Source organism: Mirounga angustirostris, unplaced genomic scaffold (genome assembly GCF_029215605.1).
Source record: "Mirounga angustirostris isolate CCGP_5_RB_7025 unplaced genomic scaffold, mMirAng1.0.hap1 SCAF_10, whole genome shotgun sequence".
NCBI lineage: Eukaryota > Metazoa > Chordata > Mammalia > Carnivora > Phocidae > Mirounga > Mirounga angustirostris.
Window position 1 is genome coordinate 130,368,048 of NW_026991718.1, and position 144,179 is coordinate 130,512,226.

Below are 144,179 nucleotides of genomic sequence, written 5' to 3' on the forward strand. Positions count from 1 at the left end.
CAGGGAAAATCAACATTTTTCTTTTTTTTCCTCTCCTTCTTTTCTTTTTTCTTGGATGAGCCAGCCAGTCAATGGTTACCAGAATGGAGAGGGCCTGGCACAGTTTAATCCTAGTGATTGGGTGACCTATGAGCCCATGGAAGTGAAGACGTATGTGCTACTTTGGGCAGATGTCTGTGTCCTCATCAATAATGTTCACTGAGCACTTACTACTTGCCAGGCACTATGCTTACAAGCTATAAACGTGTTGTCTCGTTTACTTTTCTCAGCAACTTTCTGAGTTAAGTACCATTATTATTCCCATTCTATAGAGGAACAAATTAAGACTTTAATATGTAAAATAACTTGCTCATGATCTCCCAGTCTTGGATCATAGATGTGGATCATCTGGGTGGATGAGGGGCCAAATTCCAAACTCACATTTATGACACATGGAAATGAGCATTTAACCATTCTTGTAGGGACCAATGCCATTTAGAGGTTTTATCTAAGTGGGTAGTTCTTATACTTTTAAAAGAGGCTTAAGAAGAAAATGATTATACTTTGTAATACCTACTAGATGTTTCAGTTCACTCAATGAGTATTAGTCAAATTGAGTTTATGTTAGATCCTACCGGCAACCAAAATACAGATGGGACTCTACCACCCTTCAGTTCAGATCTTTTTTCCCTATTTCTCAGGAGAAGTTCTAACTTCTTACTGTGGGCTCCTTACTTCATGTCCTCGATGATCTGGTCTGTGCCTTCTCTCTTGCCTCCACCATCTTACCTGTCCTCCCCATGACCTCCCTCTGGCCATGCTGAACAACTTGCCATTCTCTCTGTAGACCCTGGGCTTTTGCACTTCCTATTCTGCTGGGAACCACTTTGGCCAACTCATAATCATTCTTTGTGAGTTAGCTCAACTGTCACCACCTCCAACGGCCAACCTCCATCCCCTGTAGTCTGGTAGCAATGTCTTCCTCCGAGTTTCACAACACCCTACACTTACTTACCATACGTTATATTATTATTGTCCTCTTGCCTGCCTGTCTTTCCCACAGACATGAAAACATGTCGTTAAGACCTTAGGTTGGGTTTCAGCCTTGGTTCTGACATATGTGTCCTTGGATAACATTGCTTCTCCTCTCTGAACCTTAATTTCCTCATCTGTAAAATGGGCAGTAAGCAAGGTAATTTATGTGGCACACAATGGCTGGCATGTAGTAAGTCCAATGTTAGCTATGCATCTTCAGGGCTGGTCTTCTTAAATCGATGTCAGTGGAGTGGTAGCTCTACCTAGACCAGTGCTTTTCAAATTTCTCTGCCTCACAACCACCTGGAGGGCTTGCTAAAACACACATTGCTGCCCTCCACCACGAGTTTTTGATCCAATGGGTATGGAGTGGGGCTTGAGAATTTGCATGTCTAATTAGTTCTCAGGTGATGCCGATGCTGATTGTCATGGGACCACACTCTGAGAACCACTAGGCTAGGTAGCTGGGGAGGGTGGATGTCTAATTAAAGTGATTGAACACTTGGGGCTAAAATAAACTCATACTAGAGAATAAGGCAACCCCCTCCCCAATAGATATGGCCATAGATTATCTATTAATATATCCATTCAGCCAATATTGTTGAGAATCTACTATGTCCAGGCACTATGCTAGACATTGATGACAGAGCAATGAGGGACACAGACAAGAAAGTCCCTGATGTTGATGAGTTCACAGTCTAATGGCCCTGTTTTGGAGGGCAGGGCATCATAAAAGTATGTGCCCCATCAGTCAGAATTGTTGGGGCATGGTTGATCTGAGGAACCACTAACTTTAAAGACACTGATGTCAATAATTGCCTTACTGTTTATTGCATCATTGTAGTTGCCTCTAAATAATTGATTTCGCCAAAACAATAAATCAAAACTGATTATGGTAATCCCATAATCCCCCTTCTGGAACTGTAGCCATCAATTGGCACTGGTCTTAGGGTGAAGTCAGCCCATGGAACATGGCAGAGCAGAGTCCAGAGAATCGGAGCCAGGCTGTGATATAACATATGTTAAATGATATGATAAATATCCTTACAGTTATTATGATTATTACTAGCCAATTTGAGTAGGAGTTTTCTGTTTTGGTGCCGAAAGTTCCCTATGACGTAATAGCTCTCCTTTACTAAGTGCTTATGGTGCGCCAGCCACCAGCTCCACAAAGTAGGCATTATTCTAGTCCCATTGTTTAGGGAGGAAACTGAGAGGTTAAGTCGCTTGCCCGCTAGTTGGGTACAGAGACATGAGAGGTAAGGCTGGGTTATGGAGCATGAGGAGCTGGTGAGGGGAACTTAAATGCTTTGCAGTGACACCAACCTAAATGGTTTACAATCACACTACCCTTCCTTAAGCTTTGTCTAAGACTAAGCTGGTAAGAATGGAAGAACAAACCAACTTTATTTTGGTCTGGTGGACTGGGAATCATGGAAGGCAGTTGACTTGCCCAGGTTGGCCCCCTCTTGTTCTAGTTCTCTTCATTAAATTTGACTACTTTCTAGAAGTTAATCAACAAGCACATTCTTAAGAACTTTTTTGGCCCAACCTCCTGGTTAGGGAGTGAGGGAGAAGGGCTTGGCTGGAGATGGTAGCGCCGTAGGTCCTAAAACTCCCCCATGTGGCCAGATTTCAACAAAAACATCCTTCAGCGAGAGTCAATCACGTAAGCAGTGAGCTCCTTCTAGCAGCTGGAGGCCATTTTGTCAAGAAGTGCTCCTTTGGAGAGAGAGAGGGGAAAAAAAAGGCATACAGGTGCATGCCAGTGTCCTCATAATAAAATATAATAAAGGTGGCAATTAAGTTCAGTTAGAGGTATACAGCTTTAAATTAGATGATGTATTCAGAAAGCATTCTATAAACTGCAAAGTGCGAGAATGTGAGGCATTATTATAGTTATCCTTACTTCTGTGAAATCGCAAACGGGATGCTCTGTCTTCTATGGCAAGTTTAAAGGGCTAGGGGATGGAGAGGCTAAAACGAGCAGCTTTCTGGGGAAAGGAAACAGAGCCGCAAGGGTTAAACTCTCCAGAACACCAATTTATGCAAAGGGTTGGATCCCAACCGGCTCTCAGGCCAGCCCTAAGATCTGAATTACAAATTTACAGAATTTGCTGCTCAGTAAGTAATTTCTTTTCTCCCTAATGGGGCCCGTAATTTCCAGTGGGCCAGGGTCACTGTGTGTTCACTGATGGAGTGAGGGAGATCTAGACTGCAGAGGAGCCTCATTTCTACTCACCGTGCGACCTACTGTTTAAGAAGGCTTCAGAAAGGACATTGGGATGATGGTTAAAACCAACCCTTACCTTCCTTACCATTCCGCAAAGCGCATGCCCTGTGTCTGCAACTTGGGTGAGTTGATCACTGAAATCATTTTCCTTTCCAAAGTTTTCTTTAAAGCTGGAAGGCTAGCTGATTTTCCCACTTAGGGTTTAAGATCCACGTGGGAGTGTTTGACATAAGAAATGACATTTGTCAGGCCCTAGATGTGGAAATGAGCTCCCTTCTGGGGGCAGGCACTGTGTGAAGGAGCCAGCAGGACACAGATTCCAGGCTCTTGGAGTCTAACTTAATGGGGCCCCATTGCATCTGGACCGTTTGCAAGCAAATAAGGGCAGTCCAGCTCCAGCTCAAGTGTGTGCGTGTGTGTGTGTGTGTGTGTGTGTGTAAATCCCGGATAATTTGCTTAAAGAGCAGGAGGATGCAACAAAACCCACAGAACTTAACTTTCTTTCTCTTTTCCCTCCCTTTTGGGCATTTCTGGAGGTATGCCTCCCCTTCCCTAGATGATGAATTCACGAGGGACCTCACGGGCTGCTGAGAACAAGAGCGCTTTTGAATGAATTCTTTTATGGATATCAGTCAAAAAGTCACCGTCCGCTGGAACTGGAAAGCTGCGTTTTTGTTTCTGTTTTTCCCCCAGGGGCGGCCGGTTCAGCTCAAAAGCTCAATTCTTGGAAGGGCCACTTCTTGACACGGGAGAAGACACACTTCCCTGTGCACCTAAAAATAAAAAGTAAATGAATAAATGAGTTTGTAAATTTTTAACAAGGCCCCTAGGCCCCCTCCCACAGGCCATAATGCCCTTTCAGCTGCAAGACGTGTTTTGTGTTTCGATGTTGTACACAGCTTTGCCGTCCAAGTGGCCTTTCTGGGCTCCATATTTGGAGGAACTTCAGTCCCTCAAGGCTTTTGAGACTCAAGAGCCTTCCAGAGCTCACTTGGGGGAGTTTCTGCTCTTTTGTTGTTGTTGTTGTTGTTTTTTACAGGAGTTCAGCGAGTGGCATGGAATTTGGTATTGACTGTAAAAGCATCAGGAATGAGCTCCCAGCTAAAAAACGAAACAAAATCAAACAAACAAAAACAAACCCTCAAAACTCAGAGATGGGGTTTTATCGCGGTTCTGAGGCTACAACCAGCTTTCTAATCCCCCAGATAAGTCATTGTCTAAGTCTGCTCTGGCTTAAGTTTTCTTGCCTTTAAAAACAACAACAACAACAACAACAACAACAACAACAACAACAAACCCAAGCAATTTCATTAAAAGCTTGCTCTCTTTTTTGGCCGGGGCAATACGAAACCATACAGAAAGTGTTGGCTGTGCAGAGAGGTTCTCAGCAAAAAACGTCATTGAAAAAGATTTTTAAATTTTTTTTTTCTGGGGAGGTGGGGGATGGGAGGGCTCCTTCTGCATTTAGTGACTCAGTCCTGCCCGGGGGCATTTCTCATCAGGGCCAAAAGCCCCTGTGCCCAGTGAGGTGAAACTTGCAAATGAAACTGTCACCTTCCTCAATGGACTAGTATGGCCCAGAGCTCACCAAAGGTCACACAAGGCGACCCCCCTGGTGTTTGGGAACAAAGGAATAAGCAGCTGCCTGGTTTTCTTGAATCGGCCCATGTTCCACGATGGTGTTGGTGGAGGAAAGTCACCCTGCCAGTAAGCTTCCCCAAAGGGCTTTTTCCTGATTTGTGCCAAGTTAAGCATTCAGACTCGAAGTGGCATGAGGTCATTCTCAACTGGGTGAGCCACAGACACGGATATCCAGGTTTGAGCAGTAGTTCTGAAGAAGCCAAGGAAAAGACCTCTGATGGTTATTTGAAACCTAGCATTTGGCCATCCAAGCTGGGAGCTAGCAGTCCCCCACAGCAACGGGCCCCCCACATCTGGGAGATAGCATCTTTTTCCTGAACACGTTTTCCAAATGCCATTTTTTTCTTTTGCCAAAGCCATGGTTTTATTTGCCTAACGCACAGACTTGTCAGAAGAGTATATTCAATGTTTACTTCAGATCGTTATGTGATGGATTTTTACAAGCCAGTGTGTATGTGCCGTTCTATCTGTATGTGTATGAATATGGATGCATACATGCATTTATTCTTTTAAGTAATATATAAGTATGAATGTCTGCACACATTTCTCCATGTCAACTATGTTTATATGTATGGGTATAAATACGTATCTGCACATCATGTGCATATCTACAGTGGACATTGCCCAGGCACACATCCTCTAGCCTCCCACTTCCCAGCTCAGTGGGAGCACCTTACCTGTCCCACCACCTCCCAGGGTGGGCCGGGACTCATCAACAAGGGTACAAAGGCCGGCTCCCTTTGGCTCAAGGTAGAACCAACTGTAAGGTGCAATTCATGCTCCAGCACCCCCTAGGGGATCAGGATGAAACTCAACTCCAGCTGAGACCAGTCCTTGCTCAGCTCCCTCCCTGCCCTGTTGTTCACTTCCTCTTTCCACCCGAAGGCCTCCCTCCACATATCACATGTTCCTGAATCCCTGTCTCAGGCTCTGTCCTAGGCAGCCTGGGCTAAGACAGTGCTTTTATATAAGTGCATGTGTGTGTATGCAAATATATGTGTGCACACATTTGTATGTGCATGTGCCCATATACAAGGAAATCTAGGAGCATCTGGGAGGGAAGACAAGATGGAGGAAGAAGACTGATTTTATCCTGTGGAGGATAAAGGTGTCTCAGAGAGTACAAGAGACCTGCTTTAAAAGTTGAAAATTAAAAGATGCTTTAGATGTAAATGTATTTTTTTTATTAAATCAGAAAAATACAGTATACATGATATCAGTCAATCATATGCTACTTTGAATTACATTTTAATAGACTCATGGTCCTATTTACTCCTCTGTACACGTATTAAAAAAACCTCGGGTATTTGAATAATCTTCCAAAAATTTTTATTAACTGGGGTTATGGGGAGGGTTTTATCAGAAAACATCCTGAGAACATTAGGAAGTTACAGACAGGCTTGAGATAAGCGTCAGACAGAACAGATGAGGCCAGCCCCTCAGCCATCTGAGAAGCATTAATAATGTAAGATTGCAGAGACCAAATCTTTGTTAGGGCTACAGGATGCAGGATTAAAATGGAGACCTCAGTGCCCCCTTGTGTTGCAAAGTAAACTTGCAACTTCATTTATTTGTTCTGGTTTTTTTGTTTTTTGTTTGTTTGTTTGTTTGTCTGTCTTGAAGTTGTAATGTCACCGAGCTTCAAAAAGCAATGGTTTTCCCAAATCATTTCAAACCCTCTGCGGTCAATCTTTTCCCTTCTCATCAATAACTTTCAAGGACCCTCTTCGAAAAGCAACCCTTCTTCATTCCCTTTTCATTCCCCACACATTCCTTTCCAAGAAATTGGTAACCTCCCCCACGGAGCCCATGCTATCCCTCCTCGAAATGTGAACCTAAATGGATTTTTGTCTCTCCTCTTTGAGTTTAGAGGATGAGCGTGTATTTCCTGCAGAGCTTTCTTCCTTCCAACAGGCATTCTTCTTCGGCAACTTACTTGCCATGGCCATTTTTCATAACTTACCCAGAATGCATTCCTCCACGCCCTCTACCCGCTGCCTGGCAACCATCAAGTCTTCCCGCCTGACTGGTTCACCTGCTACACCATCTTGACAGCTATTTACCAGAAAAGATTGGGCCAGAGACGTAAATAATACACCTCGATATACAACAGCTCGGGCTTAATTTGTAGGCAGAATTTCATTTGATGGCCATTAGAAGAAAACTATGTACATGGAGTGGCTCGGGGAGGAAATGGAGGAGGGAGAAGACATCTTGCTGGCAGGATAACTTGGTGGGAACTGTAGTGGTTTGTTTACTTGGATTTGCCAACTGGTCCGATGGATACAGGGTCTGTTTGCACTTGGGCGTCCAACATCCGCTTTGGTCCCTGGAGAAAAATATAAAGAAGTTGCACCCTAATGAAAGTCTGAAATATCAAGAGCAATGACTGCCATTTATTTTGCACTTACTCCGCGCCAGGTCTTGTGCCAAATAAATATACCCTTTGCATGAGTGGTGGATAAAAGAATGGTCTCCAGCCAGATGTTGGAGTGCATTGCCCAGTTCTTTCACTTTCTAGCTCTGTGACAACTTGGAGGAATTACTTCACTCTTTAAAATCAGTTTCTTCATCTTTCCAATGGGGGAGATACAACTTATCTCTGAGGGATGCTCCGAGGTAAAGTGAGTCCCCCCTCGGGCCCCATGGGGCATGGACTTTGGGGATCAGAGGCATTCACGTCCCCTTTGTCCTGCCCACTGTCTCAGGCCTGCACCTCACGGGATACAACCAGCCAAGCCAAACCCACCCTCATCTGGTCCTCTCGCCAGCCCAGTGAGGAGGGCAGTGATGATTAACCCAGTTTTACAGATGGGAAAACAGGCTCTAAGATAAGTCAGGACCGGCTTATGTAGCGTTGCATGGGCCCCCCGACTTGGAATCTGGACCTCAGATCACCTGCTCTCCAGGCTCCAGCCTGGGTCCTGCCCACTCTTTCCAAGCCCTGGGTGGAGTAACTGAGCTAATTGTTCCCAGCCTCGGTTCAGCCTGTGCCCAGTGGAGAGGGCCAAAAATGATAGGTAGGGGACTCTGGGAGAATAAAGAATAGGCCCTATCTTCTTTCCAATCTCCGTTGGCTCCCCTGTAAAACCTGCAGATTGGCCTGCATGGAATCCTAGCACTACATGAAGGCGTCGGGGACCCGTGACAGTGGGAGAGACGAGAGCGCCATCAAGTGGGTGGCTCTTGGGCAGGATGGGGGCAGGGGGCCTACTCCCCCTTCAATCAGAGCTCCATGTTAATCAAATAGATATGTTTCTATAGACACATTTATGTGTGTATACACACATACGCACACGCACATACACCCGTGAAGGTTCTGACGTTTCCTTTGTCAACCGAGTCCCTCTGCTCAAAAACCAAATGCTTGCAAACAGTGGCACTTGATGAGTTCTAAAGGCTTCCTTCCAGTTCTTTTCAGACGCTGCATGAAATGCCAAGGAGGCTGCTCCCTGTTAGAATCCAGGCAGTATGACGAAGGACTGGGGGGAAGGGAGGAGCAGAGCAGAGAGGATCTCACCCGCAGGGCAAAGATCAAGCAGGGATCGGCAGGCAGTGAATTTGGGAACTGACTGGGGCAGATGGTTTTGGGCAAGGAGAGAGGGAGGCGGCATGTGGACAGAGGGAGAATGAATTGCAGGGAAAGGAGTCCCACGGTGGGTTTAAGATGAGAGCAATGTGGGCTGATGTCCCACCTTTGCAGGAGGTCAGGCTCCGGTCCACATACAAGGTCCAGCGTATTTGCCGGGGAAATGATAGCATCCACTATGGAACTCCTGCTTCGTGTCAGGTGCTGGACCCCTTACGACATACATGCATTTGATTCCCCAGGAATCCTAGAATGTTGCTGTCATTATCACCTCAGCTTTGCACAGGGGAAACTCGAGGCTCAGGTGGGGTTAAGTGACTAACCCAAGGCCACAAACCTAGGAAGTGGTAGGTCTAGCACTCCAGTGAAGCTGTCCAACTTCTCAGCACGGGCTCCCGGGCACTGCTCTGTTTTTTGTTTTGTTTTTTTTTTTTAAGGATTTTATTTATTTATTTGACAGAGAGAGAGAGAGCACAAGTAGGCAGAGAGGCAGGCAGAGGGACAGGGAGAAGCAGACTTTCCACTGAGCAGGGAGCCTTACGCGGGGCTCCATCCCAGGACCCTGGGATCATGACCTGAGCCGAAGGCAGATGCTTAACGACTGAGCCACCCAGGCACCCCCTCTGCTCTGTTCTTTCCAACTGCCCTACGTGCTGTTTGGCCATCTCTGGGCTTCTCAGCTCTAGCCCCCTGGCACTTGGGCTCTCCCACCTCCATCAATCAGAGGTCACCAATACCCACAGATATTCAGGGACTGGGACAATCAGGAATGATCAATTGGTTTCGGGCAGTTTGCTTCATGTACCTGCCCCATCTCTATCACAACCTGAAGGTTAACTCCAGCCCCATGGCTCTTCTGTGCACCGTGGGACATTTAGCAACATCCCTGGTCTCTACCCACAACATCCCAATAGCACCTATTCCCAGTGGTGACCATCAAAATGGTCTCTGGACATTGCCAAATGTCCCCTGCGTAGAAAATCACAGGTTCAGAACTACCGGATGAGATCCATCCTGTTAGATCCAGGGATTTTGTGTGTAAGGAGATATGCAGAGAACACTCCATGAGCCTCTAACCAAAAAATAAAATAAATAAAATAAAGCCCAGAAAACAACCAAAAACCACCAAGAAAGTGAGGAACTGACTGGGCCCGTGAGCTCAGAATCTTTCCAAAACAGCACCCTCCCCATGCGGTACACCACCCCGGGCACTGTGGCTTGGCAGGGAATGGTTCCACCAGAACTTTGGGCAGAAAAAAATGCATAGTCAGTTTGGAAATGTCTAGAAAAGTGTGATAAGGGTTTATACTCCTCTCCAAGGAACTGGAGCAGAGAATGGAGACAAGTTTTCTAGCAAAACCACTCAAAGCATGATCAATCTTTTAGCCCACCCCCCTCTCCCCTCCGCTTTGATGGTTGGTCTCCAGTCTTCATCACCTCTTAAAAACCGGAGAGGGCTTTACACCAGAGGCTTGGGAGTAGGAGAGGGGCTCTGTACCAGGGCTTCCCATTTCCAAACAGCCTCAAACCATGACTTCTAGCACTATCTCACGCTGAGGTTCTGTACCCATACCTAGACACACTGGCCAGAGGGAGATACGATGGCATTCATCCATAAAATAAACATGGGGCCTGAGAGTCTGCATTTCTAACAGGTTCCCACAGACGCTGTTTGGAGACCAAACTTGGGCCCAGGGGAACCATCGTACTCCCCCACCTCCATCGATCAGAGGTCACCAATACCTACAGATGTTCAGCGACTGGGACAATCAGGAATGATCAATCGCTTTAGGGCAGTTTGCTTCATGTACCTGCCCCATCTCTATCACAACCTGAAGGTTAACACCTGTTAACTCCAGCCCCATGGCTACTGCCAGTGTGATTTCCTTGTCCTGCCCCATGGGCTCAAGCCACATTCCCGTGAGTCCTAGGTGTGACTTCACCTGTTTCTCCTCCTAGTGGATGCTTGACCACCTTGCTTATCTTTTGATTAATGACCTTCAGACTCTCCTCATTTGCCAGGATTTACATTATCCCAAATATAAGAAACCATTTCCTAGTGCCATATTTTGCCCATCCATTCCTTCCTTCATTCAACAAACCCTTCTTGGGTGTCTACTATGCTCTAGCCACCATGCTGGGGAGGACAGCACATCTGCCCATGACAGTGTCGTCACTGCCGTCCAGTCTAGGGGAGGAGACAGAGAAGAACCAAACAGACACACACAAAATAACCCAGAGGTTAATTAATTACAGAATGTCTGGCCTCCGCTCACCCTGGACTAGGCCTCTCTGGAAGGAAGGAGCTAATTTTTAGTCACCTCTGTATACCCACCACCCAAGGTCAGGTTCAGAGCAGTTTCCTGATTTAAACATTTCAAGGCTCCCTTTGGCCACAGGTGAATCCTGATGCTCCTCATCACCACCTGTTCCTGCCACCTTGCCTCTGTCCTCCTATGCCTTTTTCCAGCAAGACTGAATTTCACTTCTCTGCTGTCTCTCCATTGCCTGGAACACACTGGTTCTGCAGGCCTCCCCTTGCTTCCTCCTCCACAGGCTAATCTGAGGCCCCACCTTAGAGGTCGTCTTCTCCGAGAAGCCTTCCCTGACACTCCTTTCAACCCCCCGGGGAGGGGGTGTCACATCCTCACATTCAGGCTCCCCCGTGCCTGCCTTCTGCCTCCCTGTTCTTCACCCGCTCAGTATCCCTGCCCCCAGCCATCGGCACCGGAGTGTCCGGCCAAACAGTGATGCATCTGTCCAGCCTGCTCTCCGAGCCTAGCACAGCGCCTGGCATACAGCAAGTGCTCCAGCAACATTTCTTTGACAGAGGTCCAGGCCAGTCCCACCTTGAAGGCATGAACCACACTCCTGGCCCAAGAGCCTAGAAAGAGGTGATGAATGATCCACCTACCAGGCCCTTAAAGAAGCCCCCGAGGGACTGTCGCCGCTTCTCCTGTCTCTTTTGGGACTTGTCCCCATTCTGCAGCGAGTTCGCCTCCCCCGCGGCCGGTTCCACACACTGGACCGGTTCTTTGGCTTCCTGCTTGTTGCTCTTCTGCTTGTTCCCCTCAGCCGCCACCTTCTTGTCCTTGGAGGAGCTCTCTTTGCCCTTCTGGTCTGCTCCCGCTGGCTCCGGCTCTGGGGATGTGATCGCCTTCTCCGGTGAGTCTGACTTCTACAGCAAGTTCAAACAAAATTCATGTTTAGTAGCTATAAGACAACACTCAGTAGCAGGAAATAAGTATGTCAGAAGAGAGGTGTTCAAGTGTTGGATGGGGTCTACGTGTTCATGAGTCCTGGGTGAAATTGAAAAAAAAAAATAATAAGAAAAAGGTGCAAATACTTATGACGGTTCAAGGTCACAGTGGGAGACATTTATTTGTTTATCTAAAAATTCATTAATGCTTTCCCAGCAAGCATTCTTCTCTCCTCCTTCTGGGACTAGAACTTGGGTTTTCCTTGGAGAACTACCCTTTTCTCTCCTTTATTCTCCTTGGAGAATGACCCTTTTCTCTCCTTTATTCACCGTGGTTCAGACAAATTAATTCTGCCCCTGGACAAAGGCACAGGACTCAGGCCTGGTCAGTCAGAGCCATGCACGTGATCCGGCTGCTGTGATTGGTTCAGGATGGCTGAATGCAGATAAAAACTGAGCCAATCACAGAACCTTGCTAAATCAACCGAGAGAGAGGTCTGTCTACTCTCCATTGGATTCCAAACTGTGAAGATAAAAGCCTGGAGCTTCCAGAGCCAGTGACATTTCCAGGAAAAATCTGCTTGAAAAGGAAGCCAATAGAGAGAAAAGCAGAGCTGAGAGATGAAGAGAGAGAGAGGGAGAAAGAACCCAGGTGCTGACAACCTCACATATGCCCCTGGATCTAGCTGTTCCTGAAACCCTTCTGTGCTTAAGCCAGCTCTGAGAGGGTTTCTTCCACTTAAAACCACATGTGACTCTTTTCTTGGGATGCCTATTCCTTTTTTCATGGTTATGTCTATCTTAGTTTCTGGTGTGAAACTGTTCTTTTGTTCATAAAACAGTGGTGAGAGAAGATAAGTGTTTTAAATTTTGGATGTACATCTTTCATGCTGAAGAGAAATTTTTGCAGTCCTACTTGGTTCCTACAGTTTGGAAGGATGAAGCTGTAAAATCCAAAATTCTAGAAAATGCTAGGTAAATTACAGATAACAAAATATCTGTAAAGCAAAAGCCTTTTCTCCATAACTTACTTGAACTGAAATTACTATAGGGGCCAGACAGATGAAATAAAAACATGACAGAGGGCAGGGGTAAGAATAATCACATAGAGACCTTATTTCCCCAGTTGGGAGAGCAATGTAAGAAATATTTCTCTAGTGTAAGAAAAACACCAGTTCAAGCAATGCTGGCTTTGATGTTGGGGAGAAAATTGGAGTGGCGGGGAGAATTGTGGTGAATTGTCACATGCCCTGTCCAAAGGGGCAACAGCTGCTCAGACCCAACCAAGATACTATGTAGGATTACAGCCCCAGTGCTGTCAAGTCTTCTATTTTTCGCATAGAAACTTGAAAACAGCCACAACACCAGCAACCCCGTGGGCCACATTTGACCCGCTGAATATATGTTTACAACTCTGATTTGTAAAAGTGATAGATTGTTCCCGAGTAAAAAAGTTCTTGGACAAAGTTGTTGCAGTTTGATGGAGAAAGTGATAAGCAGAGAACTGTCATTTCTCATCAGTATCAATATACCCCTTAGAAATAAGCAAGAAGACAGAAGATGCCCCGGTCCCAAAAGCTTCCTGAGGGCAGAATTCCTTGGAGAAAGGAAACATCCAACACTGAGTCATTCCAAGAAGCTCTCCTGCCACCACCCGCTCTGATTATTTCCGTCAGACCCCCACTGCCGAAGTTGTAGCAAATGCGAAGTAAGATACAGATGCCCAAATGCAACAGAGAGCCGAGAGCAGATCCCCTGTACAGTAAGACAGAAACTCCCATCACGAGGCTCTTCAGAAAGACCACAGACCATTTGCACACCCTGGTGACTGTTTTTGTTGCATAGAAGATGGTAAGATCCAGTTATTGGCTAAGGGCTTCGTGTTTGGAGTCAAAAGAACAGGGCGTGGTCCTGGTTCCATCACATCCTTGCTGTACGACCTGGAAGAAATCATTGGCTCTCTCAGCTTCCTCATCTGTGTGCAAGCAACAAAAGACGTCATACCTCATGGTGGTCTGAGGATTAAAGCCTGTATCACATGGTGTCTGGCCATGGAGAAGGCCAAACATCAAGGGACTGGTCTTCTTGTTTGGTCTGGGAGAGAGGGGGTTCCAGGACATGCAACTTAATTTTAAAACCACAAACTCCCAGGCAAACTGGGGAGAGTCGGTTAGCCTGACCCGACATTGCCTGCAGAGATTGTTTCTGAGAGATTCTTTCTGTGTGGCTCTGAGAGCCAGGTACAGACCAAGGACTCAGGAAATACTTGTTAAATCGAGTGTCCCTGGGCCTCTCCAACCTTGTCTCTTATTCTTCTCCCCTCTGTTCCTTCTGCTCTAGACACATGGTCTCCTCTTCTTCCTCAAACAAGCTTATTCTCAAAAAAAGGGACTTCACGTTCGCTGTAACTTCTGCTCAGTATGTTTGTAGGGTTTGACAGGATTGCTGCTTCTTTGCTGTCAAGTTTCAGCTCAGATGTCGCCTCCTTGGAGACGCAGTTCCTGTTTAGACGGTCTAAAGAAGCCCGACCCCTCTCTGACAAAACACTGCTGTGTTTTCTTGATGTTTGCCTTAATCTTGGGGATTTCTTGGCTCACTTGAGAACGTTCCGCCTGCCTCTCTCTGCTGGAAGGGGAGCTCCAGAGAACAAAACTCTTCTGTCTTCCATGGCTTTATTCCCAGCACCTCATCTGACACCTAGTAAGTCTCCACCAACATGGGTTGAATGAATGGCCAGCAACTCGCCTTCCAGATGTTTCTACACTATTTCCCTCAGCAAATCACTGTGAGGTGGGGAGTGAGAAGTGCCCACACATCAATAGCTTTCACAGGACATTGATTTTTTTTTTTTTTTTCAGGAGGGGAGCTTTCAATGGATCAGGTCCATTTACCACAGGGTTATGCCATGCTGTTAGGCTTAAATGTTCTTCTTAATGGCTTAGAAACTAACTTCTGAAAATAACAGATGGATGGTTCCTTATATTCAGAGTAAGATAAGAATCTAAAGCTGTGTGATGATTGCTTTGTCATTAAATGTAGATGATTTAAAATCTTTGCTTGGGATTTGACTCTCTCAGAATTTATAACAGAAATTATTCTCATCCAAATCATTGGAGTGTATCCTCCCCTAGAACCCAGTGATGCTGGCAGGAAGTTGGAGGACAAGGTCATGGAAACATCCCATTTGATTCAGACCTTAGAAGCATACCTAGACCAGGAGGAGCCTGAGGCTTCTTCTTCTGGAATCATCAATCAAGACTTTTATAACCCTGAGAGGGCAAATTGGAAAGGAACAGAGAATGTCTCTTCCCACCCCCAAAATTCAACTAAGCACTTATCATCTCTCCAAGATTACACATCTGTCTCCTCAAGTCTGGATCCAGGGCCCTCTAATGGATTCTCAGAACACTCCTAGGTGAGTGTAAATAGAATGAGGTTTCTAGCTCACTCCGATTTTCACTGACTTCACTTACATTTTAGAATCACTAAGATGATTGGCATCACTGTTTCACATCAAGATCCTAGACAAAATGTACAATTATATCTAAATGTTTCATATTGAATAAAGTAAATTTATCATATTTCCAAGGTAGTTAACTTCAGGATTTTTGGTTCCGAAGTGGTCTAGAGAATGAGTTTGGGGCCAGGTATAGTCATAAATTGAAAAAGAAAAACAAAAATAATTTGAGTGTAGCAAAAAGCAATATATTCCCTGTTGAAATATATGGGCTAATCCAATTATTATGGAAATAGAAATATCATAAATTATTTATAGTCATTGCTGTCCATTTGTGTGTGTGTGATATGAACAATACACTAGGGTGGTAATTTCCTATCAGTGGCATAATAGTAATAGTAACAAAATAACAGCAACTAGTATGCCTTCATAGGTTGAAACCCTAACCCCCAGTGCCAAAGTATTTGGAGTAAGAAATGATTAAGGTTAGTTGAGGTCATAAGGATGGGGCCCTCATCCGATAGGATTAGTGTCCTTGTGAGAGCTGCCATGTGAGGACACAGCAGAAAACAACTGTTGGAAAGCAGGAAGAGAGTTCTCCTCACCAAGAACCATGCCAGCATCTTGACCTTGGATTTTCCAGCCTCCAAAACTGTGAGAAGATAAATTTCTGTTGTCAAACCACTGAGTCTATGGTAGTTTGTAAGGCAGCCCATGCGGCTTCACGTAGCGACTAACATTTATTGAGTCCCCGGTACTAGGTCTGTTCCAGGGACCTTACATGAGTTGACTCATCTAAGCATGACAATGCCACGAGGCAGTCCTTCCCCAGCTCCACTGTAGAGAGGAGGAAACTGAGGCATGGAGAGATTTGGTAAGGTGTTTTTAGTCACACAGCTAAAAAGTAGCGGAGCCAGGGTTTGAACGCAGGCAGTCTTGAGCCTGCAACTCATGCTCTTAGCCAGTTCTCTGTATTGCAAACATTAGTAGAAGAATATTTGAGGACATTTTTGTGAAGGTGTATTTCTAAGTTAAGAAAGAGTACAGGTTATAAAACAGGGTGTTGAGCATGAGATGATCCCATTTTAAAAAAAGGAAACTTGTAGTTATAAAAATGTCATAGCTATGTTTCTTTAGAATGGAGAAAATAATGGAAAAAAACCCCACATGATCCCATGTCTTTCACCTACTTTTTTTTCAAGAAAGAGCTCCTGCTCTACGCCAGGCACTATGCAATGTGATAGAAAAATAAAAGAGGCTCCTCCCTCGCTCCACGGATGCTCCAGACACGGAAAGGAAGAGGTAGAGGAGACATAACTAATAGACAAATGACTCATTACAATGTGTGATAAATTCCATGAAGTGAAAGAACAAGATGCAATGATGATGGGTGGAAATAGAACATCTCCTTGAGGAGGTGACATTTAGGCCAAGACTTGAAGGACAGGAAGGGATTTGCCATATGGAGACGACAGAAAAGCATGTGTTAAATGAAATAGCTGAGAAACTCTAGCTTGTTCATGCATGTATCCGCAGAGCCCAAGATAGTGCCTGGTATACAGCAGGTGCTTAACCTAGAGATGGTAGATGAGCTGTCTGTGGCTGAGAATTGCATTGGCAACTAGGCTGGAAAGAAGTGAGAACATGCAAGCTAAACCCACCACCAAACAGAGTTGATGTGTCACTTACTTGATAGCTGGAGTCTTTCCCATTTATTTCTTCTGAGTGGGTGATCCCTCCATCCCCTTTCACTGACTAAAATAACAAACAGACAATGGCCTTTCAGCTACCATGAGCACAACAACAAGGGGAATGCAAGGGGAGTTCTGAAATGGATGACCTCATTCATTCATGATTGAGATTTGGGGTCAAGACAAATGGAAGACCAGCTAGAAATGTACTACTCATGAAATACACAATTTCCATGTGGCTTGTAACCAGAGTCCGATTATATTCAAGTGTTGGTTTTCCCCAAATAACAACAACAATGGAAGTCTTAAACCCTGGAATTAGGTAATTCTGGGATAAAGAAATGATGACCAAAATGCTGATGTTGGAACCAAGAGGTGGTGGGTCATGTTGAATGAATGAATGACTAAACCATTGGTAGCCTTCTATTGGTAACATTTAGGTGGTGGATGTTTCCTTGTATTTTTTTTTTTCCCTCGCAGAGAGGTGGGGTTTGTTGAATATCTTACTTCCCATTTTTAGTAACTGCTGTGGCCTGTGGCATCAGTGATAGGGCTGGATGGGTTGAATTCACAGCTTTGGCTCCTGAAAGCACACGCTCAGTGAAGGGTTCTCAAACCGCAATCCCAGGGCCACAGCCTCAGCATCACTTTGGAGTTTGTTAGAAATACCAATTCTTGAGAACCACGCCAGATCTACTGAGTCAGAAACTCTCGGGGTTGGGTGGGGGGATGAGCAACAAGCCCTCTGGGTGATTCTAAAGCATACTTGAGTTTGAGCATCACTTTTTAAAGCTAATTGGCATAGACAAATGCAGACCAATACCGGGGCCTGTGGTCTCAGCTGTGGATTCAGTAATGCTCTATGCCTGACGCTTGATAAAGTACCTAAGAAATCTGGTAATGAATTGCCTAGTTCTTATCAACAATGTTGCCTGGGGTTTAATTCCCACATATTTGGTCATTGCTTATCGTCTCCTCCTCCTCTGCTGGAGGAGGGGAGTGTAGGAAATGGGGGTAAGCAATGTGGGGCAAACAGGAAGACTTCAGCTCCCACTGTTATGATCTTAGCTGTTCTGTCAGCAGATGGCAAGAAACTGTAACACCTGCATGAAGAACAGGTAAAAACATCAAAGGCACTCAAATAACTTTTTGACTGATTAATATTATATGTCTCTTAACCAAGTATGGTGCTCATATTAGTAAAGATAATGAAAATTATTATTCATGAAATCTAACTCTTAGTGGATTGCTTACTAAAGGTCAGGCAGTGTGCCAAATGAGATAATAACCCTCTCTAGTTCATTTATTTATCATGCAGAACCTTAAGATGGAGGAATAATTTTATTTGCCTCCTTTTACAGGCAAGAAAATGGAAGCTCAGAGAAACCAGCATGGGGCACGGAACTAGCAGGTTAGGGAGCAAGGATTTGACACCAGGCAATGACTCCATATCCCATACTCTTAACCACCTCTCGGTACTGTCCCTCCAAGGTAGGAGCCGCCATTCAATGAACACATTTTTTATTAAACATCTACTATGAAGCCCCCTAATTAGGAAAGATAATAAGGGCTTGGATAAGATGGAGGCTGATAAATCTCAAATAGGGAGGAACATGCCCATCCATCCTCAGAGGTCAACCATGCTCGTCTTTACATACTACTCGGTGCCACTAAGATTCAGAAGTCTTGACTAGGACTGTCAATGGTTTAACACAGTATGGCAATTTCTAGGTCTTGTCCTGCCTCAGAAACAACCTTTACAGAGCTTGACATAAGGTAGAACCTTGATACATGCTTCTTGATTGGTTAGGAATGGAAGAAATCTTTCTTCAGCCCAAACCCCTGGTGTCTGGAAGTTCCATGTGCTTTTCTTAGGGACATCACCGTCATGGGTTTCACCAAGGTGTTCAGCCCAGAGGCAAATAAGGATCTGTTTGTCCTCTACACATACTTCAGATCCATTTGGATGGAAAGTGGTTTTGTCTTCCTCTGGGTCTTCTGCATTGTTCTACAAGGGCCAGTCTTGCTTGAGAACATTTAGAAAAAGAAATGGACTCTCTCGGTTATCATTTCTCTCCCTGTAACCAGCTCTGTCAGCCTCCTCATTGCATTCAAAGGTTTTGCCATTTTGGGATTTCACTGGCCTCCAGAATTCAGGCTGTCATTAAGAGCCCTTCCTACCCAAACACATTCCCTAGTGTCCTTTACAATATGGCGTCACATCCTCATTAGCTGGCCTTTGGGGAATGCTGAATGGCAAAACCAGCCAAACAAACAAAATGGCTTTTTAAGCAAAACCTCAGTGGAGATCAGGAGGCAGGCACGGCCCCTGGTGCCACCTTCCTGCCCAAGAGAGAGAGAATTTTTAACTTCCCTCTAGTGGTTTTAATTTGATATCTGTTAGGTCCTCTGCCAGTTTAAGGTTTAAATCTGCTTTCTTCCCCTCCTTGTCTTTGCTAGCCCTTGGAGGAGAGTTTGGATTGAATCAAAAGTCTTTCTTGGCAGCAGTGGATCTAGGTTAGCATCCGGAAAACAGCCCCTCCAGCTGTTAGGGAGATCATTGCAAAGAAGTTCAACTTCTTCTTCTTTAAAAAAGAGACTATCTCAAGCTTTTCTATGATTTTCCTCTGTTATTCATTTTGAGGCATAAAAAGCTGTATATATGCCAAGGTGACTGCATGCTGAGTTTAGACTAAGGGTCTTAATAAGTCCCTCCCTCCCTTCCTCTCTTTGTTGTCTATCATTCTTTTCTCTTTGCTGAGTCCTCTTTTAGAGACCAAGTCAAATAGTTCATGTTGGGCTCTGTATTCAAAGGACAATAACCACAGAAGCTCATTTTCTCCAGCTGTCAAAAATAGAGTTACCATTTAAAGAACCCAAATTTTTTTCAGGGACTACCTAATACTTTAAAGAACAGTTCGAAGACTACCAAGCAATTTCAGAGCTTTTCAAAAGTTCATTACTGATCAACTTTCTTCCAGGGGTTTATTTTTATTCGTGAGAGCCAAAGGTGAAGCATCTCAGGGCATCCAGCCTGCAGTGTTGGGATGGAATCTGGTTGTGACATCCAAGCTTTGCCTATTAATAAAGTCATTTTTATTTCTTTCATTGTGTCATGTATTCTAATAGCTTGATACTCTGAGGAGCATTTGAACCCTCTCCAACGTGTATCACTTAGATATTCAAAGTTCTAGTGGAAATGTTTGGTGGGCAGCTCGCATTTCTTTGAAAGGAGTGCGAGTGTATTTTTGGTGGAGATCTAATTCAACCGAAGTTGAGATTTAAAAGAAGAATTGGGAAGATATTTTAATTTATTGTGTGGGGTTGTTTACTAGGTCAGCCTCATTGTTACACAAATCCAAGGAACTGGACCTGCTAGAAATTTCCAGAATCAACAAAGGCCATGAGTCCAACCTTCGTGTTTTACCAAGATGCTCACTTCAAACAGAACTGGACAATCAGACAAAATTACACAACCAAGGCAAATCTCAGTTTAGTGACAAACATATTCAGAAAACGTACATCCGAGCTTTATGTAAGTCATGTATTAATTCTCCTCTCTCTTGCCTTGTTGTAATTTCAGGTGATTTCAGATGAGCGCAGAAAACATTATGAGGAGAATCACAAAAATAGAGCTATGGCTGTCCTTTCTCCATGTACTCTCAAAGAAAATCAGCTGCCAGGAGCACAGAAAGTCACAAATACATCTAAGTACAGGGGATGAGCTTTAGAATCAACAAACACCTGAGTCTGAGTTCTGGTGCTGCCATTTTCCAGCTCTGTGACCCTGACCGAATCACTTAAACACACTGAGTCTACATGCCCTTCTCTGCACGGTGGGATGGGAATGTGTTGCATGGAGTTTTTAGGCTAATAAATGAGCTAAGGCATGCACTGTGCTAGGATGGTGCTGGCCAGGCCACTGGCAAATGATACATACACAGTAGCTATTATCATCATTACTATAATTATTAACCGAGAGTGCCAAGTGACCACAGAATCTCCTGTAAGGGTAGAAAGGAACACAGGCTGCTGCGGAGATAGAAATTGAAACCTCCCGAAACACAACTCTGTTTTCATAGTCAGTACTTGGGGCAGAATGGGAGATCAAGAACTTGAGCTGGAAGACTCCTGTTCTTGTTTTTTTTTGTTTTACAGTCACCATTACAAACCATCCTCCTTTTTCCTCCAGATGGTCAATTTCAACAGGTTTTATTAGATTTCTAGATTGAAGGTAAGCAATGGAAGACCGTGATTTCCTGGCTGTATCCTCATTTGGATCTTATATGTGCTCAATATTAAAGCTCACAGTCCCTCTCTGTGCCTGAGAACATGATTCCAACAAAGAGCTTCTTACAAAACGAATGGTCTAAAGAAAGACAGGAGGAGGACTAAATGAAACAGTAGGTGACAAGGGTTCAGAGGAGGAAAGCACTTTTCAAGTACAGGGTGTTATTAATATTGACAAATTATAAATCTATATCTCTATATTCCCATCTACCACCGTATGGTTTCATCTGCCTACCTGGTTTGTGGGCACATGAATAGACTTCTCCACCCACTCACTTTATAAAAATATACTGGCACTTCAAATATCCAATTTCTTGACATACACTTGAATTAATACATATGAGAATCTTTTTCTATTTAGGGTATGACAGATGTCTTAGCTACTTTTTGCAATTATTTTGAAAATCTGTAGGAGCCCATAGGATTTTTGTGAAGTGATAGAACTACCTGTGTTGGATGCAGTGCAAGGACTTAGGGGACTCTATTTATTTTTCCTGAAATATACTTATTTTTCCTGAAATAAGATTATTTAAAAAATGATATTCTTTCCATTTCTATTTTTTATGAGAGGTTAATTTCTAGAAAGAAAAAGATCTCTTTAGAAATAACCTGGGCGATGCAGTTATTTTTTTTAAATATGCAACCATGAGTCACAGTGCCATGGGACAGCAAAATATGTTTTCTGAGAGAAATTTAAGGGAGGCCAAGGCGAGGAGGTAGAAAATCAAAAATGATTTGATGAATGGAGACATTGATTATAAAACAAAGGTGACACATTTACAATTGAGCTTCCTCTTCTATTAAATCAATTATTTTAAAAATAACTTATATTTTTCTAACAATATATAACATCATTTTGAAATGTCCACTTATTTGGCTCAAAAAATAAAAAATGAAAACCTCAGTGATGAGTCAGATGTTGTCTCGATTTTCAAGCCCTGAGAGGAAGGGTTGGTTTGGTTTTGCTTTCTCCCGCATAAATCTGGACTTTAAATTAGTTTGGAAGTCATGCAATGTTCGCTCAAAGTGTTTCCTGAAACGATTGCTGAAGCCAACTTCCAGGAATGCATGCTGTGGGGGATATTAGCCCATATGCATAAAGGTAGGTGTGCAAGGATGTTCATCAGGTTAGTTAGTGAAGGACCTGAGATCAATGTGCATGAGACACATGGTGGGTGCTCACTGCATATGGCCTAGAGTTAAAAATAAACATGTTTTCCTCATTGGGCTTTATTCTCCGTGAGGACAGGGGCCACGTCTACTTACCGTTATATCCCAATGTCTGGAATACAGTGGGTACTCAATAATTCTTTGTCGAAAAAATGACCAAATGAAGTGCAACAAGTTGGAAACAAATCCAATGTCCATCAAGAGACAATGGTGAATCCCAGTATGATAAATCCAGATGATGTGATTCAATGAAGTTGTTATAAAGAATGAGGTAGCGCTATATCAAGGATACAACACCAAATACCCCCAGGGATAGGGCCAGGGACATAAATGAGTGAGCTGGGTGTGACAACAGGGAGTCGTGGGATCGCGGTGAACCGGAAAACCCACATCGTCTGTGTATTTGAATTATTCACAATGGTAATATATTTTTATAATGAAAACAAAACAGACTGCAAGACAAGAATCACTAGGGTATCTGGAATTTTTAGGGAGAATCCCCCAAGTCATGGAAGCTTTGGAGTTTCAACATTAATAAAGAGGAATAATGTTCAAGCTCCCAGGCATAACCCTTTCCTTGGACGGTAGATAATAAGAACAATGGACATAATAAGACCTGATGCTATGAATCCACTGAAGATTGCTCCGGAAAAATGTGTCCTCTTCTACCTCTATCCCTATCCTACGGAGAATCAATTATAAAGGACTCTTTTGTTTCCAACTTGTTCCTCTAACAGTTCAGAGGTACCCATTTCTATTGCTAGAAAATATCCCCCAGAAACCTCTAAAGGATAGCTCTGGAGGGTGAATTTAAGTAATGTGGGACCTCATTAGAATTCAAGGATTTGAATTGAATGGATGTAGTGGGTGGTTTAGACACCTTTCGTGTTTTATTTGGAGGCTCTTGCATTTTCTTGTCTTTAAGTGAAGAAGTCTCAGGTTGGTTATTCAGAAAGTCATACTATTTGCTATGTTGGGGGGGGGGTAATCTCTCAACTCCACCCAGAAATGGGAAAGTTGGATCACTCTCAATGTTATGATGAGCTATTTGGGGATGCCATTTGTAATGTCAATGGGTTGCCAGAAAAAGCCCAGATGTTCTTTTCTTTCCCGACATTGTGTAAAAATTGGTTGAAAAATCTCAGATCTTGATCCCCATTTTCGATGCCAAATTGCAGAGTAAATGACCAGGAACATAGATGGGGTCCCAGCCATATAGCCTGCTCACTACTAACTCTATCTACATTTCCTACTCTCCGAGAGTCCAATGATAAAGAAGATGATTCCTGTTGACAATTCCTAACAGAGTCATTTCTAATATGTCTCAGCTCCCACTGGCAAGGGTTTTGTGTTATGTTATGTTGTGTTGTGGACTAGAAAGAATTCCTTAACAGGCAGAGCCTGTGAAACTAAAGGGTTGCTTTCTCAAAGGATTAAATTCCCAAATACTCCTGAAAATAATGGTACACTATAATGAAATTCTTGTTTTTCATTAAAAGAGAATTAAACCAATGACCTTTTACATGGGCTTTTGCTCTTTGTCTTCCAACCAAGTTGGGTTTTGTTGCATTATAATTATTTAAGTTCTTGGTTGCTTTGTTATTTAATGTATATGACACTTCAGAGACACCAAATAACATCTGCCCACATTCTTTCCATTTTCTGCAGCTAAAAGCATGGCAAATTTACCAACTGAGTTATACACATTCACTATGGGAAAATTATGTTGTCACTTTATAATTGGAATTATTTATAAATCAGCTTTGTCCAAATTTGTGTCACTCACACATCACTTTCAGAATTTTTCCAACATCAGTATATAACTTGATCTATTTCTTACCTAGTCCTTTAAACAATGCCTTATGTTCTTTGTGTAAATAGATGTACTCTCAAAGGAAACTGCATATCATTACCATAATGAGAAAAACAATATCATTTGCCATACAGAGAAGGAAACTTTAAAAATAAATTAAATTGAAAGCGAACAGTAATATTAGCTTCTGCATGGATGCTGCTGTCTGCCAAAGCTCAGCACCCAAGACCAGCTCTTTCTTTGTTAAAAAGGGAGTTAGCAGGAATTAAGGAAAGATTAAGGAACATTAGCAATAAACTGAAACTTGCTCAATGATTGGGTCAGAAGGAGGAAAAGCAATTGTCTCCCTGAACACGAGAGATCACGTGTATCCCCTCTACACCACCTACAATTACGGCTCACCCCACCTGAGACGGGTCCTTTGCTCGCAAAAGCTGATCTGGGTATTTCAGCTTTCCTGGGCTGGAAACAGGTGGCTTACCATTTGTTTGAGAAACGCCATCAGGGAGGTTCTCGGTGGTTTTCGTTCTTCTCTTTTGAATCTTACTTCTGTGGGTTCGGGTGTGGCATCTCCTTCTTCGTTGAGATCCACTGTTTGTAAGGTTGATTCTACTTCCTCGAACTTTACAACCTCTACTGGTGATTCACACACCACCTGGTAATTATTTTGCCAGGTAATAAGACAGTGAAAAAAAAAAAACATTCCCCCAAACAGGCTTTATAAAGTGAGGGGTCCTGGTTGCCCCCTTTTCCACATGCTACAGGTTTGACCCAATGATCATTTCTACACAGGCACATCTTCGAGAAGGAACACCCATGTCTTACATTGTGCTTTCAAACAGTCAATTTCGAGAAAAAAGGCCAAATACGCTGACTCGGAGGTGGCAAAAATCCTGCTCCATGAGGTATAAGGCTTAGATAGGAAGCCCTTCCCAGGGACTGCCGTCCACAGCAGGCTCACTACCCCTTCTCTTCCAGGAGGCCCCCCTCTTTGGTCCACCATCGAGGTGACTTACCCCTGGCCTGTATAAAAATCAGAAGTCATCATTTCCTTAAAGGTCCAGCTTTGGAAATGGTGGCCATGATACCTTCCGTTGCATGCCCTAAGATCCCCTGCAACTGGGAAGACTTGTCCTCTTTGCGGAAAAGATAGTGTGAAGTCCACACTGGATTTAGCCGACTGGACCTCCTCCTTAACTTACTTCCCACCCCAACCCAGGACCGGTCATTTGCCTTTGTTTCTGAACCAAAGTTCCTGCTTTCAGAAGAAAACAGAACTTGGCAAGAACACCATGGTGAGGTTCCTGACGGCCCCCAGCAAGGTACCCAGGGAGCTCAGCGCCCCCTGAGGGTCCGCGGGGAGAAGGGGTGGCCAGCTATGGGGGGTTTGGATGCAAGGTCCGATTCCCCTGTGCTCTGATTCCAAATTCTGTTCCTTTGCCTTGCCTCACTCCATTTGTGCTGTGCCCTAGTCACATCTGGGCCAGTTTCTACTTTGCATTGATCCTTGCAACAGATTTAATTGGCCTGGAGAAGGCTCCATAATTTCTTTGTTTCCTCAGGCAGGGGCTGGCAAACGACTATAAAATCCATCCCAGAGACTGTTTTAGCACAGCCCTGAGCTAAGATGGATTTTACATTTTTTTTAAAGGGTTGTAATATGTTTTTAAAAGATGAAAGACAAGCAAGAGAGACTACATGTGGCCTGTTAAGTCTGAAACATTTACTGCCCGGCCCTTCACACAATAGGTTTGTCATCCCCTGCCTCAGAGGAAGGCTGTCTAGAGCCAAAGGCATCTTTGCATTTGTCTTTGCTGGTGCCGGAACCCCCAGCTTCCTCTGCGTCTTATACTTGCTGTCAGGGAGTGGGGGAAGGGACCTTAGGTATTTCCAAAAACACCTGTATGCTTGTGGAGAAATCATTTTCCTTTCCCTCATGCAGAATATGCCATTGGCTTGCACATGACCCCAGTGATCCAAACTGAGAAGGACCCTTGATTTCTGTATTGTCAAGTGAATCAGGAAGGTGCCCATTAACAAAGCAGCATGAGGGAACACCCTGAAATATGGCACCTAAATCACAGCCGTCTCTCTCCACCTTCCATTTTATAACATATTGACACGACTTCTAGCATCTTTCCTTTGTAGATAAAAATCTAGGTTGGGGAGTCATCCACTCAAAAGTCCGAACGCGGCAAGGCAGGCAGGTAAGATTGGCATGGATTGACCATAAGACACAAAGGAGCGGTTGGGGCTCTGTTGGACAAGTCAAGTTGTCCCATCTTGAGAAGGAAAACACTGGACCGCAAGTGTCTGTGAGAAGGCTTCTACTGTGGGCTGCCAGGCTCTGACCCAGGCCCATCTTGGGAAACCAGGCTGAGACTGAAGCCAGGTGACATACTGGGATTGGTGGTCAGACGTGGTCATGGATTTCCACATCTGGACCTGATTCAGTTCAGTTGCACTTCTGAAAAAAAGCTTCGGCCACCAGAGTCCAGGGGTAAGCCTGAAATGCAGGTCGTCTGACGCAGTGCTCATGAGAGCAGCCTGCAGCTCCAGCCCTGCCTGGTCCTACGTCTCCACTCCACCCCTTACGGAGGCTCTAGACCAAGGTCTCTACTCGATATCTCTGTACCTGGGTTTTTTCAATTCTCGGCTTGGACAGTATACACATCAGGAAGTTGTTTGCAAAATTAAATCAGGCATAAAGTTCTTAGAACAGTGCCTGACCCATAACAACCACTCAATTAATACTAGTGGTTGTTACTTGTGCTATTATGAGAGCTGTTTATTCCATGGGCCTGAATTATGAGCAATCCCACTTTTTAGAGATGATTTTAATATCTACCTCTTACTATGGCTGACATCATACAAGATATTTTAATATATTACCTCAGTGAATAGTTATTGAATTATTAAAGAGCCCAGAGTAAGTAACATTATCCCTATCCTAGAGATGAAGAATCTGAATGACTGAATGACTTGGCCAAAGTCATAGCACGGATAAGTAGCCATTTCAGTGAGGATGGTGTTGTGTACCAGTAACTGAATACCTAATAGTGATTTTACTAGTAATGGTATAGAACAAGTTTGCAAGTAGGAAGTTCTAGGATTGGTTTAATGGCTCCACAATGTCTTTAAGAACTGGGGCTCCTTCTATCCTTTGGCTCTGCCATCCTTGGCATGCTGGGTTTTCATCCTTTTATTTGTTACCTCATGGATATAAAATAGCTGCCACAGTTCCAGGCATCACATCCTCAACCTAATGTCTTAAAAAGGGGAGGAAGGCCACAGCAAAAGGTTTGCTCCAGATGAACTTCTGTATTTTGATTTCTTACCTCAGCTACATTTCACTGGTCAGAAGTGGTCACATCCTTACTCCCAGACAAGTTATTTGTTGAAAAAAAAAATGGGATAATTGCTTTAGACTAATCATGATCAAACACTTTGGGGGTGTGGTAGTTGCCAACCTTGCCTAAGATCAAAGGGAGAAGGGTGGAGAAATGGGAAATAGCCCTTAGGTAGGTAATGACCAGAGTCTGATTCATTGAATCTGAGTTCAGAATTATTCTACCTTTGAAGCATCAAGTTCCTTTTTTGTATGCAAGAGCCTAGAGGAAAAATTACATAATAAAATGATCAGACTGTGTGGCAGTAACTTCATCAATCAATTATTTGTTTGCCAATGGTTTTCTGGCTGGGCCTTTAAAAATTTGAGTGGTGTCAACTCATAAATCCTAGGCCAGAGTCCATTCTTCAAAACACAACTATTTCATAAGTCAATCAGAGACAGAAAATTATCATATGATCTCACTGATACGAGGAATTTGAGAAACAAGACAGAGGATCATAGGGGAAGGGAGGGAAAAATGAAACAAGACGAAACCAGGGAGGGAGACAAACCATAAGAGACTCTTAATTTCAGAAATAAACTGAGGGTTGCTGGAGTGGAGGGGGGTGGGAGGGATGGGGTGGCTGGGTGATGGACATTGGGGAGGGTATGTGCTATGGTGAGCGCTGTGAAGTGTGTAAGACTGATGAATCACAGACCTGTACCCCTGAAACAAATAATACATTATATGTTAATAAAAAAATTAGAAAAAAAAACACAACTATTTTAGTAGGAAAAAAAAAAAAAAAGCCTGGTGTTGGAGGGACTTCTAGAGACTCCCATTAACTTTGAAGTCAGGCCAAGAAATTGGCTTTCAGCAGCCAAGGAAAATCCACTGATTTCCAGTGGGGAAATCCAGAAGGATTTGAACTGAATTAGGAGCTGATTTGCATATACAGACATAGAATTTGGTTTTTGTTTGGATATTTTTCTGATATCCTTCCAGGCCAGGGTTTTGGAAAAAGTCATTCTCTATTTAGAAAAAAAAAAACTGCATCTGCACATTTTAATTTTGGGTATGATGGATATAATGAAAATCAGATTTGTGCTATATTTTAGAATCAAATCCCCCTTGCTTGATTTCAGGAGAGGGGATATTAGATTTTGCAGGAAGATGGCTAGTACGTTTAACACAGACAATACACATTAAGGGAGCAAAAGTGTTCACTTTTTTGCCTCAAATGTTATACTATATTTACTCTTGGAATTTGGATTATACAGTTTTCACTAGAACTTGAGTTTTGGAAACTGATTTATAGCAAAATAGATTTCCTCCACCTACACTTCCACCATAACACACAATATTGATACCAACAGTTTTTACATAAGAATCTTTTAAAGAGGCTGCCTGATTTAATTTAGAACGTGATTATTTGGTTACAAAGACCTGGGAAAGATTTTATTTTTCAATCTAGGCGCCATTCTCCCTCATTCTCTTCATGGAACCCCAGTTTTATTTTAGGGGAACAACCCTCCTTAACTTTAAGCCCGCGTGATCAGGATGCAGTTGTTCGAGCAGATCTAAGCCAATCCTAGCCAAGGTCTAGCTCCTTGACCATATGAGTTCAGGGATGGGAGTATGTGGCAGAATGTATTACTTTCCCAATTATTCACCCTGGCTTCCTGTAAAGGGATCATGCATCTGTGCCCACTGCTGGGTGACTTGCTTTGGCAAATGTAACAGGAGCAGACATGCCGTAAAGCAAGACTGAGTGGAGGCTCTCTGAGCCATCTCATGGTTCACCTCTGGCTGTCTTCTCTCTTGTCACGACAATCGCACGTCCTTGATGAAGGGGATGTTTTTCTCAGTCTAGATCTCAGCAGGACGAAGCCACGTGGATCAGCCACAGCCACCCTATGGCTGCCATGTAGCATGAGTGAGGGAAAAAAGGATCTTTGTTGTTGAACGCCAAGTGTGGGTCTTGGATGTTACCGCAACACAGCCTGGCAAGAGCTGACTCACAGAGCCTGTGAACCCACGTAAGTCCCTGAAAGAGAACAAGCTCCAGCGCCTGCAGGGTCTCCACTGGCCCGATCTCTCCTTTACTCTGGACTGTGTGATGGGATGTGAGAAGAAAGGTAGCCAGGTCAGGAAGGCTGAGCCACAGGGAAGTTCTGCATCAAGACTGATTTAAAACCAGTGCTACTTCCCAGTGAGGAGTGACAATGAATTTCTTTTTTTTAAAACAAATCTAGGTTGGGTTGAGTTTCCTTTCCCTTGCAACTATGAGATTACTTACTAATCTCATAGGTAAACAACAGAAGTACCCGTTTCCTTCATCGTATAGGTCATTGGGATGGAAAGATTTTTTTTCCCCCATGAGTTAGAACATTAACTTAATTAAGCAATGGCCAAAATGTTTTCAGATTACAGCAGAATGATTCAGTAGTTTCTGTAGTAGATTTTATTTCTGATAGGACCAGAAGCACATTCTAGGAAAAGCACTAAACTTCTGAGGGTTTCAAAAGCTTTGTTTTTCTCTTCATAAAAAACTTTGAGAAACGTGGAAATCACTGTCTTTTGCTTCGCATTAGTTGATAGATGGGTTATAGAAACTGATGGTAGAGAAATTAAAAAATAAATAAACCCAACCATATTTTAGCCAGAAGTTGCTAGTTAAAGGACTCTTATAATAGGATTAATCACACCTAATGGTCCTGTTTGGAGGTTTAGAGTACTATGCGTTGTTTTGATTAATGCCATCTCTCTTATTTGGGAGGAGGAAATTAAACTAATTATTTCACACGTGCCTTCATTCCATATGGGCACTGAGTCAGCTGACAGATGTGTAATTTCACAGGGCAAAATAATCACTGATTGCTGGGAAGCGCTCACTCATCACATCATAACTCCTTTGCACTAACAGTTACTGCAGGGGCGGCAAACTCTTCCTGCCAAGGGCCCTGTCCCAACTACTCTACTCTACCATTGAAGCAGAAAAGCAGCCATAGATGATATGAATGTGGCTGTGTTCTAATAAAACTTTATTCATAAACAGTGAAATGTGAAATTTGTGTAATTTTTTTAAAACAGGTATTCTCATTTTATTTATTTATTCATTTATTTATTTAGAGAGCATGAGCATGGGAGGGGTGGGGAGGGGTAGAGGGTGAGGGACAGAGAGAATCCTCAGCAGACTCCACGCTTAGCACAGAGCCCCATGTGGGGCTCGATCTCACTACCCTGAGATCATGACCTGAGCTGACATCAAGAGTCAGACGCTTTGCTGACTGAGCCACCCAAATGTCCCAAATTTGTATAATTTTTAGTACCCTGCAATATCATTCTTCTTTCAATTTTTTCATCATTCAAAATGTAAAAGCCATTTTTAGCTCGTGGGCCACAGGGACACAGACAATGGGCTGGAATTGGCTTGTGAGCTGCAGTTTGCTGTCCCCTGACTGACTGAATTCTTCCTGTGTTTCAGGCCCTGAAGTATGCACGTTACATGCCTTGTTCCCATTTAATTCTCACCAGAACCCTAACGGGTAGGTAATATTATTGTGGCCATTTAAGAGATGAGTAAACTGAGGTTCCAGAAGTGGCACAGCTTGGGGATGATGGGCCCAGAATCACTACTTTTAGCCTCATTCCCTCCAACTAACAGGCTGTTAGACAATGAAATGTTGGAGCTTCCAAACAGAAATGTTACTTGTAGGGCCAAGTAATTTAAAGCCATTTTGATCACGTTTCTTTATTTTCTTGAGAAAATACTTTGCTTTCTTTAATATCTTCATCAGCTTTTTTGTTCTCTTTTGGTGTCAGTAATTTAACTTTTGTTTCACATTTATATTTCTGTTTTGAACATCACATTAGAAAAGGATATACTTCCTCTTTGTCTGTCAAAGGTCAACTCTGCATGTTAGCACCCGAGCTACAAGGGGTTCCTCAGACAGGCAACTGCACACAAACATCTAAACACAAGTTTCTCTTCAAAAAACTCAGAGCCTCAAAGCTAATTGATGCTTCAGACTTAGCCTGCAGCTTTTAAATTTAAAGTTCATGGGGAAAAGGACTCACAGAGTTCTTCCTCACATGTTGGTGAAATAGAGGCTTCGACTCTATAGAAAAGAGCTGGTAAATTCATGAGAATTTTCTGGAATTATGAGAGATCTGAGCTTTGCCGAGCTACTAAGATTGAGTCAAAGGAGAGGGTGAGGGGGAAAGAAAAAGAAAAGAAAAGAAAAGAAAAGAAAGAAAGAAGAGAGGAAGAGAGGAGGGAGGGAGAGAGGAGGGAGAGCAGGGATTGGGGAGGGAAAGAAAACATTTGCAACAACAAAAAAGCAGATCTGAAAGATCTTTCTCCTAACAAGAATTATAACATAGCCATTCTCATTTTCAATCCACATCACATCAGGCAACATTGCTGGAACGTACTTGGATTCTCAACATCAGTTCAATGCCAGCAATTAAATAAAAATGAAAACACAAGCCTCATCCAAGGCTAACAAACAAGAGACACCTAGAAAGAGCCAAACATACTTTGCTTTGGCAAAGTGATCACGATCAGTTTCTCTCTTAAGGAGCTGTGAACTCACTTATCCCCACTTCCAAAATTTTCCAAAGACTGTACTTCTTTCAGAGCAGAGAGCTGCTGACTCATGAGGACAATTTATTAATCTCCCTGGAAGAGGTTTTGGAAAACTACATTTCTGAGGTGCCTCAATGGAGCCATCCCCTTCAGATGTGAACACACTGTCTTGAAAGTTTGGACAGCGAGGCTCAACCTACGTCTCTCAGGTGGAAATCCGAGAAGTCAGCTCTCCTGCCCAAGACCAACAGCCTCACCATCGAGTGCAGTAAGATGCTCTCATGCTTGATGCCACTACCTGTCCTGGGTACCGCCCACAGTTAGTAGAGAATCTGGGTTGCCATGGAAATAGAGGAGAAAGAGCAATCAAGATGGAGGAGCCCAGCGTGCAGCATCATTGCCCCTTAAGGATGTGTGAGGATGTTCTTAGGATTGGTAGACTCTTTCAGCCCCTAAATGTTAACAAATTGTAAAGACACTCGCTCTGACATTGTGTTTAGTTTGCATTGATTCAATAGGCGGTACAAATATTCACCCAGTGTTATTCCCCATTGGTCCCTAATCACATGAAAGGGTGAAAGAGTCTACAGCAGATGGGAGACATTGGAGCATGCAAGAACATGGGACCCCAGAGCTGAAATGCCCAATGAATGGTCCAGCATGTGGAAGATGAGCATGGAATGATTCTACCATTTAACACATGACTTACATTCTCCTCTGCGGGGACTGAATCCTCTTTAACTGACTAAAGGGGAGATAAAAACAAAAGTAAGAGTCAGAATGTTACCCCCCAAAATGGAGAGTTAGTTGGGCTTGCAGCCCTCTGGTGCCATTCTTGGACATTGAATTGCTTACACATACCTGGTTCCAAAATGAACCTGAAGGAGGCTTACACAAGAGTAAACAGTACAGCAAGATAATACAAATTGTTCTGTATTTTTAACATGCAGTGAAGGGAAAATAAACACCCAGATGCAGCCAGGACACGAATGGAGTGAGGAGAAGGGGTTGCTACAGAAAACACAAACCACAGCCTGGGCTATGGGTTAGGGACGCATTTGCCTTAACATTTTCTGGTTGCTTGCTGATGAAAAGAAGGAAAAGGATCGATCATACAGGGCACAGTTACTGTTAGGTAAAAACAAATGAGCTGCTCAGGAAAATTGCAGCAGAAAGTCCAGAGAAGTCCATCCCATGGTAATCACAGAGCAAACAGGCACTGAGGTCATGAGCGAGGTCTTCAGCCTAATTCTGACAGTGGCCGGCATCAGAAGCTGCTTCCTACATGCCCCCTCCATATGGGCCAATGTCATCATGGCCAAGTTCAATCTGGTTAAAACCCTCCTCTGGAGGCCCAGAGGGCTGGGGTCCAACACACCCAACTTCAAGCACTGTTCCTCCCTACAGTAATCCTGGCATTCACAGTCCTGTCTCAAATTAGGAGAGCGATTGGCCCAATGCTATCAAAGGTCAATGACACCACCATTACATCCATCTGCTAAGCTTCAACTGTGGAGCTCATCTTTGCCGTTGTTCTTAAATTTGGCGGGGGGGTGGTGGTGTTCATAGACTGCTTTAAGACTCACTTGACAGATCTGGACTCTCTCCCCAGAAAAATAAACAGAAACAAAATATTTTGCAAATAATTTTAGGGTGTTCATAGACCATCTCTTCTCTTGGATTCCAGGCTAGGAGCTCTTCCCTATATTCGCTCTGTTCCAAGTCCCGTGTTTATTTTTACCTTTAAAACACGCAGTAGGAGGGGAGAAAGGAATCGACATTCACAAATACGTCTTCTGCATTTTGCAAACCAGTTGTATGCAGGTGCTTTGTAGACACCCTTTCACTGAAAGTGGCCCCAAGCGATAAGGATGGTGATCCTCACTTACCGTGAGAAATGGAGATACAGGGAGGTAAAGTCCCTTGTTCAAGCTGGCGCAGCTAGGAAGTGGTGGAGATGGTTCTAAGAGCCAAGTTTTCCCCCTGCCATAATGATTTCAAGGGTCAGAAACACATCTTTTAGTAACTGTGTGAGCTTCTCTCTTCGTGACCAGATTTGCTTTCTCTCTAGATGAAATTTTCAGCTTGGACCATTTATCAACAGTATTTCTATTGAACCCATTCTTTGAGCCAAGCTTGGATCTCACATGTCATGTGTACCTGCACCCTGCATGGTGTCCATGCTCAACACACAATGACAAATGAAGGCCTCGGGCAGCTTCTTCCTTTTCTCCTTATGTTTTCCAGCTCATAGAAAGCCCACAAGTGGAGGAGCCAGAGGTACCAGATTGCAGGCCGCTCTTCTCCACTCTTGGTGGGTCCCGTGTGATAGATGAGCTCTCAGATGGAGGGCAGAGGACTTGATTCTTTCACATCAGAAATATGTTCAGAGATGAGAACAACACTTGCGCAGCTCACTTCAAGTCCCACCTCTGCAGACCAAAAGGTGTTTATTGGGTTCTCAAGCTCTCCAGTCAGTAGAACCTAATCAGGTGTGGGGCTAATCAGGAAACACAGAGGGTGGGATTCCCATTAAAATCTCAAAACCAGAAACTTCTGATCTTCTTCGATGTGCTGGACATCTGGCTGTTTTATGCTGAGTCAACAAACTGTCCAGCCTCATTCACGATAACCACAAAAAACTCAGTTTGAAACTGCAGGATCCTGTTGGGGCATTTATATTTGCTGAGAATAAGGACCCAAACACAGCCCCTGAAATGCATCAGTCTAAACTTGCATAGCAAGGGCTCCTGTCCTTTGAAGAGCACATTCAAAAAAGAATGTTTCTTTCAAATACTGTCACATGGTAGCACTTAAGCCAACACACATCCTGCTGCTAGTGGGTCTTCTGGAAGCATCATTTTGATCATGTGACAGCTCTTCTGTGTTCACTGACTTCACAGTGGCCCTAAGACCTTTCCTTAAGCCTAGACATTTCAGCCCGCCTTTCAAGTGCTTCCAGAATTGTCTGGCCATATGCCAGACTTTCTTAACCAGGGTTCCCAGGGATTCTGGGATCAAATACAGGAATCTGTACTTGAAACAAGTAACTCAGATGATTCAGAGGACTTTTAAAGTTCTCTTAGTCTGTTTTGACCTATACCAACTGCTACCTTTTCTAAACACCCAGAGCATTCGTAACCTGCAGCCCACACATGAACACTGGATTCTAACATCCTTGTTCTGGAACGGGGCCAGTCACTTTGCATTCATTTTTCTCACTCCATCCTCCCAATAATCACGAAAGGTGGTGTCACTGCCTGCTTCCACAGCTGAGGAAGGCAAGGCACGGAGGATTTAAATGACCTGACCACATCCAAACAGCCTGGAGTTGTCAGAGCTGAGACTGGATGATGGGTCTCTTTGGCTTCAGAGCACCCATTATTTCCCACATCATTTGTGTCCTCCAAAGGAAAGCAGAAAAGGCGATATTTTGAAGATATTTCCAATGTATCATTTACGAATTGTGTGCACGCACACAGAGGGTCTCTCTGTGTACAGTTAGTAGATTGGCATAACAACACGGTGGGAGAAACATGTTCCTATTTACATAAAAGAAAACAGAGGCTTGGAGTGGTCCAGCAGTTTGTCCAAGGCTATGCAGTCCAATCTTTCTGATTCTGTCTGTTATGCAAGATTTGCCACGTACCAGAATTTTTCAAGATCATTTATTCCAACCCTTCTACAGATGAAGAAAAAGAAACTCAAACAGGGTGAGTAACTTCTGTGACGTCACAGATCAAATGGTACCCCAAAGAACCCAAAACAATAAGGGGCATATGTAGAGTCCAGGTAACTGGATTTTAAACATTTTTTGGCAAATACGCCATCATTTGAAATTAATCTTCTCAAAGGTTATTTGTGTTATTTTTGTTTTATAATAAGAACGACTTCAGCAATCAAGACTATAAATCAAAATAACTTATAATTTCATATCCACAGCTCGTTAGGGGGAAAATTTTATTTCTGATGTTCATATTGTAGACGTATACACTTCAAAGTTAGTTTGTTTAAAAGCTTCCCAGTTAAAAGAGGAGAAGAAAGAGTTTGGATTAGTGGAAAGATCAAAATTTTCTAGCATTTCTCTTTGTTTTTTTTTTTTTTTTTTTTACAGTTTTTACAACAGTGATTTTATAACCAAAGCTTATCTAATTTAAAGAAAAGAAAACGAAGGTCTTCATTTTGTTTTTGACTAGAACATAAGTCCTCCCTTGAGAATGTAAGCTACAGAAGGGCAGCAAACTGTTCGCTTTTCATCTTTTCAATGCTTTAGCACAAAGCATTTGACACAAAAAAACTCAGCACAGAGGATACTGACAATATTCTTGCAGGAGTGCATCATCCCTATTTTACTTCCATAGAGAGCTGTTCTTTCTGATCAGGTGGGAGAAGGAAAAGCAAGATTTACGGGTGATTTGGGTTTTCGCTTCTCTTCATTATTTTTAGTCAATGAAAGAAATAAAGCCAGATAATAGTGAAAAAGAAAAAAAACAGCGAGACTGAACTCTATGAAATCTGACCATTAGGGGAAAGAATGTCAAGTGGTCCTGTCTTTTTTTCTCAATGGAAATAGCTTGAATTTCAAAGAGGAACCAATATATGCCTTATAGACCCCAAAGATAAGGACAGATGAAGTATTTGAGGCTTAGTAGCTTAGAAGCTTCCCCAGACTGGAGGGTTTGGAGAAATGAAGAGGTGGCCATGGTTAGTGTGTCCACAAGCCCGAGCACACAGGAGATAAATAACATAGGTTTGGAAGGACTATTCATTGGCCACTTTTGTGCGAGGCATGGTGTTAGGGGTTTTGCGGGCATGATTTCATTAAATCTTCATTTCTATGATGAGGTACTATTATTACTTGTATTTTTTAAAAAATATTTTATTTATTTGAGAGAGAGAGAGAGAGCAGAAGCAGGGGGGAGGGACAGAGGGAGAAGCAGACTCCCCGCCAAGCAGGGAGCCTGATGTGGGACTCGATTCCAGGACCCTGGGACCACGACCCGAGCCACTGGCTCAGCACCACCCTTAGTCTGTGCCTTTTCCAACCTTCTCCTCCTTCCTTCCCTGTCTCCCTTCTGCCATGTCAGACCCTCATTGTGGCCTGAAGGCTCTCTCTACCTCCTCCTGTCCCCTCCCCTTTATCCTTCACGGTGTTTTCCTCCAATAAATCTATTGCACATCAATTCCATCACAGTGTCCCTCCTTGGAGGGTCCGAATTTACGATTATGTACTCAAGATCAGTACCATTCATTATGTGACACTTTCCTTTTAATTGGATTACTTTTTAAACTAAATGTAGATAGTCTCACCTTAGGCAAAATATATATTAAATCTTGAGTTTGATGTGCTAGGTCAGTTTTTCTAATGCATTTTTAATATATATAATTTTTAAAATAAATGATGTTTGAATATGGGTTGCTTAAGCCATCTTCCTGGCCACCAATATGCACATGTGACTCACTTGGGAACTTTTCCCTACATTATATTGCTGATAAAAGGTTTTTAAAAATAAGTAATTGGTGGTTGGAATGGAAGGAGGATTAGAACAGAATGCCAAATGACATCACCCAAAGTTTTCATTAAGTACTGGAGTTTGTGTTCTGGGCAGAACCCAGTAGAAGATTTCTGTACAGTGGAAAGCCAAGAGAAAAGAGTTCCAGAAATCCAGCTGGATTCTGGACCAAAGAATAAAACGAACACCATAGGGGCATCTGTATTTATCACCTGCCTTGTACTGAGTGCTAAGTGGCAGGGCTGTTCTGATGAAATCACTAGATTTTTTTTTTCAGCTCTATGAATTATATTCCACTCTCTCACCCATGACGTCTTGCTCATCTTTTGGCCACATTTAAAAGAGGCAAGAGTTCTGAACACGTGTGGCAGCTGGGGTATGCTCAGCAATGATGATCAAGGACTGGCTCGCAGACTGACTCAGCCCCACCCACCGCACTCCCTTGTGCGCCACCCTAATTCTAGAGGGAAAAAAATGAGACAATGTTTTGAATGCGCCTATATAGTTTTCCAAAAGGAGAGTGAGCCTTAGTTGTTCCTAATGACTGATTATATCTTGCTGGGGAAAGAGAGAGGAAGCCCAGAGGTGGTTCAGCTCACTGGAGGAGACAGTGCTCAGAGGAATCCAGGAGGAAGCCGGAGTACTAAGCCATTTTGGAAAGAAAATGAAATCACGAAATACCACAACTGTCTGTCATGAACCGGAGAAACTCCAAGAATGAAAAAAATCAACGTGTTTATTTCCTTTTCTTTCCCATGAAACACATGCTTCTAACACCATAGGCACTGCATTCTTCCCAGGAGTAAATTACAAGTCTTCAACTCAATGGCTAGTTGAGTCATTTCAGGGAAGAAAAATAAACTCTGGACTTGGTGAGCACATAGATTAGCCCAATTGAAATAATTTCTCCAGTCACCCTAGCCCCAACTACTCTGCAAGTCTTGAAAATAGGACTTACCTTTTTCCAGAACAGTTTGCCCAGAGGCAGAGAGGTGGGTCCCCCCTTTTCCTTGGCAGCTTCCTTTGTAGTGTTGGTGGATGTAGGGTTCTTGGCCTCCCCTCTGCTCTCCTGGGATATAAAGTTCGCTTTGTCTGACTTGACGTCAGATGAAGTGGCTGGCGACTTTTCAGCACCCTTTAGAGTTTTAAAAAAAATTAAAATGACCTCAGGATTTCAAAAGCGAAAGATCTCTTTTTTTAATAAGCATAGGCTGGGGTTATGTATGTTAATTTTCTTTTTTATAATTTTCTGTACTTGCAAAGATGCTATGTGAATATGGATTTGTGTTAAAATTTTGGAAAAGTCAAGATAGTTTCCTTTTGCAAAAGAATATATATTATGTTCATGTAAGTCATTAGGAATGAAGGTGCTGGTAAGAGGCACTTGCCTGTGAGAAACATTAGTTTGTGTTGAGGTCATTGGTCTTCAAATGGTTTTGATGATGTTCCCATCAGTAAAAACAGTTTGAGCATGCACCTCTGATACATGCCTGTTTGCTTATATTATACATGTGTACTATTTTACTAATCCAAATGTGAAATTAAAGGGGTTAAAATAAATATAAGGGACATCATTTCCAACTCTTAACTTTGATTTAATAATCACAATCAAAGATACCAGTGCCAGGCACTGTTCTAAACAATTGGATGTTCTTTTTTTTTTTTTTTAAGATTTTATTTATTTATTTGAGAGAGAGAGAATGAGAGAGAGCACATGAGAGGGGGGAGGGTCAGAGGGAGAAGCAGACTCCCTGCCGAGCAGGGAGCCCGATGCGGGACTCGATCCAGGGACTCGATCCAGGGACTCCAGGATCATGACCTGAGCCGAAGGCAGTTGCTTAACCAACTGAGCCACCCAGGCGCCCACAATTGGATGTTCTAACAAGAGTTCTATGAGGGAGGAAGTGATTATTATGTTAATTTCACAGAGAAGGAAATTTTGGTCCCAGGTGGTCAAAAAAACTTTCCCATGACTACACTAATAAGGGGGCAGAGTTGACATCAAAATCCGGGGAATCTTGATACCCAAACCCACGCTCAGACCCCCTCCTCTACACTACACCACCTCCAACAAACCAAGGTCTCCCCACTCCTTGTGCTATTGTACTCATGCAGGGAGAAAATATCTAAAAGAGCTTCACATTGGGAATGTAATAATGACAAAAAGCCTGAGAAACCCATCTACACTCATCAGTTTCATTGGGAAATGGGCAGTCCTCTTCTCTTTGCGCTGGGAAAATACCCAGAGACTCTTGAAAACCATTACAAGGAGATAACTCTATTATATATAGAATAATATAACTGTAATATATTGGTGAATTGTTTGTTGACTATGCATCTCCCTGCCCAGACCATGAGGTTTGAGAGTAAGAGTCATTGCCTTGGACTCCATTACATCCGTAGCTCCCATCAGGCCCAGTGTCTGCCACGAAATAGGCATTAAATAAATAACTAAATAATTGTACAGAAAGGACCAGAGAGAGGGGCGCCTGGGTGGCTCAGTTGGTTGAGCAACTGCCTTCGGCTCAGGTCATGAGCCGGAGTCCTGGGATCGAGTCCCATATCGGGCTCCTGGCTCGGCGGGGAGTCTGCTTCTCCCTCTGACCCTCTCCCTTCTCATGCTGTCTCTCTCTCCCTCCCTCTCTAATAAATAAATAAAATCTTAAAAAAAAAAAAAGAAAAAAGAAAGGACCATAGAGAAATGCCTACACAGGATCCTACTATGTTATGTTTCTGCCCACCCTCCCCCTCCTAAGTGGGCTCTAGAGCCATAGACCACCCACAGTCTTTTCTCCCTGCCCATCCATCTCTTCACTTCCCAAAGTGCCCCAGATGGTGTTCTACCAGCATCAACTGAATATTAATACTCTTCGTCTGCATTATGGAAGAGATTACAACGACTCTGTATTTTTTGGAATCAGCCTCATAGGGTTGCCAGATTTAGCCAATACTCTCAATAATAAGAATATAAGACACCCTGTTAATTTGAATTCCAGATCAACGAAGAATACTTTTGAAGCATAAGAATGTATATCCCCAGAATTGCCTGGGGCATATTTATATTTATACTAAACAATTATTTGCTGTTTATCTGAAATTTGAATTTAACTGAGTGTTTGTATTTTATCTGGCAACCCTACCCATGGAAATTCTAATATATTAGATTTGGAGTTTACAGATCTAATGACTTTACCTTCTTCCCTAATAAGTGTTCATCTTGTTTCACATTTGGGCATGGGAGAGGGGAGGGGTTAGTTAGGTGTAAACATTATACCAAGAAGTGGAAAACAATGAATATGAGGCAGAGCTTAGGAATCACATGAGCTAGCTACTAATATTTTAGCGCCCTGCAGAGAGCATGGACATCAGGAAAATGTGAATGGGAAGACGAGCATTTCTGGGCATGGCAAAAAAAAAAAAAATCCTGGATCAACGCCTTGCCTGTGTGCATGTTGTCATGTTCAGTGTTTGAAGAACATGTGAAAAAGTTTGATTCTGAAGCATAGCATGTGATTAAGCCAAGAGAAGAAGATCCCAATTCAGCAAAGGAAAGCTGACATTCTATTTATAACAAGAAGCTTATTTCACTTATCAATTCCGGGACTCCCCACTTTTTTATACTAAGAAAAAAATTTTTTTAAGAAAATTCTTTTTATAGGAAGAAAAACTGAGATACAGAGACAATGAATTTAGGAGTTGATCCCCATTGGTCGCCATCGCATTTTTTTTCTTGAATTGCAAAACCAGAAGATGATGTTTTTTTTCCCCTGAATTTGCTTGGATTTCCTCTTTTCTGTCCAAGTTACAGCAAAATTGAGGATGAGCAGCACAGCCCCTCTACCCAGGCAACAGTGTCTGGTCCATTTTAAAGGCCCTATTTTCCTATCTTTTTGGATGACAGAATCATAAGGTGAAGAAAAAGGAGGTAAAAGCCAAGAAGCTCTACCAAATTGTTGCATAAATGAGAACTGAGAACATTTGAGAATTATCTTCTTACTTTACATAAAAAGGCAAAACCTTAGAAGTCCGGAAAGGGGCACTTCTTCTTCTTCCCAGTATTTTCTCCAAATCCTATCTTTGCCCAAAATGTAACTCAGTGGCAGGATGTGAGTCCAGTGATCTGGGGAGACCTTAGGAATACGGAACATGGGTGGCCCCCTTTTTGTGGAGGAAAGAGACTCTGGAGGCATGAAACTTAGCTGTGCATGAAATGAATGCCATCTGAAATGCAGCTATGAGGGAAAAAGTCGTACACTTTGTAAACTTTGAAGGCTCCTGACTCACAGAAGCTCCAAGTGGGAATTCAGCTGGGTTTCTCTGCACAAGGTCTATGACACTCTTCACTAGCAGTTAACAAATGGTCTCCCACATGCAGTTAACAAATGGTCTCCCACATACAGTAACACCACTTTTTAATCTCCAGCCCCCACCTCCAACCAACTGCAATCTCTATCCCTCCACTCCCTCTGTCTTTACAAAACAAAATAAACCTGTATGGAAATTCAAGTGTGGCTTCCTAATACAGTTTGCTTATGCAAATAAAGATTCGGCCAGGAAATCTATGGAGCTTTTATTTGCATACACAATCCTGGGGCTCTAATATCCAGCTGGGGATTTTTTTTTTTTTTTTTTTCATAAGTCCATTCAACTTAGTGGAGAATGGTGGATATTTTAAACAAATGTCCAAGCATGCTGGCCCAATTCAGGGATCTTAACTGCTGGTTTCAAACACTGGTGTCTTCTTAGACATTGAAAGAGAGAAATCTCCACAACTGACTTCTATGTTGTCCTCACTTCCCAAGGACATGGAGATGGAAACTGCTCTGCCTTCATTCATTGTTTTCTTGTGCTTGCATTTTTCTTTCTTTCTTTTTTTTTTTTAAGATTTTATTTATTTGACAGAGAGAGACACAGCGAGAGAGGGAACACAAGCAGGGGGAGTGGGAGAGGGAGAAGCAGGCTTCCCGCAGAGCAGGGAGCCCGATGCGGGGCTCGATCCCAGGACCCTGGGACCACGACCTGGGCCGGAGGCAGACGCTTAACGACTGAGCCACCCAGGTGACCCGCTTGCGTTTTTATTTGGGTTCAGTATGAGCATAGTTAAGACTGAGAATGGATGGAACACACCACAGAAAGATAAAATTATTTTCTTGAGGTTAGAAGAGTATTTCCCAAAGCGTAGGAAGCATACCATTGGTATCACAGATAATTTTAGGTAATGCAGAGATAAAATGCTAAAAAAACATTAAAATGGAGAAAATACTCTTCCCCCCGCCACCCCAACTCTCATCTAATCTTTCTAAGAACATTCGGGGGGAAAAGCTTACTCTGATGCTGGTACATCTTTAACATTTTTCTATTGCTGGCAAATTGCATTTTAATAAAGCTAGAAAGGCATTAGATTCGGAGTTGACACAAACATGGTAGCTAGAATGCAATTTTTTTTATTAGCCATATTCATGGTTACCTCTTTATGAAAAATGACTTGAGTTTTCCATGTATCATGTAATATAAAGTTTTCTTTAGAGATACATTTAAATAGGAAATGAGTCCTTTTTAATATAAAAAGATCAACCAACTAATACTATATCTGACAAAAACGATGAAGATGGTATGCATACTTTCAACATTTGGGAAACACTGAGTTAGAAGGATAATTTCAGAACCCTGGTCCACACTAGGAAGAAACTAGTCAGATGTTTATGTATAATTACGGAGAAGAGAGTCATTGAAATTTGACTCAGGTCATTTTTAATTCCCTGTCATGATTCCAACCACACAAGGCTGTCTTCCCTGAAGCAGAGCTGAGGGGACCCAGGACAGCCACGTGTACACGTGGTGAAGACCAGGGTTCTCTCTCTTTTTTTTTTTCTTTCTAATTTAACAAGATACAGACCTTATGCCTAAAGAATTTTCTAAATGTGAATCCTAGCCTGGGGCTATGCAGGTGCTTTTTCTTGGTGACTTTAGCTTGGTTCTCACAGGTCTTCTGTCCAGCTTGGCCATCACAGACACTTTCTGCTTTGGATGCCTTTTGGGCAATAGCAGTCATAGCTTAGAACTTTATTTTTAAACAAAATCCCCCCCCCCCCCCCCGATCGTTTTTAAGTTCATTGAAACACTTTGACATTAGCTGCTGGTATATCACCCCCATCCCCCAACCACAACATTCACATCATGTGACTGTTCCTCTTTTTTAAACTCTCAGAGACAATTTGCTACACAGTAGATTCCCAGTCTATTTTGAGTACATGTCGATTTTCAACAGGGCGACCTATTTAAATGACCCAGATTAACCCAAATCCATTTGCTAAAGACAATCACAGGACATTTAAGCTCCATCTATATGATATAAAATATTCAGATAAAAAAAAGAAGATAACACAGCCCCTACTTGATCATTTTAAAGATCTAAACACTCTTGTCTCATGGGAAAGGAAAAGATACATGAAAACAATTTATTTTTGCATCTTGGAGTCAAGACAAGCACTGCCTGGAGGGCTTTCTTTCTCCAACCCATCTTTTATTCAGTATTAGAAACTTCAGGGAAGCAATATCTGCAAACATTTCAACCGACTTCTAGGTGGGCAGCTCTCCCAGGCAAGAGAAGTGTCTACTGCGTGCCCGTCCACTGAGCCAAAGATGGGGGAGATTGGAACTGCAACAGCCCAGCAACAACCATTCAGAATTGTCGACTCAAATTACAAATGGCAGGGGATTTTGCTCAAAATTGTCCAGGCCAAACGGGAAGATGGACAAACCGTGTAAATGTTTCAAAAGCAAGAATCTAAGAACTTTGGCAGAAAGGATGTTAAAAACACAGGTTTGTGGAAAGAGGTCGGTTGGTGTCATAGATGACCTACATTCACAAAACCCTCTTCTGAGGCTCAGCTCCACTTGAAGTGACCCTGACCTCTCTGGGCAGGGTCGGGAGATTTTATCAGCTAGGTTCGTGCCGTTGGGGCCTTGGTGCATGAGCAGCTGAAGAGAATGAGTGCATCAGGTCACTTGGGAAGCCACACAACACATCCACATACCCCACTGTTTATAGCTTATTGTGCTGTGTGATTTCAAACAATGCAAGACACAGAATCAAAAGAGAAGCATTTGGACCCAACTATTCATTGAACTTGACCTTAGCTGCCTTATAGCAGATGACTAATTTTATAGGAAAATGCATGTAGATACCTCAGATAAATATTTGTTTCTACTGGGAGAAGAACATTCTAGAAGGAGCAATCGATAACTACAAATGTCATCATGGCATTCAATACATCTTGCAGTGATTATGGAAGTAGCCATCAAGAGTTCCATGGTTTACCAGGCATTGTCACTCTTCCTTCAAGGCCGGGGTGGTGAGACAGAATTTTTATTGTCCCAACTTTACAGATGTTGAGATCTGGATTCAGATAGGTTTGGATCATGTCACATAGCTACCACAAAACAGGCCTGGAGCTCAAACTCAGGTCTTGAGACAAATTCTAGGATCCTTTTCCCAACCTGGCCCCTTCGAATATTGGTAACAGATGTATTGGGCTGGCCAAGCCATTTACTGGGTCCCAGTGTCTTTCAAAGCACTCTCAGTTATCAAAAGAAGGACGCAAGACACTTATCTGTCACCAAGCTCAACTTTCCTCACGATTCCCGTGAAAGTTAAACCATGTGTTCCATTAGGGATAATCAGTTCTGTCAAGTGTAAAGGAAAACATCTCTAGAAAGTAATTGTTCTGAATAAAATTTATTCTCAGGGGAATTGGTTGGATCTCTAGGATGACAGTGAAAAAATTTAAGCTCTCTAGGGCATCCTAACTCTAAACATTCCTTCCCTTGGCAAGCGTCCAATGGTGACTTTCATTTCACCGAACAATTGCCTTTGTGGTGGAGATTTATTTTTTCCAAATTATATGAAAAACACGGAACGCATTTTTTAAAAACCAAAAATGGAGCAGTTTACTTCTACTTTAAATTGTCTCACCTCTTTCTCATTTCCAGTGGCTAATTTGTACTATATTCCTATATTCCCTGGGTCTCTTCACACACAAAAAGACTAACGTGATATATGGTTGTTAGTATTCTGTTCTTATTTTATATAAGAAATTGGTCATTGTGAAATTGTTTATCCAGAGTTAGCAAATATTTCAAGCTTTCCACTAAAATTTTCATCAAAATACCACTGACCCAAACAAAACACGTTAAAGACAATTTAACAGCACTATTAAATTGCTAAATACACACACACACATACACAATTCAAGAAACAAAGCAGCAGACACAAATCCAAATCCAATCCCATACACAAACCCAAACATGAACACACTTCAAACTACCTACCGTGTCTTCCAGATCTTTTTTTGTTTCAGCTTTGCTAGGTGAAACCTTAAAAGTTTAAGAAAACCAAATATTAAAAATCATAGCTAGCTCTTTAGGGTGATTTGATTTCATAGAGACATCGTTTTTGGGGGAGTGGTACAGTTCACTCTGCAGGTAAAGAATGTAATGAGAAGTCCTTTTCAGTGCAAAGGCATTCTACCAAGTTCAGTAGAAAGCCACGGTCTTCTGGATAATTTCTAGGTATAAAAGAGTTTGAAATATTAGTGTTTTCTAATGAAATACATCAGACCTTATACATTCACTAAGAGCCTGACCACCTTCAAAATTGTCTCCTGGAAGGCCACAGACTTTCCATCACTCCTACCACTAATCCAAACAAACACCCCTTTGGTGTTTGTGGCACATTCTGTTGACTTGTTTTTACCTTTTGAGGCTAGTCTTGGGCTTTGGAAAGAATCCAAACACACTTGGAGCTGTCTGTTTGATTATGCATTCATTGATTCATTGATTCATTGATTCATTGATTCATTCAGCCCTCTCACAGGTCTGGTATGGGCCAGGCTTGACTGCCTTGAGGAGTCAGAGACAAGCAAGCCTTAGAGGATCTGGGTCCCTGCCTCTATGCCATCAACATAGTAGATTCTGATGTAACAAGATAGGAAGTGATTTCTTCAGTTTTATTTGCCATCTGAAGGCAAGACTGCTTTGATAGATCAACAACTCAAGGAGCTTTTTTCCAATTATGCTTATGATCAATGACCATTAGACATGGGACTTCAGGAGAGTGGCATCGCAACACAGCTCATGTCACACAATTGGGGCACCTGATGTTCATACCACAGCTCCCGGCTCTGAGGGCTCCCTCACTGAATGCTCGATGTGACACAATCCTCTTGCAAAGCACATCTTGTCCCTGTTCCCCAATGTTCCAGCTGCACCATCATGATCCCCCATCCGGTGCAATAACAAATATACATCATTCGCAGAATTAACACAACTTTTGAGCAAAAGGAAAGAGGAAAGAAGGGGCAACAACCACTCACCAGAGTTTTAAAGAAGCTCATGATGGAATTATTATTCTTCGTTGTGTTTGTGGTCTGGGGGTCCTCCTTTGCAGTCTCCAGCTCTTCCAGGTCCCCGGGGACAGAGCAACTCGCAGTGGGGATCTCTTGTCCTTCTCTCCCCTTGCTGTCCACTATGTCCTAGGTGTAAAACAGAGTTGTCACTGTCGCCACTGGTTGAATGTGGACTCTCACAGTAATAACTTTTGCTTTGCACCCCTTTCTCCCTGACCCTCTAATTCCAGCCATTCTTCTTCTGCCCACGGGTGTGCAGAACAATCAGGAGCTTATGAGAGTCACTCTTCCTTCCCCTCCTCTGCTTTCTAACATATTCAGCATTTGCACTCAGTTGGAGGGACATTGTTTGGAGCCAGAGGGTAACAAACATAGCAGAGCACGTTGCCTCCCAAACAAAGCCCCTTTTCTCCCAATTCTACAAGGAGGTTGTGTATGATGCCAATATTTCCCAACTTCATGGTCACCTAGTCTAATGATCTGTACATTATCCTCAGAGATGCCTCCATTTGATTTCCCACAATCCCCACAGTGAGAACCATATCAATTTTTTTTTAAGATTTTATTTATTTATTTGACAGAGAGAGAGTTAGGAAGAGCAGGAACACAAGCAGGGGGAGTGGGAGAGGGAGAAGCAGGCTTTCCGCCAAGCAGGGAGCCCAATGCGGGGCTCGATCCCAGGACCCTGGGATCATGACCTGAGCCGAAGGCAGATGCTTAACGACTGAGCCACCCAGGCATGCCCCTATCAACTTTTTTAAAAGCACTTTTTTTTTAAAGAGTTATTTACCCATTTTAAAGAGGAGAGCGCACAAGCAGGGGGGAGGAGCAGAAGGAAAGGGAGAGAGAGAATCTCAAGCAGACTGCACGCTGAGCATGGAGCCGATGTAGGGCTCGATCTCACCACCCCGAGATCATGACCAGAGCTGAAATCAAGAGTCAGATGCTCAACTGACTGAGCCACTCCAGGTGTCCCTAAAAGTATGATGTTTTAAAATAATAACTCCGTTTTGGGGACCTGGGAGCTTATTGGTGCAAGGGATGTGATACAGGGACTGATTTTCTCCTCTAACTCACGCAGAAGGGTAGGAACATTCCAAACCTATACTCCTTTCCTCATCTCTATGCCCGTGACCCTGCGCTAAGCCAGGTTACTTCAAACCCATCCATTCTTCACTGATGTCTTTCTGGGTCTTGCCATCCACAGCGTCTATGTATTCCTCTCTCTGAGTTTCTGTACCTCTGTTCTCCTCGGCACTCACTTGGCATGTAGGTTATGTACACAAGATTAGCCTAACACCAGAGGCCAGGCCAGAATAGTCTGCATTAAAAATGGGGCTTTTGTGGAAGGGCTATAAAAATACAAAAACACATTTTGATGAATATTTGATTTTTTTTTAAGATTTTTATTTATTTATTGAGAGAGAGAATGACAGAGAGACAGCATGAGAGGGTGGAGGGTCAGAGGGAGAAGCAGACTCCCTGCCGAACAGGGAGCCCGATGCGGGACTCGATCCAGGGACTCCAGGATGATGACCTGAGCCGAAGGCAGTCGCTTAACCAACTGAGCCACCCAGGCACCCCTTGATGAATATTTGAAATGGTAATAATGATATATGTATCCCGCAGGGGTACTTTCCAGCCTCAGCACTCCTTCCAAATGGAGAGGTGCTTCTTGCAAAATGCCTCATAAAGACCTGGAACTTCGTAAAATTAAAAGCAGCTAAAAGCCATGGCCTTAACAAACTTGTTAGGTTTTCTAGCTAATTCCAGGCAAAACCTGTTTTGTGTTGGAAGAGAAGCTCTTTTAAAGAACAGGTTCTCAGGGCACCTGGGTGGCTCAGTCAGTGAAGCATCTGCTCTCGGCTCAGGTGATGATCTCAGGGTCCTGGGATCGAGCCCCACATTGGGCTCCCTGCTCAGCGGGGAGTCTGCTTCTTCCTCTCCCTCTGCCCCTCCCTCCCGCTCATGCACACACACACACACACACTCTCTCTCTCTGTGTCAAAAAATAAATAAAATCTTAAAAAAAAATAAAAACAGGTTCTAATATGAGTTGAACTTTTTTTCTAATTCAAGATACAATTCAGATCCACGTTATTAAGGCGGAAGGATGGCTGAAAATTCTGTTTATAGCAGATGAGTGCCGGAGTACCCACAGGTGCGTGTGTATACATACAAATTTATTGTTCCAGTGTGCTTTAGAAAAATATTCCCAGCATCAAACCTATGGTACAATGGATATTTTTGCTTAGGTGACGCTGAGTACAAAGAACATTTGAAATAAAATTTGAAATAAAAAAATATTACATAAATAATCAAACAGGTGTTTGGAAAATGAGCCATTTATGAAAGTGGTATAAGGAATAAGTCTAATTGAGAAATGCCCCACTGGGTCTAACTTATGGTGTGGCCTAGGACGAAGTTATTTCCATTCACACATTTCCTCATCTGCGCTCAGTAGCTAAGGGGGAAACTTGAACTAGGGCCCAAACTGCAGAGAGACCACAGGGTGTCAGCCCGGGCCCTGGGGCCAGTAGCCCAGATTTTACTCCCTGCTCCACCAACCATACCTGTGCAGTCCTGCGCATGTTCCCTAACATCCGTGCACCGGTGGGCTCATCTATAGAAGGAGCATGATGAGTAGCACCTGCCCGTTAGAGCCGTGGGGGGAGTAAATGGGAGAGTCCACTTACAGGACGCAGGACAAGGCATTGCACCTGGTAAGCATTCAGTGAATGTTAGCCATTCCACAAGGCCTTCCTACTGCTGCCAGTCCATAGTGGACAAAGGCTGGGAGAGAGGACAGTCCTCTGAGTAAAAGACAAGTGAGCCCCTCTGGCCCACGGACGCTTAGTTGGACCGCATATTAGAACCACCTGGGCAGTGTTTAAGCCAATGCCCCTGCCCAGACCCCACTCAGACCAATTAAATGAGAATTTCTGGAGGTCTGCAGAATCCCGGGGGATACCAATGTGCCCCGGGGCTGAGTTCAACTGGAGTCGAGGGAAGGGAAGGCCCGAGGATGATGCCATGTTTGCCCTTGGCCATGGAGCCTGTCACAGGGAGATGGGTGGAGGTAGGGGAGGGGTTTTAGCCAGAGATAAGAGCACGAAAAATGTAGAGAAGATGAGGAGGGGGAATAGGGCTGGGGAAGGTTTGGGGTGAGGTTATTCAGTTCAACTAAGGTGGAGGGGGTATGACAGTCAGGGTGGTTAGGGAAATGCCACCCTGAGCCGGACTGAGGACGTGCTGAGTGCCAACTTAAGAAGTAGGTGCTGTGGAGGGTTTCTGGGCTGGAGCAGCCTTTCTGTCCCTCACCACGAGGTTGGGGTGCAGGGCAATGAGCCCCCAAAGCAGCAGAAAGTAGAGAGTTCCCTCAGGGAAATTTAAGGCAGAGAAGGCCCCATCTCTGCCCCAGAGGGAGTCGTCTGTGGTTGCCTACAACACAAAAAATGCAATGAGTCAAGAGAGGACATCAGCACCAAAAGGCAAAAAGGCTAGAGTTCTTTTCTCTCGATCCCTCCTCCCCGAACGCACACACCTGATGGCAGAGGAGAAGAAGTAAAAGGGTAAATCCTACCCCCTCCAGATGGTAAGTCCAAGGTCCTGTCAGAGCTCGATTCCAGAAAAAACTGGGATGAATGTAAAAATGGATATGATATGGAAGTTTTTATTTTTTTAAAAGATTTTATTTATTTACTTGTCAGAGAGTCAGCGCACAAGCAGGGGGAGAGGCAGGCAGAGGGAGAGGGAGAAGCAGACTCCCCACTGGGCAGGGAGCCCGATGCGGGGCTCGATTCCAGGACCTCCCAGGACCCTGGGATCGTGACCTGAGCCGAAGGCAGACGCTTAACCGACTGAGCCACCGAGGTGTCCTGAGATGGAAGTTTTTAAACTGGACTGGACTTTTGAATCCCTGCAAGGTTTGGGATCTGCCTGTGATAGCATAAGAATTAGGAAAGAAGCTGTTTATCAAGTGTCTACCAGGTGTGTCACGTGGCCACAGTCACTGCCCATATAGAAGCGAATGAGACGCACGCAGCCCTGTCCTCAGACAGCTGACATTCGAGCAGGGGAGCAAGGAAAAACCAAGCAAAGATACAGATGAACCAATAAATGTAACATGCCTCAAACTGTGAAGACTGCAAGAGAAAAAATGAAGAAGATGAGGGCACAGAGGGTGAATTAGACGCTGGGTGAAGTCCTCCAAGAACGGATGTGTGGGGGTGGGGGAGACACCTATTCTGGAAGGCTCCTGGCGTCCAGGCTGGGTCAGCTGCTCTGAGCCCCTCTGGCCCCACAGCCCACGGGCTCCCAGTGCTCCTCACAGTGAGCTCAAGGGCTGGATTCTAGGCCACCACCAGTTCCCAGACGGGCGTTTCGGGCAGGCAGCAATAGGCAATGATTCTTCTCTGAGATCCCAGGCTAGACACACAGGGAACATTTACTGAACTTCCTGGAAATAAAATGGAACACGGTGGAGTCAGCGGAAGGGGGGATGAATTGGTAGACGGTCAGGTGGTCCCCATGGGTCTAGGTGGCCGGCAGGGAAAACTTGACACAATGGCTCTCCTCTGAGGAAGGTGGATAACCGTCAGTAGCTCTTTGCCCAGCATAAAGCACTCTGGATGGAGGAGACACGGTTGGACAGGACTCCAGGAACGGAGGAGACCTTCAACTCTCTCCTCTGCCCCGTGGCATTTTCTCTTGACATCTCTGAAGACGCTCACCTCTGCCTCCCTGATTTCTCAGGTGCAGCAGGGTCTCGAGTCTTGGACAGCAACTGAGGGTAAGTGCCTCCTGTTCAATGCAAGGAGGTGGTGGGTCTGCCTGGGGATCCCCCCAGTGAGAGCTTTATGGCCTTTCACATTGAAATCCTCAGCTTGAACTTGAGCCCTTTCCTTGAAGTGTTCTTTGTTCTTCTTAGACTGTTTTTTTTGGTTTTTTTTAAAGATTTTATTTATTTATTTTGACAGAGAGAGACAGCGAGAGAGGGAACACAAGCGGGGGGAGTGGGAGAGGGAGAAGCAGGCTTCCCGCGGAGCAGGGAGCCCGATGTGGGGCTCGATCCCAGGACCCTGGGATCATGACCTGAGCCGAAGGCAGACGCTTAACGACTGAGCCACCCAGGCACCCCTAGACTGGCTTTTAGAGAGAACATGACTTCTGCTTCCAGAAAGATGGAGAATATGAACGTTTCCTTATCCTCCCAGTAAGCACAAGGGGAAGCCCCTGGTTTCTCTCTGCCAGACGGAGAGGAGAAGACAGACCAGCTAGGGAATGGAGGAACCACAGAGTGCGGAGTGCCCTGGGGTTGCTTTTTGCCTCATAGATCCTAGACTTGGAAATGGAGGAGGCAGCAACCTGCAAATACCCAAAAAATGACCAAAAAAACGCTGGCAAGGAGGCAGAAAAACTAGATCGCTCACACACTGCTTGCTGGTGGGCAGGCACACGGCACAGCCTGTGTAGAAAAGAGTTTGCCGGTTTCTTGACAAACTAAATACACAACCACAATACGACCCAGCAATTGCATTCCTGGGCCTTTTTTCCACCGGTGAAATGAAGACATATATTCACACAAAACCTACACATGGAAGTTTATAGCAGCTTCGTTTGTAATAGCCCCAAACTGGAAACAACCGCATGTGTTTCAATGGATGAATGGCTAAACAAAATGTGGTCTCTCCGTGGCACGGAATAGTATTCAGCAATAAAAAAGGAAGGAAAGGAGCAATATGTATTGATAGACTCAAAGACTTTGATGAGCCTCCAGAAAATTCTGCTGTCCAAAGAGGGTACATTCTGTATGACTCCGTTTATATACCATTGTTGAAAGGACCGAGCTATTGAAATGGAGCACAGATGGGTGGTCGTCAGAAGTTGGGAGAGGGCGTGGATGTGGGAGGGAAGTGGATGTATCTAGAAGAGGGCAGCATGAGGTGGAAATGTTCTCCATGGGACTGTATCAATATCAATATCCTGGTGGTGATATTGTAGCATAGTTTTGCAAGATGTTACCGCTGAGGGACCCTGGATAAAGAGATTTCTTTGTATTATCTCTTACAACCACATGTGAATCTACAATAATTTCAAGATTAATAATTAAAAAAAGGATAGTTCTGGAAGAGTAAGAATGAAGAATCAATAAAAAGTCCAACAATTCTGGAATAGGTCAATAAATTAGCATGTGGTACTGACGTGTGAGATTAACCTCTAGGCTGCACTAACCTCCATTTCTACGTGTAGGAATGAATACATTCCATGTGATGGAATATTCTGCAGCCATGAATTCTTTGAGGAAAAGTATAATGAGGAGAAAAAAAAGTCAATGATAATAATAATCATGACCAACCTTTATGTGTCAGGCCCTGCTAAACTAGTTAAAAAGGCCTCACGTAAGTCTTACAAGGATTTCGTGAGGTATGTACCATCTGCAGGTTTTTTTTGTTGTTGTTGTTGTTTTTTTACTGATGAATAAATTGAGGCATGAAAAGGATAAATAACTTGCGTATGGTCATAGAGTAGAACTGAATTTGACTCCAGGCCCAGATTATTTCGGAGGCAAAAAGTATGTACGCTCCACGCTGCCTTACCTCCACCAACTCCCTTCAGGTGTTTACTCAAAACCAAGAGTTTTCCTATTTAATTTCTCTTGCTTCTATTCCTCTCCCCTGCTATACAACACATTTTTTCCAGATACATATGGGAATTTAGTGTATGATAAAGATGTCGCCTCAAATCTATCCAAAGTGAAGGGCTGTTTAATCAAAGATACAGGGACAACAAGGTGGTCATCTGAAAACAAATTACCTGGTGTCCTAAGTCAACCCTATATAAGGACAGAATCCAAATGGATAAAAACGCTAGAAGAAAACATGGGAAAAATATTTATATTTTATAATTTTGGACTGAGAAGACTTCTGTAACTGTGACTCAAAATCCAGATGCCATAAAAGGAAAGATCGAGAGAAAAAAAATAAACATCCAAATGTTTGGAAACATTCTGTTGGGAGGCTGGTTTAAGAAGCAGGCACTCTTGTTCACTGCTGATTGGAATGTAAATTAGTTTAGTACCAATTGAGGCCAATTTGGCATAATCTACCAAAATTTTTAAGAAGAACAGACTCTTTTATCTAGCAATCCCCCTTCTAAGAATTGACTCTAAAAAACTTTAAGTCACACACGTGTGAAAAGCCAAATGCATGAGGTTATTTACTGCAGTGAGCACTAGCGAATGTTGGGAAACCAGTCCAATGTCATTGTTAGGGTCCCGGTGAACTAGTTCATGGCACATCCACACAGTTGAATACTACACAAGGGTTAGAAACGAGGAAGCTGTACAGATATGGAAATAGTGTTGCCTGAAAAAAAAAGCATGGAATAGACAGAGTGTATATTATATTACCTTCTGCATAAAAAAAAAAGGAATAAAAATTTATGCTTGCATTTGCTTATGTATTTCCAAAGAAACCCTGGAAGGATACACTTAAAAATGCAAACAGTAATTATCTATAGTAGGTGGCATTAGTAGACAGACCATTTTTAGAATTTCTTAATTTGAGCCAGGTATTACGTACAAAAATCAAAATTAAAACAAAATGTAGGCAACTAATTCCAAATTTAAAAAAACACCCAGAGGGTGAAACTAAACACAGTTGGAAAGATGATGCCTTACATATTGAGTTATTTGTAGAAGGATCTTTGTTCTTAACTACAAATATGTCTTTGCTATTCTCATCAAGCCTCCAGATCATTCTCAGCAAACAGAAACTTTAGACTGAAGCAAAAAACGCTCCCCAGGAAATATCTGGAAACTTCTCTGATACAAACAGGTGTTCGTGGTGTCAGCTTGTTTTTCATCTGAGTGGGAAGGAGCCTATTTTTCCCCCTTGCTGTTGGCTTCAAAGGGCAAACAGACAGGGACTCTAGTTAAGTGATCACAATTTGTCACTTTGAAAAATAATGCTGCCTTATCATAATTTGATCGTCTATAATAAAACCCACATGGAACTTCTGGCACCTTCCTTTAACTGTGAATTGTCAACTGGATTTCGGCCTCTTTAAACAAGGTCTACATTGTCAAAGTGAAAACATAAGCCATGAAAGCCTTGTCTGGAGCTATTAGTGATAAATGTCTCCCCCATCTAGGTTTCTTCACTGATGGCGTGCCCCTGGTTTCAGTTTGAATCGTTGTGCCGAGAATCAGCACCTAGCGTACAGCTTAACACAAGAAAATTTGTCCGAAGAACACTGAATGGTACAGAAACCCATCACTCCATTCCTTTCCATCTGTGAGAAATTTGAGCTACATGCTGCCTGGGATAAAAGGGAAAGCTCGGTTTCCTCTCCCACTTGGATGCCCCAACAGCACAAAGGGCAAGGTGTGCTAGGCAACAATGGTCTCCAGACCGTCTTCTTCTGAGAGGACCGTCACCTGCACAGGGCCACTGTCAGACTGAGGGAGAAAAATGGAATTTGGTTAATTCTTAAAGACAGAATTTATCTTCCCATTTGCCCAGAAGGGAAAGCAAATTAATAAAGAAGCAGGAAGGAACTCCAAAACCAAAGTCTACTAAAAATGTTCTGGGGGAACTTAAAAATTTCATATATATATATATATATATTTTTTTTTTTTTTCCTACATTACATATAATATATTTACTTTGTTTTCCCACGAAGCTCAAAACCACCTAAGGAGAGTTCATCACTGTAACTAATTTTTATTTTCCCCGATCTTCCCGCCCAAATTCACATCGGCTGATAAAAAGGCATTCATTCACATCATTAAGCCCATGGCAAAAATAGGGAAAGAACACAGCGCCTAAGAAATGCCAATTATGAAAGGTTTCAAAGACCGCCCATCCACAACCGAATTCCTCTTTCTCATCTCCTACTGGAGATTACTACACACCAGTTACAAGTGTATTTAAAAAGCCAGTGTTGTCTGAACAGGGATTTGCCATCCTAGCTCTGAATTGCATAGTTCCGGAATTACAGTCAAGAAAAAAAGTAACTTCTTGCGGAAACTTACTAGCAGCCTTAGGGCGGCAACTGCGGACGCCTCAAGCCCCACAGCGCGCTCTGCTGGAAGAATCCGGACATTACCTAGATTGTAGTATGTTCTCCAACTTAGCCAGGCAGTGCCCTGTGCTTGCTCCTTTTATAAAAAAGGAGAAAATATGGATGAGCAAAGAGGACAAATGTAATCCGCACCCATTATTCCGTTACTGAAAATGACTGCTATCAACAATGTGTAATTTTTCATTCCACATCCCTCTCTGGATTCCTAAAGGATGCATAGGTGTTGGCAAGCGGGCAGATAGGATTTTTACCCTAAAAGGATTCTTCCTGTTTTGAACCCTGCTCTTCTCATTTATCACTGTCTTCACAGGTCACTCATTCCATTTCTGTGTCATGCTGGCTTATGACGTCTGGTGTAAGGGTGTCCCATAATCAACAGAACAGCTCCCTTATTGGACCGTTTTAATCATCCCAACTTTCCTCTTATAGACATTGCTGGAATTAAAAAAAAAAAAAAGCCTTGTGGATAAAATTTTGTCCATTTTCTCAATAAATTCCTAGGTGTCAAATTGCTCGTTCAAAAAGCACACTGTTTGAGGCTGCCAACATGCCAGGGTTGAAACAATCTTCTTAATTAAGAAATTATCAAAGGCTTCAGAGGGCAATACAAATAACCTAAAAATATTGAAACGTGAAAGCTATCTTTTCTTTCTTTTCTGGCGTGTTTCCTAAGAGGGGAATCTAAGCTGCATGACACAGGTCTAAAAACGTTCTATTTACCCATTTTCCCTCCTCTTTGGAAGAGAGGCAATATTGTTCATTTCATCTGCTTGTTCTAATTGAAACAGACTCGGCTGGACCAGCTATCCAGCATGATGCTCTTTATGGTAAATCGTAAGATCACCACTGCAGACCTAACCTCAGGGTATTAAGACCTCAACTCATAGCTCGGCAGCAAAACCTAACACAGCACCTATATGTGATAGAGCCTCGTTAATCCATGGTGTTGACTGATCCAGAGATATTGTATTTATAAGATTAAATAAAGCAGTTGTTCATTGTGGTCAGAGTTGGAGGGGGAAAATAAATCTATCAAAGAAAGCAATTCACACTTGCTTCCTATGAATAAGGTTTTCCATTTTCTCTCTCAGAACTCCTCCACTTGAGGGGTAAGTGAATTTGTCAACTTGATCTTTAATGGTAAGTGAAGTGTGGATAGAGAATTAAGCAATGAAATGTGCTTTTCTTGCCTCTTTGTTTTGTTTTATTTTTGCAGCAGTCATTGCTTTGGGGCACCCTCTTAAAGTCCACTATGTATGATATAAAATGGAAAAATACAGTTGCTGTGGGCAAAGAGTGGGTGGAGAGTGGTTCCCAGGACAAGTCCCGTCGGGCAAAAGGGATTTGTGGAAGATTCTTCTGTTCCAACATGTGCAAGCTCCAGAGTGACTGTGGCATTTCACATTTATTAGAGGGAAAATATCCAGTTTTTTTTTAAAAGTACCTCAAAATATAAAAGCTAATGACCCAGAGACTAGAATATGTTTGTCATCTGTTTAACAAACACTTCTCAGTAGCGAGAAAACTGTTTTGCATGCTGCCAAAATTAGGCTGCAGACCTTCTAAGAATGGTTTGGCCTCGTGCAGAAAAAGAAAAAAAAAGTCCCATCCTTTTCCCTGAATTTTTAGCTTAGACCGAACTCCTTGGCCTTGCCCCCTACCCACTTAATTGTTTGCTACCTCTCCACTCTACTTTCTCTGTGTTCATGTCATCCATAGCCTTTTTTTATTTATTTGTTTATTTGTTTTTTTTTTTTTTAAGATTTTATTTATTTATTTGACAGAGAGAGAGACAGCGAGAGAGGGAACACAAGCAGGGAGAGTGGGAGAGGGAGAAGCAGGTTTCCCACCGAGCAGGGAGCCCGATGTGGGGCTCGATCCCAGGACCCTGAGACCATGACCTGAGCCGAAGGGAGACGCTTAACGACTGAGCCACCCAGGCGCCCCTGTTCATTTTCTTTTTCTTCTTTTTAAAAAGATTTTATTTATTTATTCATTTTGGAGAGAGAGAGCACGGGGGGAGGGACAGAAAGGGAGGGAGAAGGAGAATCTTAAGCAGACTCTGCGCCCCCAATGTGGGGCCCAATCTCATGACCCTGAGATCATGACCTGAACCAAAACCAAGAGTCAGAGGTTTAACTGACTGAGCTACCCAGGCGACCTGTTTATTTCCTTATTTACCATTGTTCTCTTCATTGGAATGAAAGCTTTCATGAGGTATATCATTCTATCTACCCTTAAATCATTCCTGGCACAAAGTACTCAGATGTTTGTTGAATGGATACATGAGAGTATTCAAGCCTCTTATTTATTGTTCAACACCTGCCAGTAGAATGACTCTCAGACTGGATTTACAGTTTATTAACAAGATGGTCACCTAAGTAGTTTCAAATTGTTATAAGTGCCAGGAAGGAAGTAAAGTGGTCTGTAAAGGAGATATTTCACTTTATTCTCAACCTTACCACAAAAAAGTAATAATGTAAGTGTTGTAGCAAAGGACAACTCCCATGTCACACTGTTGGGAACAAGGGAGAAGTGGGGACTGGATAAGCTGGAGAGTGAATGCCCCATCCCAAGCAGCAGCCACAACTCACATCCTGTCCGGGAATACAGGACGAAACTTCCCACTTTCCAGAAATATCTGAAACCTGGAAGTGTCTTGGAATTTCATAATTTTAAAATTTTGTCAACTTTGTCCATTTCAAAATGTTATCCATCATCTAAAATATTAAAACACTGTGAAGTTAAAATAAAATCTATCTGTGGTTTGCTGCATCCTGCAAGAGGCCATTTTCCAACTTTGGTCTACACACCTAGCTCAGCATTTCCAAGAACAGTCCCTCAGAAGCCATGCCCAACTGTTAGACGGCTAGCAGTTTTATGGGTAATAAAGTTTAAGAAATGCTCAGTTAAACAAAGTGAAGCAGATCTGTTTGCTGCAGGACTTCTCAGGCCTTAAGGAGGCTGATTCTATTGTAAATCTTTAGGAAAGAGGATAAGGCAAGTTGTATTTTCTTTCTTTTTTTTTTTTTTAAAGATTTTATTTATTTATTTGACAGAGAGAGACACAGCGAGAGAGGGAACACAAGCAGGGGGAGTGGGAGAGGGAGAAGCAGGCCTCCCTGCCAAGCAGGGAGCCCGATGCGGGGCTCAATCCCAGGGTCCCGGACCACGACCTGAGCCGAAGGCAGACGCTTAACGACTGAGCCACCCAGGCGCCCCGCAAGTTGTATTTTCTAAAACTATTTGATGGTGAGCCCTGTTTCAAGGTGGATCTCATTGGACCAATGTTCCACAGTTAGCTAATGTCCCAAACTATTAGCTTCAGAAATTTTTTAAAAATATAAGATGCTTTAAAAGGTTCCAAATATTCCCTCTTTTTTGAACTTATAGGCACAGGGGCTAAGCGTGTGGGCACTGGTGATAAATTCCAGCTCTCTTGCTTTCTAGCCATAGGACCTCACGCAAGTTACTTCACCTCTCTTTGAGTTAGTAAATGCTCAATAAATTAGGGCTATTATTATAGCCTGGCAGGGAGTGAATCAGACTGGATAGCACCAAAGAGAAAGTTAACTCAAAATTTATTTTGCATATCCATTGCAAAACACCATTCACTTAATATTCAGCCATGATGATTAACACCATAACACGTTAAAGACTGAATTAAAAATACTGAGGGGCCACCTGGGTGGCTCAGTCGGTTAAGCATCTGATTCTTGGTTTAGGCTAAGGTCGTGATCTTGCCCCGTATCGGGCTCTGCGTTTGGTGCAGTCTGCTTGACCTTCTCCCTCCACCCCTCCCCTCGCCCCCCCCACATGCTCTCTCTCTCTCTTTCTCAATGAATAAATAGAACCTTTAAAAAAATACCGAATAAATGATACAGATATATGATTCGACATAGTTTATCTCAGTGAAAGTATCTATATCATGCATATATTTTGAAGTCATTTTTTATTTAAAGCTGTGTTAGGCAGAGCTGATAATGAGATTGTGAGACTATATTCCAAGATTCTTTGCAGAGTCGTAACACGCTGTGTACCATCTTTGTTCTTGTCAAGTTCATCTAACAAACATCGCTGCATTCCAGGCAGTGTACCAGGCGCTGGGAACACTTGGTTGCATAAGACACAGCCACATCCCTCAAGATCACCATTTCCATATATGAGAAAGGTGATTATGGTGAAGAAATTTTTTCAAACATCATGTTGTGACCATTAGTAGATTAGAAAACAATTTAATGGGTCGAAACCAGCATTAAGAACAACAAACACAATAGAATAGAAAAGAATACAAAACACTAATGTGTGTTCTGTGCTGTGAAAACAGCACTATTCTGTGAATTCTTTGTTGCTTTCATGTGCGTGTCTATCAGGTCAAGGTGTGAAATCTAGTTCTTACTGTGGGTCATAATCAAATTAGACCATAGGAACAGGGGATCGGGGAGCAGCATCTACAGTTCCATGTACTCGATGATTTCCTGATATAAACTTGGATAGAAAAAAATATATCTGGTTTCTATTCATGGCATATCATCTTTGCTATCAGAGTCTGCTCTCTACTAAAGAAACTTGACAAGCCCTCCTTGGACCTTGACACAGATATGTGACTGAATTTACAACAGGTAACTCTTAGGAAACTCACTTTCCCTTTGAAAGGACACTATGACCATGGAGGTACACTACTTGAAACTCTGGAAGCCATCTGGAAACCACACGTGGGCAGACTTGTGAACCAAGCTAACAATACATGGTAGGCCCTGGAGAATGACTCATCCTGGAGTATGAAGATGTTGAACCAGTGTAAACCCCCTACCTCTAGAATGCTCACTATGCTCAAGAAATAATATATCCTCCTCATTAACTATGCCACTGGTGATTGGGTGGGTTTTTAACTTGCAGTCAAAGGCACCTTAAATGATAGACTATCCATATTCCATCATGCAGGAAGACCATTTTGTTTAGTTTATAATTCTTTATTTCTCACTTTCTGAGAACTTAGAAAATATACTGTTTCATTTAGCATCATTACTATTGACTGCCTGTATAATCCTCTATCCTTACAATCCCCCCTCAGGCAGGCAGTATCTTCCTTTTCTGGATGAAAACACAAGGTTTGGAAATGACTGAGTGTTACAGGTTTTAGCAACTGATGGATCTTGATTATGGTTCTGCCACTAAATTAGCTGTGTGGTCTTGGGCAAGTAACTTAACTTCTCTGAGCTCTAGCTTCCTCATCTGTTAAATGGCAATAAAAATACCTACCTTCTTGTGTTGTTATAAAAATCAAAGCAGATAAAATATGCCAAATGCTTACTATACAGCCTATGAATAATGAATTATTGAAAAGTGAGGCAATTATTATTATTTGACTTGATCACACAGCTAATAAGTGGTAGAATCTGAACTCAGCCCTGGATCACTCAAATTCCTACACTTGCACATCAACTCTGCTGCTGAAAACAGTTCATATCAAATGTTTCTTAGTGCTAAATCCATACAATTTATAAAAATTACAGTATCATAGCTAAAAACCTTGCTTACTACATAATTTGCATAATTTAGAACAGAGTTTCCTCTGTACTGACAAAGTCTTTTGGCGTGGGTAGTTCTCTTCACCTGTTGGAATGGCATGACCTTGAGGCTCTAAGGTAGACAAAACAAAATAAAAGCACAGCTTAAAGTTCACTTGGCACACCAACATGGGAATTAGGTGGTTTTTAAATTTTTTAAATTTTAACTTGTTGTTTCCAATGTTGCACATCCTAACATTTAAAAGAATTAAATAGAAATTTCCTCAGACAAATACTCAATTTCGCCTAGTCACAACCCCATTGCACAAATTTCAACAATTTGGTCAAAACATAATGTTGAGCATGAAAAGTATGGGCTTGGGGGATGGGCATTTCTCTTTAGCTATGTAGCTTGGAGTCAGTGACTTGGTTTCCCTAAAGCTTGGATTTTTTCCTCTGTAAAATGGTAAAGACACAGAAATTCCTGCTTAAGTTTTGATGTTTTGATAAGACACTTCCTTCAAAGCAATTTTGTTACTGAATTTGACTTAATGTATAGCATAAAAAACAAATACTGGAGGATTCACTCAGCCTCATGGAGAACCTGGCATTGAAGGTGAAGTGAATTTTTGGTAAAGAGAGAGAGAGACAGGAGGAGAAAATGTGCATCTGTGCAGGTCACATGGGGGGCATTCTGACTGAGTGCATTTAAGCGAATAATGGCAAATACATCTGAAACACAGAGGAGAGCCAGTGGAGACCCTTCAATGTCAGACTAACAAACCGCGGCTTGCAGGCAAGGGCGCTGAACTTCTATTTTTGCTCAAATAATTTTATAACTCCTGCACCTTTTGGTTTCCTTTAACTCAAATCAAGACTTTGGGTTGAAAGCTACATTGCTTTCAAATTAGATTCAACAGTGCTGTCTCGGTGAGCTTCGGTTGAGAACTATGGAAGGGCAGAGTAAAAAGACAAAAATGTTGATTAACGGGGGAAAACCATGATGCTAATAATAGCTGAATTTTCTTTTTCTCAAAATGCAGCATCTCGGTGCTGAGTTTTCTGCATGGCTTATCTCTTTTAACTTTTACAAGTGTGAATAATGGGAAAATGTGGTTGGCACTGTTGATATCCCCATTTTACAGATAAAGAAACCAAGGTTCAGAAAGTTTTAGTCACTTGTCCAAGGTCACACAGCCAGTAGGCAACAGACGCTGAGTTGAAACCTTAAGCTACTTGACTACAATGCTTGTTTTAATTCCCTACTTTACACCATGTAGGATTCCGGAAATCTTGGTTCTTTAATTCCATTTCTACCACTAAATAGCAGGGGCAGGGTGGGGTTGCCATTAAGTGAGATGAGGAAGCCTGTGGATGACACAAGTAAGCATGCTGTTGCTTGTTGTTAGGTGTGAGAGAGGAGTTCAGTTTTGCACATGTTGGGCGAGCCTTCAAATGGAGATGTCGAAATTCAAGTACCCATGTCAAGAGGCAGCTAGATACTTAAGGCTCGACTTCAGGGGTGGATCTAGGCTACAGACATGAATTTGGGACTTGTCAGCAGATAGCTGTATTTAAACCCTTGGGACTGGGGGTGTCTCTACGGTAGTAAGTGTAGTCAGAGAAGATGTCTAGGAATTGAAGACTGGGGAACTCCACGGTTTGGAGGATAAGATCCAGCAAAGGAGATTAAAGAACTGCGGGCAGTGTGGGGGTGGTGAGGGACCAGGTGAAGAAGGGTGTCGGATGTGACTAGCAAGGCCAGTAGGACATGACTGAGACATCCGGGGTTTGGCAGCCATGGTGAGGGCCCCGGGGAGTTGCGACATCATGGCCACTTCGACAAGAACAGTTTTTGTGGAGGATAAAAGCGTTCAAGGGAGAAAAGGATAGGAGGAAGCAAAAACATGGAGTATTTTTCTTAATATCTGTAGTCGGAATGAATTTGAGGATCGGTGTCATTTCTCACAATGTCCCTTTAAAAAATTACATCTCTTACTAGATGATATGATCTTTGAAGGACTAGAACGTGATTTATCTTTAAAATGCTTTGCCAAGTTTGGTGTTTAAATAATAAGTGGGGAATTTAGTTAAACTTTTAAAGAAAGGCATATTCTTGTTTAAATCTCCTGAATCCGTGCTTGGTAACAGGTTAAGCCCCTCCCCCTCCCCCAACTCAAAGATGCTTCTGGAATTACTGGTTGACAACAGACATGCAGTGTTTGTTTTTTTTTTAACGGATAAAGATCAAATTTTCATTATGTAACTTTTTTTTTTTTTCTTTTTGCAATGACTCTCTTAAATGCATATCTTATAGCTCTGGTCCAATTGTTGAGGGGCTAGAAAAATTAAAAAAAAAAAAAAAATCTCGTCCCTGCCAACATGTTGGTTTGTGTGAATCACAGCTCAGTGAAACCCTTCAGGCATATAATTTATCTTTTCTTTGGCTTATGTAGTAAATGCTTCATTTGTTCATGAATTCTGGCCTTGTTTTAATTATGCTATGCTCTGAATGTAGTTTTATGAGGCACAAAAATAAGATTGTCGTTCTGAAAACACAGAAGATTTGTGTGCTTCTCCCAGAATGAAATGGTGGCATCTTTCTCCCAATTCACAGCTCTGCAGGTTTGTGGTTGGAATTCCAATCCAAGAAGAAGCATGCAGTGAGACTGGGGGAAAGGGTTTGTGTGAGTGGGAGGGAAGGGGCAGCTGACACACGGCTGAGCCCAGCGCATAATCTACGCTAAGAATTCTGAATCAATACATTGACGGCCATTTCCGCATAATGCGGTACTCCCACCAAGAAAGCCACTGATGGAGAAGTTTTATTCGTGTTACTTTCTGAGGCCTGGATTCTCTCATTACACTCATGGAACAATTGATTTCTCCCCCTCCCCTGCCCAATACAGACCACTCAGCCAGGGATCGGATGAGAAACATCAATAATCAGAAGGCTGTTTTTGTTTAAAAGCTTTGCAGGTATATGTATTTGAATATCCACAAGTTCACAGACTAACGGAGACAATAAATGGCTACTTCCTGGCTTTTCCATGTTTTATATGATATAGTACAGAATGGGTATTCAATATTCAGATTCCAGTGATACTACCAATAAAAGCATGGACATTTGTAGTGTAACAAAGACAAATGCAAACTTCACTGGTGAATCTAAGGGAGCAAACTCACTTTTTCCAAAAGGAGGATAAGTTACAACTTGGGGGTCTTCTGAGAGGTCCCGGTAACTTTAAAATATCTCCCAAGGGCTTGACTATATCAGATACCTGCCGTGCTCCCAACATAAGCCTCCATCTTCTGAATCAAATCTCGTTTTAGAACTCAATCTACTCAAATTCAGGTGCCAGTCCTGAGAGTCTTTAATAAAAAAAGCTGGGTTGATAAAGTACAGCTCTAAACTGTCCTGTGCTTTTCTTAGAATGGGAGTGGATTGATTGCATTGGGGTTTTATGGTTAAAAACGCTCAAGGGTCAGGTCTCAGATGCTAACCTGTTTTTCTTAATTAAGGTGGGGGATCTGGATAAGTCACTAGATACCTGTCCCAAGATAGTAAAGCTCAGTCCTTCATCCTCTTCCCATAAATAACTCCATCTTTTCCTGACTTGGGTAATGGGTTGGCTTTGGATGCCCACGTGAATGGAACATGTAACTTTTCACAAAGTTATAACCTCCCAATGGCCTCAGGATCCATGACCAATAATGAGAACTCAAGAGTTTCTGCTCAGAGTCAAGCAGTAAATCATTTCTCACATATTCATGAATATTGATGACCAGTTTCTAGCCCCAAGACAAGTAATTTTCCAGCTCCAGGTTTATACATTTGATGGAATGTTCCCCGAGCCAGCAAGGCCAATTCTCTTTGTGTCTGAGCATCTTCTTTGGCACTCGGCCTCCCCAAGGAGAGCACTTGGCACCTCGCACAAGGATCTCAGGGGTTTTGTACCTCTTCTCTTGTAGGACCACAAAGTCCCTGAGGACAAGGGCTCTGTCCCGGCCACCTCTCTAGCCTGTCTCACTTGTACCTGGCAGTGTCATACCCAGTAAAGATGTGATGCCTGGATGCATTTGAAGACCTACTTTGAATTCTAAGGAAAGCTATTCAGTTGGCCCTGAACTGGTACATTCGGGGAAATGGGCATTTGAAGGACAATTTTTAAACTTTTGAAAGAAAATCTGAAAATCAGTTCTTGGAGGAGAAATTTACAGAAACAGCAAGAATGCTGATAGTAGGAGCCTGAACACACAAGCCTGATTATCTTTCCCCAGTTGTAACTGTCCAGAATGTTTAGCTGGTGACTAACATTTAAAATATAATTCTTGACACCATCCTGGGTGCATTGAAACTGCAGACTAACGTGATACTCATTTTCTTTAAGGGGAATAATCTATGTACAGTGTTTAGTACAGAGCCTGGTATACTGTAAGTGCTCAATAAATGACAGCCAGTGTTATTAGCAACAGGGAATGCAATTAGTTGTTATTAAGATAACTATATTAACAGCCATGATATAGAGCCCTGTAATGAAAAACAGCTCCTCTAATTTTTTCCTGCTTCTAACCTCAACGACTAACTGCATTCCCAAATTTTGAAAAATACTGTTATTTACAAGTCCAATGACTAAAAAGACAAGTACCTTAAAATACACTGTATCAACTCTTATTTCCTTTTTCATTTGAGGAGTTCCTTTCTCGGCCCAAATACAAACAAACTCTCTCAAGATAAAAAGCCAATGCTCTTTTTTAAGATCAAAAGAATCTGCCTTTCTTTGTGCTGGGGGGGGGGGGGGGGGGGGCGGGAAAGCGGCTGATTCCGGATACCTCCTGAAAAAAATATCTAGTTTTTACAAAGATATTACTCCAGCTTATTGGAAAATAATTAGTACATAAAAGAGTCTGCCCAGAGCTGTAAAAGCTCTTTATTTAAACCCACACTTTGGTGCAAAAGACAGTTAAAGATCAATCCAGGCTATTAAAAAGAAGAAATGAAATGTATTCCAACAAAAGCCTATAAACATACGGAATGGGGAACAACCTACTGAGACCAGACAGGGCAGTGAAGTCTTTTAGGGACCATTTTTATTCTGCTAACACCTTTCCCTCCAGACTCCATTGATCATAAATGCAACCTGTCTTCCTCCATCTTTTAATAAATGGAAGGACGAATTCATCTGTATGTAACTCACCTCCTCTCTTCTTTTACATAAAGCAGATGTCACAGCTGTTATTGCTCTTCAAACAGATGTTTCCGCCCACAGAAACATGGGGGACACTCCACTACAATGTGCTATTTGTTCTAGAGGGGTCGACGGCTTGATGCCTTGTCAGGGCCCCTTGGTGACTGCCGAGCGATTTGGTGCCCTTGTCTTAGCCCCTCGGAGCCCCCCCTCCGTACCTCGAGCTGGGGTTCACAAAATGGATTGCCCTCGTCCAGCACTTACCCTCTCTGCAGGGACATCGTCGGACGGCCTGGACAATCCGGAAACTTCCTGGGCCTGGTCTTGACGCTCTGTGCCCTTGGCTTCCTGGTGGCTGTTGACTGGTGCCTTTTCCCGTCCCTTGTCCAGTTTGAAGAGTTTGTCCAAAAAGCTGGAGTCCTTAGGCTTGGAGGAGGCCGCTCCTCCTGACTCAGGTGAGACAGGCGCTTGTCCCCAAGGGGCAGAGAAGCCTCCGTCCCCCGCCAGGCTCTGGCCTGGGGTTTTATGTGGGTCGTGGCCCAGCGCAGCTGCTACCGGAAGTGCCACACTCTCACTTGGTTCTTTGTTCCCTAGAGTGTCACTGGAGCTGACATCGAGCTTCACTGATCCAGTGGATGAATCCGTGGCTTGGTCTCCAGTACGTCCTGGTACAGGCCGAGAGAGTGTCAAGAAAAAACGAGATTTAGCAGCTGGTGCCTCGGGTTTGGCCTCTTTCCCAAGATTCTTTCCGTTGGCATCTGCAACAGCGCTGATCTCCATTGTCTTGGGGGAAGAAGTGGCCACATTATCCTCCTTGACACTTATTCCCAAGTCGACTGTAAACACAAACATAAACAGCTCTGTCTTACCAACCCGGCGAGGAAATTCAAGGAAGGATAATGGACTCTGAACGTTTTATACACAGAGGCCATGATGAAGCGGGGGCTCTGTTGTTGTCCACTCACTCTGTGAGGCAGAACTTGGTTCTCTAGAACTCCTCTGACCCTGCTCTCCTGGGGAGAGAGGAATGGGGGGGGTAAGGGAGGAGGGCAGCCAGTTGGCGGAAGGCACATCCCAGGTGTTGTCCTAGTGACTCGTATTACTTCTCCAGTGGTAGCTTTGGAGGAATCTCATGAGAAGAAATTGTCATGATTTCATGGGGGAGACAGTAGTGGTCAGGAGCTTGGGCTCTGGAGCTAGAACAAGGTTTCTCCACCTCGGGACTATTGACATTTGGGGCCAGGTCATTCTTTGCTATGGGTGGTTGGCAGCGTCCCTGGCCTCAGCCCAGTAGATGCCAGTACCCCCCCACCCCCCAGCTGTGACAATCCAAAATGCCTCCAGACATTGCCCTATGCGGGGGCAAAAATCGCTCACATATGAGAACCACTGAGCTAAACTGTCTCTTGGAATCTGAGTTACTTAACTGTCCTGTGCCTCAATTTTCTGGCAAAGTGAGGCAAATGGTAGAACTTACCTCCTAATGTTGTGATGCAGATCACATGACAGACAGAACAGTGCCTGATGCATGTTCGTTGTTATCATTATCCGCAAGTGAGAAAAGTGGCTGCCACAGGGGTTGGTCCACGTCCCCACAGCCACCTGGTGAGCAGCTAAGTCGCAGAGTCTGGTTATGGGCAGAGACCCGACTCTGACATTTGTGCTCTGTCTTACCATCAGGCCTGTGTTAGCCTAAGCTCGTGGAAGATTTTAAAAAGTAGTACTCAGAAAGTTTCCATGTTGAAGGCTGGAAGGGCAAGCGTCCACACAGGGCCACAAACTGGACCTCCGACCAGCATGGAATCAGAGACATAGGTTAGTCTGCGTGTGGACGTGGGCTCGGCCTCCTCCTCCGGGGAGGAACACTGCTTCCAGCATCCAGCTGTTCCGGCTTTGACCTCGGCATGGGTCTCACTGAACTGCTTTCTTTCCTAGGTGCCTTTTATAAAGCAGTGCAATATTCAGGGAAAAAGGAGAGACCATGAATTTTGGAATGAAAGCTAAAGAATCAAGATTCTCTGGTGATAAACTGTGTGACCTTGGTCAAGTCACGGAAAAATCTTTGCATTTCCTCGTACATAAGATGGGAATGGTATCATTGCAGCATTACTGGGATGTTTAAGGGAGAAGACATATGCAACGACTTTGGCACACTGTCTTCTCTGTAGTAGGTGTTTAAGAATTGACAGATACTATGATTTAAGGATTCTCCCACCCCTTTGCCAGCATTATGTTTTGCTTTATACAGCTGTGGCCAGTCACTTTTATTTTCTTATTTTTATTTTTTAAAGATTTTGTTTATTTCTTTATTTGAGAGAGAGAGAGCAGAGAGAGTGAGCACGAGAGGTGGGGAGGGGCAGAGGGAGAGGGAGAAGCAGGCTCTCCGCTGAGCAGGGAGCCCCTGCGGGACTCGATCCCAGGACCCCGGGATCATGACCTGAAACGAAGGCAGACGGTTCGCCGACTGAGCCACCCAGGCGCCCCGTAGCCAGATCACTTTTACAATATGTTTGCAGGAAGACAGAGAAAAGGACAAAAAGAGAAAGGGGAGAATCTTTTGGTCTGCTCATATTGCTCATTAATGTGTGTGAGAAACACACACACACAGGTACACACTTTTATTAGCAATTGTTTTTGCCCAACTCTGGTATCTCTCAGTGTCTAGAGTCAGGACCAAACAAAAAGGAGAGAGAGAAAGGGAGAGCCGGGTCTCTATGTAGAATGCTAATTGCTGAGGAGCACAGAAGAGATGGTCCAGAGGCCAGTGACAAGCACTAGGGGTTCCTCACAATCTCAGATCCCAAGGAAGTCACCCTGTAGGAGCACTGGGTATGTCCTCGAGCTCTTCTTCTTCTCTAGCTTTTCCTGTGCTCTAGGAATTCATAATCGTGGTAAACACTGTACTCAGGGAGAGAAGGCTGGAGGGAGAGTGGGAATAAGGAAGTGATAGATGGAGGTGTCAGGGTGCCAAGTAAGCTGGGCAGGCAGCTGATGCATCACAGTGAATATAAATGAATCATGGGGACGGTCTATGCCAGGAGAAGAGGAAACAGTTGACAAAAAGGCAGAGACTGAGATTCAAAACAAGGAAGGGCTTTTCAAAATGCCGAGAGCATCAGCCAATCTCTTTCCCTTTTTCCTCTCTTCCTTACTCTCCAGCCAGGAACCGAAAGAGCTGGTGGTAAGTAAGAGTGTTACACTCAGAGAAAAAGTCTTTAGGGAAAAAAAATCTTCCCAAAGACAGACTTTTTAAAAATTGAGTTATATTAGTTTCAGGTGTACAATGCAGTAATAATCCAATACTGGTATGCACTATGAAGTGATCACCACAGGTTACCATCTGTCACCATGCAGTTGACCCCCTTCACCCAACTGAACCCCCTCCCAACCCTCTTGATTCCTCTGATAACCACCTGCTATCTGTATCTGTTCTCTGTATCTCCAAGTCTTGTTTTGTTTGTTCATTTGTTTTGTTTTTTACATTCCACATACACGTGAAATCATATGGCATTTGTCCCTGTCTGACTTATTTCACTTAGCATCATATCTTTAAAGTCCAGTCACATTTTTGCAAATGGCAAGATTTTCTTCTTTTTTTCTGGCCAAGTAGTATTCCCTCCAACACCTGTTATTTCTTGTTGTTTTTTTTTTTTTTTCATAGTAGCCATTCTGACAGGTGTGAGGTGATATCTTAGTGTGGTTTTTATTTGAATTTCCCTAATAATTAGTGATGTTGAACATCTTTTCATGTACCTGTTGGCCATCTGTGTGTCTTCCTTGGAAAATGTCTATTTAGATTCTCTGTCCATTTTTAAATCAGATTTTTTTTTTTTTTGCTATTGAGTTCTTTATACATTTTGGATATTAATCCCTTATTGAATAAATGATTTACAAATATTTTCTTCTATTCAGTGGGTTGCTTTTTCATTGTGTTGATGACTTCCTTTTTTGTGCAGAAGCTTTTTAGTTTGAGGTAGTCCCTAGGCAGACTTGTTAAAAAGTGCCAATATATTGCTTTAATAAAGGATAAATTCTTGTCATCCAGGTATCTAGACTAGCCCTCAATCATTTAGAAATTACAGCAGATGCAAACTTTAGCTCTTGATATTAGCGAATGGGGAAAGTATTTTTGATAACTTGTAAGAATGAGGACTTCCTAGATGGAACATTCCATAAGAATGAAGGTCTGCCCTCCAAACTTGAGTGAGTGCATCACCCAGAGCTTCCATTTCCTTTACTAAAATGCTTATCTCCTCCTACAATGATCTAAGCTAGACTACTCCTGTGGCTTTTGCTGAACCCATTAGAACAGAGTTACGTTCTTTATGCTTGGAGTGGCAAACCAGTGGGGGTCCATCTGTAAGTGGTGGCCTTGGGCATCACATTCACAAGTGCCTGCCTCAGAACAAACTCAGATGAAAGCAGAGCCAAAAGATTCAGGGAACAAATGCCCAGTGATAGAATTTGAATACCTGGATCCAGCTATGCCTGAAGATGAAATTTACCATTACATGGCCAACAGGTTTTTTTTTTTTTTTTCACTCATGCCAGCTTAAATTAAGTACATACTCAGTGGCTTGGAGAGAATTTCACGGAATTGGCCAGTACCATTTCACTTGTCAAGTAATAGCAAACAATCCTCTTCCTGGGAAGTTGTCTCTAAGCTCTTCAAGTCTGTCCAGGAAGCAGTTAGTATGGGAGGAAGGAAGGTAAAGAGAATGAAACAGGAGGAAGTAAGTTACAAGGAGCTGGATAGAGACGCCACCAACCCTTTGTCTTTGCAGTAAAAGTGAAGGGAAAAAATCCACTTCAGGAGAGAAATTACCACTTTTGAGACCTCTGATGAACATTGGAAACAAAATATGTCCTAAAACATCGATTTAAGCGCACGTGCATGCGCGCGCGCGCACACACACACACACACATCCAATCTGTGAATGAATAGGAAGAAAACCCAGTGGAGTTACAAGTTTTATACTCTTGCAAAGATGAATATTGTTTACATGCCTTCCTCACATTATTATGGAAAGAATTAAGAAGTTCCTTCAGGACAACGGGAACCAAGCTTTCAATTCCTATAAGCAATCTTGAGAGGAGCTCATCTTGAATCTGGTTTCAATAAAGAGTTTTCTCATAAAGCAGACAAACAGATGACACACCAAAGAGATTTTACTTTCCATGAAAAAAAAAATGTGTAAGAGTTTAAGGGAGATAAAAAGGAATCAAGTAAGAATGCAGATGACAACCCTCAAATATCTAGAAGAGTCGAACATTTTGATCTTCTTAGTGCAGAAAATATATTTGGTATTATGTGCTTTTTAAAAGAAAGTCATTGTAGGCAGACATGGGATTGAGAACTTATTTCCAGTGGCATTTTGGTGTCATTGTTAAGAACTTCGATTCTGGAGCCGAGGACCTTGGTTTGACTCTCCAATATGAAATACAGATGGTCCTCGGCTTACAAGTGCCGGGACTTGTGTTTTTCGGCTTTACAATGTGCAAAACTGATACTCATTCAGCAGAAACTGTACTTGGAGTTCTGAATTTGGATCTTTTCCTGGGTTAGCGATAGGCAGGGCGACCCCCTCTGGTGATGCTGGGTAGTGGCAGGTCCCAGGCAACCAGGTGATCATGAACATGTGTACTGACAACCCTTACCGCCAGCCTGTCTTTCCCTTTCAGTGCAATATTCAGTACATTTCATATACATGCCATACTCAACACTTTATTACCAAATAGGCTTTGTGTTAGATGATGTTACCCAACTGTAGGCTAATGGAAGTGCTCTGACCATGCTTAAGGTAGGCTAGACTAAGTTATGATGCTTGGTAGGTTAGGTATAGTAAATACATTTTCTTTTTTTCTTTTTTTTAAAGATTTTATTTATTTATTTGAGAGAGAGAGAGAGAGAGAGAATGAGCCAGGGGGAGGGGCAGAGGGAGAGGGAGAAGCAGACTTCCTGGTGAGCAGGGACACTGACATGGGACTCAACCCCAGGACCCTGCGATCATGACCTAAGCCGAAGGCAGACGCTTAACCGACTGAGCCACCCAGGCGCCTATAAATACATTTTCAACATACAATGGATTTATCAGGAGGTAGCCCTATCCTAAGTCAAGGCAGGTCTATCTGGGATCTGGCTAAATTACTTTGTATCGCTATGCCTCAATTTTCTTATAAAATGGGCAAGAAAATAACAATGCCTTCTTCAAAGGGTCATTATGAGGATTAATTGAAATGCTTCCTACAAGGTGCTTACTGCTTACAGGTATGCGGTGTGTCCTTGAGAAAAGTTAGGTTTTTTTTGTTCTATTAATATATTATTACTACAATTACTATTTTATATTTCCAAACATAAGTCATAAGGAAAAAATATTCTAATGGTTTAACCTACAAATTTGAGTGCTCTGGAAAGACTTCGAAAAATAGTAATAATATGAATTAATTTATCTTCAAAAATCTAAGAATCTGGGCCAGAGAAGATTCAGGAATGCTTCCCACTATCTACGTATCAAGTCTTCTCAGTCAAAACAAGCTGCTTCCTCAGAGTTCTATTGCATATTTTAAACACACACACACAAAGTCTCTATTACAATATTCAGAACTTCTGAGGAAGGATTATGTTTTGGTTGGTTGGTTGTTTTTTATTCCATGTGGCAAAGTTCAAATTTGCACTTACTGCAACTGTTCATTCATTGAATGTTTCCCATGTACCAGGCATTATGGCAAATGCTGTCTGTAACAAGAAGCATTTTATTTATGTATTAGAGCAAATGTATACATTAGGTACTATCATCACTCCCATTTTACGCGTGGGAAAATTGAGGCTCTGAGAAGTAAAGTCACCTTTCAAACATCATCCTGCTCTTAAGCAGGATGCTCTTAAGTCAGGATTCGGACCCATGTTTGCCTGATTCCAAAGCTCAAACCCTTGACATTTTGTAGTAGAAGCAAGAACAGAAGAGAGGGAGAGGACAAAGCAAAGTTTGGTTAATGGAATTAGCGGATTTTCAAGAAAACACTATGCACAAGAGAAAAAACAACAACAACTGTGTTTTCTCACATTTGGGAGACGTTGGTGTGTGACTTTGTTTTGTTTTAAATAAAAATTAGATCATGTCATTCATCTACATAAAACTATCCAAAGAGGGCTTCACCCTAATTAAAATCAAGCCTGAACTCTACCATGGTCAACACCTGTTAGAACCTCAGCTCAGCCCGTGTTCCTCTTCTTAACACACCGACCTCGCCCTAGCTGTTCTTTCCGCCTGGGAATGTTTCCCCTCTGATCTTTCCATGGCTACCTGGTTATCATTCAGGCCTCAGGTCAGATCTCTCCTGACCACCCTTTCTAAAGTCACCCTTCCACTCACCCCATTTCCTCTTTGGGTTCTGCAGCGCCTTCCTTGGTCTCTGAAATGATCTCATTAATTCATTTTGCTTCTTCTCCATGAGAAAGTAAGCCCAAGTAGACAGAGACCTGGTCTGTCTTGATTACAGCTGTGTCCCTGGTGCCTCCAACAGAGCTTGGCACATAACAGAATTAAGTCAGGGAAACGTAAGGCAGGAGCACAGAGTGCAGGGCATAGCAAGTACCCACGGAGCTTGACTGTAAAAATGGCAAGAGTAGCAACTCTTGTAATAACCGGTGGTGGCGGAGGTGGCATTCTTTCTTCTAAGAATCCATTACCCAAATCCTCCTAGTTCTTAGGGTTAAAGAGGGAAGCAGAAGCCATCACCATCATTTCATTTACAAACCAAGTGTCCACTTACGAAAGTTATTTCCCACTCAGACATCCCTTCCTGTGCAACACTGTCCTGTGTGTCAATACCCCGCTCCGTCCGGAGAAAGGACGCTAAGGTGGAAATGTAAGGCACACGATTTGCCAAGGGAAACTGCAAACCTTGCAGAAGACGCAGGAGTTTGCTGAGTCATGGAAAGTATTGCTCAGATCACACACGTGGCTCCTGTCGGGTGAGAATCTGGCAGAGTTCAAAGAGTTCATGGAAGAAGACAGGAAGGTAGAAGGGAAACTAGGTGATGACCCACTAAGCTCTTCAAAAGAGAATTATATTTGAATATCAAAGGATTATGGTAGGCACTTGGGAAAACTGACGAAGACCTCAAAAAGTTTTACAAAAAAGACCCTTCTGAGGTCTTGCAGCAGGAGTCAAGTGACACATCAAACATCTGAGGCTTTCTGTGTTGTGCAAATGCATTTGTTGTTTTATAGGTCTTGAAATAAGGATTCATGTGGCAGATACTTATAGCTTGGAGGAAGATGTTACATTTGGAAATTTCGCGGAATGATCAGATTTCATGCTTTTCATTTCAATATGAAAAAGCCACGATGTCTTGGCCAAGAAATTCCAGCATAAATAAAAGAAAGGAATGAGCCGGGGGGCATCTTAGAGCTGAAGGTTCTTGACTATCAGCTTGATAGAACATGTCTGAGCATCTAGTGATGGAACTGCTGGGTTTTAACGTTGGGTTCCACCATTATGTGGGCAAAAGGTAATTGTTCACCCTGTGCTCTCTCAAAAGCCAGCAGTGATTTGCCCATCACTGTGGGGTGACACTATACTCGTGAAGCTCACCATTTCCACTCTCCTTTCTGCTCACAGATTTCCTATCACTCATGTGCTGCAAAAGTCTGGAACGTACAAAGATAATTCAAATGCTAAACCACCATTGCTCCAATGGGAGCCCAGCATTGTCACTCAAAGACACATTCAGGGGCGCCTGGGTGGCTCAGTCCATTAAGCATCTGTCTTCGGCTCAGGTCACGATCTCAGGGTCCTGGGGTCGAGCCCCCACATCGGGCTCCCTGCTCCACGGGGAACCTGCTTCTCCTTCTCCCTCTGCCTGCCACTCCTCCTGCTTGTGCTCTCTCTCTCTCTCTCTTTCTCTGTCAAATAAATAAATAAAATCTTTAAAAAAAAAAAAGACACATTCAATGTTTGATTTTGTTTTTTGGGTTTTTTTCTCCATTTGATTTTAATACACATTTAACATGTGTTTCCTACCCAAAACAATTGATCTCTTAACTCTTTTCGTTTTCTGTACGGACCTTCTGCCCTCATGGCAACGTAACTAGCATCTGCGACCCAGCATGCCTTGTCAAGCTTTGTCCACACTCATACAAATACATATAAGCATTCCAGATACATGTACACAGGGGTTGTGTTTGTTCTTCTTGGTTTTTACAAAAATTGGATCAGATTAGACATAGTTTTTTTTTTTTTTTTTTTTAAAGATTTTATTTATTTATTTGAGAGACAGAGAGAATGAGAGACAGAGAGCATGAGAAGGAGGAGGGTCAGAGGGAGAAGCAGACTCCCTGCCGAGCAGGGAGCCCGATGCGGGACTCAACCCAGGGACTCCAGGATCATGACCTGAGCCGAAAGCAGTTGCTTAACCAACTGAGCCACCCAGGCGCCCCTAGACATAGTTTTTGATTGCTTTTATATATTGTTGTTACGGATGGAACGTTCATGACCCTACAAAATTCATAGGTGGAAATCCTAACCCCTATGCTGGTTGTATTAGGAGGTGGGGCCTTTGGGAGGAGATCAGGTCATGAGGGTGGAGCCCTCATGAATGGAATTCGTGCCCTTATAAAAGAGGCCCCAGAGAGCTCCCTTGCCCCTTCCACTGCTTGAGGACCCAGTGAAAAGGTGGCCATCTATGAACCAGGAAGAAGGTTTTACTAGAAAACAAATCTACCCCAGTCTGTGGTATTTTTGTTAAAGCCGCCTGAATGAACTGACAGTCACAGTTAGTCCTCTCTGTCAGTATGTCCAAATCTATCTTATGTTTTTAGTAGAGTCCACACCCTGCATGGAGCCCAGGGTGGGGCTTGAACTCATGACCCTGAGATCAAGACCTGAGCTGAGATCAAGAGTCAGATGCTTAACCAGCTGAGCCACCTAGGCGCCCCATCTTATTTTTTTAATAACTGCATAATATTCCTTAGTATGCATATACCAAAAGATATTTAAGCCATTGCCCTAATCAATGACTGTTCTGATAGCTTCCAAGTAATTGTTTCCATTTCTATTACAAACAATGCCGGGATAAACATCTGTGTTCAAAAATCCTAAACTAATGCTTTATTTCTATGGAACCAACGCACAGATTGGAACTGCTGCATCTAAATCAATGTGCATTTAATTTTTGAAAAGAGGCACTACCAGATTTCTTTCCCAGAAAGGACTCCAGCGATGCACACTTCCAGCAGCAATGTGATAGAGCATCTTTCTCCCACCCCCAAGGGTGGCAGGGATCGATATACAACATAAAGCACATCTTAAATGGTAAAAACATACCAGGGAAGGTCACGTATTATTCTCTCAGTGCCCTCCAAGGATAAGAACACCAAGGATAGGCCTTGGACATGGAGGGTGGGGTAGGTAGAATTCATGCCCCGTAGAACACTGCTGAAGAGTGACAATTATTAGCTTGACTCTGGGGATTGGGAGTAGCCAGACAGAAAGCACTAGGAGACAAGAGGCTCAGGGGAGAAGGACGGGGAAAAGCAGCCACATCAAGAAGACATTATATTCTCCAGAGTCAACAGATGAATGATCAGCGAGCACACACGAAGATGCTCAATGCCATCGGTCATTAGGAAAAGGCAACCAAAACCACCACACGGTACCACTTTATACCCACTAGGATGGCCATGATCAGAACGACGGACCGTCACCAGTGTTGGCGAGGATGAAGAGCTATCAGAACCCTCATATGTTGCCGGCGGGAAGGTAAACAACATCTCCAGTTGTTCTGGAGAGCAGGTTAGTAGCTCCTCTGGAAGTTAAACACAGAGTTCCTGTATGGAGACACAGCCAAGAGAAGGAAAACGTATGTCCACACGAGAACGTGTACACAGATGTTCACAACAGCATTATCCACAATAGTGGAAGAAGTGGAAGCCACCCAAATGTCAGTCTGTCAGCTAATGAATGGACGCACAAGACGTGGCCCATCCAGACATCAGAGTAGTATTCAGCCATGGAAAATAATGAAGCATTGGGACTCACTATGACACGGGGTGAACTTGAAAACATGACGCTAAGTGAGAGAATCCGGGTATAAAATACCACATATCACATGATTCTAATTACATGAAATATCCAGAAGAGGCACATCCATAGAGACAGAAAGCAGATTAGTGGTTGCCAGGGGCTGGGGGGAGCGGCTACAGGGAATGACTGCCATGGGCAAGGAGTCTTTGGTTGGAGTGAAATGTTCTGGAATTAGATAGTGGGGATGGTTTGTGCTACCTTGTAAATATACTCAAAAGCACTGAACTGCATACTTTAGAAGGATGAATTTTGTGGTATGTGAATTATAACTCACTTTGGAAAAGGAAGACATTGTATAAACAAACATCAAATGGGGGCAGTGGGTGGGGAGAGGAACACCAAATGTGAGCACACAGTTAAAAGGAAAGACACACAGCTGACTTTTAAGCATATGAAAGGATGCTCAATCTCATGAATAGTTAAATATGAGCAAAATTAGGAGACTTAGCTTTCCACCTATCAAACTGGTGAAAAGGGAGATATTTAGTAACCTAACAGGGAGGGAAGAGGAGAAAGCACAGCCCCGTCTATCGATGGTGGCAGTGTATTTTGGCAATCTCTTTGGAGGGTAATTTAGTAATATATACCAAAATTTAAAAATTCACAAGCCCTGTGAACTCTAATTTCTACTCGTGGAATATTACCCTACAAATATAATCACATCGAGGCACAAAGACACAGAACAGATACACACAATTTGCTGGGCCACTGTCCCCATGACAAAAGACTAGAAACAACCGAACCACTTATCAGTAGGGGCCTGGTTGTGAATCCCATACAGTGAAATCCTCCACACGCATGAACATTCTCCAAGACACCTAGTAAGGGAAAAAAGCCATATCCAACTGTATGTACAGAATGTTCCCATTCGTTTTTAAAAAGTGATGTTGAGAGGTAGAGCAACAGATTTTAAAATATGCTCAGTTGGAACACCTCTGGTCTTAAGAAACGGTGAAGAATGCTTGCCTCTAAGGAAGGAAATGGGAAGCGGAGAGACTCACGGTGGGGATGTTTTTCTTGTCTTACCTTATTATGTATACTGTTGGGAATGTTTATATGGACACGTACTAAGGCCCACACCATCCCATGTCACTTAAACATGTACAAATAATGAAAGGATAGGGGGAAAGGAGAGGTCTCGAATGGGATTGAAGACTGACTGAAGGAACATTTGGCCCATTTCCACTTAGCCTGGGGCGGGCCCAGCAGCGACAGTGGGGTCTGTAACTGATGAGCCTACAGCTGTCTTGGAGGCTTCACCAGGCCAAGTGGGTCCTGCATCCTGGATGATGCATGACTTCGGGGGCATCTCCATGCTCCAGAGTCTGACCCTCTGCTCAGCAAACTCAGAAACCTCAAATTTTAAGTCCCCTGGAGTTGATACACCCCTCAGAGGTCATTTGAAAAAGAGTTCACAAATGAAGCATAGAGGTAGCCTCAAAGGGGGACACAGCTGCTGGGGACCTCCTACCCACGCGGTCCCTCCCTGGTGACAACATATACCGGAGCATGTTATCAAGGGCAGGAGGCCTGGTGGGTCCAGAAGCCAAGCAAGCACAACTTAGAATTAATTAGCAATAGGATTTAAATGTTTAGTCACTTCAGGCTGGAATCACCTAAGGGTGATGATGATGATTTTTTTTTTAAGTTATTTTTGGTGAGCGATGAAAAGTAGGGAGAACAACTTTACGTTATCAGAAGTTGCCAACTGTGAGATCTGCTGATAGGGCCAGCATGGCGTTCGTCCAGCACAATGTTTAGATTTTTTTTTTTTTCTTTTGAATTGGGAAATGTCATCTGAAAATCCTCAAACAGGGTTTTCACTGAAATCTCTTATTATCTGATGGGGGATTTCTGCAGGGCAACCACGCCTGGAGCGGAGAATCAGCTCTACATCACAGCTTTTGTCCCTACAAATGGAGCCAGATTCTGCTTGTATTTCCCGTGTCTCGTTCTCAGAAACCTGTGGCCTTTGAGGTCTGCTCTGCACATAGCAGATCTCACTCACTAATCTGCTGCTTTAATTGTTAAACTTCCAGGAATGTTTAGGGCAGCTTACCATTTCTTTGGTCTCATAGATTGACTGATTGATTGATTTTTTGTGCAGTGACAAGTGTTGGCAAATTCTTCCCAGTGTGGTAAAAGGATATGAAGAGAAGGTCTTTAGAAAAGTCCACTCTAGGATTAGAACTGTGGTGGAAGCATTTATGGTGTTTCACGATCTGGTTAAAATGCACCCTGGGGGAGAGAAATGAAATAATGTACAGCTGACCCATGACGATCCTGTTTCTCTTTTTGCTGTTTGTCATGCTTTCTCTGGGTCTCTTTCGGGCTCTCTTGGCCGACCCTTCAAGACAGGGACAAGTTAATGTTGCTCATGCTCCTGAAACCATGTCGGATGTCTCTATGTTCAGAGCAGAATATGCTGTCCGGGCTTCTTCTCAGTCCAGAGAGGCAAAGAACAAGTTGTGTTTTACTCGACAGCAGCTGCGTGGAAGTTAATGAAATCCAACTGTATGAACCCTGGAACAGAATGCTGTGTCCAGGGTGTCAGCCATAGTAGGGACAAAAAAGTCTTGGAAGAATATAAAACAGAAATGCCAATGTTTTATTTCTGAAAAAAAAAAATGTGAATAAGGAATTTTCTATGTGAGTGCATTCCAAATGGTTTCCAACCATGGCTGAACATTAACAGCTTTCAAAATACTAATGCCCAGGGAAACTTGCAAAAAGATTTGTGCCTGGGCCCTACCCTCCAGAGCTTCTGATTTACTGATTCTAGGTGGGGCCTGGTAATGGGATTTAAAAAAAAAAATCCTCCCAGTGATTCCAATGTGGATTAAAAATCAGGCACCACTATTTTCAGGAATCGACATCATTGTGGTGGCCATCCTTTATTGTTTCAGGCACCAAGTGAAGGGATTTGCAAGCATTATCTTATTTTCTCTTCGTAACACCATGAGGTGGAGAAGTGAAGTCTCTTGTTTAAGCTCACACAGCTGCGAAGAGGTAAAGCGAGGCTGCAGATGTGGTTTGTCCAAAAGCACTCTCTTCAGCCATACTTTGTACAGCCTCCCTCAGGAAGAAACTATCTAAAATGCAAAGGATAAAAAATGTGTGCAAGAGTGTTCACTGCAACATTGTTTGGAGTGGAGAGAAAGAAAAACAATAAAAAATGGATGCCCACTATCCGGGGTAATGGCCGAATAAATGATAGCATATCCATACCTTAAAACATTTTGTAGCTGTCGAAAAACAGTGAATTAAAGAGTGTACCTGTTGAGTTAGAGGGATCTGTACATGTTTGTGTAGCCTAGGGACTTGTCCTGGGCTGGGCTGGCTGGACATGCGGGGACTAGCTGGGCATTTCTCTCTTTCTTGCCGCCTGGCTTCTTGGTGGGACCAGTGTGGGCTCCCTCCCTGCAGGGCAGTCTCGGAGCATTTGGACTGACCCTGTAGCTAGCTTACCCTAAAGCTGGTGCTGCAAGAGACAAAGGCCGAGGCTACGGGGCTGCTTAAGGCTTAGCCTTGGAATTCATGTGTCATCCCATTCACTCCGTATTATTGGTTATGTAGCCCAGCCCAGATTCAATGGGTGAAGACCACAATAGGGAAAGGTGAAGTATTTTGGGGGGTGGGGTGTGCATATCTGGAGACTGTCTACCATAGTAGTGTAATAGGGTAATTTGATCCAACAGAAGTTCTCCCCTAGAGTTTTTGGCGAGAAAAAGCACTAAAGCTTAGACTTCCCAGGGCATACTTGCAAGGGGGTGGAGGGGCAAGGAGTGTTGGGCCACCTGCGAGAGCCAGTCTTCGAAGTCGCTGCTGTACACTGAGAGGCGAGGCTGTGCAATGCAGGGGGAGAAAGGGGAGAGCCTGCGTGGATGCGGCGTGGAGCACGGTTTCAAGTGCGGAGTTGAGCATAAGGAGCACGCACAGCAAGGTGAAACGAGCTAAATCCCCCTAAGGTCTTTGGACAGGCCTGAGTAAAGATGTGCGCTCCTTCTGGTTGCTCAGCGGCAATTCTTCGAGATCAACGCTGGCAAGCACGGCTGACGGCCCACCCGGCAGCCAGTCCACTCCAGCCCTGCGTTCTCCACTTGCAGCCCGGAGATGGGTGCCGTCCTAGCATGCCCTGCGGCTGGGGGGGCCACGTGACCTAGTTCTGGCCAATGAGATTAAGAGGATGCCTACTTGCGCGCAGGGCCTTCTGGGAGAGAGCTCCCGTTCTGTCCTGATAAAACGGGGGCAGGAGGGCGGGAAATGGTGGCCCGTCTTGGCCTTTCCCTTCCTGCTTTTGGATCGCCCCACGGGAGGATGTTCTCACATCTCGGGTAGCTCTGATTTTTGGCCTTGGGGCTCCCATTACACATCACTATTGGCAAATGCGTCTATTCTCAGATGTTATCACATGGGCAGGGACGCTTGGCTCAAGTATGAATTTTCAGTCCCGTAAAAGGATTCCACTTATTTTATTTTATTTTTTTTTAAAGCAAAATTTGGCAATTCTTCCTTTGGGGAACAATTGACTAGGAACAGAAAGGGAAGCTGTTACTATTTTAGAGACTCCGCATCCAGGTGAAACAGAGACAGTCTCCTGTTTCTGAAAAATGATGATACATCGTGCATTAGTCTCTGCCATCCAACAGCACTGAGGACTGAACAGATTTTTTTAGAGAGGGGACTAATGTAATAAATTTGATAGAAAGGAGTCGAAGAAGGAGAAAAATGGGGCATTTTTATTTCTCCAAAGATGCATAAATACACAGGCGGGAAAATCTCAGATCATCAGATGACATGACAGGGAAAGCCAGGGATAAAGGACGCGCATGACAACAGACTCTGCTTCTAGTTTTTCTTGTCTCCTGTATTTCAACCCATTTACTGTGTGCCAGCCACTGTTCTTATACCTCCCTACAAAGTTATTATTATTATTATTATTCCCATTTTACAGATGACTCTCTGAGAACACAAATTCCTTGCCAAGGTTCCACAGCTAGTGGGTGGCAGAGCTGGGACCTAAGCCCAGGTCTCTTAGACAAGTGTGAGTGTGCTCACATTAGTTTTCTATTGCTGCTGTAACAAATCACCCCGATTTTGGTGCCTTACAATAACACAAATATATTATCTTACGGTTCTGAAGGTCAGAAGTTGAAAATGGGTCAGCTTCTGGAAACTCTAGGGGAGTATCTGCTCCCTTGCTCTTTACAGCTTTGAGAGGCCCCCTGCATTCCTTGGCACATGGTCCTTTCCTTCCTGTCAAGGCCAACACTGCAGAATCTTCTAATCTCTCTCTCTCTCTCTCTCTCTCTCTCTCTGTGACATCTGCTTCTATCCCTCTCATCTCCCCCTGCTTCCCCCTCAAAAGGCCCTTGAGAGTACGTTGGGCCCACCCGGATATAAAAGTTATGCTAGAGATAATCCAGTGAATGTCAAACTGTATGACAGCCTTTATGAGCATCAACATTAAATCCAACCCAGCACAAGTAGCTTCCTCCATGTGTTTCCCAGCTGCCAGGCACTATTCTAAGTATTTCACATGTATCAACTCATTTCAGCCTCATGGTGATCTTAGAAGCTTGGTTCTACCAGGAATATCGTTCCCATTTTACAATTGAAAGGACAGAGGCTCAGAAACTTGTCCAAGCTCACAGAGCAGAGCCACGACTCAAATCCCGCACCCTGGCTTCTTACCCTCCCTTCCTACTGCCACCCCCGCTTCTTAATAAGCCCTCCCAGGAAATGTTCCTGCAGGGTGATTAATTGTTGAATCGTCGTGGGGAAAATACAGATAAAAAGAAGGAACACAGTCACGCAGAATCCCACTTACCCTTTCTCTGGTGACTTTTCTCTATGCGCATATGTATATGTATACCCCACCAGAGATGAATACAGACGTGCATCAAAAGATTTGGTCAGAGAATTCTGTCAAAAGGATCACAAAAGGCCCCCAGAATCCTACTTTTATACCCCCTTAAAAACTGCATTGAAAATGATAACTTAGTTAATAACCTGGGGAAAACAGCAAGAGGGTGATAATAGGCTGCCTTCCTCATTAAACGGGATAATCACTCCAAAGCGAGTTGCACGGGGCTCAAGTTGTCAGTGAATGACAGGCAGAATTCTGACCTCAGAGGATTAATCTAAACTCTTTACAGATTCTCCAGCGGGCGCCGGGTAAGTTGAAAGCAAGGCTGCAGGGAACTAGAGCTAAATGCAACGAACCCATGACTCACCAAAATGCGATTCTCTTGTTTCCCTTGTCCTGTGTAGGTATTCACACAGCAATATGCTATTCCAGATTGTCGTCCTGTGTTTCTGTAACCTGTTTTCCTCCTTTTAGGAATTCCTTCCATATATATATATATATATATATATATATATATATATATATATATATATATAAATGTTGGGGAGGAAAAGAGGGAAAGATGTAGAAAAGGAGGGAGAGAGGGACCGAGGAAGGGAGAAAAGGGGGATGCTTTCTCAATTCCCAACACTATGTTCTTCTGTTCATCCTACACACTCCTTGCTCTTGCGTCCCATACTACAACTAGGGGAATAATCGTATAATTATGATAGAGAAAGTAATTTCCATAGGGCGTATTATATTCTCAATGCCTCTCAATTTCTTGAGAACATCTACAGTTTGTAAATTATATAAATGGTATGATTCTCATTTCAAAGCCCATGCATCTCAATGGCCAGCTTTTACCCCATTCTCATCAAAGGCTACTGCTAGAAATACAATCCATTTTGTGTACATCAAAGTATAAGTTTGACGCACAGGGTTTAAAGGCAGGAAGAAACTTGGGGACTTTTTCTCGTCCAGGGATTGCCTATCCCGGCGGTGAGTCAGAATCCTCTAGAAAGCTCCCAACCTTAGCTTATTGTAGATAGAGCCTATGGGAGGGGACCTGCCATCTAAGCTTTTAATAAACTCCTCAGGAATGATATTGTGATATAGAATAAGAAATACCTATTTGGTCTTCATCCCCATTCCGGGCACAGACCGCCTCTAAAACTTATCATATAAATGATAAGAGCCATGAAGACGTCTTTTGTTATTCATAACAAGCCAGCGCCTTTTAACTACCTCTGGGTTTATGTTAATGAGTGACTTTGGAAAGCCCCTAAGGATGGGGGCCCTGGTTGCCAGGGGAACCAGCCTTGTGATTAGAGGGTTGGAACTTTCCACCCCATCCCCCATCTCTGGGGAGGGGAGAGTGGCTGGATATTGAGTTCCATCACCAATGGCCAATGACTTAATCAATCATGTCTGTGTAATAGAGCATGCACAAAAATCCCTACAGTATAGGGTTCCGAGAGCTGGACTGTGAGTACATGGGGGTGCAGGGAGGGTGGTGTGCCCAACCAGGGCACGGAAGCTCTGTCACCCCCAGGCCCTCCTACCTTGCCCTATACCTCCCTTCCATCTGTCTGTTGCTGAATTTATCCTTTTATAATAAACTGGCCATCTAATAAGTCGACTGTTCTCCTGAGGTCTGTGAGCCATTCTAGCAAATGACTGAACCTGAGGTGGGGCTCATGGGAATCTCTGATTTGTGCGGGTCACCTGACCACCCACCGCTTGTGACTGTCAACTGAAAGTGGGAGGCAGTCTTGAGGGACTGAGGCTTCAGCCTGTGGGCGCTGATGTTAACTTTAGGTCAACAGAGTCAGAACTGCATTGAGACGGAGGACACCCAGAAGTGTCACAGAATTGCTTGGTATGGAAACCCCACACATTTGGTGTCAGATGTGGCATGAGTAGTGGAATATAAGGAAAGGAGTTTTCCCCTAACACTAGGAGATTCTAAAACCTCTAGAACCAATAATAGGACTCATTTCCTCATTGCTCAGAAGAAGAAACTGAAGCCCAGAAACTTACAGGCAAATGACAGGAACCATAATCATAAATAATAATGACAGCTAATACATAGAGCACTTACTATGTGGCAGGCGCTGAAATAGGTGCCTTGTTAAATCCGATACTTATGTTATAGGTACTATTGTTATCCCACTTTACAGACAAGGAGACGGAGGTTCAGAGAGCTTAAGTAACTTGCTTAAAGTCACACAGCTGGTAGGTGGCAAAGCCAGCAGTTTGATTCCAGAGTTCTTACCCTTAACTACTTCTTCTTATATAAGTTTATATATATACTCTGCAAAGTAGAACCCGGCCACTTTTGATACACTGAATGTATAGTGTTCTACTGCAGGACAAATAAAATAGGTGAGTATATCGGCCCATTTTAAAACTGGCCTTGTGTAGGGAATATTCTGTTGCCTTGTCTACTTAACCGGCTTCTGTGGAGTTCCTAAGTGCCAGGTAATATGTAAATGCTTCATGGACAGTCTCCTTTAATCCTCTTGGGAACTGTGTGATGTAGGTGTTCTTATCCCCAGAGGACAGCTGAGAAAGCTGAGGTTTAGAAAGTGAAATGGCTTGTCCAGATCACACAGCTAGTCCATTGCAGAACAGGGACTTTTTTTTTTTAAGATTTCATTTATTTATTTGACAGAGAAAGAGAGCATGAGCACAAGCAGGGGGAGTGGCAGGCAGCGGGAGAGGGAGAAGCAGACACCCTGCTGAGCAGGGAGCCTGACATGGGGCTCGATCTCAGACCCTGGGATCATGACCCGAGCTGAAGGCAGATGGTTCACCCACTGAGCCACCCAGGCGCCCCGCAGAGCAGGGACTTTAACCCTGGTCTGTCCAACTCCAAATGCCAACCTCTTAGTGTTTTCACTCTTTTGCTTTTGTCTTATCTGCTGGAGATCCTTGGCCTCTTGCAGCGGTTACACATACTCAGAAGGGATGGATGCTGCTCAGAGTTGAACTGTATCCCCCAGTGCCTGTGACTTCATTTGGAAACAGGGTCTTTGCCAATGACTACATTGAGATGAGGTCAATTAGGGTGGACACCAATCCAATGTGACCGTGTCCTTATAGAAGGGGACATGTGGACATGCAGATGGACGTGCATAGAGAGGACAACATCTGGAAGCCACGGAATGCCCTGAGGCTCCTAGGAGCTAGGACAGAGGCAGAGGACAGAGTCCCACTCGCGGTGCTCGAAGGCGCCAACGTTGCCAGTGTGGTCAGGCCGTGGTGCGGAGGATTGTCCGTGGTGCTGAGGACTGTCCCCTAGCCAGGACTACCCATCACCATCACTGGGTTCCTCTTCTCTCCTACTTCCCCACTTCCCCACTGGCTCATGGTCTCTACCTTCATTTTTGTGTCTGTGGTTTTACTTTTTAATATAACTGAATACAGTCAAAAGACAAGACTTGGGGCCTCCAGCACTGTGAGACAACACGTTTCAGTTGTGTAAGCCACCCCATTTGTAACACTGTCTCGGCAGCCCAGGACACTAACACTAATGTTTTCAAAGCGAGCCTGTGACTTCAAGCCTTGCATTTTCTTTTCACCATGTACGGGATCCGCAGACCCTTCCCCACCTCCCCCGTGTGGCACTGACCTTCATCATAGAATGGAATGTCGCGGGTCGATGTGATCACCGGCATCCCGTTTTGACCACAGTCACTCTCAGATGCCACCTGCAACAGAACATGTGGCATTTGTAGTCAGGTGTTTGGGGAAAATCGGAACTTAGGGAAGAACCTCAAGGCCACAAGGTGCATCACCGAATTAAACTTAAGTTTCCTAAAGTAGTAGTGCCCCAACTCGGCTGCCCTGAAAATGCGGATGCCTGCCCTCACTCCCACGCAGATTCTGGTTTAATTGGTCTAGGATGCTACGCTGGCCAGCTGATCCCAATGTGTAGCCGAGGCTGGGAGCTACTGACCTGAATCTGGGTTTCCCATCCTCAGCACCACTGACATTCGGGGCCAGATCATTCCCTGTTGTGAGGGTTATCCTGTGCACTGTTTAGCAGCATCTCTGGACTCTAGCCACTAGATCAGTAGCCCTGAGCTGTGACAATCAAAAATGTCTCCAGACACTGCCACGTGTCCCCTGGTGGCGGCGGGGTGGGGGGGGCAGGCCAAATCACCCACAGCTGAGAACCACCTGGTGGTAGGTACCAAACTGGCCCCATACGATGCACCTTGGAGGTCCTTAAAGACACAGCTTTCATAGACGCCCAGCCTTGTAATTTTGGATTCAGTAAGTCTCAGGTGGGGCCTTAGAGCCTGCATCTTTTTTTTTTAGGATTTTAATTTATTTATTTGTCAGAAAGAGAGAAGGAGAGAGGCAAGCAGAGGGAGAAGCAGGCTCCCTGCTGAGCAAAGAGCCTGATGTGGGGCTCGATCCCAAGACCCTGAGATCATGACCTGAGCCGAAGGCAGACACCCAACACACTGAACCACCCAGGTGTCCCTAGAGCCTGCATTTTTTTTTTTTTTAATATTTTAGTTATTTGACAGAGAGAGAGAGACAGCGAGAGAGGGAACACAAGCAGGGGGAGTGGGAGAGGGAGAAGTAGGCTTCCCGCTGAGCAGGGAGCCCGATGCGGGGCTTGATCCCAGGACTTTGGGATTGTGACCTGAGCCGAAGGCAGATGCTTAACGACTGAACCACCCAGGTGCCCCGGGCCTGCATCTTTAACAAGCTCCTGGATGGATGCTGGAGGTTTGAGTACAATGGAAGAATCCCTGGGACAATAGCACATCATCAGTAATGTCTGTGTGATGAGCACTGAAAAGGCTATTTCGTCTGCTGTCGTCCCTAAGTCTAGCTACCAGTAGCGAATGACCCAGTAGCTAATGATCTTGCTCAGCTAGTAGTTAGGTGACCCTAACTATACTACCTTGTTAGCGTCTGTCTCCGATTCATTCTCTTGGTCTTCAACTCTTCGTGGGACGCTCATTTGGTTACCCATGGATCCTGCAATAGAGAAAAAAAGAGAAAGAGAAAAATTAAAATCCAAGACAAACAAAAGTTTTATTCCTGCCTATGAAGTTAGGTGCAGAGAACTGACAAGTTACTGTGGATGTATTACCACAAGCCCAAGTTAGGTCAATTGCTTATACTTATTTTGGGGGATGAGAAAAGATTCGGGACTCATATATTCAGTAGAATTTAAGTCAAATGCAACCCCAGTTTATATTCAGTATAGATACCATTTTTTCCCCCTTTTAACCAAACACAGCTATGGAATCAAGGAGATTTTAGAATGAGGATAATTAAAATAATACTTATAATTTTTAGTATTCTCTGATCATCAAACTGAATTAGATCCCTTGTTAAAAGCCCTCATAGCTCTGGTTTTTTGTTTGTTTTTGATTTTCATAGCACTCAGTCTACTTGTAATTATATATTTATTTGGCTGTGTTTTCATTGAGTCATTGATTCAACAAATACATACTGGGTACCAACTCTAGCTTATGCCGTGCCAGGCACGAGGCTTATGGCTGTGCATTCAACAGACTAGGCCCCCTGACTTCACAGGGCTAAAGTCTGGTGGGTAGATAATAAACAAGACAATAAATCCATCAGACAGGCCAATTCTGATAGTTCAAGGCAGTATGGTACAATGATTAGGAGCCCAGAGCCCGAGCAAGACAACCTGGCCTTGAACCCTCTCTCTGCTTCTCCTTGCTGTGTGTCCTTGTGTGAGTTAATTAGGCTCTCTGTGCCTCACAGGCCTGCTATAAGGATTCAATGATTGATGCTTGTAAAATGGTAAAAACAATGGGAGGCTCGGTATAAGTAATATCTAAGTGCTTGTTAAACCCAGTGGTTTAGGCAATGAACAAAAGTAAATTGGTAAAAAACCAAGGCCAGGCTAGGGCGCAGGAGGCAGAAGTTCTGGAATGAAGTAACAATGGATCCAGACTGGGAGGGCAAAACAGAATATTTAGCTTCTGTGTCCCTTCCCCAATACACTGTAAGCATCATGAGGCCAGGTCTGTCTGTCTTTACCTGCGGTGGTATCTTCTATTCTCACTGCGGTGTTTGAATTTATCAGGTGCTAATTATCAGTTATTGGTGGGAAGGAGGGACTTAATCATTGATAATTACGCCTCCCCTCACCTGCACTGAGCTAGGCGTCTGCCCACATCGTTACTAAGCCTCTCGAGAGCCTTGCTTTAATAATAATGATAAAAGTCAACAATTATTCAGCACGTTCTCAGTTCCCAGCACTGGTTCCCAAGCATGCTCTCTGTGTTGGCTTATTGAACCCCACAGCACCCCTGTAAAACGGGTGTTGTGATCATCTCATTCTAGATATGAGGAAGTTGAGGCTGAATTACTTTCCAAAGGTCACCCAGGTAATGATGGCAGAAGCAAGATTCAACAGGCTGCCTAGGCTCCTAACCACTGGAATGTTCTGCGTATTATTACCTCCCCTTCGAAAGGAGGGAATCAGGCCCCCAAAACTCACCCAGGAGAGACATCCAGGAAATGCAGAGTGAGAGTCTGACTCAGAGGATGCCTGGTCTCAGAAGTAGGGCTCTTTCAGACATTCCAGAGCCCTGCTGCCTTGAGACCTAAAAGTTTCTTTTTCACACACACAAATAATGTATGTTTGAGGAGCCTCGGGCTCATCAGCTCTGGTAGCTTTCAGAATAAAAACCAGGACTTCTGATTTCTGGTTAAAGCAGCCCTTGAGTCTCCAAGGATTACCCCGGGCTTCTGGTCCACGGTATAAAGTTTCATGCCCTGGTAACAGACGCACTGAGTCATCAGAAATTTCAGAGGCCAGAAAAGGGTCATAGATCTTACCCCTTGCTCTCTCAGGGGAATTTGATCAATAACAGGATCTGGGGATTTTATGTGTTTTCTAATCATACGAGGTAATAAAGCTGAGCACTTGCTAACACATACAGGACACTGGTTATTTTGCAAGACTTCCTATTTATAAAATAGACCATCACTTCCATCTATAAACGGGCATCATGAATATAATATTGAATCTTCAAGACTGGGGTGGGCAAACAACAGCTGTGGGCCAAATCCAGCCCACTGCCTATTTCGGTGTGGCCGGTGAGCTAAGAACAGGCTTTACATTTATAAATGGTTGGAAAAAAAATCAGAAGAAGAGTCATAGATTGTGACACAGGAAGACTCTATGCACTCCGAATTTTGGTATCTATAAGTAAAATTCTATGGGGTGATAGCCACGCCCATTCATTCACGTCTTGTCAACATGGGGCTGTTTTCATGTTACAAACGCAGAGTTGCAGAATTGCAACAGAGACTAGATGGTCTAAAAAGTCTGGCCTTTTCCAGAACGTTTATCACCTGCTGCTGGAGATCACCCTGAGTGATATATACCTAGCTTGCGAATAAGAGGATTGAGGGAGCTGAGAGACAAAGTGTTGGTGGTAGTTAGAATGACCAGGATTTGAACCCACTGTGTATAAAAATAAAGATGACAGCTCTAACAACCACAGTGACGACAAAATAGTGACAACAACAACCAAATTGGCGAGTGATTACCATGTGTTGAGAAACTATTCGAGGGGCTTTACTTAGAGTAAGCTCATTGACTCCTTGTAGCATAATCAGCAAGGCATGGGTACCATTATTTCAATTTTACAGACAAGGAAACTGAGGTTAGTAGGCGCAATGCCTTGACCAAGGCCACTCACAAGGATAGACACACAGAAGATTATGTCACCACCTGAGCCCAGCTTTTTACAAAATTAAAAAATGAGTCAACCATGGGTTTGCAAACTTTTCAAGCTCTTCTTATTCAGTTCGGATTCAGTCCAATTTGGGGGGGCTACTTTCAAAAAATGTTTGAGGTCATGAAAAATCTTCGGGCTGCAAGAAGTGTGATGTGAGCAGGCAGGAGAACTTTTCATCCCACAGAGCTGGGGCTCCTCCGTCTTCCTGAAAACTGCGGATTTGAAGTAGCCTCTTGGCAAATTCAGGGCCAAGTGGACGGAAAGAAGGACACTGCATTCGCCCGTCTTTTGCAGGGATAACCTGGATTCAGAGAATATTGCTTCCCACCAGCAGTTAGAACACAGGTGTTGTGAAATGGTTCCTGCTCTTCCTTCAGATTTTATATAAAGAGCAGGATTTACATGGGACAAAAACAAAAGGTTCCTGCCACCTATCGGCCATTGTCAGTATCGGCAGAAATGAATACAGTCAGCCTCCAGGGCGAGGTCAGACTGTTTGGGGAGGTCAAGGGGAACAATTTCACATTTAGCAATTACAGCTTCTGTTAAAAGTTGGCTCAAGCATGGAAAGTCCTCCCCTGCCCTAAAGATAGTACAGCTAATAAAACAATCATGATAATCACATCTGATGTGTAGGGAGAGTGAGCCATGTGCCAGCCCAGTGCTGAACGATGTAGATAGAGAGCCACGTAGCACGTAGGGTAAGGATGAGAATGATCCAGGGCAAGTTACCAAGCCTCGATGGGCCTCGGTTTCCTCTTCTGTAAAATGGGGATAACAAGGGCGCCTGGGTGGCTCAGTCAGTCAAGCGTCTGCCTTAAGCTCAGGTCATGATCCCGGGGTCCTGGGATGGAGCCCTGCATCCCACTGGGTTCCGTGCTTAGCAGGGGTCTGCTTCTCCCTCTCCCTCTCCCCCTCCTTCCCTCTTATGTTCTCTCTCTCTCTCAAATAAATAAAATCTTTTTAAAAAATTTTAAGAATGTGGATGACAACAGCACCCACCTTAGGTGGTTGTTGCAAGAATTAAATGAGTTACTATATGCAAGGTGCAGGGAAGAGAGCCGGGCACACGGTGGGCACCATACAAGGGGTAGCCATGATTAGGGTTGTCAACTTTATTCTCACGCAGATTTGCAGGCAGTTTCCCCCAAAGCTCCCTGATAGTGAGAATCAGCTGAGGAACACGGTATCACCTCTGAGTCCCAACATTCTCTCACCAAAAAGTTGGGCTGGAGCCCTGGATCTGTATTTTTAGTAAATGCACAGGGGAGTCTCATAATCAGGCACATATGGAGAATACCATGATGGTGAGCATCAGTCCGGGCTGTCCTGGGAAAGAAGGCGTTCGGAGGTGCAGGACTTTCATGCTAAAACTAGGAAAGTCCTCCCCCCAGTCCACCCCCCCCTCCCAGGGCAAACTAGGATGAGCTGATCTCTCTAAAACCCAGCTCAAGGACTCTGGGAGGCAAGGCCTCTTTACCCCCAGTTAAAGGATGGCAAAACTGAGGCTCAAGATGGTTCAGACAATAATTCCTGTCTGTGATGGGGTTTTCTCCGGTGTCCAACAAATGAGAAAAAATAATCAGACAAGGAGTTTTTCCATTAAGAAAGCTATATTCATTTGAAAGAGCCAGTTTTTATTTTGAAAACAAACAAACAAAAAAACAAAGAAAAAAACAAAAACAAATTTGAAGGGGATGCTCTTTCTTTCATGAACCAATGGTGTTAGTTGTTTTGTTTTTAATGACCTATTCTGACATTAAACACCAGCCATGCCATATGGCGGGGCGTTTTGTTTTTGAAATTAGACTCATGTTTGAGGCCTTAGCATTTTGAGAACATGGGGTCAGTCTCTGTGAGGGGTCGTTCGGATAGAAAGGGTTTTTACTTCTCCACCTCCGGCTGTGTCCTTGAGGCCATAATCAGTGAATGCAGGAGAGATGGGGGTGGGGGGTGGATTTAAATCCCTGTGCCCAGGCCCCAGCTGGACCGGATCCCTCAGATTTTCCAGGGTGGGGCCCGAGGCACCAGTACGTTTTCAAGATCTCCAGGTGACCTCTGTGACAGCTGGGCCACTCTTTTGGATATTTTGGGGTGCACGAGCTTCCCCTGGGCCAGGGACCTCCCCCAGCTGCTGCCTACCCTGATACACAGAACATGGATTCTCAGAAGGAGGAAGGGCCTCTGCCTTTGGGCCCCATAATCATTGTCTGCCCAGGCATCTGGAAACCTCCCCAACCTTGTCAGGGCCGTCTTTGTGGGGCCTCTGTGTTGTCAGCCTGCAAATGCCGGGGAGCCGGGGTCTCCAGCTGTCCTTCCCCGAGAATGGGTGTGCAGGGCCCGCTGGCTCCAGCCAGCCTCACCCTTCCAGGTGACTGTGGAGACTGAGGAACACAGGTCCCCTGGGAGGAGGGAGAGGGCAGCCTGCGTTGGGAGCAATCTCTCTCTCCTGCTTGTCTGGGCACTTCCACCTCACCCTGAGAAAAAGAACTCTGGCGTGAGCCAGGCCTCCATAAATCCCACAGTTGTGAAGCTTTGGGCAAGGCACTGGGCCCACTGAATGGATTTTTTTCCTGTGGCGAATGACAGTATCCCTAGCGATGGCAGCAGTAACCAGGTTTGGAGAGTTTTCTACGGGCTGCGCACTCCTGATCTGCATGTGTGGACTTGCCCTGGTCCCTGCAACAGTCCTCTGGGTTACACACTGTTCTTCCCTCAATTTTCTGCTGAGAAACTGAGGACAGAGAGGCTGTGGCACTTACCCAGCGGCTCTTGCTCATCACAGTTTTGCAGGGAAGGTTCGATGAGGGACGTGTGTGTCCTGTATGGAGCCAGCCCCCGACACGTGCGCGAGAGAGAGGTACACACCCAAAGTCTGGGATGTTTGGCCCTAATTCTTGGACTGTATATTTTATATTTTGGATCTTGTGATATTTCTTAGTGAGTTACATTATTCTATTAAAATGTTTTCTTGGGATGCCTGGGTGGCTCCGTAGATTAAGCGTCCGACTCTTGATTTTGGCTCAGGTCATGATGTCAGGGTTGTGAGTTCGAGTCCCATGCCGGGCTCTGTGCTGGGCGTGGAGTCTGCTTAAGATTCTCTCTCTCTCTCTCTCCCTCTGCCGCACTCACACTCACACTTGTTCTCACTCTCTCTCAAAGAAACAATATGTTCTCTTAGGAATACGCTTCTCTTTGTTTCTTATTCACAATAACTTGAAAGCAGTGTTTTTGGAACTGGGGACTATATTACCCTCCAGGAGACATTTCTGATGGTCCCAACTCAGGGTAAGGGGGCTGCTGCTGGTGCCCAGTGAGTGGAGACCAGAGACGCTGCTGAACATCATGCAGGGCCCAGGACAGCCCCCATCAGAGAATGATCTGGCCCCAAATGTCACCAGAGTGGAGGTTGAGGGATCCTGCTCTGGGGGCCGGCCTTAGTAGTTTTCTTCTCACGCTTATGGCCCAGCGTCCCCTAGTGACCTACGTTTCTGAGGAGCTGGCTGGGGATCTAGTCCCTGGTGGTGAAACAGAGTAAACTCTGTCCTGGCTCACACCAGCTGTGGGCATTAGCTTCGGCTCCTAGTCTGTGAGGGTGAGGGGTGGAGAAAGGATCATGGAAGGCTCATCCTTATCGCTCTCACGTGAAGATAAAAAGAGTGCAGTCCACGTTGTGTTTAGCCCAGTGGCTGGTGTACAGCAGTTAAGGACTAAAGATTAGCCATTATAATAAGGGTCAAATAAAATGTGCTGTACCTTCGTAATAATAATACCTAGTATGTCTACAGTGCCTGCTCCATGCTGGACCCTGCTCTGAGTGCTTTCTTATATGGACATATCACGTCCTCACAAGAACGCCACAAGGCACGTGTTTATATTATACCATTTTACAGATGCAGAACCTGCCTGCAGGGAGCCTACATTCCTCTATGGACTGAACTGCTTCTCACTCCAAATTCGCCTGGTGAAGCCCTAACTGCCACTGTGTCCGGAGACAGGGTCTCTAAGGAGGTAATTACGGTTAGAGGAGGTTAGCGGGGTGGGGCCCCGATCTCAGAGAATTAGCGTCTTTGGAAGAGGAGACACTGAGAGAGCTTGCTCATTCTCCACCATGTGAGGACACAGCAAGAGAGCCAGGAAGAGAGGTCCACCAGGACCTTCATCATGGGCTTCCAGCCTCCGGAGCTGTGAGAAAATACGTATTTGTTGTTTAAGTCACCCAGTCTATGGCATTTTTTGTTATGGGAGCACGAGCTGACTAATACAGGTTATCTGCTGGTAAGTCAGTAACTCAGGCTTTAACCCTTGGCAGCCTGGTGCTGCAGTTCAAACTCTTAACTTTCCTTTTTTTTTTTTTTTTAAGGTTTTATTTATTTATTTGAGAGAAAGAGCACGAGCAGGGGGGAGGGGCAGGGCAAGAGGGAGAAAGAGCCTTAAGCACACTCGGTGCTGAGTATGGAGCTCACTGAGGGGCTTGATCTCATGACCTGAGATCACAACCTAAGCCGATACCAAGAGTTGGTCACTTAACCGACTGAGCCACCCAGGCACCCCTTACTCTCTCTTTCTTACATGTCCTCTGCCATGTAAGTTATGCCTTTATTTTATTAAATATTTCTATGTAATGTAATACACCATAGAATATAAAATACTGCATATCTGTTTGTGCAATAAGAAATTAAAATCATAACCAGTCAAGGAATGTGGTCTGATCTAAAGTCAATGCACAGTTGAGGAGGAATGTACAACTGAGGGGTCATCAACAATCTTTGCAAAGATTTAGCACAAGGGCTTGGCAGTAGTCAGGTGAGAAAACGTTAGTCCTTCCTAATACTATTTATGTATCTTATGAATGTTGTGATCCCATTAGCTCTGTGGTCTGTTCCCCGGGTGAATTAGCCACCCTAGAATTTGTCATCGAATTCCTCCCTCCTCTTTTATACCAGTGATTAGTGTTCATGTCACCTCCTTGTAGTTAGAAGTTAACAACAAGCCCTCCTCAGGGAACAGATTCAACGTAAACACAGGACAAACTCCCCGGAGAAAGCATTTCTGAAGCTGCCTTCCAGCAAGGAGTTAAACGACTGTCAAATGAAAAGGGGAGGTTCTTGAACAGTGGAATGGCGACAGGATTAGTCACCAAGTAAGCAGAAACACCTTTGATCAATGCCATGGAATGTAGGCGAGCTGTGGGTCCCCCTTACCACCCAGTTGAGGGCCTTGCCAACATAGCCATCTGGCACACCTGGCAGAGCAAACTCTCTGCCCCCCAACTCCAAAGGCAAGATAAAAATGAGTAAAGAGACCAGACCTGCTCTGCCAGGTCCCATGACCTGCGTGTCCCTGAGGGCCTCCATGTACAGTGGGACAGGCTGCCTCCTGCACAAGGAGGCATATGAGGACTGAAATCCATCCTTCATTGTGCTCCCCAAGCCCTGTGCCCTAGAATGGACCGTGTGGGCCCAGGGGAAGAGGTACTCTTGTCAAAATCGCACCGGGTGTTTCAGGAATGCTCGGTAGTTGCGGTCTTGCTGTGGGAACAGTCAGTTATGTGTGTATAAATGGCTGATGTGCCTAGAAGGCTTAGAGCTTACTATCTTATTCTTAGCGTTTCACCGAACAGCTTTCAGCTAATAGTGTAGTAGGTAGCATTATCTGAAGGCTTACTCGGAGCCAAGCAGAGCCAGGAGAGGCACCTGGTGCAAAATGCAAGGAGGCATTCCTCTCCGGTTTGGGCAGGGGCCGAATCTGCACTTGGGAATCTGCACGTCCCCTCCTCCAGGCCTGGATTTTGCCTTCAGGTGCCTTGTTTGCTTCACCCTAGTCCAGCCCTGGGGCCAGGAACGTTACTTTCATTGTCTCTGTTTTTCTTTACTGCACCCCATGATTCCCCCCACTACACAGATAAAGAAACTGAGGCTCAGGGATGCATTCCCCTCACCTCTAGAATGCAAACCCCATGAGGACAGGTGCCTTGCTTGTTTAATGGATGTTGGTGATTAAATACATAAAGTAGAGTAACTTCTATCCCCTCCAGATCAGAAAGCTCTAAAGAGGCAGAGCTGGGGTCAAGCCTGGCTCCAGTGACTCAGGCTGTCACATCCTTAACTATTCCCAGTGCTGGGCAGTGGTGAGAGGAGCTGCCAGCTGCGCAATAATCAGCAAATGTGTCACTCCCGCAGGACAGATGAGCCCGCGTGGAGCGGAGTCCTCGACCCTCCCCCGCCAAGTCTGTTCCGTCACTCTGTGTGAGCATCTGCTGTTGTGGGAAACCAGCCAGGATGGGTCCTGACGGGCTGCTTGCTCTCCAAAAGCACATGCCTTCTCGGTAAAAAGACAACCAACCGTTCCTGAGTTTCAGAAATCTTGGGAAGAAAGAATCCTCCATGCCTGGGGACTTGGGCTTGTTCTCCTCACTCCCCCTTAAAATAGAAGTAACTTTAGCACGCTCCTTTCTTGGCTTATTTTGGGGGCAAAGCAGGACATGTACACCCCAGGCCTGAAGCCAGTGGTGTCCCAGCAAGCCCCCCGCAGACGGTGGGGTGAATCAGTCACTCGCCCTGGTTCAAAATTTAAGGGGACGCCCGAAAACTCAAGCCTTCGAGACGAAGAATGTATTTTAACACAACATTTAAAAAAAACACAGTGATGCCGTTACTGATCCTATCTTTACTTAACCTGCTATTTTGTACATCGTGGATGTTTTGGCATTATTTTTACATTTTTAAATACTGCTTTAAAATATCATTTATCTTGGGGCGCCTGGGTGGCTCAGTTGGTTAAGCATCTATTTATTGATTTCGGCTCAGGTCATGATCTCAGGGTTGTGAGATCGAGCCCTGTGTCGGGTTTCATGCTGGGCGTGGTGCCTGCTAAAGATTCTCTCTCTCCTTCTCCTTCTGTCCCTACCCCCCCCCCAATATATATATATAATTTATCTTAATGACTGAGTCTCTTGGTGTCTCTTAAATTCTGTACACCGCTGTGTGCTCCTCACTCACTTCACTGGAATCCCGAATGGATTGGATCTCAGCTCCCTTCTTTGAGACCTGGAAGGAGCTCCCCTTACAACATTGATGAAGAGCATGGGTGTCTCACGCAGTGAGTCTCAGCCCTCACAGAATTTGCTTGGATCTCGACACTGCGACTGTGCTCATTTTACGGAGGAGGAAATGAAGCTCAGAGAGACGAAGCAACCCACCCAGGGGCACCCAGCCAGCCCGTGGCCTCTGGCCCCAGGGCACCCACCCCGTAATCACCTTGACTCTTTAAGGCAGGAAGGAGTTTCAGAGGGCAATGCCGACTTCTGGAGCCCTGCAGCTGGGATTTGAATCCAGCACCTACCTCGAAGGATGGTTTTGAATGTTAAATAAGACAATTTATGTAAAGAACCAGATGCACACAGGGAATCCTCCTCCCTGTCTCCTCCACATCCTTAGATCATGCCCCTTGGCACAGACTCAAAGTCAGCTTTACTATGGGGGTTTCTAGTCCTGACAGTGGTCCCCAAATCACTTAGCATACCCCTTTGGTGACTTTTTACCCCAAGTCTTGCACTTGAAATGGCTCTCAATGTTTCCGTGCAAATTGGAGCTATTTCTGTTGCTTCGTACCTGACACTGCCTACATGGTCATATAATCCTTCTATAACCCATTTAGGTAAGGCTTTCTTTGGATCCATTTCACAGACAGTGAAACTGAGGCTCACACATACCCAAGGCCACACAGCGAATCAGTGGCAGAGCTGGGGTCGAACTCAATCCTCTGATGCCCAGCGTCTATATTTCACTGCCTGCCACAAATAACAAGCCTAATCTGGAAGTAGTTACCTGTCGAGCCCCTGGTGGGAGTGTCTTCAGTTCCCTGGAGTCACCTGGAGCTGCTCCTGCTCAGGGTGCCTTGTCTCCAGCTGGTGCTGCCCAGTGCTAGGCAGTTGACTGAGTCCGGCTCCCTGCCCTTTGCTTCTTCCTCTGAAGCCTGCTGGCTGAATACACAGAGCAGGGCAAACACCAGTCTGGGTGGGGCCCTCCTCTCTAATATCGTCCTATAGAAGCAGGTTCTCTTCCTAGATGTGGGGGCTGTTCTCACCTCTCCAATCAAAATCGAGCACCTGATTTCTCTCGCACTAATGCCTCCCTGGAACTCCAGGCATCCTGTCCAGTCCCCTCACCCACTGCATCTGCTCAGGTTGACCTGGGTCGCTGATTCCCTTCCCCAGTAACCACGGGCCATGGTCAGAGCAGGGAGAACACGTTCTGTAGGGTTTTGCAGTTCTCCCTGCCTTTCACCTTCATGTATTCTAGAACCTCCACCACCGCCTAGCCACCTAATTGGAAGGAACTAGCACCCACTGCACCGCCCCCAGTCACAGAAACATCACTCCCAAAGGGCTTTGGACCCCAGAAAGCAGGTAATCTAAGGGTGGCTTATTGCTCTGAAGACGGAGGATGGCACTGGAAGGGCATTCTTTTTCCCCGCAGGCTAGAAATTCAAGACAGCCTGCTGAATTTATTTAATTTCAGCAGGGATATTTATTAAAGTGTCTCACAAGGACATATATAATACAAGATGGGAGCATCCATTAAAAATAACAAAGGAAGTTAGAAAAATAAGAGTGGGTGCATCAGTGGGTGCATTCAGGATCAGAGATAAATATGCATGTGGATTTACCAGCTTGCTGTGATGGCTTCACAGATGTGGCTTTGAGCTCCCTAACAGCCAATGCAAAAAGAGAAACATGGCAAATACTACTCAGTGTTCTTGAGAAAACTTGTAGGAGAAATGCAAACTACTAATTATTGTGGCTTGATTCATTAATGTGCTCACCCAAGCGCCAATCATGAATACTCGCTGAGCACCAGGCTATATATAGCCCTGGGCTTAGAATGGGGAGGAACAGAAGCCCTGTCCCTGCACCACCCTCCCCGGGCTCATTGGAATTGAACACAGAGTCCTACAAATAAACATAGAATTACAGAGTGTGATCCTCGTCATGAAACAAAGCCAAGGCTGCTAAGAGAGAGAAACAGGGAGAGCCAGAGAAAGCCCCTTTCAGAAAGCAACATTTCAGGGACAGACATACTATTTAAGCAGATAGTGAATTCACAATTGCACACCCCACAATGTGGGCTGTAAACTCAATTCTAGCAAGGCGCTCTATCTTTAACTCTGGAATGTAATAAAACCAATTATTAAGCATCTGCCATGCACACATACTGTGCCAACGTAATTATAGAGGCAGTCTGGCCCGGAGGCTCAAGAGCTTGGGCTCCAGGCCTGGGTTCGGATCGTGACTCTGACTGGAGGGCTGTGTGGTGGTGGGCAGCCACTTTGCCCCCGTCTCTGTTGCCCCCAAAACTTGGCTGTGAGCAGCTTTGTGTTTACTTTGTGCTTATCTCTGTACCCCCGATCCTAGCGCTCTGCCAAACAAGATGGCCGCCTTCCTGCCACAGAGTAAGTGCTTGACAAGTGCTTCTTGTCTGGACCAGCTCATTCCTAGTAGTTGTGACAATAACTGCTATGTGGATGGCATTTTACTCTTTGGGGGTATGAGCGACTCAGGCCATTAAGGATCACCCTCCAGGTGGGACACCTAACTGCGTGTCTGGCCTATTGTGGGCTTGCGTGGAGGTTAACTTAGTAACAGTGGAACAGGGCTGCCTCTGTGATGGGCAGGAGCAGTGCAAAAGGAAAATGCAGAACCCCTTGTTCTAAAAGCGGTGGAAAGTACTGTTCGAGGTGCTAAAATGGGGCTCAGTCGGTTGAGCGTCTGCCTTCGGCTCAGGTCATGATCCCAGGGTGCTGGGATCGAGCCCCCCGTCGGGCTCCCTTCTCAGCAGGAAGCCTGCTTCTCCCTCTGCCTCTGCTGCTCCCCTCGCTTGTGATCGCTCTCTGTCAGATAAATAAATAAAATCTAAAAAAATATATATAAAGCATTTCCATTTCTCCATAGTCTCTCTCTCTCTCTCTCTCTCGGCTTCTTAGGTATTTCATTTGCTATTCAAAGTTGTTCTAAGTAAGGAAAAAATAAAATGTTTAATTATTCACGTGAATTTTACCATTCATCCGTATACTGTGCAGTGCTGGTGTTAAATGCAATGCATTCACGGGCAGAATCCCGGGAATCACACAACTCGTATTTTGTAGCTTGTACGAGCGTATGTATTTCGTTCTTACTAAAAGTATATGGCATGCAAACATAGTCAGTGATGTTTTCTTCACTTCTAGGTACTCGCACATTCGACCAACACTCTCCAGCTTGAGTTTGTTGATGAGTAAGGAAGGGTTAAAAGGAAAAGCCGCGGATTGCCCCATCTCTCCCTTTCTGTGACATCATTTTCAGCCCATTGGCTGTTATAGGGAGGTGACATGAGGAAGAAAGGCTAGGACAGAGTTCTTTTGTTGTTCGTGTTTTCAAGAATGTGTTGCTTGCTTTGTGCATTTGAAACGATCTCCGATTTGGATAGAAAGCATGACTTCTCAGGGCTGTCAGCGTCCCTACACACTCACCTACTTCGTACTTGCATCGAGGCTGGCTGGTCACCCACCCACCGTAGGTCCTCTAGGATTCTCTGTCTGTGGGGCACCATGAATGCTATGTGCGAATGGGATGCAATGGACAGTGGGCGTGTGCATCGTGCATGTCTTCTCTGCTCACAGATATGCCTCAGGGACCATCAACTTTTTAAAAAGACTCTCCTTTTTTTCGGAGCACTCATACCCCTCCCATGCACAGCCTCTGCTGTTACCAACATTCCCCACCAGAGCGGGGCATCTGTTACAACTGATGAACCTACGTGGGACACATCATAATCACCCCAAGTCCGTAGTTTACATTAGAGTTCACTCTGGGTGTTATGCATTCTATGGGACTGGGCAAATATATAATGACATGGATCTTCTCCTGTATCCTACAGAATAACACCACTGCCCGAAAGATCCTCTGTACTCTGCTTATGCATCCCTCCTCTCCCCGACCCTGGAAACCATTAATTTTTTTTAACGTCCCATCCTTTTGCCTGTTTCAGTGTCATATAATTGGGCTCATGCAAGATGGAGCCTTTTCAGACTGGCTTCCCTCACTTTGTGATCTACGTTTAAGTTTCCTCCATGACTTTTCATGGCTGGATAGCTTGTTTCTTCTTAGTGCTGATTAATATAATAATAACAGTATTCACCTGCTGAGGATGTCTTGATTATTCTCAAGTGTTGGCAATTGTGAACAAAGCTGCTATAAACATCCATGTGCAGGTGTTTTGTGGACATACATTTTCAACTCCTTTGGGCAAACACCAAGGAACACAAATGCTGGACCCTCTGGTCAGAGCGTGTTTTGTTTTATAAGAAGTCACCAAATTGTCTTGCAGAGCATCTGCACCATTTTGCTTTCCCACCAGGAGCGAGCAAGCGAGCGAGCGAGCGAGCGTTCCTGTTGCTCCATATCCTCGCTTGCATGGGGCATCACCAGGGTGCTGGGTCTGGCTGTTCTAATAGGTCATCCCATCAGATTTTGTTTCCCCAACACAAGTTCAAAGATAAAATCATTCAGAATTTCAAAATGGTAACCACAGAGCATTCAACCAAGCTCAGGGCCCTGACTGGAGGGAGGTAGCAACGAGTCCTCAGAAGTACGAACGTTTTGGTGAAACAATTCACTTCCTAGTGTCCACCCCACAGGTGCTCGCTAAGAAAAGCGTTTTTCTCAGCCGTACATTAGGTGGTGTTCAGAACATCAACATCTCCTGACTCGGTTTGCCTCTTAATCTTCTTGCTTTACAATCTCCACTCCTCTTCAAATACTGACAAACTCATGAAGTACTGCTTTCCCGGAATCTGGATTGCAGTCGGTCGCTCTGTCACAAAGGGTCCCCTGGAAATCTGAATCCTCTCCACCGTCCTTCCCAGGTCTTTCCCCAGCCAGCCTTGCCAAAACTCCCTCCTCCTATATGCAGGCCCCTCTGTCACGCTGAGCCAACTTCAGCCATGTTTTTGACCACTGAGCCAGAGGTCCTGCATGCCCACCCTGCTTTGGCTGAGACAGAAAATCCAATAAGGACCTTTGTTTTTTTGCGTCCACCCATCACTGGGCATTTTTCAGATCACTTTCTTATACGTTATCCAATGTGCTTCTTATAATCCTCACACAACGAGTATCTATTTGGGGAAGGAGGAAACAGAGGCTCAGAGGAGAATAATGTCTCAGAGTCTACAGGGAGATCAAAGCCATGGGAGGGACAGCACAGCCTGGAGGGGCCACTGAGAAAGTGCATGAATCTTCACGAACTGGCAAGGAAATCAAACCGTGTTAGACCCCCACAATTTCAGGCATTGGGTTCTTTCCTTTCACCATGACAATGAATGGCTTCCATGCTAAATTGTGTTCTTGGGGGTGGCAAGAGGAGAGGAATCTCTCTTCTGCCATTTTTCTAGCTTGTTCCAAGTCTTCCTTACAGTGAACCTAGGATAAAATAAAACTGCAGATCCTGCAAGGTTGCTTATGTGCTCTGCTACAGAGAGACTTTGGTCAGAAAGCTGTTTTAAATTAGAAGCATCTGTAAATACTCCTGCAAAGAGAGTTGGAAATATGGGATGATGAGGTGCTAATAATTTTCCCTCATCATGTGGACTCTCAGGAGGTTTTCCTTCTTGCAGTGAATGAAATAAGAAGCGGTAAATACAGAGAGGAGGGCAGGCAGGGTCTGTTTTGTTTTCTCTTCCTGCTTTCAGGAAAGTGGGTGGGAATTCCTGAGCAGCCCTGTCAGTAAACATCCTTGGTTTGTCCTCGCCACATTAGAGCAAACACGAGCTACAAAACGGAAGCCGACTGGAGATTTCTTTATGTGGGGCTTCCAGAACGGAGAGAAGATTCCTGTGCGAGAGAGACCCAGGCAGCTACTGTACTCACTATGGCCCTGTTGTGGATTTCTATGTCAAATATTTCACTTTATTAACACTACAGTTCAAGATGATCTTCTCAAGGCAGAGTTTCTACATTTTCCTCTCCCCTTCCTGATCCATTAGCTCAGTCCCATCACCAGAGTGAATGTGAGCACATTTTCAGGGAAAGTCCTCCACTATCCCAGAATACACCCCGTGAGAGCCCAGAGTGAACTGCATGGGAGCCTGATTTTCATATTTGCATATAACAGGTGGATGAGATTCTCACAGCGAGGGAAGCAGAGAGCTGAGTGCCAGCTACATTCATGCAGGACTGAGTGGGGTGCAGACCCCGTCCTTTCGTCCTGTGGCCTTTCACTTAGGATCAGCCTGGTGTCATTGTCATCGACAACGTGTGGATGAATAGAGCCCACACTAGAGGAAGCAACTGTTCAGAGGGTCTCTTTACAGAGGCTCAGGAGGCAAACAGAGGGACGGGGTTCTAATCCCAACTCTGGCATTGACAACCATGTGGCTGAGGTGCCCTGCCCAGACCACCCCTCCAGGAGCAACTGCTCATTCCCAGCTTCTGGAAGACTTGGCTGTAGATGGCTCTTTCTCCTTCTGGAACTTGCCCTCCCCCCAGACCATGTTCCTTCCCATGGCAGTCAGCCTCCAAGGACTTGTTGGTATAGAGATAAAGACCTGGTCTGCCTGCTTCAGTGGGGAGCAGCTGTCAAGGGTTGACTTAGCCGGGAGCTCCCCATCTGATTGAGGACATGGGGAGACCACACCCCAGTGTCCGCCTCCTCCAGTTGCCCAATCCTGCTTCCTTCTCTCCCTCTCGGGTGACTCACAACAGCATACCTGGATGAACTCCCTGCGGGCAAATCCCCATCTCAGAATCTGCTGCCTGTGGGATCAGTCTATGATGACGGCCTTAGGAAAATTGACTTTCTTTACATTGAAATGCACATGGGAAAAATAGAATAACTCAAAAGGTCATTTAAAAAGTGCAAATAAACAACAACAACAACAACAAAATGGAGCTAGCTGTCCTAGGCCACTTCCCTAGAGCGACCCACTTGCTTGTGTGTGATTTAGATGGTGATTCTCAAAGTGTGGTCCAGGAATCCATGGATATCCTTGACCCTCTCAGGGAGCCCATGAAGTCATACAATCTTCCTTATAATACTGACAGGCTATTTGTCTTTTCCACTCTCATCCCCTCACAGGTGTAGAGAGAACAAAAATTTCATTGATAAGATTTCAGATTTCACACTGCAACTGACTTTCAGAAGCTATCACTTGTCAAGTGTAGGATCATGGCACCCTTTATTATTTGAAAAGATGATTAAAATTCTTCTTCCTCTTCCAAGTACAAAACTGTATGGGGCTGGATTTTCTTCATGTACTTGAACCCAAACAACTTACGGAAACATACTGAACGCAGAAACAGATATGAGAATCCAGCTGTCTTCCTTAGTCCCTGGGCAGAAATTAAAGAGATTTGCAAAAATATAAAACCATACCATGTTTTTTGCTTTTCTCCCCCTGTTTAGGAACAAACCAAATAGTTGGAAACTATTGGAAAAAAATAGTTATTTTTCATCAAAATGTTATTTTCGTTAACACGGGATGGGTTTATTATTATTATTATTTTTAAATGAAATAATATTTTAAAATTCTTAGCTTTAATTTCTAATATGGTTAACATTGATAGCTCTAACCAAAATGAGTAAAAGCATATTGGGGTCCTCAAGAATTTTTAACAGTGTGAAGAGTTCTAAAGGCCAAAACTTAAAAATCTGCTCCTTTCCCCCCACCTCATTACAGAAGGAATAGATGTTCCTTATTAAAGATACAGGGAGCAACATATAAAAGAAATAATAATCTATAATCCTCTCACTGAGAAATATTCTCTCTTTTAGTATTTCTCTTCTTCCATATCAATATCACACATATATTAGTGATTCTGAAAGACTGTTTTAAAGCCAACATCTTGTTTGCTTGTTTACCATCCTATACAATGCCAAATACATCGTTTAAAATAGGGTCAGGTGTCCCTTTGAGTGACTATGCCCTGGACGAATTAATCACCTGGCCATGTTGGACATTTAAGTGTTTGACACATGACATGTTCTGTTGTTATAAACGCGGCAGAAAGATGAACATCTTTGCAGCAATATTAATGTAGCTATGTTCTGGAATTTTCTCTTAGAAGCATTTCCCAGATGTTAAAGTGTTGGATCAAAGGGTAGTCATGTTTTAAAGGCATCTGATATATGTGTGTGTGTGTGTGTGTGTATATATATATATATATATATATATATATATATATAGCCAAATTCCTGTCCAACTAAATGATCTCCTGTGAGCCGGGGGCTGGGTCTCTATCACTCAAATCTGTGTTTCCACAGCCAGACGGATGGATGAATGAATACATCAATATATAAGCAGGACTGTTTCTTTGTGTACATTTTAAAATTGGGCATTCACAATAAAAAATTATTTTGTATTTGCTTAGTAAAAAATGATGGTCTCTCGTCAGTGTTCTGTCTTGTAAGTTTTCCTTTTGGTTGCATGAGGTTGAAAATGTCATTATGTGCTTACAGGACATTTGTATTTATTCTTTGTCAGCTGCCAACACAACTGAATCCTGACACCCAACTTCTTTCTTCGGCCAGCACTCAAGCTCTGCACTGATCGGGTTTCATAACTCGTCCAAGGTAGAGTACAAATAAATCAGGTGAGGGTCATGATCTCAGTGACTAATTCTCCATGATGTTGCAGAGGAAAGAGTGCTTTTTAGTTTTTTAAATTTTATTTATTTTTATTTTAAAAAAATATTTATTTATTTATTTTAAGGAGAGAGAGAGAGAGCACAGTGGGGAGGGACAGAGGGAGGGAGAGTCTTATGCAGACTCTGCACTGAGGTGGAGCCTGTCACGGGGCTCGATCTCACGGCCCAAACCAAAACCAAGAGTTAGACGTTTAACTGACATCACCACCCGAGCACCCCAGGAAAGAGTGTTTTTTAAAATAAATTAATTGCCAACATTTAATAAGCAGGGGGTTGCATATAAAAATTCACAGTTTTAATTTCTTATTAAAAACGCAAGTGTTTGGCAATGTTCTCTTATCACAACTGATCGGGACTGAATGTTACCTGTACTTTCTAAAGGGACATGTGCTCTCTAGTTTACCCGGGTCCCCACGACTTCCTCTCTCTCTCTGTCTGGCCCTGAGTCCCAGCATCATTTGCCATTTATCCTCACCATTGAGCTTCCACAAGTTATGTAATCTAATATATATTACATTATATTTATATGTATAGAAATATGATTGTATACACTTGACATGCAAAATGTGTCTGTATTTAAAACTACAAGGATGATTTTTTTCACGTACTAGTTGTGAGAATTTAGCTAAGTCTCTTAACCTCCCTGAACCTGACTTCGCTTATCTGTAAAGTGGGAAGTTGTAATGATTGAAAAGTAGTATGAAAGAATAGATAAAAGACTTGTGTCTGGATTAAAAAAAAAAAATAGCACAGTGTAGTAATTGTTCAGCCAACAATAGGTTGACATAGTAGCTGGGAAGTGAAAGCAACTGAAATAGTAATACAAATATTCTCACTTCATAACTATTATATTTTTTTAAAAACACACAAACTCTGAAAAAAATGTCCCGGCATCAAGTTCTTTTTTAGGTGGAAAGTTTATACCAAAGTGTGTATCGTGTGCCCTGGGTCTTTTTGACCCCAGTAGACACTTGAGTCTGTGAGTCCTGACCAGGCTGTCCAGTGATGTCCATACATTTTCCTGTTGCACTTGAGGAGATCACCTAAGGGGAGCTTTGTGAGTGTTTTTCCTTCCCTTGGAAGAAGGAGATTTCCCAACTCTCCCCACCACGGGGGGACATTTGGGTTATCTTGGCCTCTCTAGAGAGCTAGAGTGGAGAAAACAAGAGACCATCTTTGTGGAGCCATACCATTCACTATTTGGACAGATTTAAACAGAAACCTAGAAAAAAAGATGGCAAGTTTTTCACGGGTGGATGTGAATATTCTCAGTATAACCAGATTTGCATTTTCTTCCTCCTTGTTCAGGGTTTTCCACACGCGAGTTATTCACTGCTGGTTCTGCCATAACTCCATGCCACCTAAACTCTTATGTATATATTTTCTTTAAACTGACTCAAATCTTCCTTAATGTATTTAAAAAGGAACGTGGATGTGGCCACCATGAAAGGAAAACCAGTACTATTCCCAAAAATAAAAGGTACCATTAAAAAAATAATGCAACAACCTTAAAGAAAGATCTGACATTCTAGCTAGATTCCTTTGCCTGCCCAAGATCCGCACCCGAGTCCCACTCATGTTATTAAAAGATGTTAAAGAAATTCTGGCATCAAACCAAGACTTTCTCCTTGACACAATGAGAAGCACTAAATCATAATTGAAATCAAGTTGCACAGGGAGTAACGTTCTCACTTTCTTAGTGATTTAATGTTATTTAAAGCTCACTTTATATACCATGTAAGTTTGTCTTCTCTATCATCACGGGCATGTAGTCTGTAATTTGTGAAATGCTCTCCTAGTGAACTAGTAATAATTTATTAATTGAGATGAGAATATTTGTATTACTATTTCAGTTGCTTTCACCTCCCAGCTACTATGTCAACCTATTGTTGGCTGAACAATTACTATACTGTGTTATTATTATTATTTTTTAATACAGACACAAGTCTCTGAGCTATTCTTTCATACCACTTTTCAATCATTACAACTTCCCATTTTATAGATAAGCGAAGTCAGGCTTAGGGAGGTTAAGAGACTTAGCTAAATTCTCACAACTAGTAAGTGAATAGAGTTGAAATTCAAATGCAGATCTGATATTACTTATAATAGGTTGATGTTATTTACCCTTTAGACCAGCTACCAACTTCACTATGGTTTTGTTCCTTAAGGCCCCACATCCTCCGTTAAGAAACCAGTGGTGTTCCAGTAGCTTTCCCCTGCAGAGAACTAGGCTAGGAAACTCCTTCCCAGTGTTATTCTTCCTTAGGAACGAGTGCGGGTGAGGTTTCGACTCTTGGGACCAATCACAGATGTGATCCACACTGACCTTTATTTTTATCCAAGTGAAATCTGCTTAAAAAGAGAAAAAACAACCAAACCATCTTGAAAGAGAATAGAAGTCCAAAAATGACACAACGTACATTCTGAGAAAAGGAAAGTATGGCCTGTGCGTTCTTCCACAAGAATGGATTTACAGAATTTTATGGCCCAATTATAGTTGAGAAGACTTCATTTCTTTGAATCCCAGAAGATGGAAAATCCTTTCATTCCTTCCTCAGCTGCCTCTAAGAGGCATCTATGTGTTCATTCATTCATGGTTCCATTCAACCATCCACTCAATCATCCATCCACTCACCTACCCACTCATCCATCCAAGTACCCAACCGTTTATTTATCCACCCATCCACCCATCCATCCAGTCATCATCTGTCCAACTAGCCAGCCATTCATCTCTTCTTCCATCCATCCATCCATCCATCCATCCATCCATCCATCCATCCACCCATTCTTTTTGCTTTCAACATTTATCAAGTACTTATGTACCAGTGTCTGTACTACGTGTTGAGATTATAAAAGGACACAAAGATGAAAAGAATATAGTCATTGTCTGGGCCACAGAATAATGAGAAACATACATGTATAATCTAGAAAAAAATGTTCAAACAGCAGTCAGCAAAGGGGGAATATGAAGCTGAGGATAGATGCCCTATCTCAGCCTAGGGTTGGGGAAAAAGCCCTCCTGAAGGGAAAATGAGAGCTGAATAAGAAGTGACATTGGTCAGGTGAAAGCCAGGGTCCTGGTGGGGTAGAGAAAGTTGCACTAGCCCCGAGAGTTGCATTTGCAAAGGCCCTGCACACATAGCACTTCTCATAGTATAATGTTGGTTTATGAGGGGCGTATACAGCCCTTGAGGTTTTGAGACTTGCCTCCGCCTTGGTTGATCTTCCTGGATATTCAGATTCTTGCCTGGACTCCCTCTGCCTAAGGACTTAGATTTGCATTTGTGTTTGCATTCTGATGTTGGCTGAATCTTGGTCAATATTGTCTCAGTTCATTTGGCACTAGGATTAAATGCCACAGTATTACTCAGAGCAATTAACCTTTAGTGTTCAGCCCAGCATATCCACTGTATCCCTGTCAAAAAAGAGACTGGGCTTTTCTCTAGCTCATTTCTCTTGGCCTAAGAATGCCTGTTGGTAGACATTTGGTGTAGAATTCTTTTGCCTGCAGACAAATGTTGTGGAGGTTCTCCCGGACAACTGAGGTTAAACCAGTACAGGATCTGCTCTTTGGATTGTCTTGGCATCCTCATGAGACTATGACCCACCCCCGCTTGTTTTATGGTAAGTCTGAGAGTTGAAAACCAATATGTGTCCTTCACTCTTTTGCAAAGGACACAACTTTATAGTGTTGAGGTACACGTCAATAAGTCGGCAGACAACTCAAACCTAGCACTCTCAAAATTCTATAGTGCTTGACATTGACTTCATTTGAAAAATGAGAAAAAGTGCGCTTGGAATTGAAAAGGCTGTGTGATCTTGGGCAAGTTACTTAACTTCTCTGGGCTTCAGTTTTCTCCACTTGTAAAAATGAAATGATACTAGTGCCTACCTCATGAAGTTTTTATGAAAACTAAAAAAGTTAATATTTGTAGTGTTCAGAAGAGTTCCTAACATAGAGTAAGCACTGAAATGTTTGTTAAATGCAATAAAAATAGGCACAGGGTATGAGGTAGAGGTTAAGTGCAAATGTGCAGGAGCTAGGCAGATTTGGGTTCTAATGTGAGCTCTGCCACCTCTTAGCTGGGCAAGTTACTGAATCTCCCTAGTACTCAGTTTATTCACTACCCCACATGGGCATAAGAACACTTTCTTCCTCTTAGGACTATGTGGGGTTGATGGGAGATGGTGCACACAAAGCTCTTAGTAGAATGTTAGAAACATAAAATAAATGGTGATTGTTTTGTTCAGTGTTATTATTATTCCTCAGTTGAAGTCCCAGCTAAGTTGGCCAAATAAAGAGTTATAAGATCAGATGTGCAACAGCAAAGCAAACTCCATGCCCTTGCAATTTCGACCTCCTGCCCTTCTGCATGTCCTTGAGGGTCTACTATGCAGGGACCTCTGTAGGGGGTAGAGAGGACCTTGATTCATCTTGACCACAGTCCTGGGACACAAGTAATATTAGCCTTCTTTTATAAATGTGGATTCTGAGTCTTGGTGGCCAAGAGTCATTTCACTTCCTCCTGCTTCAAATTCTTCATCTGTAAAATACGAAGAATAAAGTAGCTACTCTTAGAGCATGGGTGAAGACCAAGTGAGACAGGGCATAGAAAGCATGCAATGATTGTGCTTCACACACAGTAAGTGTTCAATGTTTGTAATGAGTAATTTACTGCAACTTTTACTTCTCTAATGATTCAGCCCACTTTTAACACTACTCTAAACTCCAGAGAGAGAAGAGGATTTTGAAAACCAGGGGCCACAGCTTCCTCTCTTATCGTGCTATCAGGATGACACATTTATTGCTACCAATTTCCCGGGAATCATACTTTCTTTTGTCTAAGTTATAGTGAGTAAACTTTCATAAAAGGACACTGCCTTGTTTGAAAGCCAAGAACAGCTGTTCATAGAGCATGTGCTATAAGGAGTTTCTCAAACAATCCCACACCCTTGCCACCAAGTTTGTTTTCCGAAGGGCAGTTCTGCATTCTTGACCATATCTCCTCTAAAAGGAAAGAATTTCAGTGACTGGATCTTCCCCCATTGGTTTTCTCCTCCTGTGACTATGGAATCAAGTCAGTGGCCAGAATCCAAGAGAGCCATCCACCAGTGCCTCAGTGAGAGTCAAAAGGAAACAGATGACACACTCAAATGAGAACAATTCAAGGAAGATTTGTCTCCTGAGAGACCAATTACGGAGCTGTGGGCATGGCTTGGCAAAGGACAAAGACAGCATGAAAACCCAAAGGGTAGCATTGAAGGACCCAGCAAGAAAGAGAATGGGATAAAGCTGGTTGCTTTAGGAGCAGTGACTTTTCATGGGAGGACACAGCCAGCCTTTTATGGAGGGACACAAGGGTCACCTCACTCTCCTTTCTTCCTCTAATTCTTGCCTGGTATCCTCATTGGCCAAACCCAACTGGAAGCCCAAGGGCACAGCACTACATCAACCGTGTGTTGACATAGTCCATCAGCCTGGCCTTGGGAGGCAGAGAGCTGATGGAGAGGGGTCAGAGGTGGGCAGAGAGGGCCAAATAGAAGAAATGCCCCTGGAGAGGCATGGCTAATGGGCCATGTGGATTTGAAGGCATTGGAGAAGTTGGTCCTGTAAGACTAATGGCGTTGTTGATTGACCATTGAGATCGCAACGCAAGATGCCAATGAAAGTTGGGCAAATCATTCGAAAAACAAGAATATCACACTGCATTCCAACCCAAGAACTACCCTGTCTTTCTTGGGGGAGCATATCGCAAAGCCCAGATAACAGAATATTTGACTGAAGGAAGATAGATATTAGTATTCGCCTCTGGATTAGCTTTTTCTCCACTTTCTCTGCCAACACATGATTCTTCTGTTTGCACACACAGCCCGTAGAATGCTCTGAGGATGCTTTCAGCAGCTGACAGCACATGGGAGTTGGTTTTGCTCTGCTCTGGGCACCCTCTGTTCCCACCTGTTGGATTTTATACTCCCCAGGAGCCAGTTGTGTTTGTGCTCATACCCGCTTATGCCGGTCATACTTGTTAGTGGTCATTGAAATGAATAATAAATAATTCAGTAAACTATAAGGATCAAAATAAAGGCAATTGTCGACTCAGTAAAAAAAAAAAATCAGTTAAGTTCCTTGGGGGGAAAACTCAGCAAAGGCCAACTTCAAAAAAAAAAAAAATTGCTGTCAAACCAGCTATGAATAAGGCAACAGTGGATGATGGGGGAAACCGTAAGAATCTAGAAAGACCTATTTATAAGTTATGGTTTTTAGGCACGTATCTTCCCCTCGTCCTCAATTCAAGCCAATAGCCAGCCTTTAGAAATTCTTACCTTGAGGGATTTTTTCAAGAAGGACAGAAAGAAACTTCTACTGAAATCACTTCAGCTAAAACCTTGGTAATTTCCTAGAATTTCTGACATCATTTTCCTCATGCCCAAACTTTTCTCATGCCCCTTCCTCTCTTGTACTTCAGAGACACCTGGAAATATTTCTTCATTGGTCTTTTAACTTTACCAAGGATGGGACGCGCTCTTCACTTCGGACTTTGCTTTATAGCAAAATTCCCCAAGGGAGCCGAGAATGTTTTGAGTAAGAGCGTCCCTTCTTTCTGCTCTCATGGCATCTTCTTCACTGTCTCTCCACTAGATGGCAAGCCCACAAGGACTGGACATGTGTCTCAGGTGTCTTGGTCCCCTCACTCCCCAGCATCTTCTGGAACATTCTAAGTGGTCAATAAAGGCTTGTGGAATGATCTGAGAAGTTTTTGAAGAGCATTGTCAGAGACACAAAGGGACCCAAAGACTTTGTATTTATAGGTAATAAAATATTCTGCAAACTCTTTAAACTTGAGGGAGTTTTGGGGGTTTAGCTTGCTAACAATCAGTCTGAATAAGTAAGTAAGCAAAGGCAGAAATGATCAAGACACTGTTAGGTCAAGGAAATTGGTCCCCCAAGTTTGTTCAGATTTTTCTTTCTAATGACGTATTTCTCCTCTTTGCCTGAAAGATTCATGTATCTGTAGGGAGTATACTTGGCCACAAGTAGCAGAATGCCCCCAAAGCTGTGGTTTGAACCATAAGTACACTTATTTATAACTTAACAAGCCCACAGAATTGCAGCCTTAGGGATGATACTGTGGCTTAATAATGTCCTTGATAAGGAAAGTAAAACTTACAGTCATTCCACTGAACTCTCCTCTGAACACTGACTTTTGTCCTCGGGTTTATTAGCTCATGGTTGTACTGATCTAAATGTCATACTCTGGCATGGCAGCATCCAAAGCAAGAAGGGGTGTCTTATCTTCTTTGTGTGGCTCTCTCTGACGGGAGGAAAATATTTCCTAGAACTTCTAACAGAGTTTCCCCTCCCTCATTGGTCAGACCTGAGCCAAATGGGCCAGTGGTCCACCTGCAGACAAATCACTGGCAAATTGTAACATGTTGCCGTGAGCTGCTATTGGCCTGACGCAAGTGTGGCTCCTCCCCCAGGGCTGGATGCATCACTGGCTGGAATAATGAACCTGGTTCTGTTTGCAAAAAGATGGAGAATCAACCATGCCTGCTGCAAAGTTTTTGTTCCCATGGCATATCTCAAATATTGAGGTATTTACTTTTAAGGTAGGAGTTTTGAAATCATGAGCAGTCCCCTAAGAAATGAACCAAACTATCTGTTCAGTGTTTGTACTTCCCTGAGATGTAGCATTTGTGTCTCAAGATCAAAGAGAAAGGTCTTTACACATTCAAAGGACAGCATTTAGGTTTTTCTTGGGCAATGGAGGTGCAGGGAGGTCAGAGAAGGGAAGCGGGGGCTGGTGGTTAAGAAAGCGGAAGTGTTTCTACCCTGCTGTCCAATACCAAGAAAGGGACAACACTACTTTGGAGGAGTTGCTGTTTCTGTGAGTGCCAAAGTCCAGCACCACCCTTGCTCTCCTGTTCCCACTGGGGGGCAACTTTGGGATGCCAGTGGAATCCAGCCTCTGGAGCAGAGGTTCTAAGAGCGGCAATGAGGGTCTAGACCCTGAGCCTGTGGTCAGGGGGAAGACATGCCAAAAGGAGCATCTTTGAGACAACTCGACGCATCTGGGTTCTGCAGATGGAGAAAGAGCAGGCCAGGAACAGAAGTAATTCGCAGAAACAGTGATTGGGACCTCATAGTGAATACTTGGGGACACTGAAGCCCCAGTTTCCCACCTATAAAATAGGGATTATAATAGTATCTACCTCATAAGTAGGATTAAACAATACAGTATGTTTAAGTGCTTAGCACAGTCCCTGGAACATAATAAAGTTCGTAAATAGCAGCTATTATATTATTATTATCATTTTCTAATGTTGTATGATTATTAAAAAAAAAAGCAGAAACCCCATAACCAGGACTGAGATTGAATTTCTCGGTCATCAAGTTGGTGACGATTTGCAGCTGGATTCATTTGAAAAAGAAAAAAAGAAGGGATGCGACATTTCTTGAGTCTAAATGGAGGGGGAGAGGGGGACAAATTCCCATTCCTTACATTAGGGAATTAACCGAGGGTTCAAGTCCCTTTGGAAATCATGCTCTCTTAGGAACACCGACCTTCCAATTCTACCACTCGTGGTACCACAGTCGAAGTGGTCACACTTTCATCCCACTGTTTCTGTCGTCTATGCACTGAATTCTGCCTGTTGTGCTTTAGATTGCCTGTCTGTCAACCAATCCATCTGTCTACCCGTCGACCTACTTAATTTATATAGTGCTTCATATGTGACATGCTCCACAGCATTATCTCATTTAACGCTCACCAAAACCCTGGAGGTGAGATCAGAAGCTTTCAAACTTTACTGATGGTCACCTACAATCAAGACATACATTTTTGGGGGGGCGCCTGGCTGGCGCAGTCCATTGAGCAAAGGATTCTTGGTTTCAGCTCAGGTCGGGATCTCAGGGTCGTGAGATTGAGCCCCAATCGGGCTCCGTGCTCAGCGTGGAGTTGGCTTCAGACTCTCTCTCCCTCTCCCTCTGCCCCTGCCCGCTGCACTCTCTCTCTCTTTCTCCCTAAAATAAATAAATAAATCTTTTAAAAAAAGACATACATTTTTCATTAGGAGGACCCTGTTCCTAGAAATGTGTGCAGGTGCCTACACACACCCCTGAAAAAAAAAATGCTTCTGCTTACCCTAGTGATACATTTCATTTCAATTATATTCTACTGTATCCAATTCTGGTCTTTTAAAAAAATACTTCTCGTGAGCCACAATATCGATGTTGTGAAACATTAGTAGATTGAGTTCTTGTGCTCAGTTCACAGAACAGAATTTCGGGGAGAGGTGCCGGCAGTTTCCAGAAGAGGCCTGAAGACAGGCAGCCAAGCAGAGTCGGGCTGGCATTGGACCAAGTCCTGCTCGGATGCCTGATGTTCACCAGGCAAACCTGCAGCCTCACACAGCGCATCCCTTTGAGGAGCTGCGAGCTCAGCTTGCTTCATGATGGAGAGCTGTCCTGTCCCTCCCACCTGTCGGCTGGCTCAGGGTCACAGCACACTGGAATCACCTGGGCTGCCCTCCCAGGGATTAAGTTTCCAAAGGTCCCAGGTGGACACGGGTGGAGGTACTTTGTATTATTTTAACATGACTCAGCTCATTCAATGTACATCAGGATGAGAATCCCTGTAGGAGGGAGCTGTGTCTGGCTCTCACTTCTTCCTGTTTTGGTGGGGGCAGAGAATGCCGCTTTGCCAATTTGCTGGGGCATTTATAACCAGAGATCAAATAATACGTACAAGCAGAAACAGCAAGCATATTATTAAAGCAAACATGTGTGCAAAACACAGTGTTCTTTCAGTTGCAGTATTGTTCCCCTCTTCCCCCAAGCTGGCTCACAGGCATGTAATTCCACCCCATAACCAGCTGTGGGGAGGAAGAAATGGAGTGTGTTTTTCTGATTTTGTCTGGAACCATTCACTTTCACTCAACCTTCCCTTGAGGAGAGAAGAACAGTACCTCCCACTGAACAGGATTTGTAGCTTGAATCGGAATCTGCTTCAATAATTCTGGCTTTTTCTGTTTGTGTATAATTACTTAAACTCTCTGGGTCATAAGGTCCTCCTCCGCGTTGGAAGCCTGCCTTATTTTCATATCTGTGGCATTAAAAGCCCGAAGAATACAGTCACATGGAATTTTCTCCTCCTGGATAGATTGAAGACTTTCTGGATTCTAAGTGGTTTCTCCATGTGAACAATTTATTCTTAGAGCAAGAGAAGTGTCCTTCATGAATCATGGAGGAAACCATCCTCACTTAAGTAGAGTCCAGCTCCTTAAGCATTAAGAATTCGTGGTTTGGGGGCGCCTGGGTGGCTCAGTCCTTAAGCGTCTGCCTTCGGCTCAGGTCATGATCCCAGCGTCCTGGGATCGAGCCCCGCATCGGGCTCCCTGCTCGGCGGGAAGCCTGCTTCTCCCTCTCCCACTCCCCGTGCTTGTGTTCCCTCTCTTGATGTGTCTCTCTCTGGCAAATAAATAAAATCTAAAAAAAAAAAAAAAAAAAAAAAAGAATTCATGGTTTGTTTCCTGATACAGAAAAAGTAGGCACTTCTTTAATAGTGTAAACTCCCAACCCAGAGATTTCAAAAATAAATAAGAATGAAGAACTCCTAGTGATTTCAAGACTTGAAAATGCCCATATTCCCACTGAGTTGTACAAAAATTTTAGGGAATTCACAATAATGACCTTTTCACACCTCTGTGTGTCCAGCTGTTAAATGGGTAACACGGTTCCTTCTTCCAAAATAGATTCTCAAAGAAAATGAGGAAGTGCCAGATGTATAGCTAGCCTGGAGATTCATGGATCTTCATTTAAAAAAATACAACATAACACTTCATAAGAGCAGTTTTATTATTGTTCATTATAATAGCTGACACTGATTGGATCATTGCTATGTCTGGGGCATCTTGTGAAATTCTGGCTTGGATTATCTCACCTGATCCCACTAATAGCCATATCAGATAGGAAATGATCTTAACCCCACTTTTCAGATGATAAAACCAGGGTTCAGTGAGGTTAATGCCCCACTGAGTGTGATGAGTCTTAATGAGTGTGATGCCCCACATCACACGACCTACAGATGTCATTGCCAAGATAGCAATGCACGTGCCAGGGCTACCAAGGGCCCAGCCGATTCTCCCCAAAACACGGGAGGTTGTCACTGGAGAGCAAGATGCTTTTAGGCATTACACAAATGAATCCTGTGTGTTTTAAACGAATAAATAAAACAACAAACTTATCAAGTAATGTCATACACATGATTAAGAAATATTACTTAGGACAAGGACACATAAAAACGAAATGAATGGATTACAGGAAAAATATTGAGTAAATAATAATGTAAATTTTTTTTTTAAAGATTTTATTTATTTGACAGAGAGAGACAGCGAGAGAGGGAACACAAGCAGGGGGAGTGGGAGAGGGAGGAGCAGGCTTCCTGCTGAGCAGGGAGCCCGACGCGGGGCTCGATCCCAGGACCCTGGGATCATGACCTGAGCCGAAGGCAGACGCTTAACGACTGAGCCACCCAGGCGCCCCTAATAATGTAAATATTACATGTCAAAAATGTTAATAGCTTATTGGAATGACTAGGGAATCATTTTTTTAAAGATTTATTTATTTATTTATTTTGAGAGAGAGCGAGGGAGAGCCCGCAAGCAGGGGGAGGGACAGAGGGAGAGAGAGAATCTCAAGCAGACTCCCTGCTGAGTGTGGACCGTTTCCCCCTCCCCCCACTGCCCCCCTGACATGGGGCTTGATCTCATGACTGTGAGATCATGACCTGAGCCAAAATCAAAAGCCGGATGCTTAACCAACTGAGCCGCCCCGGTGCCCCTACAGAATAATTTTTTAAACGGTGGAATAGAGACTGTAGTTGGTCCTTGATTATATATTTTTAATGAGTTAAGTCATTATCTCTGGAATCATAGTATAATATAATCAGAGCCCCTAATTGTCCAGGGGTGGAGCATATTCACAACTCTGCTTTTCCCATGGGGCATAGTCTGGTGCTGGACACCTGGCAATCTACCCTCAGTAAATGCTGCTGAATGTGTGGGTGGCTGAAGGAGCCCAGTGACCTTGCTGATCTGTCACCATGTTGTTGTATGATCTTAGGCAAGTTACTTCACCACTCTGTGCCCCATTGTTTTTCTTTATAAAAATAAGGGGATGAAAAAGTTTGCACTGAAAGCACTTTCTAGTGCTAAATTTCTAGGAGAGGTGGATCAACTAATCTAAAACATATTTACTGGGCACTTCTTCCAACGATTTTTTGTGAGGGAGCATAGCATGGGGATTCAGAGCCGGTTGGAATTCCGTCTCCATCAATTACTTTAAGCAAGGTCCTTAAGTGCCCTGCACCTCGGTTTTCCGTAGGAATCATGAGAGCCCCTAGAGTTCACACCAACTGCCCAAGTGTAGATGCTGGGCATATTGCAAAAGTTAGTTAATGTTAACCAACACGTTTACTACCATGGGCCAGGCACCATTTAGGTGAGAATTGGGGGACTATTTTTTAAATACATGAATCATATTTATCTCCTAAAGAAACAAAGGCGAGGAAGGTGGTGGTGCATTTGCATTAAGTGGTCCTATTGCATTTGCCAAGGTGAATTTACAGAGAGCGATTTTCGCCCGTGACGGCCAGACACCTAGTGCACTTCCTAAGATGACCAGCAGGTGGTGCGGTTGGCTTACATTCCAGGCGGGCAGGGCCTGGCGCTCCCCTCGCTGGGGGGGTTTGTGAAACAAGAAATAATTGTCTTTTTAAATTTTCAGCACCTGGAATCATCCGCAGCTGGAATAAATAAAGGCTTTTTATCGCTTAATGTTATGAAATAGCAAAGACGAAGTTCTGTTGGAGCACGGGTTCTCAAAAGGTCAGCATCATTTACATCACCTGGGGGACTTAGAAATGCAAACTCTCCAGCCTCCCCTCTTCCGGGGCTGAAGGGGCAACCCTGGGGCTGGGCCCAGCGATCAGTGTTTTCCTAAGCCCCGAGGGAGGCTGATGCACTTGGGCCCGAGACCGTCTGTGCGAGAGCAGTGCTCAGCAGCAACCGGATCTGTCTTGACTCCAAACGTAAGTAGGTAAAGAAGGGGTTGTTGGTGAGTCCAGGGACCAGCAATTTTGACAGCAATGTGGGGGTTGTTAGAAATGCAGTCTCAGGACCCACCCAGACGCACTGGACCAGAATTGGCGTTTTAACCAGATCCCAGATTATACAGATTCTGTACAATCTTTTTCTCTCCCCACCCCCTTTTCCTACTCCTCCTCTCCTCTTCCTTTTGCTATCCCCAATTCTCACTTTTTCAGCAAGAGTTCTGACTGTGAACCCCAGTAGTGCAGGCTGCTAAGGAGGAAAAGGACCAAAGGATGGAGGGGAAAAGAAAGACCTCTCCAGCTCTTGCCCTGAAATAACTTGCTTGAGAATGGTGCTCCTCACCTGAAACAACACTGGCCGATTCCACTAGCAGGAGGGTGCTATTAATGTCGTGAGCAGGCGACCAGCGCTGTCAGCAAGCATCCAGAGCTGCGCTTCTCTTGCCATGACACACTCCAGAATCTTCCAGGGAGTTTGTTAAACCCCGTTTTTGCTTTGGCAGGTCTGGAGGGGGCCTGAGCATTTATATTTCTAACAAGTTCCCAGATCCTGGAGCCTGCTGGTCCAGGGACGACACTTCAAAAGCCACTGATACATAGCTTGAGATTCTAAACCATCCTGGCGACGCTCAGTTGGGAGAATAAACTGCCCACAAGTGCAAATGGATGAAGTAGAAAAAGAGGGAGAGGATGGAGACCCCAGGATGGGTTTCTAGCTGTTGCTCAACTGCCACTCTCTCTCTGAAGCTTCCGGACAGGGATGGCATGCACGGCCATTCAAGGGGTCATGAAATAACCACAGACTCACAGCCACAGAGCTGTTACCTTCCCGCGGCCAAAGGGATCAGGAAGGTCCTCACAGAATTGAGGAGAGTCAGGCAGGGGGAGCCCTCTTGAGAGGAGCGAAGTCCACAGCCAGCCCGAGGTCGCATTCAGAGAAGATGTCAGGGAAGACGCCCCCTTGCGCCATCACTGTCTCTCTCCCTCCAACCTTCTGCTGGGATCCCCCAGTGGCTGAAACCAGGCGGGGAAGATTGCAACCTTGAAGTCCTTACTGGTAGTCCTTTACTGGTCTACATGGGATGTTTTAGAGCACAGTGTTGATCTGGGGGCTGAATGGAAGCCATCCAGCTCACCGGTCTAGGGATGGGCAGATAACCCATCTGGCCAATGAGATATAAGGGAAAATCTGCTGGGTGTTTCTGGGAAAGATCTTCTTCCCTGACTCCTATGGGAAGAAGGCTCCTCCCCTTCCTTCCTGCTGGGGATGCTGTACTCCTTGAACTTCTGCAGCCACCTTGGGACTCTGAGGCAATACCAAGAGAAAGACCCGCAGCAGGTGAGGTCAGCATGGTAGAGAGCAGTTGGGGTAGATGAGGCAAGCCCTTGCTTTCATCCACAAGGGACCAATCTCTCCAAACTCTCTGTTTGCCTGTCCCTGTCTGCCCCACATGGTAGCATTTAGGATGCTGAATCCAATTCACATCTGTCTTCCTCTCTTGATTGTGAATTCCCTCACGATTGTAGAGAAATCTATGTAAAAACCTTGAATTATAATAAAATTATTTTTTTGGTGGCAGATTGTGTTTCTTCTGAGGTACCTCCTTTCTGGGACTGAACCACATGGGTCACAATTTAATGGGGTTATACTGTATTGTTTCTTCCTCACCCTCCTCCTCCTCCTCATCATCATAGATTGTAGGAACTCAAACCATAATTGACTTTCTCTGATCCTGATTGGGCCACACGGTCAAAGAGCTTGTGCTTTGTGTCGTGTGGACCTGGGGTCAAATCCTTGCTTACCAGCTGTGTGCTTAGGTACCTTACTTGACTTTTCTGAGCAAAATTAGGATACTAAGACCCACCCCAATGAACTGTAATACAGCCTAGCCCCAAAACCCATCGATGTCCCCCAATAAATATTTCCCTTTTCCTCTATGTCATTTCATTCTCATGAAAGATACAACAAAGCCCCCAGGCAAACCTTGGGGATGACCCAACTAATGGGGAAATGAAAAAACCCAAAGTTGAGTGAAGCCTCACCCAAAGATGCAGCAGTGATGCACGTGGTTGGATTTGTGCCAAGCTTCCAGCTGAGTGAATCAAGAGCAGATGAAACTAGTCAGACATTGTGGCATTCATCACTTGGATAAGCTTAAATGATGAGAACAAGCAGATTTTTTGAAAATTCTGGGCAGGCAACTCACAAAGAAACAGGATCAGCACTTGACAACCGCTGAGCTTTCCCTCGACTTTTGGATGGTAGTTGATAGCCCATTCTCCTTTTGCAGGTACAGAGCGAGTCCAGCTAGGATTTTCTGATAATGGATGCCCTCCCGCTGGAGCAGGGCACATCTCCGGGCAGGGTCACTGGAGTTTCTGAGTAATAATGTTTCCCAAGTCACTGGAGTCACTGAGGGCAGAGGTGGTGGAGTGCCCCAGCCTGTAGTTGGTCTCATTGACAGTGATGGGGAAACATCCCCATCATCACACACACAACACACACACACACACACACACACACACACGGGGGTACCAGTGGCATCTATGGGGCCTGCAAGAAACAACGTGTGGATGATACAATAAGGCAAGAATCACCAGGTTTCCAAAAGAAGAAACAACTACCATTTACTGAAGGCCAACTACATGCCAAGGATTGTGCTAGGTGATCCTCTTACAGATGTGGAAACTGAGTCTCAAAGAGGTGTCAGAAGTTACCCAAGGGCACGCTGCTAGGACATGGTGGCAACAGGATGCAGGTCTACACCTAAGACCAAACTCAAGGTGCTCCCATTACGTGAGGTGAAGGCCTGGCCAAGAGGATGACAATAACATAGCTTAGATAGCCCCTGCCATACTGAAAAAGTAGAATTTTGAACCAGAACCAGGCGGTGCCTTTTCCTTTTCTGAAACCGTGGAACTGACTTACTCTCTCTGGACCTTTAGCTCACCTATAAATTCAGATGATGTTCTCTTTGCTTGGCAGAGTAGCTAATAGAAGACTGTAAAGTGCTTTGTCTCTTCTGGAGTACGTTGCAAGCCTTCCTATCCATCACTAATGAACAGGCTCAGTCGGTTTACCACCATTCATAGAAGGAGCAGGGCTTTCAAAGAGGCAGATGCCAGCTCTGCTAGTTTTCTCATTGAACCTCAATTAGTCCAGCTATAAAATGGGGACAATAATGTCTAGGTTGTGAGAATGAAGTGATTTAAGTCATTTAGTTCAGTGCTTAGTAGGTACTCAGTAGACGGTGACTATAATATCATCATAGTGAGGAAGAGGACACAGAAGACAATTGTCCCCAGTCACGGATGCTGAGTTCTGTAGGAAAATGTGACTTGTTTTCTCTGAGCAGGGGGATGAGGGAGGGTAGGGAGGTAGCTCTTATTTTCCAGAAAGGGGAATGTGTGAGATGATGGAGAAGGCACAACTCTGTATCAGAGAGCCCTGTCTCCATCTGGCCCCTTGCCTCTGGGCCTTGCTGTTCTCATGGCATGAAGTAGGTTTCTTTAGATCCTTGACCGCTCAGGGGAATGAGGTCTGTGGGGTATTGGTTGGGAACCTCATTCCCCTGAGCGGTCAAGCTCAGGGAAGCACAGGGGTCTTAATAATTACAGCATGCTTGTGATCCAATTAATCAGGGAAATGAGGTGCTAAGCAAATTAAATAGATGTTTAAATTATGACTGCAGGACTTCTCAGAGCCTTTAAGGTGCCCGTGTATGTGGCAGATCTCCAAGAACGGCGTGTGGTGGACAGTATTTCCCAAACTTATTTGAAAGACGCTTTGGAATCATTTTACTCTATCATCTGTGAAGCTCTTCTAGACCTGAAATTCTGTGATTTTAATATTTGGGCCATGTAGAATGGCTGTTTTTTTTTTGGTTTTTGTTTTTTTGTTTGTTTGTTTATTGAGAAAGAGAAAGAACATGAATAGGGAGGGGCAGAGGGAGAGGGAGAGAGAGAGTCTCAAGCAGGCCCCACACTCAGAGCAGAGTGGACGCAGGGCTCAATCCCACAACCCTGAGATCATGACCTGAGCTGAAATTGCCCAACCAACTGAACCATCCAGGCGTCGCAAATGGCCGGTTCTTTAGAGGACAGCAACAGAATGTTTCTTGTTATGACTTAAGATTATCGATAAGGCTAAACCTCTTTCTCTTTTATCTCTGGAGGCAGATGCAATTATAATTTCAGTTATTTCCCCCTCATTTAAACTGCATAGACACTTCAATTGCATCACTTGCTCCTGTGGATTTTAAAGGATTGAACCTGGTGTTAGAGTCAAGGGGAAAGTGATACTGGTATTTTGAGTAACCATGACGATGATGACAAGCCAGCCCCAACATGAACTCGGTCATGCAGATGAAGAAGTATTGAGACATCGAGCAGTCAGAATTATCTGAATCAGAGCAGGACAGCTGTGATAACAAATATCTCCATATTAGCTTTTCCTTTTAATATTGTCTTGATCTATAATATTCTTAAATGATAGAACTGCTAAGCAGAAAAATCATGATGGCTACTAATTACTAAGTGCCTACCGTGTGCTCAGTGCTATTCTGTCTACTTGCATCCTAGCAACAGTTCTTTATGAGACAGGTCCAATTACTTTCATCTTTTCGCCAGTGAGGAAATGGAGACAGAGTAACTATGTCAATTTTCCAAAAGCACACAGCTTATTAGGGAGACAGTCCAAATCCTGAGCTCACCAATTCCTAGTCATGTGGCCCCCGGCAATTAGCCTATCTACTTTAAGCTCTATTAACTCCTTTGCAACATTGGAATCATAATCATTAGAATCATATCTGCTTTAAGCTCTATTAGCTCCTTTGCAACTTTTGGAATCATAATCATATTTAGATATCAGGGTGATTGCAGAAAGTTCCTGACACCACAGTCAATACTCAATATGTTAGTATTTATTTTTAAATCATCATTATTATTACTATATTGACATATGTGTTACAAGGCTGTTATTCTATCTCAGAGGAAGTGCTTTTTATATAAAATGCAAATATAATTAGCTGTACATAGGATAAGGGATAAAAGCTACGCTATTTTAAGTCGTAAGTTTATGCAGTTATCCCCCCAATGTATTAAAGTTGTTCATGAAGAGTTTTATGGGGGCTAACAACTTGGAACAAAGTCATATTGAAATGTACAAGTGTGGGAACACTCAGAGTACCTGTGGGGGCCACAATGTGCAGCAACCACTCTAGAAAGTAAATGTGGCAAGATCTAATAAAGATGAGGATGTGCATCCCTGTGACCCAGAAATCCCACAGTAGCCTGGAGGAGCCCCCCCCCCGCCCCCGCCCCGCATGTGCAGGGAGACACAGATGGGAATGTCCACAGCAGGGAGATATGAAATAATAAAATATGGAAACACACAGAAGGTCCAGCAACAAGGTAATAGGTAAATAAATTGGGATAAAGTCATTCCATGGAATATTATATAGTGAAGTTAAAATCAATGAATTGGAACTCTAAGTATCAGCAAGGTAAGATCTTAAAAGCATAATGTGGGATAAAAAGCAAATTGCAGAAAGATACATGCCTAATGAAACCTGCAGACAATGCCATCTATTTATTATGAATATGTTCCTGTATCGCAATCGTATGAAACGTGCCTGGAAATGACGAACGCCAAATTCAGCAATTCAGGGTAGCAGTTATTTCTGGGAAAGAAGAGATAAGGCTAGATTTGCTGAAAAGAAATCAGGGCAATTCAACCGGACCTTTTTCTCTTTGTTTTGTAGTTTCAATGTCTTTAGCGCCTAATGCTTTGATGTGCATTTTTTTGGAACAGGTTTTCTTCCTGCTACAAGCCTTCTGTAAAAAGGCTTTGGGTTTATAGGTTTCGGTGCCAAGGGTTAGGACTTGTTTTCTGCTGTGTTCTGATGAGAAGTCGTAAGTACAAGCGGGCTTGGGGTTGAGTTAATTATTTAGCGTGGCTCTTGCTTGGTGTGTGTGAGCTGGGTGAGCTGTTCTGACAGCCGCCTCCTCCACCCACCGGGGCTGTGGAGGGGAGAACAAAAGGCTGGCTCCATCACATCCCTGCTGGTCACCTGGCAGTGTCTCTGCTGCTTGTCTCAACCAGTCAATGGCGTGGATCAGACCTACGGAGGGAGCCAGGTGTCTGTGGGGTTCTTACTGACCTCCTGAGGGAGGGTTCAGAGAGGCCAAGGAGGTCTGACCTTCCGGTCAAAGTGTGACTTGGCCCATGGAAGGCGAGGTGGACAAGCAGGGCGGGTGAGGCATCGAGTTCACGGATGAGATCAGTGTCAACGGGGACAAATCCAACGGGGCAACTCTGTGTGTGTGTGTGTGTGTGTGAATAAGTGAAGCACTACATTAAAATACATGCATTTAATCTAACGTAAATAACTTGGTATATAAAAGCATATAAATTCCCAACCCAGCCCACTGTGAAATGTGAAATGTCTAACCACGCACTGACAAACACCGAAATGACTCATTAGAGACAGGACGGCTTTTGTATCCCTTAAAGAGCTTATACTCCAAGGAAGCCAGGTGGAAACACAAAAGGATTCTCTGTGGGTTGGGTTTGTGGTAGGTTGGATGAAGAAAAAAAAAATTTTTTTCTTTTTTTTTAAGGAGGTCAGAACACTGGGAAATGAGTTCTACCCCCTTAACAGATTTTTAAGCTTGTTATACAAGATTGTTATCTGTAGGCACAATGCTGTGTGCCGTTATGCGTAGACCACATGGTCTTTATCCATTCGTCCATTTGGTGCTTTCAAAAACGTTTCAACTTTTCACTTTGAAAATCTTAAGCGACAGAAACATTGGAAGAATAGCACCATAAGTGCATTTTTTACCTTTCACCCAGATTCTTCAAATTGTTAGCATTTTGCCATATTTGCTTTCTCCCTCTTCATGATATACACTGTATATCATGTAATAGATACAATATATAATATAATATAAACATACATTATTTTTCCGCTAAATCATTTGAGAGCAAATTGCAGACATCACAACTTTTTACTCCTAAAAACTTTGGCAGGTATCACCTAAGAGCAAGGGCATTCTCTGTAAAGACACATGCAATGACCACATTCTGAATATTTAATGTTGACACAATGCTATTATCAGTCTAGTCCACACTCAAATCTCTCAATTGCGCCCCACCCCCAAATGCTATTTAAAGCAATCAGGTTTCTGATCCCAGATCCAGGGTCACATATGGCCCTGTCATGTTCCTTTCATTCCCTTTATGCTAGAATACTTCTTGGTCCTTCTTTGTCTTCCTGACGTTGACAGTTCTGAAGAGAGCAGGCCAGCTGTTGGGCTGAAGGACTCTCAGTTTGTGTTTGTTTTTCTGATTGCTTCCTCCTGATTAGATTTGGGCTAAACATTTTGACTGGAACGTTCCATGAGTGGTGTTGTGTGCATATCAGGGCATCCGATCAGGAAGCCGTGCTATCAGTTTGTCCCTCGATTGGCGATGTGCGTTGAGATCGCTTGGTGAGGTGTGACTTTGACATTTTTCAGATGTCATTCACTGGAAACAGTTTGTTGCCACGATTTGCTCCCTGGAGCATCCAGGTTGCTGGAGAGGGTGTCTGTCTTCAGGAGGGCCCTTCTTACATCCTACAGAAGAGAGGTGAATGTTTACCAGCCTCTGCCTAGAACTTAAAAGGCCCCCCTCCCCAGCCCTGGAGCCTACCTTCTAGTGGGGAAGGGATAGGCAGCAAGTAAATGCCGTGAATAATAAGTCCATTTAAGTTGTGATAAGTGTTGTGAAGGAAATAAAACTAGGCAATGGGACAGAGAGTAAGCCAGGGACAAAGTCACTCCAGTTAAGAGAGTCCTTGCCTTCCAGGAGTATCCTTGGCAGTGGGAAGACCAGGGATAAGCAAATGAACAGATTCATCGTGAGTCATGAGGAGAGGTGAAGCTGCTAAGCAGAGGGCGTCCTGGCAGGGTCTGTATGGGGAACAGAGAGGACCTTGTTCAGGAGGTGACATTTGATGGAGACTGAAATGAGGGGAGGACAATGGTGGGAGGCCCTGGGGGATGGTCCAGGGCAAGGGGACGGTGCTTGCGCAGACCTGGAGGTGGGGCCCTGCTGGGTGAGATGGAGGGAAAGCAGGAGGCCCCCCTGAGTGGGGTGTGCGTAGGAGCCCCAGGAAATGGGAACTGCGGGGTGGCCGGGTTGAGACTAGGGAGGGCTTTTAGACTGTGGCAAGGATTCAGATTTTATCTTTAGTGCAATGGGAAGCCACTCGGAGGCTGAGAGCCAGGAGCGACGTGATCCATGTTTTAAAGGTATCACTTTGGCGATTTTGTAGGGGACCTGATGACGGGTGGTGGGTGGGTGGGGTTGTGCCCACGGAAGCATGGAGACCAGTATCCAGATGAAAGAAATGGGCTCCAGGAGAACTATGAGCTCATTTTGTTCACCTGTGTCTCCCTGTGCCTAAAGAGGGAAGCTCAATGTTTGCTAAATGGCTGGCTGGCTGGCTGGCTGGCTGGATGAAACAATACATTTGTTCCTATTATTATTAATTTTCAAGCATAGAAACTCATCAGATGGATAGTAGATTTGCATTATGTCGGTTAGCTAAGGTAGGACATTACCCCAAATCTGCTTTCCTGTAGATTTCCAGAAGGGGGTTGCCTGCAAGAGAAATTTGCACATGATTCAGAAGACAGAAATGAAGAAGCAACCATTTCTTTAAGCGCTCTCATGGCTAGGATGGTGCAGACATTTCTGCAGCCTTTTCAAGCTGTCGCTGATCTATGGGCTCAACCTGCCCATGTGGGGTGGAGTATCCACCAGCCCCCCATCTGCCCCTTCTGGCCTGAACAGGCAGGTGTGTAACTCCGTAGTGAGGAGGGTCAGCTGCTCCTACAAGTCACACACCTCACGGAGGTCAGAGGCAAAGGGAAAAGACAAAGTTCTGGTGTATCTTGGAGGTTCCAGATCATCTTTGGTGTCCTCTACTTCCTGTTCCTCTACTTCCTGTCCATCTTCCCAGCTACCAGTTCTGCTGACTTCAGGTCTAGCACCAGAACCAAAGCAATGGCATTTGAGACTCATTTCTCAGTTCCCACAATTGCATAAGGTCTCATCACATAATAAATTCCTTTTCTGTACCACTCATCATGGCTTTACTCCCCCAAACAAACCCTAAATGACCCAGGCTGATTTTGAGTATTTACCAACCTTGGAGCTTCTTGAACTTTAATGAGTTTTGGAGAAATAATATCAATTTTTTAAGGTCAGTTTATAAATATAAGTGATCAATCTCTTATTCTGGAACCAAAAATGCTTATCTAAATATACAAAAAAAAACCTTTCACATGGATGAGCATGGTTCTTCTTGGGTTTTATAGATATTTGGTAAGAGAGTTGTTTTTTAATTGTTTGTCTAAGAGGAATGGAAGAACTTGTCTCTGATTCAGTTTTGCAATATGTGAATGGAATGACTCCGCAGTGAGTCGTGGAGGTGATCAAGTTCAGCTCACAATCATTGGCAGACCCCTGGCTTCTTTGTTTTGGAGCTGTGACCTTTAAGTTGAGTTCCTGAGATTAAAATTCAGTCCCAATTTCAGGCCAGATCTACAGGATCTTAATTTGGGGGGATTTATGGGGAAGGAGACCCAGAAGAGAAAGAGATGTGTCCACATGAGATCTGGGCCATTGGGACAGGGGGAAGAGGTCACTGGGTTTTGTGACAGTTAAGGGCTCAAGCTTTGTGGTCAGCCAGAACCAGATTGGATCCCAGTGACCCTGTAAAATTGCTGAATAGCCAAAAGCAATTTACAGTGTGTCTTGGAGGCTCAGTATCTTGTTTTATAAGGTGGGGTGATAATCCCTTTCTCATAGTGTTTGCAAAGGTCAAATGGGACTGTATGTACTTTGTAAGTACTCTGTATGGTGCCTGGCACTCAGGGCAGCAAATAAGAGAATGTCTGACTTAGGTGACCTGGGATAAGTTAATAGACTTTCCTGTGCCTCAGCTTCCTCATCTGTAAAATGGGGCTATTAATAGTGTCCACTTGGTGAAATTTTCATGAACATTAAGTGAGTAAATAGCAGTGTGAGGAGGATGGCAAACATTAGATTTAGACTCTGGCTCCTAACACTTAATTACTGTGTGACCTTGGGAAAATTACCTAACATCTCTGAATTTGTTTCTGGATCTCATAAACCAAGCCTGGGAATAACAGTACTCACAGCACTGAACCATTGGTGAGGGCTACATGTCATCATGTATGTAAAGCAGTTAACAGCCTAGCACATAGTAGGCACTCAGTAAATCTTGGTTGTTATTATTGCTACCCTTATCATGATGATTAGCCATGGTCAAAGGTCTGAGGGAAGTGCATTGCCTGCCTAAGTGTTTTTAGCTCTTAGGACTGTTCCCGTTTGAGAAGCCATTAGAAGGCTGAGAGCAGGGGTCAAAGCGATCTGCCTAACTGCTCTCCTATACCGCCTCTAGTTATATTTTTAAGAACATATCTGGAGCAGGCGCCTGGGTGGCTCAGTTGGTTAAGTGACTGCCTTCGGCTCAGGTCATGATCCTGGAGTCCCGGGATCGAGTCCCGCATCGGGCTCCCTGCTCGGCAGGGAGCCTGCTTCTCCCTCTGACCCTCCCCCTCTCATGTGTTCTCTGTCTCTCTCATTCTGTCTCAAATAAATAAATAAAATCTTAAAAAAAAAATCTTAAAAAAAAAAAGAACATATCTGGAGGAATAAGTGACCTGAGCAGCCAGTGGCCCCTGGAACTGTTGTTTCTCTCACCAAGTGTATGATGAATGCCAGCAGTTTGAATACCTGCCCGTGAGAATTCAGGTGTTACTCCTAGAACGCATTTGAAAGCCGTAAAAGCCGTAGGTGTGTTGGGGCGGCTGGTTGACCTTTCCGTCCGCCTCAGGTTTCTCAGGGGAAAAACACAAAACCTGACCCTTTTGTGTTCACAAGGCAAGAACTTAATGAATAACTGCTTTTTAATAATAGGGAATAACACAACAGAAGATAGGGGAGCTTCTTCATAGAGGTTTCGATTACAATACACATTGGTGAGGATGCTGGTTGCTAATAGGTGGGAATATGGACACAATCTCATGAGGGGAGTGATTTTTCTCTTTGCACTTCTGGTAAGGGAAAGACGAGAAGATGCTGGAGGCAATGGGCTATGTTGATTCCTGAGGTCCATTATTTCAGGACATGAAATGTGTTAGATGAGTGGATCCCCTCCAGGAGATATAAATGTCTGCAGACACTTTTGTTTGTCACAGCTGGGGATGTGAGGAGGCGCTTCCAGCATCTAAAAGGTAGAGGCCAGGGAGACTCCAAAATGTCCTACACGGCACGGGACGGACCTCCAGCAACCGTTAAAATATCCCGATACAAGATGTCAGTAGTGTCTAGGCTGAGAAGCCCCAAGTTAGGTGTTAGGCAGTTGTCACCAAATGCTAACAACAGAGAAGGAGAGAAGCTCTCTCTTGTCCCTTCTTATAGGGCCACTAATCTCATCATGCGGGCCCCACCCTCATGACCTCATTTAATCCTCTTCACCTCCGAAAGGCCCCATCCCCAAATACCATCACACTGGGGCTGGGGATGGGGGGTTTCCACTTCAACTTACAAATTTAGTGGGGGCAGCAGGGCAGACACAGACATTCAGTCCATAATGTAAGCAGTAAAATTAAGCACTTACATAGCATTTACTCTTCTAAGTGCTTCACACATAGATGAGCTCATTTATTCCTCAAACGAGCCTAAAGGTGGCAATGATTTTACCCCCATTTCACAGATGAGGAGAGTAAGTAACTTGTCCAAAATTGAATGGCTTGTAGGTTGCAGAACCTGTCTTCAAACTCGGAGGGTTTGGCTCCAGACTCCTACTCTTAATCTCCATATGAAAAGTTGTCAGCCTATAGCATCCAGGAAACTCAGAAAAACAGTTGCAGCTCTGCTGAACTAGGGGTTGCAAACTGACTTGCTTTTAGCGATCATGATTTTTGCCCACTGTAGGCACTTTTGCCTTCATGGGCCACTTCTTCCAATTAAAAAAATATATATATTTTTTTGGCATAAAGACAAATTCAATCCAGTTTGGATTCATTATCATATTTATTTTTATTATTGTTATTATTTAAGACTTATTTGAGAGAGAGAGAGCATGGGCAGGGCGAGGGGCAGAGGGAGAGGGAGAAGCAGGCTCCCCGCTGAGCAAGGAGCCCGATGTGGGGCTCGATCCCAGGACCCTGAGATCATGACCTGAGCCCAAGGCAGACGCTTAACTGACTGAGCCACCCAGGTGCCCCATCTAACTCCAAATGTTTTTTTGAATCAATTCACTGTTCCTACAAACACTACTCTTAAAGAAAAAAAAAAAGAAGAAAGGAAAGAAAGAAAGGGAAAAGAAAAAAGAATCACAATTTGGTTAAGTAAGTGAACTTGGGTCAGAGACCTTGGCTGTTCCACTCACAGGGCACATCCCTTGGACATGGACTTCATTTCTCTGTGCCTCACTTTCTCATCTGTAAAATGGGAGTGATGCTAACATACACTCGTGCCTCAGTGGGGTGGGTGTGTAATATAAATTGGATTTGCCTCCTATCCTTAAAGTACAAAGGCATTTGAGATCCAAACAGGAACTTGTAGATCAGATTCCGTTGCTTTCTGGGACTGCAAAAGTGGGTAAGTGGGCAAAAGTGCTGTAACGGGCCTCTGGCAGCCTGGAGAGCACAGACCCTTCTCTGGGGCCAGCCGCTGTGCCATCTGGGGGCGTGGGTCCACATTCCACATACCTTCTGTTTAAAGAGTGGCCAGATATCTGGGTTTTATGTGAAATGTCCCTTTTTGTGCGTGTGAGCAATGGATTACATTTTTTAAAAATACAAAATGGGGTAAGTTAAACACATCTGCAAAGCTGGGCCTGGCCTGGTGTGTGTGTGTGTGTGTGCATGTGTATGACTAGTTTATGACCAGCTTTAAATGTTTTAAATGTTAATTTAAATTTAAATGTTTTAATTTTAAAACACAAGGAAGTTTCCCCAGGTTATAATGTCCAGATGTCCAGTCGGCATCTGCCTGGCTTGTAGGTACCCCAGTAGCCTGTGTACAAGGATCCCCATGCTTTTAGGGATGAGGTCGAGAGATTAATTTGGGGAAGTAGCATGCCAGCCAAAAAAGGAGTTTTCAATCAGTTGGTCTGACATCATTGTTGAAACTGTCCATCTGGGAACCCGAAGATGTCACTGGGAAGAGAAGGCAGAGCTGTGTGAGGGATCAAGCAGGATCCAGAGAACAGACTGATTTGTGTGTGTGTGTGTGGTGGTGGGGAGAATAAAAGAGGATGAAATGAGAGAATAAAGAAAAATCAGACATGCAAATCAAAGCTCTCTAGAGAAATTCCTAAACCCAGAAATTACCAGGAAAATAATCTTGAGTCTCTGCCTTCCTCAATTAGATTTTTCATGAGTGTAGGGAGGTACTTCTCTTACAGAATTTTACAGCCGAACAGAAGTCAAAACTTTACTTTTTTTTTTTTTTAAGATTTATTTATTTATTTTTAGAGCGAGAGAATGTGAGGAGGAGCAGAGCGGGAGGGAGAGGGAGAGAGAGAATCTCCAGCAGACTCTTCGCTGAGCATGGAACCTGACATGGGGCTCCATCTCAGGACCCGAAGATCATGACCTGAGCCAAAATCAAGAGTTGGATGCCTAACTGACCTAACCACCCAGGAGCCCCCTAAAAACTTTATTTTTTAAACTTTTCCTTTTTCATTCTGGAGGTAAATAAAATGGAGACTGGAGTGGATAGAGGATTTACCCATGGCCCGTAGCACATGCTGGAAACTCAGATGCATGAGGGAAAGGCAAGAGATTCAAATGAGGGAGACAGACCCAGGGGGATGCATTAGGGAATGGAGGGGCCTGGGGCGAACCAGAGAGCGCCTGCCCTGCCCACAGGGGCTTGTGTTACCCACTGTGCCAAGCCAGGAGCAGCTCCCCAGCAGATGGTGCTCACTTTTAAAGAGAAGTGCAAATGCCAATTTTGAGGAGGAAATCTGACTTTTAAAAGTTGTCGACTAATTCAAAGTTTAAAACACACCGTGGAAGCCAAACAAAGCATTTCTGAGGTCCACATACGGCTCACAACCTGGCAGTTTATGACCTATGTTAGAGAATCTTCCAGCACCCCACTTGTTTTCCTGACAATGTACTTCTCACCTCGCTTCCTGTCAGTGTTATTTTTTTCCCCCTCTCTCAAGGAGGTCAGGAACCCTTGTTTTGATAATTTCCTTAACTCTCCATTCTGAGTAAGGACCTCAAATAAAGACAATATTTTACTTTTGTTTCCTTCCTACCACCCACTGGATTGTGCTTGTTCAGCCAGAAATTCAGGACCTGCAAGGAAAACTAAGAACTGATGAACCTTTTAAACTCCCATCTGAGCTCTATTTTTTATTAAAGAATCGTCTTTTTATAGTAAACTAGAGAGAGGATGTTCAGAGTCCAGGTTCATAAGGTGCAGGGTCATTTGATCAGCAGAGCCCAAAAATAGAACTGCAAAAATACAATTTGGTCAATCTTTAATGCTCAAATACTACTCCTTCCCTGACTGAAGCAGTCACTGGAACAAGACACTGACTGAGAGATGAATTCCACTTTTCATGTACTCCTGATTCTATTCTATTCTATTCTATTCTATTCTATTCTATTCTATTCTATTCTATTCTATTTATTTGAGAGAGAACAAGGGTGGGGGGAGGGGCAGAGGCAGAGGGAGAAGGACAAGCAGACTCAGTGCTGAACCTACATGGGGCTCGATCCCAGGACCCCGAGATCATGACCTGAGCCAAAGTCAGACTCTTAACCAAGGGAGCCACCCAGGCGCCCCTTGATTCTATTTCTTGAATCCACGTGAGCATCTATAAGACAACAATAAGAATAACAGCATCTTAACACCTGACTTAATTGTAAGTCTTTCTCCTGGATTTCCACGGAACCCCGGAAAATGAGTCAGAGGTGAGTCATAAACCCATGAACTTCAGTTTCCAGTTATTCCCTTCATTTAACACAAGGAAGTTTCCCCAGGTTATAATTTTTCCTATTTAGTGAGCAAATGTGTTTACTTTAAAATGCCTATCAATAAAGTTACTGAAGAGATATCATCTTTCAAAGAAATGCTGGAATAGTTTACCATGCTTCAAACACTTGTATAGAAAAATATAATAAAATAATTGGGGATAGAAATCCGTGTTTTCACCTATTAGAATGTGGCTTACAAATTACACACACAGGGGCACCTGGGTGGCTCAGTTGGTTAAGCGACTGCCTTCAGCTCAGATCATGATCCTGGAGTCCTGGGATCGAGTCCCACATCGGGCTCCCCACTCAGCGGGGAGTCTGCTTCTCTCTCTGACCCTCCCCCTTCTCATGCTCTCTGTCTCATTCTTTCTCTCTCAAATAAAAAAACAAAAAGCATATTACATACACACACATGCACATCCAAGACACAAGACAGTGAGCAAATATTCAGTGTGACCAGTCACATCAGCTCATTTCGTGACTCTGAGCTTCCCATCTGTGAGGTGGGTTCTAGTCTTCTTACTCTGTTCCATCCGTAAAACATAAGTAGTAATAGCACCTCCCAAAACGTTCATAAATGTAAGTGCTGCTAGAGTGTTACTAATATCCACCACTGATGTCTTTAGAGGTACCTTGCCTCCAGCCATTAAATGATGCAGCCAGAGCTATTAAATTCCAGAGCACACACTCCTTTCAAGGACCGTGAGCAGGGTAAACAGGACAGAATTCACAACCAGTGGCTGCTTCCCGCATCCCAGCAGGAGAGGGAAGCCGAGAATGTTGGGCAATGTTTGTCTCACTGAAAATGTGAGAGTGTTTGTGCCTATGAACGCCCATCTCGCTCATTGTAGTGCTCCCTATAAAGCATAGATTCTCTGTGAAATGACGTGATGGCGGGGAGCCCGTCTCTGTCTGGGGACACTGAAGTCCCAAGGGAAGAAACCTAGTTCTGGATGCATCAGATGAGTTTGGCAGGTGGCTGCTACCCATGAGGTCTTACATAAGCCGTGCCTGTAATGCACAGGGAAGTTTGCTAAATAGTGTGATGTTTCCTTTTAATTTTTTTTTTAAAGATTTTATTTATTTATTTGAGAGAGAGAGAGAGAGAGTACAAGCAGGAGGAGGGGCCAGACTCCCCACTGAGCAGGGAGCCTGATGCAGGCTCGATCCCAGGACCCCGGGATCATGACCTGAGCCCAAGGCGGACGCTCAACCGACGGAGCCACCCAGGTGCCCCAAGAGTGTGGTGTTTTAATCAAAAAACCACCCAGATAATTCAGTATTTCTTTGTTAGATCTGGTTTCCCTTCACGGTTTCCCACCCAGACCGGGTACAGCTAAAATGGGGACAAATTGGTCTCTTCGACTTGTTTCATTTCCATGAGGCAGCACAGGATGGTGGCAAGGGGCAGGAATGCTAGAACCAGGTGCCTATGTCAGATTGCCAGTTGTGCCCCTTCTGTTGCTTTGTTAATTTGGGGTTGGTTTGATGAAAATAATGGTGCCAACTCCTAACCTGGTTGGAGGATTAAATGAATACCGTGAACAATGCCTGGCCTCGTGTACAGATTCAAGAATTATGAGCTCTACCAACTCAGCCAGTTCAGAGTGCTGACAGATTCTGAACTTTCCAGCCCCCAGCGAGGGACCCCATCCCCAGAAAGGCTCATGCACACACACACCCAAATTTTGATGGTTTTTCAAGGGTTCACAGATCTCTGCACCGACCCCCTAACCCCCAGGTTCAGGACCTCTGTCCAGAAAACACCTAAAAGACCTGGAAAAGCGTGTTTCTGTTTGCAAACGTCAGGCTAGCTCAATCTTCTCTGAACCATGGCAGCATAAAAAGGAAAACAGGGACTGTTAGAGGGAACTTTTTTTTTTTTTTTAGAGGGAATGTTTTACTGGCACTTGAAAGTTTTATTTTTGTGTTTTAGGAAGGAAAGAACAGGCTCTTTCAAGCTGCTGATTCATCCTCTGGTTCCTTCAAAGGAAGAAGGAGTAACTGAAGAGCGTTTGGCCCTGCTGGGGCCTGCTCAGTGCGGCAGGGAGTCAGGAAGGCAGGCTTCTCTCTCCTGAGTAACTCAGCGCCTCTTGTAGGAGCTCCTGAGAGGGACTTTCTGAATCATTTCTGTGTCTAGACACATCAAAAGGCAAACTGCCTGTTTATCAGGCTCGCCAAATCCAGTGAGGAGACAGCAGGGCAGGTCTCCCGCTGAATCACTCACCAGGTGGAGGGAGTGGAGGTGAACAGGTTCATCGGGCAACATTCCTCACCCTCACCGGGAAGGGAAGTCATGTTGTCTCTTGCCAGAGTCAGGCAAAAAGACCCTGTTGATTCTCTCTCTGTCTCTTGGTGCCAAAGCAGAGCCCAAGAGGGTTTTGAAGGTACAGGTTATGTTAAGTCTTGAAGAGGAATGGGATGTCATTCAGCAGGATAGGCGCTCCATGAACACCTAGGGCATGAATGCAAGGGAACCACGGCCACCAAACATGGGCCACTCGATTCAGACAGTTAATTAAAAGAAATATTTCAAAAATATGACCAGCAGCAAACAGAAAATAATCGCTTTGGGTTGCTCTTTGGAAGCCTAATCCAAAATGCAGTTCAGACTTCGACCCCACGGTGTTTCCGCAAATTCCTTTTTCTCATAAACCTGGATTGTTCTACCACATCCCATGACAGATTTAAACTCACCCACATCCCACACTAAGTCACATGTTTATATATACATACACACGCATGTATGTACATCCCTATACACATGAGTCTGAGTAGCAGTTGATTATCGACGTAGCTTTCTGTTTTGTACATATTTAGCTAAATATTGGTTGCATGAGATTTTGATGTTTCTTCTTCACACAATTCTTTTCATTTTCAAGGCCCAACCCTGACCCTAATTCAAATAGTTCTAACATAGCTGAGATGAATGAACTTTAGGGGAATATATGTTTTATGGCCTCATCAATAAATCAACTCATTCCTGAGGTTCCTCTCAGGCTAGACAATGCCCAAGGTTTTCAGTTTATAGACTTGATTTTATAGACTTGACAAATCCAGGTGGTGCCATCCTGGGGCTCGCTGATTTGACACCATGCTGTCTTTGACTCGTTAAGGGAGGGAATAACCGAATAACCCCACTTCCCAAAGAGGCAGGAGACATGGAAAGGAGGTCCATGTGTGCATTGAAGTCCTTCATGAAAGAGACATTTTGAACTGAGGAATCTGCGCTTTAAATAGTTTGAATTTAAGCAAATCAAATGCTCTTAGACGTGTCCTCTTCAAAAGAAGGCAACATATTGGAGGGTCTCTGTAGGAGAGGTTCTCAATGATCAAAGACCCTCAGCTGTGATTGGAACCACACTACCATGCAAGACACTTGAAGCTCTGTGCACCACCCCCAATTAGGTAATGTCTGATGGAATGTCCTTCTCTTCCCCATTTTGGCCCCATCCCCAACCAGACGGGGAACTTCATGGCAGCAGGAACTGTGCCTGTTTTTGATTCCTGTATTACATCCATTGCCAGGCACATAGTAAGTTCTCAATAAATTCTCTTGGACATATTAAAACCCAAAACAGATGCATGGGTTTTAATTATTGCCAATATCTGCCTTTGGAAAGTCAAAGAATACTCAGAGGAGAAAGGAAAGGAAAAATGGCACCCAACTGAAAGGAATTTAGCAGAGGGTCATGGAGGTAAGTGCTCTGGGGCACACTGGGGAAAGGGCTACATCATTCGTGGTTGTTTACAAAGCTGGTAGCTAAGGGGAATGAAGCAATTCAGAGACGTTCATCTCATAGTTCTCATCTTGTGTACCGATCATCTTTAGGTCAAGAATGAATTCCTCTCCCCACACGAATATTACACACTTGGCCCAGGTGTGCTGAAGGAGAGAGAGAGAAGGAAAGGGGCAAAGGAATCTTGACGATCTGGGCACCAGACACGATGAACTTAGATGGATTTCCTTGGAGGAGCTGGTTTTAGATGCAGTGCATTCTTTACTTGAGGTGTTTTGGGGCACTCAGATAATATTCTGTAATTATCCCAATCTGTGTTTAAAAAACAGCACAAGACACCATGACATTACCCCCCCGGTCTCAGTTTACTGCAGTTAATGACTGGCTTTGGCAAGTAGGCCTCAAAGTTTCCTGTATGCAGCAGTCTATCATTAGTCTTTTCTTCAAGAGAAATATTATTACTGTCAAATCAGAATCTTCGCAAGCCTTTGAATGCTTATTCTGTCTGACACAGAGAAGTCTTCAACCCAGAGAGGTGTGTTCGGTCTTTACAAAGTAGTTACTATATTTCCCTTCACATTTCTCCCGCATTCTTTCCTACCACTTATTTTTGGCCAATTGGCCTTTTTTTTTTTTTTTTTTTAAAGATTTTACCTATTTATTTGACAGAGAGAGACCATGAGAGAGGGAACACAAGCAGAGGGAGTGGGAGAGGGAGAAGCAGGCTTCCCCCCTGAGCAGGGAGCCCGATGTGGGGCTCGATCCCAGGACCCCGGGATCATGACCTGAGCAGAAGGCAGACACTTAATGACTGAGTCACCCAGGCACCCCCAATTGGCCATTTTTGTTAGGTTATTTTTATTAGTTTTCCTCAAAATTACCAGCATGGGATCATAAACTATTCCTAAATCTGGATGCTGTGAACCCCAGCATTCAAATCCAGTATTAGTTGAGGCTGAAGGGAAAGCAGGTAATATATCTATCTTGTGATAAAGTGCTCATAAGAAAGAATTTTGGCCCCATCCCCAAGAGAACATTGTTTTCCTTATTTTATCTTTTTTTTTTTTTTTTTATGAGATCCTGATGAGTTCCTGATGAGTTCACCTAATAATTTTATCACATCCCTCATGGGGATAGTGATTCTTCTTGGACCATAATTGAACTCAGGGAGTTTGTAGCTGGCCATAGACCACAATGTGTGGGAGGATGTATCTCACAGGGAACCCTAAAGACCCTTGGTTTATGTACATGTCAACAAAATGCTCAGCAGGGGGATTCACGTCTTTTGGTTTCTCTTTCTAGATTGCTTCTTTTCTTGGCTTGAGCAATGGATTAGCATGTTGGGCCGCAAATGTGGTTTAGAGGAGGGACCTAGGGTTCCACATATGCTTCATGGAATATTGCATCTGGTTGACCCCTTTAAAGTTGGGGTTCTAGTTCACTCCTTTGCTGTGTTTTGAAGTGGGTTTTTTTTTTCCTCATCAAAAATCATTTCTTTTTTCTTAGAGGTCATTTCTAGAAATGGTATTAGGGATTGAAGTCCTTTTGCTTGGAAGAATGCTTTATCTTACTTTAAAAATAAAGGAATTAGTTTGCTGGCATGGCCCTAGTCTGTAAATGATGATGTCATTTACCTTCCACTGTAGAAAAAGGGCATTAATTCTTTTATTTTTAGTTTTTTTTCCAGTGGGGAATGTGTTCACATTAAGAGTACCTGATGGGATGTACTCTCTGCTAGTTATCAGAAACAAACATTTGTTTCTTTAATTTCTTCCATTCATTTGAGATACTGTTTTGAAACCCTACCTGTGCTGAGGTCTAGGGTTATAGCCTGAAGGGGTAAGTAGAGGAAATACTTCTTGCAGATGCCCAGCGAGAATTGAATCAGGGGAGGATTCTGTCCTGGAAGAGCTGTCTGGAAGGAGCTATCACCTAGTGGAATGAAGCCAGTGCTGGACATGAGGTCAGAGCGGTGATAGAAGTCATACTCTGACCTCTCTCACTTCCCATTCTCTGATATCTTGCTCTTGGTTGTCTCCCAGGGGCTAAACCAAATGCAGCCACTGGCAAAGGATCTTGAGTCCAAGTGGTGCATACGATGGAGGTCAGACTCTCAGGAATAGAGGAGGGCAAAGATGGATCTGGGTGGGGAGGCAAACACATGGATAAGGGGGATGTGATCCAAGAAAAGCTCCTCCAACTCAGGCATCCTTTCTCAAAAGCTTTTGCCCCAGCCATAGCTACATGGTTTCTTACCAACAAAGGACTCATGTCCATTGACACATGAACTTCTTTGACTTTGTTTTGCTTCCACCCAGTGAGTCTCCTCCCTGCTTAACATCTCCTACCCTTCATTTTCTTCTCTATTTTTCTATTCTTCATCTTCTCTCCTGCTCTCTCTCTCTTCTGCTCAGCATCTCTCTTATTCTTGGAGCTTTTCTCAGCCTAACAAAGGTCATAAACTTCCATTGAAAACCATCAAGAATCTCTTTTATAAACTCCTTTTTTTCCAGTGAAGCAGGAGGATTCAGTAGGATGGTTCCAATTTTGAAGCTGAAAAAATTGCTCAGGAATTCTCCTTCAGGATATGAGCATTGGTCTTGATTATCAAAAGGAACCAAGACCTTTGGTAGAGTTCTTTCAGATAAATGAGGACTGCTTACATCGTGCAGCAAGAGAATAGAAAATCCCCAAAAGAGAAAAAGGAAATAAACATCATGAACATTGTAAATCTTTTCCCAGAAGAAGATCGTTGCTATTTCCTCATTGCCTTACACAACATTTTTGTGTTTGCTGTTTTCCGTTCCTATGCTGCGCATTGGCTATGCCCCTCAGGTAGACTCTTGGGACCCATCCCAAAGCTGTGTTTCAGGCTTTGATGAAATGAAGCCACTTCAGTTGCTCCACACAATGTCTGTGGGCTGGTAAAGGTGCCACACAAATCAGCCTCCTATTCAGAATTATTGGTTATAATCATCCCAGTTCCCAAATAGGAGGATGATTTCATTATTGTTCTGGTAAGTTTTCAAAACACAAGTTCATGACTTTCCTCAGAATAAGGGAAAACTGTTTCCCTTTCAAAACGGGAATGTATTTTCTGGGTTCAGATATGAAGCCTGTGTTTAACGGTCCTACAATGTGCTGAGGTCTACTCTGAGGGGGTAGTGATTCATGAAGACAAGGGGTTGGATTTCATGCCCTTTGAAGTCTCAAGTTGCCCAAATGTAGACATTGAGCAACAGTGCAGTTGGGCATAAAATCTCAACTATTCCCGGGTTTGTCTTTAATGATTAAAAATGCCCACATGCGATGTGTCAACAGCTTGTAATTTCATAATTGGGGTGAGGCTACTGGGGCTCTAGTTGCCAATAATGTGTTAATATCAGGTTCAGGGTGTCCAATTAGGGTGGAATGTCAAACAGTGTGTGGTAGCGAATGAATACAAGATCATTCGTGTTTTGGTGGAATTTTCTTTGAAGCTGCGATGTGCTCTATGAAATTGGAGGAATGGCTTTCCAGATAACACTCATGTCACCGTGTGGCCATGTTCAGAGCACCAAAGAAGTTGTGATTACCTTGGGCACCTCAGAAGCTTCCCAAGATAGGATGAGCTACAGTGTAGGGATGGGGGTTCAGCCACACATGCGACATTTCTTCCTATTTCTTCCCTGACACGTCTGTACCCTTACTAATGTGGCTAACGTGCCATTTCCACTCAGAAGCTAGGATCTGGTTTCACTGTGCTTGGCTTCGTTCCCAGGGTTGAGTCATAAATAGTGGCTTAGAATCCTCCGAGGCCAAAGTGGTCTTTGTCCAGCTTCTCCATGGCTCCTCTCAGTATTCTCAGTTATTGTATAATTGCACTTCCTGGTCGTCTGTACTTTGTACTGTGTGTCTAAGCCAGGATTCAAGCTATTCTTTCTCCTGGCTTCTTTTTATCCACCCATCCATTCCGTAGACTGTTTATTATGATCCCTCTATGGCCAAGGTATTATTCAAGATACCAGGGAACACAGCAGTGAACAAGATGAAGTCCCTCTTTTCTTATGTTCTTGCTGAAGAAATAAATAAGTAAACAAGCAAGGAAACAAAGACAAATTTTAGATAAGTGCTAAGAGATCTGAAGGAACTAAAATAAGGTGATGTTATAGAGTAGCTCAGGAGGAGTAGAGAGATGGCAGCATTAGATGAAGTGGTTCTCTCTGAATAAGTGATTTTTATGTGGAGACAAAGAATGAGAAAGAGCCAGCCATGTAATGATCTGGAAGAAGAGTGTCCTGGGTAAAGACATTGTCAATGCAAACAGTTGTCAGGCAGGAATGAAGTTGGTTCACTGAAGGAATGATAACAGCACCAATGGGTCAGTGTGTCAGTATCCCAGTGAGCTAGAGGCTGAGGGGTAAGAGATTACATCAGAGTGCATCAGGGGCCGGGTTATCTTGATGGGAACAAAGAGCTGGCATTTTACTGCAAGTATGTATCCATCAACTGTTTTTGCATGCCATACATTTCTTCATTTCCCTACTTATCCATCTTAGATTCCATGGTTCTTCATTATGATCACTTCCTTGAAAACATTTTCCCCTTTTGTATTAGTTATTTATTGCCATGTAACAAATTTCACAAAAAAATTTAGTGGATTAAGAAGAGAGGGTTTTTTTTTTTTTTTTTTTTAATATTACAGTGTTTATAGATCAAGAGTCCAGGGTGGTTCACTTGGGCAGTTCCATCTGAGAGTCTCTCATGAGATTGCCGTCAAGATGTCAGCCAACATTGTAGTTATCTGAGGGCTTGACTGGGGCATTGGGATCTGCTTCCATGTTGACTCACTCACGTGCCTGGTAAGTTGGTCCTGGATGTTGGCAAGAGGCCTTAGTTTCTTGTTACATGGGCGTCTACATGGGACTTCTTGAGTGTCCTCATGACATGGTGGTGAATGTCCTCACGGAGAGTGACCCAAAAGAGCACAACGTGGAAGGCTTCCCATCCTTTTTAAATATGAAATCAAATTTATGTGGTATCTACTATTTTGATTTTTTTTTCAGATACTCATTTGAGGACATAAATCATGGTAGTTGTGAACCTATCCTCTGAGGTCATAAAGAATACTAGGTTCAGAAACCAAGTCTACCACTTATTAGTTCTGTGGCC

General features: G+C 43.8%; 1 protein-coding gene across 1 annotated transcript; it reads right to left on the reverse strand.

The window, feature by feature from the left end:
* Positions 1-6,084: 6,084 nt before the first annotated feature.
* On the reverse strand, positions 6,085-118,058 carry BCAS1 (brain enriched myelin associated protein 1). The gene is made up of 14 exons (XM_064573556.1): positions 118,039-118,058; positions 117,065-117,201; positions 88,590-88,666; positions 87,300-87,378; positions 66,991-67,562; positions 46,908-47,066; positions 45,865-45,909; positions 43,430-43,564; positions 38,492-38,668; positions 32,730-32,765; positions 24,579-24,752; positions 16,823-16,888; positions 11,392-11,655; positions 6,085-7,217 (listed from the first exon to the last, which is right to left on the reverse strand). Exons 1-14 carry the CDS (start codon positions 118,056-118,058, stop codon positions 7,143-7,145), a joined length of 2,016 nt encoding a protein of 671 aa, XP_064429626.1. The 3' UTR covers positions 6,085-7,142.
* Positions 118,059-144,179: the final 26,121 nt, after the last annotated feature.

Coding starts and splice junctions, on each gene's coding strand:
- BCAS1 (XM_064573556.1), bottom strand. CDS start 118,058: ATGGCTATTAGTGGGATCAG. Junction 88,667..117,064: donor CAAATCCTGTTCAGTGGGAG/GTACTGTTCTTC, acceptor TCTCTATTGCAG/GATCCATGGGTAACCAAATG. Junction 45,910..46,907: donor TGAGCTTCTTTAAAACTCTG/GTGAGTGGTTGT, acceptor TAAACTTTTAAG/GTTTCACCTAGCAAAGCTGA.